This window comes from Leuciscus leuciscus (genome assembly GCF_965113295.1).
Source record: "Leuciscus leuciscus genome assembly, chromosome: 17".
Taxonomy (NCBI): Eukaryota; Metazoa; Chordata; class Actinopteri; order Cypriniformes; family Leuciscidae; genus Leuciscus; species Leuciscus leuciscus.
Genome location: NC_138741.1, coordinates 23123869 through 23262628, shown reverse-complemented (window position 1 = coordinate 23262628; position 138760 = coordinate 23123869). Strand labels below are relative to the sequence as shown.

At 39.4% G+C, this 138760-nt stretch overlaps 3 protein-coding genes across 6 annotated transcripts; 1 reads left to right on the top strand and 2 right to left on the bottom strand.

Moving 5' to 3' along the window:
• Positions 1–3328: 3328 nt before the first annotated feature.
• On the bottom strand, positions 3329–7695 carry kcnk13a (potassium channel, subfamily K, member 13a). Its single transcript, XM_082142886.1, has 2 exons — positions 6816–7695; positions 3329–5415 (listed from the first exon to the last, which is right to left on the bottom strand). The coding sequence occupies exons 1-2, from the start codon at positions 7144–7146 to the stop codon at positions 4526–4528; spliced, it is 1221 nt and encodes a 406-aa protein (XP_081999012.1). The 5' UTR covers positions 7147–7695; the 3' UTR covers positions 3329–4525.
• A 6435-nt stretch (positions 7696–14130) lies between these two features.
• tdp1 (tyrosyl-DNA phosphodiesterase 1) lies at positions 14131–49834 on the bottom strand. Of its 3 annotated transcripts, none has more exons than XM_082142744.1 (16): positions 49704–49834; positions 48703–49313; positions 48538–48581; positions 48379–48434; positions 48174–48270; positions 46758–46792; positions 45706–45798; positions 41803–41973; positions 39576–39654; positions 38762–38947; positions 37227–37275; positions 37050–37116; positions 36360–36467; positions 34352–34454; positions 26237–26342; positions 14131–14494 (listed from the first exon to the last, which is right to left on the bottom strand). In XM_082142744.1, exons 2-16 carry the CDS (start codon positions 49301–49303, stop codon positions 14421–14423), a joined length of 1869 nt encoding a protein of 622 aa, XP_081998870.1. In that variant the 5' UTR covers positions 49304–49313; positions 49704–49834; the 3' UTR covers positions 14131–14420. The 3 variants fall into 3 exon arrangements, with proteins under 3 accessions (XP_081998870.1, XP_081998869.1, XP_081998868.1); XM_082142743.1 differs by having other exon boundaries at positions 49586–49830; XM_082142742.1 differs by having other exon boundaries at positions 49590–49829.
• A 705-nt stretch (positions 49835–50539) lies between these two features.
• On the top strand, positions 50540–137802 carry efcab11 (EF-hand calcium binding domain 11). Of its 2 annotated transcripts, XM_082144173.1 has the most exons (6): positions 50540–50711; positions 53993–54088; positions 59619–59667; positions 71698–71799; positions 78779–78869; positions 134867–137802. In XM_082144173.1, the coding sequence occupies exons 1-6, from the start codon at positions 50634–50636 to the stop codon at positions 135009–135011; spliced, it is 561 nt and encodes a 186-aa protein (XP_082000299.1). In that variant the 5' UTR covers positions 50540–50633; the 3' UTR covers positions 135012–137802. The 2 variants fall into 2 exon arrangements, with proteins under 2 accessions (XP_082000299.1, XP_082000300.1); XM_082144174.1 differs by lacking the exon at positions 71698–71799.
• The last annotated feature ends 958 nt before the right edge of the window (positions 137803–138760 follow it).

Genomic DNA, 138760 nt, shown 5'->3' with positions numbered 1-138760 from the left:
TTTGATTGAAATCAAATTTCTTATCACCTGCAAAAAGGATCTTCTGGGGTTTTTTTTTTTAACATCCGGGCGCCCTCTAGTGGGCATTGACCGCAATCGCCATGAGTAATATGTTTATAGTTATACAGTTGGCACTGGAAAATAATAATGTTACAGTTATTATGTAAACAATAATAATGTTTACAGTTATTGGTAGCACTGGAAAATAATAATACGATGACATGAGATGTTTCTCGAGCACTGTATAAATCTTTTAAAATGTCAATTTCATTTTTACAGTTATAATAAAAAATAACAACAACTGTAGAACGTTATGGTGGAAACTATGATAAACTATGGTAGCTTTCTGTTAGTGATATACGCCATAGGCTATATATAGGGGACACCGGGGCTAGTTGTCACAAGAAATATATAAAGCCAGTATAAAGTCCAAGTAAGTGTTTTCATATTGGATTCAAATACTGAGTTCAGTAAATTTGGTGAATTCTGTCGGCATAATGCAAACTAAATGTACAATATCATCTTGTTTTGTACATTCGGGTAAACAAGTGACTACAATAAATACATTCAGCCAAGAGTCAATAACATAATGACAGTAGATTTTAAAAGTTAAACAAAGGTATTTTATTTTATTTAAAAAAAAAATTCAGTCAGGGCAGATGTTGGGGCAAGTTGTCACATTGTTTTTCATTTAAAAAAATGAGAGAAAAAAAATTATGGTTATGGTCAGTCAGTTTGTGTTTAATGAATGGTAGGCCTATTCATTGAATAAATCTTATTTAGAGCTTGGACTTTATGTATGTGCCTGTGTTTTAAAATCAAATAACAGACATAGTAACACAAATCATTTTCTAGAGTCTTCTAGAGTCAATTATACTTGTAATTGGGCAAACAGTGTTTGGAAATCTTTTAAATGGCTTGCTGGCTTTCACATCACCTCTGAAAGCTGGTGATGGCCACAGGTCTGCTAGTGACAGATGTTATATAGGGAATGTCATGACACACACACACACACACACACACACACACACACACACACACACACACACACACACACACACACACACACACACACACACACACACACACACACACACACACACACACACACACACACAGACATGTCAGGCCTCTGTAAGGAAAGCAGATCAATTTAGCTCAAAGGGAAGTAATCATTCTATTTATAGGGAATTTTTTGACAGAATTGAATCACTAATCAAATGAGTCGCCCAGCGATCAATTGCAGACTATAATTTAGTCATGATTTCTATAAAGGGAATATGATATGTTTTACTCGATTGATATCAACATTTGGGAAATGAATTAGCCTTCAAACACCAATCATCACATACTTCCTATAAAATATTCAATAGTTACTCAAAATGGCAAATGGCAGAATTAAAACATGCTAGTCAAATGTGTGGGTTAGACATGATATAGAATTATGCAACTGAATTAGCCTATATTTGATTCAAGACCTCTTAGCATCATTTTGGAATGATCTGATGCAGTTTGATATGTAAAAGCAGTCTGTGCCATTCAGAGGGTCAAAGGGTCTCTAAAAATGAGTCTGTTTTAGCTCTCTGTCTTATTAAAAAATTATTTAGCCATAACTTACTCATTCTACCCAGTAAAATAATAAGATAAGACAAATGATATGAGAAAATATGTATTCTATTTTTTATTATTATTAATAACTCAGAAAAAAGTTAAAAATGGGCAAAACTGGCCCCTTTGTCTCAACTCATCTCATGCTTTTCCTTGTCTAGTCGGGATGTGCTGTCTTTGGAACTATTTGTCTTGGGTTTAATGCCTAAAGTTGACAATGTTTTGGCTTGTATGGCTTTCGATGCAATCGTCCATGGAGGAGTAGCCTAATCTCAGACTTGCTGGTGCCACAATGACAGAGTGCCTTGTTTTATGGTTTTGTGGAATTCTGCTTCTTGCTCAGTTTCACACAGTTGTGATCATGTCATCACTGCCTGATTTAATCTAATGTACTACCAACCTAAATAAACGGGTCTTCACGTAGGCCTGCAGCTCAGCCAGACAGTGGGTGAAAGAAACTCCAGTCTTCATTATGACTTATCGATTTGTACAACATAAGCCTATTCATCTCACTTTCTTGCTCATACATCCAACAGACAGTGTTAGCATTGTCAATCACAAAATAAATAAATATGTGGACATGAAAAATCAGTCTGTTTTGAAATTAGATTTTTTTCTTTTATGTTATCTTAATCCTTCCTCTAAGTAAAAATAGTCCCTGCAATGTACAAAACAACCAGTCTACAAAATAAACGTCACAGCAATATTTCGGTAATATTATTAATATTTAAATCCTCTGAGGTACAGTCAATAACTGAGGTAAAAGATGGGATTTGAGAGAGAAAGCGAATCCGCGAAGTAATACGAGAGACATGAAAGTAGCGCCAGTTATGCGACGAGGGACTCGAAGCATAAATGTGTTGCCACAGACGAAATATTAGATAAGGTGACCGCTGAATGTTGCGATTGAACACAATATTCGGAATTATTACCAAAGAATTACAAAGGGTAAATAAAATTATGTAGGCCTAAATTAAAAATTCACATCACACACATTTACAAGACTTCCCAGCAAAACTGGCAAAGCATATTTTATTATAATTGCTCATGCATTACACCTTTACATAGTCATTCATCTCAAAATAAAGTGAGCAGGTTTCAAAGTTCAAGATACAAAGTGCTGGAGAAAATGATCTGATGTCCTGCATCACACCCATTTTGGCATTGGCACATAGGCCTATTTCATGAACAGTTCAAAACGACCATTCAGTGCACTTCTGATACATTTCAGTTCATCTGAAATACCTGATAAGCAATTCAAGCAATCAATAGGCTGCCGAGTCATGAATTTTATACAGCTGTTAGACACTCTGAAGTATTTGCAGTACAACGTCATGAAGCAGATGGCATGCGAGCTGTCTGGCTCTCATAACTGTCGCATCTTATTCCTCGTGCCCATATCTGCATGCCTGCACAGTGAAGAGGACAGTAAGCTACTGGTGGATGAATGTAATTTGCATCACGTTATCACTTGGTTCACAAAACCTAAAAAGAAATGCTCTATTCAGAAGCGACAGAAGACAGAAAGAGAGGTCCAAAAGTCTGAGACCACGCTGAAAATATATTTTATACACTGTAAAAAAATTATATGATCAATAAGTTACGACAAGATATGTTTTTACATTACTCCAAAATAAGTTAAGCAACTGTACTTAAAAATTTAAGGCAGCAACTTTTTTTCTTTTTTTTTTTACAGTGTATATATAATCATATGATCAGTAAGATTTTCACTTATGCTTACCAAAGCTTCTACATTTATATGATACAAAATACAGAAAAAACAGTAATATTCTGAAAGTCTTCAGTATCACATGATCCTTCAGAAATCATACTAATATGTTCATTTGGTGCTCAAGAAACATTTATTTTTTTATTTTTTTATCAATGATGAAAACAGTTGCTTAATATTTTTGTGGAAACCGTGAAATCTTATTTTCAGGATTCTATGATGGAAATTAAGTTAAAAAGAATAGCATTTATTTGAAATAGAAATATTGTTATAACATAAATGTCTTTACTGTTAGTTTTGATCAATCTAATGAATCCTTGCTGAATAAAGAATGAATTTCTCTCCATAATAATAATAATAATTAAAAAGTTAATGACCCTAAACTTTTGAACGGTATATGTAAATATTTAATACTTAAGATTCAGGACTATTTCTAGGTCACTAATCAAATTAGTAAATTTGTGACACTGGTCATGTGACTGTCAGATGTTAACCAAATGCTCTTATGCTCATAATTTAACATATTTATTTTTGAAAAAGAATACAAAATATATATTCACACTAGTGGTCTCAGACTTTATAGATTAGACTTTGTAGACCCCACTGTAGATCTACCCGCATGGCATCTGTGCATTTTTATTTTTATTTTGGCATACAAAGTGCTAGTTTAGCCAAGAAAAAAATAAAAATAAATAAATAAACACATTATAACAAAAGTGTTAACACTTTATTTTAGTGTCATTGTTACACATGTTACATGTAGTAGCCTACTGTTGTAATAACTATAAATTATGAATAATTACATGCAACTAACCCTAAACCAACCTCTATTCTTAAACCAAATCCTATATGAAAGAGCATGTACTCAATTAATATTACTCAGTGCTTAAATGTATAATGACACTGTAACACGGACACCTTAAAATAAAGTGTAACCAAAAAAGTTTGAGTCAAAATATGGTGCAGCAAAGCCTCTCCCAGCACCTCAATCAGACCTGAGCTTCGGTTCCTAATCTTCTTTACCTTTAGAGCAGCAATGGATATTTCAGCTACAGCATTCAACACATATTAGAGACTGTGTACAAGTCTACATCTGTATTATAAAAGTAACAATATAGCTAAACTATGGGCAGTGCAATCTGGCTTTTTCATAAAGTCATTGTGATAGTTTGTTTGTAAAAGTAATATTTATCTGTCCGCACTGGTTTCTGCCAGCCTATTATTCATTATGCCCAGGGCTCCGACCCCACCAGAGAATCCGTTGTGCCTGTTTGTTGAGCCGCATGGCCGCGGATGGCCGTTGGCCGTCTCAGACAGTTGTTTCTGCATGATCGCCAAGTTGACCTTATTAGCCGCGAGGAAGTCTCTCATGGAGATCATCTCTCCAGACATCCTGCGTCCATCCGTCTCGCTATCATTCACTGCATCCGTGTCTATGGATATGTTGCGAACACGTGTTCGGAGATGGCCCGGCATGACCGCGTTCCTACGGGGCCGGAGAGGCCTCCCGGGGCAGTGACGGCAATGTATCTTAAGCTTTTTCAGGAGCCAGTTGAGCACCTGTTTGATAACAATGGAAATGACGTTGAATAGCGAGTAAATGCAGCAAACGCCCATTACAATAAAGAAAAAATTGGCGATTCGGTAGATGGTCTGGTTCTCGTATCTGGCTCGCTGGCTGCTGACCATATCCCCGAAACCAATGGTGCTGAATGCCACAAAGCAGAAGTACAGCGAATCCAAGTACCCCCATCCCTCGACTGAGGAGTACATGGCCGAAGCACAACATGAAATGATCATTGCTGCCATGCAAAGAATCAACATCACACAATACACTGAGGGTTTCCATCCTGTAAGGTCTAGCCTCGCATTGCTCGAGTCTCGTCTGCTGTCGTGAGGTAAAACTCCTTTGCGTCGCCGTTGGACTTCATAGCAGGACTTGAGCACAAAAGCCAACACGGTTATTATTCTTTCCAAGAACAGATTGAAAAACAAAATGGTGGCTGCACAGCCAATGAGGCCATAAAAGATCAGGAAGATTTTGCCACCGACTGTGGCAGGAGTGGTCATTCCAAACCCTGTGGGAAATATAAGAGGAAGAAATGTAAAGTTATGCCCACACACTGTATATAACTGAATAAACCATATCTGCCACAGGCTTTTATTGAGCTGAATCACCACAAACTATTTTCTCCGTCCTCAAAGCGGGAGAAGCAAGAAAGTGTTGCTATTGGTGACAGATCTTGAAACATCTCCCACCTTTCCAATGTCACGCTGATTGAAATGCAAATAACAAGTGGATTGCATCATTATTCTCATAAATGTTTTCCCCCCTCACATAAAAGCCACCATTAAGGAGGACATTGTGAAGACAAGCACATTCACATCCTCAGCTCAGGTCTGAAGACTTTATCACATTAATTTCATAAGGTGCTTCATGAGAAAGGAAATGAAACCAAACTAAACAGCAACAGTTAGATGAACACAATGTGGCGAATAGCAAGACAATAAGCTACAAAGGTCTTCATCGTTTGGAAATTGTGAGGTTGCGGGTTTCCCTTTGGGAAATTTTCCTGGAATTAGTGAGGAACACAGGCAAGGGAAACTGGGAAATTGTGTAAACACATCTTCTATTGCATTACCTGTAGTGTTCAATGCAGATAAACAGCATTTTATTAAGTTATGGAAGATATTAATGTCAATATTTGCCAGTTTGGAAATATTTTCGACTGACTTCATATAACGATCTTTTATAAATCTCAGTTCTTGTGGTGTCAGATCTGAAACTGTACAACTACAAGAAGCAAGGTTTTCAAAAGCTGCAAAATTTTAGGCTAAGCCCAACATATTCACTTCAAAATCTGTTATAATATCAACTGGCCTCTAGTCTATAAGCAATAACTTTACACTAATAGCCACATGCAGACAGTGACCTGCATCAATAGTCTAACATCTCTCCTGCTGCTCAAGATAACAGTTTGCAACACTTTTCATGCATGTTTCAAATATATTTAAACTAAATTTAATTAACTAAATTTTATATATATCAAATTGTAATTACAAGTATCTCCACAAATAGATAAATATAAATAAAACACAACAACATAACACTAATGTAAACTGTAACCACAATTTCTGTGGTTGACTTGTATTCGTTAATAATAAATTACATATCTATCTTTTTTTTATTGTGTTTGTGGATTCACTGACTTACTGTACATTCATTCAGGGACAGCTACTTAAAGACAGACTTTAGACTATAAGAAATATTCACCGGATTAAAAATGTTGACAATATACACACACACTATCATCATCTATAAGCCTACTATTTATAATTGTTGTAAATAAATTGTTCATATAAACCATATTGTGAATTTAGGTAGGCTATATTAATACAATATATCTAAAATAACATATATTTACGAATACTTATACTGAATAGTCAGGACATATGTTCATGTTTTAATCATTCTTACCGATGGTGGAAACGACAGTACCGACAAAATAAAAGGCTCCAGTAAAATCCCAGCGTGGTCTGAGGGTGTCCACCCGTATTCCTGCAATGTTCGCCTCTTCATAATGTCTCAAGAACTTCTCCAGATCACTTTTGTTGAGATTGTACTTTTGGCTGAAAAGCTCAAACCTCTGAGCCCACCTTTCCTTCGCCTGTTTCTCCTTGGGATGCTCCAGGGCTGAAAACACCGCGGCTCCGCACAGGAGGTAGAGGATGATGAGGAGCAGCAACATTATGAACCTGGCATTATCTTCATTAGCAGGACCACAACAGCACGCGCCTCTACATGCCATTATGTGATACTGCTGGACAGGACTGGTAATAAAGTCTCCACATCTTACATTTTACGTTGGTGTACATGCAACTGTAAGAAACTTCGTCGTCTTCCATTATTCTTGGGCTGCATGTACACCAAATGTGCTGCATAAGCGCAATGATGATGAGAGATGCTCATTCCATCCTCAGAGAAAGGATTTAGTGCCAGCTGAAACCCTGATAGATGAGATTGTGGGTGGATCTGGTAGTTCAGCTCATCACATGTGATGCCTCTCACTGGGTCTCATCGAAAAGAATGTTTCGTACCTTGTTTCATTTCACTTCAGTCGCTGGAACGTCCATCAAGTGGTTGCATTCGTGAGTTATGCAATATATTTTAAAATAAATGTTTATATGTAGCCTACATAATTTATTTATTTTTTGCATGAGCTAGACCTACTTTAGTAATCCTTAAGAACTCTGGAGATATTCACGATGTTCAATTGACAAACCTCACAAGAAGTACACGTTCCCTGCGAGTGCACGAAACTATCGGAGCCTCGACGCATATGGCAAGCCAGCTGAACAATTACACTTTAAAACTAAAAAAAAATGTTTTGCTGCTTGTTTTACTAGTATTATAACAAAGAACTCCAATAGTGACTAATAGTTTACTACTAATCAAATTAGTCTAATAATGCCACCAGTAATTTGCTACTATTCACAATCCCAATAATTTTGCCATTGGATTCGGGGATCTGTGGTTCAGTCAGACGTTAACAACTAGTGTCTATTCCAGTTTTACTGTCAAATACTTATTAATTAGGTATTCACGATTATACTTTAAAGTAAATTTTTTTTTTTTGGAATGAATAGCAACAAATAGACACATACTTTCATCAGACACTTGCATGTTTTCCAATTATTACTGTACTAGTTACATTTTTACTAGCCATATGACAAGAAAAAAAGGATCTTGTAATATGAATTAAGTATTGGTAACTAGGTTAATAAAACACTTTTTGTTGTAAATTTAAAGTAAAATACTGGCAGCTGGGTTGCCAGCCACTTCATGTATTTTTACTACTGTAATCAACATTTACCGTATAGTTCTGTTATTACAAAATACAGTATCCTGCTTTAATATGATGTATTGTACAGTAATTACAGTTTTGCCTGTACAGCAATTCATTGCATTAATACAAAGGAATACTGTAATTACTGCTTTTCATATTATACTTATATTGAATATGTCATAACCTAACAAAAGTATAATATTTTAATTATTTAATGGAAAAGGAAATGGAAAACATCATACTCTGAATTTTAAAACATTTATTTTTTTATAAGCCATAAGCTCATAAGCTAAAATGTCAATAAAGTGCAGTAAACCATTATCAATGAAAAATACAACAGTCTTATTTACTTTTAAAGGGATACTTTACCGTTTTTTCATATTAAACTATGTTATTCCCTTAACTAAGACGAGTTGATACATACCTCTCTCGTCTCAGTGCGTGCACTAAATCCCTCTGTCTTGCGGCGAAACTTTGTTAGCCCAGTTCATTTAATATGGGCCAAGCAGAGAAGCTACCAAACACCTCCACGTTTTCCCTATTTAAATACAGTTACTCGCGAAGTGTAACTCGACCTAGAACGGTGACACAAAACAAAACGTTGCGCTTTTCTAAGCGTGTAAAATGGATAACTATTTTGTATGGCGGAATACCATAGCAAGTGCTTGTAAGCACTTCGACTTCGGCGCAGTAATATCTTCACTCGTGAAAAATCCTCTCACCGGCCCCCGCTCCCTCTAGTGAAGATATTACTGCGCCAAGTCGAAGTGCTTACAAGCACTTGCTATGGTATTCCGCCATACAAAATAGTTATCCATTTTACACGCTTAGAAAAGCGCAACGTTTTGTTTTGTGTCACCGTTCTAGGTCGAGTTACACTTCGCGAGTAACTGCGAATATCCCAGAATATCCCTCTGTCCTCCTTTTCTTCGCTAACCGAGGAAGAAGTATCTACACTTCTCCTCTCCAGTCACCCTACCACCTGCCCGCTTGACCCCATCCCCTCACACCTTCTACAAGCCATCTCTCCCACACTTCTACCATCACTCACACACATCATCAACTCATCCCTCCATACTGGCACCTTCCCTACAGCATTCAAGCAGGCTCGGGTTACTCCACTGCTCAAAAAACCAACGCTAAACACATCATTTGTAGACAATTACAGACCTATCTCTCTCCTACCATTCATTGCGAAGACACTTGAAAGAGCTGTCTTCAACCAACTAACATCCTTCTTGTCTCTAAACAACCAGCTGGATGTCAACCAATCTGGCTTCAAGAAAGGACATTCAACTGAGACTGCATTACTGTCAGTCACAGAAGCCCTACGGATCGCAAAAGCTGCTTCCAAATCTTCAGTCCTCATTCTCCTGGATCTGTCTGCTGCCTTCGACACGGTGAATCATCAGATCCTTATGTCCACCCTCTCATCACTGGGCATCACAGGAACTTCACTCCACTGGTTTGAGTCCTATCTCACAGGTAGGTCCTTCAAGGTCGCATGGAGAGGTGAGGTATCCAGAGCACATCAGCTGACCACAGGGGTTCCCCAGGGTTCAGTTCTTGGTCCCCTCCTCTTCTCCATCTACACCACATCACTGGGACACACCATACAGGCACACGGTTTTTCCTACCACTGCTATGCTGATGACACGCAGCTCTTCCTCTCCTTTCAACCAGATGATCCCACAGTAGCTGCACGGGTCTCAAGCTGTCTGGCGGACATCTCCACATGGATGAAGGAACATCACCTGCAGCTCAACCTGGCAAAGACTGAGCTTCTCGTCCTCCCTGCCAATCCGTCTCTACAGCACGACTTCACCATCCAGCTAGAGTCATCATTAATCACCCCATCAAGATCGGTCAGAAATCTTGGAGTAACGTTTGATGACCAGCTGACCTTCACAGATCACATTTCAAAGACAGCTCGATCATGCAGGTTTGCACTGCACAACATCAGGAAAATCAGGCCTTTCCTAACTGAGCATGCAACACAACTCATCGTCCAGGCCCTGGTCATCTCTAGGCTTGACTACTGCAATGCTCTTCTGGCTGGACTTCCAGCATGTGCAACCAAAACCCTACAGATGATCCAGAATGCTGCAGCTCGTCTTATCTTCAACGAGCCCAAGAGGGCCCACGTCACTCCTCTGTTCATCTCTCTGCACTGGCTACCTCTCGCTGCTCGCATCAAGTTCAAGGCACTGACGCTTGCTTACAGAACTATCACAGGCTCAGCTCCCTCCTACTTTCACTCACTCCTACGAGTCTACATCCCTACCAGACACCTACGATCGGTCAACGAGCGACGTCTCGTGGTTCCATCACAGAAAGCCACAAAATCACTTTCCAGAACATTCTCATTCACAGTTCCATGCTGGTGGAACGCTCTCCCCACCCTCATCCGGAATGCAGAATCCCTGACAACATTCAAAAGACAGCTGAAAACAAATCTCTTCCGTGAGCACTTAACCTTATAAAAAAAAAAAAAAAAAAAAAAAAAAAAAAAAAAAAAAATTTTCCTTTCCCTTTGTAACATCACTTATCAGGCTTATGCTACTCTGAATAATACCTGAACTTCGTACTTTGAGCACTTCTTGCGTTGTTGTTGCTTTTGCCTCTTTATGATGACTCGCTGAATTTTGTCCTAATTTGTAAGTCGCTTTGGAGAAAGGCGTCTGCTAAATGACTAAATGTAAATGTAAATGTAAATGTAACTGTATTTAAATAGGGAAAACGTGGAGGTGTTTGGTAGCTTCTCTGCTTGGCCCATATTAAATGAACTGGGCTAACAAAGTTTCGCCGCAAGACAGAGGGATTTAGTGCACGCACTGAGACGAGAGAGGTATGTATCAACTCGTCTTAGTTAAGGGAATAACATAGTTTAATATGAAAAAACGGTAAAGTATCCCTTTAAGATTCTTCAAAATGTGGCCTAAAATCAGATTGTACAAGTTTTCAAAAATATACTCGGGGTTGATGTCAAAGGGCATAATAAGCAGAAAAGCAAAGCACTTTTGTTAACACAGGTAACATCAAAGCATGTGATTGCAGTAAGGTCATGTGTCCTGTTGCACTTCATAAAAGATGCCTAAAAATAATGCTTATACAGTTTTTTATTGACAAAATAAAATTGTTCAGTCATTGAATTATTTGCCGTAATCACGTTACTGAAATTAAGCACAATACTTATGTTAACACAGGATATATGATCCTCTACAATGATCCAGCCTGAAATGACAAATAAATAAATACATTTTTTTGGGGGGAAAACTTTCCAAAGCAGGTTGTAAGAATAATGTATGTTAACTTTTGCCTATAATGTGAAACATCAATGTTCCTGTGTGTAAAGGCCCCGATATACTCACAGCAAAGTTCTTTTTCGTTCTTCGTTTAGGGGTAAAACGATGTTGAACATCCGTCGACACCCACTCTTGTTGAGAGTTTAGATGAATATGTAAAAACACAACAAAATTGAGAAAACAGCAAGCATTTTTTAAATAAAGCATAAGAAAAGCCTCTCATCATCAGAGCAAAGTGGATATGTTTGGACAAGCTCTGCAATTCAGCACTCTAGTAAAGTCGCGTCACGTTTAGCACTTATAGATTGCTTAAAATCAAGCAGCTTTACCGTATTAAACATGAAAAAGATTGAAAAGGAGTCTCGTTTCATCAGAAGTACAACTTTATTTTCTACTATAAAGCAGTATAGTATAACACTCCAGTGTGTTCATGTTCATCTCGACCGACTGAACAGGCCAATTGAACAAGAAAAGATTTCCACGTGAAAGAAGGCGGAGCCTCAGCGCACAACTACCTACTATGTAATCGCCACAGACCATTGATCGTACAAAGGTGTTTTCCAGCCGGAGCAAAATTTTCGCTTTGGCAAGCGGTTTCGAACTCCCAAACCAACTCCCCTCCAAACAAACTTCGTTTGGGCCTGATTTTGTTCGAAATGACGTCACATCAGTTCGTTCTTCAATTTCACTTGAAGTATATCAGGGCCTTAAGCTCCAGAAAAGATTGACTTACCGTATACTCAGATGAACATTCGTTTATACGTCTTCTCACACTCCAATTTCCACTTATCCTTATCACAGGCACATTTTTTTTTTTATTCCGGGGGGAAATGACTTCTCTGTCTTCTCACGCAGCACCATTCCTTTGTCTTGCGTCACAGGCAAACTGATGCTTGAAAAGCGAACAGACGCTCACAAAATCTTAAAACGACCCACAAATTTGCTCAAATGTCTTTTAATGATCACATTAAACCCTGAAGAGTGGACATAAAACACATTGGGAGAGAAGTTAAAATGTATTTCTTGACCTAGAAACTTGAAATGAGTGAATCAACCCCATAATGTACACTTCTACAGTATGATACTGAATTATGAATGAAATGGGCTAAAAACTGAAAAATGCTGTATATTTAGACATTCTACTGTTAGAAATGACAGTTTTACAGTAGCAAATCTGGACTAATAAATACGAATTTGAATAGTCTAGTAAAAATCGAATAGGCGCGAGTGGCAACTGTAATACACACTAGTCGGAGCACTACATATATCAAAGAATAAAAGTAAAAACAGCTTGCCACATGATGCCTTCATGTCTATACAATCCTCACACATGAAAGTATCACAAAACACAAGACATCTGTAGCCTGATTGTGCATGTGCAAGTTTAGCAGTAACCAGACACAATAAATGCTAAATGAATAGGCTACACGGAAATGTACATGTGAAGTGTAGACCGATTTGTAAAATGTTGGAATATGTCCATAGTTCATTTAATAAACTTCATCTGTGGTTAACCCAGGTAAGAGACAAATGTGTGAACTTGAGGAGAACTGTATTCATATTTACACTAAATTCACATTTGGAACAGTCAGTGAAACAACTGGAAAAATGTCAAAGAAAAGTGAAGATAGAAAATCTAAACTATGCGTTTGGCAACATGGGGACAATTATTAGTAATAGCAGGGATGCAATTGGAATAGTTAACACAGTAATCACTCTGTGAATAATAAACATAATGATCCTCCTCAGCCAGATTGCTATGTTAGGTATTATTCTAATGATCCGAGATCAGTACTAAAAGACCTTTTTAGAATGGAGGAGAGCTCTCTAATAATCTGATCAAACTCTAAAAACGGTTCCAACAAATGTCACAGACGGCTGTGCAGGACATAATTCAGTTCCACCCAAAATTGAATATTTCATTGTCATTACAATGTACAACAGAAACTCTACAAGCAACATACTAGCTGTAACTTTTCTGTACAGATGTGCTGGAGGCAAAGGTCCAAGATAACATTAAAATAATGCAGAATCACAATATTTGTTGATTATAGGACAAAAAACAAAAATTATGGGGGGCCACAGGGAATTCCTGTATCAATGTAGTGCTAAATTCCAATGTTGCTAGGCAACATGACAATTTCAGGATAAGCAAGGAACAGCACCAATTGTTCTGTATTTTGAACACATTCAATTCATCTGTGATGCCGGGGGAGCACGGTCCTCCTAAACATATTCCTGCTTGACTGTAGCCGGGAATGAAAAAATCTATCCGCCCTTGGCGGATTCACCCAGAATTCATTTGAGAGGACATGTCCATAATCAAACTTAAAAAATCAATTTGAGATGTTTTCACCATTTCATTTACCGTAGTTCTCTTTTTATATGAACTCTACCTAACAAATGTGTTTGAAAATGGATTTGAAAAATTGCTTTTCTTATTTTTATAATAAAAAAACCCAATATAATTTCATGTTCCTGAATTGAAGTGTAAATATGATTGGGTCAAAGCAATTGACGGTTGTTTCACTGAATAAAAACATTATTGGATTGCTATTTTCTACATACGTTACTGGCTTTTAAGAAAAGCACAAGCTCTTTCTGACACTGCTACTGAAAAATGTATTGCATAGCTCAAAGCTTTCTGGATGTAAAATTTTATTTATTTGGCATTTTTACAAAATGTTTATGATAAATGCATAACTAAATATCTCTACAGTGTCTATAACAACAAAAGACTAAAACACAGCATTAAGGGTGCACACTATTATTGTGTACTGTATATGTACCTACCATTGCTGTCAAGGGTTAAAGGGTGTCATTAAGGTGGCTAAACAAGCGCGAACTGAACAGACACAGAGCAGAGTGATGCTGGTGGTCTGATCCATAATAATTCTGTCTTTTGTAGATGATCCCAGCGGCTTGAACTCCTCAAGAAGGTACCCATACATTTCCATGAGTGTCTGGGGCTTGAGCGTGTGGAATATTCCAGATCCAAGGCTTATCTGCAAGGAGAAGAAAACAAAACTGAAATGCAACAGCATACCTTACTGGAAACCTGCTCAATGCAGTTCATGATACTTTGAGTCAGTCAATGCAGAAATACATATTTGCTCTGGGCCAACAAAGATTCCCGGCATGGAAGAGAAGGTTCTGACCTCTTCCTCAAAGGGACATAACTACTATATGAAGGATCATGCACACACTGTGTGGTTTACTTAGTAATGAATTATAGGATATAGACTTCTAGAAAAGACAGTAGAGCAGCAGTATCCATGGAAACCGGCTGACAACTGGATTCAATCACAAAAACAACACAGCAGTTAAAACACCTCTAAAAAGCTCATGAAACAAAATAATGTGGCAAATGAGTCAAAAAGGCTCATTGTTAAACAGCTTAGATAAAATACCTTTGATATGAGAACATTAGACGTTTATGACTTACATCATAAAATGTAACTGTCACTTATCTCAAAGGAGTTCTCACAGATAATTGGGTGAAATGCAGGGGCATACAAGAGTCAAAAAAATTTCTTCTAAAAGCTTGGATATAAAATACATGAAATGTTGGGTGCTACATCACACATTTATTCATATATATATCTCTCTCTATCTATCTATCTATCTATCTATCTATCTATCTATCCATCTATCCATCTATATATATATATATATATATATTAGGGGTGTAACGATACACAAAACTGACGGTTCGGTACGTCCCACGGTTTTGACGTCTCGGTTCGGTTCGGTTCATTTAGGTGGAGTGGGGGGTTTAGAAAGCTAAAATTGTTTTTGTTTTTAAACAGATAATTTAATTAACAAATTGTGTCCTTGTCTTTAAATTAATTCAATTACAAGTAAACGTTTCGCAAGGATAAAACTAATTATCTGCTAATGCTGTAAACTATATAGGAGCCCTTACTTGCACATTACTATAACATTAAAGCTTAACAACAGAGCCAAGACTTTTAGCCTAAATTCAGTTGCTATTTATTTTTAGATATAATAATAATCAACACTCAAGTAACAAATTGTATGAAAACATGTAAACTGCACATAAGGCAGTTTTTACATTAACATATGTTTTTACTCTAATTTATTATTGAAATATAATAATTTACACAGTTGCTGTCATTTTCATGACAGATATTTTAAACATACATAAAATAATCAAGATGTCATTAACAGGTTAAGTAAAATATAATATATAGGCTAATATAGTGCATTTATTTAGTGAAAGAGTTCATTTCCTTAGCAAACCAACAAGCTGTGGACACTGAATGACTTGCCTGAGGTAAATAAAGCTATGTGAAAAAAGAAGCGTTTTATTGACATATTTCCGCTGTTGAAACACTGACTGAGCGATTACACGAGTTATGATGCCTTTCAGTAAGTATACTGTATCTTTCAACATACCTTCAGGTGTCCATTCATGTTTATTCTGTAACTGAGGAAGAGAATCGCGTTTACTCGCGCTCCGCGCTGCCGCTTGAAATGAGGAGCCTAGTAGCCTACGGTGATCTGTCACGCCACATCAAAGAGCGCCAAAACGACATTTAATGTTTGAATTTCGTCATCAAATAGACAGAATTTGAAAGATTACACCTTGCTTATTATCGAATGTAACAAAACACTGAGCTTATTGCGATTAAATGTGGTTAATGGTGGTTAGGCAACGCTGTATTCGTTGTGTACACATAAGACATGAGGTCCAATGAGCCGGGACAGCAGGGGGCGGGGCAGCAGGGGGCAGCAGGGGGCGGGGCGGGCGTGTTCGGTACGCCATGAGAGTATCGCGATTCGTATCGTGGGTGGTGTATCGCGGTTTTTCGGTTCGGTTCGAATATCGTTACACCCCTAATATATATATATATATATCTATCTATCTATGTGTCACCGCCACAATGATAGGGTAGATGTTGCCAGATTCACCTTCATCTGTTTTGGATAAAACTGAACAGGGTTTTAGCGTCAATCACAGGACATTTCACTTTGAAAATGTCGCGAAACATGCACTGCGCAATGTAATATAATTTTACAGGAATGTAGCCACATTCAGGTGCGTTTTTCTAAAGAGCATAAAACAGACAAATATCGCTCCTCGATAAGCCGCAAGACCTGAGGTATCATTCGTGTCTACAGGACAAATTTTGTCCTGTTGACACGAAATGATACCTCAGATAAGTTCAGCATTAAAGTTTAACACTTGAGGTTAGGGATTTGAACAAACCCCTAACTTCAATTATGAGCAATAGTAATAGTGATGATTGCCTTAGCAAGAACCACTAAATGATTTAATTACAATAATAAGGACTTTCAATAATGACAGTTTTTTCTTCTAACAGCAGGAACACAGCAGTAGGGCTACACAAACATTCACATCAAGGCTTAATTGTTGCCTGGAATGGCACCAATACACATGAAGAGGAAGTGAGGCAAAACCAATCATAACCATCTACGATTTGTCTTTTCAGCAAAATTAGCTGCATAAATAATGTAATGACCGAAATGATCATCAGTGAAAGTAAACAAAGACGACAAGCTTCTGAACTTTTCTGACATTTTAACAAAAAAAGTGTTAATAAAAGAACAACCTCATATTTTTGGAAGAAATATACAAATTTTAATTACCCAGTATAAACTAAACGTACTTTACAGCTCTAGTCACCATTCACAATATGCAAATTTGCAGCTTGCACATTCTGCTCTAAATTTCTCCCAAATTCAATCTAAAACATGAGGGTAAGTGGATTTTCATTTTTGGGCGAACTATTTCTATAATGAACATGAGAGGATCTGAAGCAGCACTCAACTCTCCTCACTGAATTAAAGAACTAGACTCGAGTAGCGACTGTGCAGCGGTCCATTCTACTTCACAATGGCTTCACATGTACTTTGCTCTTCAGTTGTGAGCTGAGAGTGAGGCTGTTTTAAAAGCAGATGGAGATGAGGAGTTCTGTGATGATTAGCAGGAAAATGAAACCAAGTTTTCTCTCATCTCTGTGCCAAAGCAGCAGAAACAGAAATGTATCAAGTTTGTCTTTAAATATAGAGGTATTCTTAGAGGTATAAGTTTAGGTCTGTCAGGGGGTTCAGTCTGTATTAATATCACAGGTGTTGACGGCAGGGGCTGAGATGAAATGTGAGAGTGAGCGTGACGGATGCTCTTATTAAAGAAACATATCACCTGCAACCTATAAGAGAAGTCATACTTAAAAAAATGATTTTAGATAGGAACTACTTATAATTAGCACTTATACAAAAGAAATTTACCCATCATTTAAAATGACACATTTCACTCAAAAAACAAAAACAAACCCCTAAAACAAATAGGTCACATTTTGCATAATGAAAATGCCTATTTTTCAGATTTCATGACAATTAATCATGTTTTCCTCCCAAATCCTCATTACTGTAATGTATAATAAAATAAAGATTAATGTAATACAAAGATTTTTTTAAAATTTAAATCAGCATCTGTATATATATATATGAAGAGTTCAAAAGCCTCTAAGTGCCATCTGAAATTTTCTTCTAGAATGATCGTTTTTATCAAGCTCGTATATTTTAGTTCAATAATTTCCCTTAAATAGCTCTTTTGAATGTTCACATTTTTTTCAAAAAATTTATTAGTTTGGATTTTGCATTCAAAACGATTCATTACAAATGTCTATTAATTCAACCCCATGCTGGTGACCTGGAAAGTGCAGAAGAACAGAAATAGCACTTGAGACAAGATAATTTCTCAGCAAAAACAGAATCAAGTGCAAAAGAAAATCTATTTACCTCGGTTAAAATTTATCATGTATTTCCATTTGTCTGAAGAACGTCAGGTATGGAAGAGCTGTTGCCATGGTGCATGCAGGGAAGTTTGCAATTGCACATTTGCTTTGTAAAGCCAAGGGTTATCTGTCTGTTTCCTAAAAGCTGTAATTATAGGTCTTAAATGGCCTTCTGGGTATTATGTAGTCTGCTGTACAGTGGTGGATGCACAATCGTAACGCTTTGGGAGACTCGAAGAGGCAGAAACGCTTGTGTGACTCCATTACAGTTAACTGTTACAGGCACAGTTATGTAAACCAAATGACATTGGAACAGATCCAGTGAAAAACTGGATATTACACCAATCAGTATCAACAAGGACAGTGACAAGTAATCATTAGTAGGAAATGAAGTGCCTCTATTAAGAGCAGAGGCGAGTTGCTGCGAATGGCCTTGGTGGAAGTAACTTTCATCTGAGTGCTGTTTGTCCTGGCCATGACCCTTCGAAAGGGAGACTGGACACCCATGGGTACAGTTCAATCCTCCACCTGCACCCATTTCAGAACACTAAAATGCGCTTAATTTTTTTTCCACGAGATGAAAAAGTTCATTCAGACAGGAATACAATTAAAGGTAGGGTAGGTGATTTGTTCCAGATTCATTTTTTTGCTATGCGGGTTGAAAGTCTCTTCACATCCTGATAGCAATCACTAAGTTAAGTGGTCTAAATGTATTTATATATATATATATTTATATATATTATCTGTGGAAGGCGTAGGACCATAAAATGTCCAATCATTGAATTTGGTCCAAACACAATGTCCTACCTGCCTGCCAATGTATGTACTGTCATACCTTCACACAACCTGTTCAGACATCACAGGTCATCAGCACGGTTCAGTTAGACAGAGTCACACTGTAAAAAGTGATCAGTTGACTTAACTTAAAGATGAGGAAACCCATCGCCTTAAAATAAAGTAAATAGACTTCATGTAATTGAACTTAATTCCACATAACTTAATTTTTTCAATTACGCATGAAGTTTATTTACTTTATAATTTTAAGGCAACGGATTTCCTCATCTTTTTTAAGTTAAGTCAACTGATCACTTTTTACAGTGTGACTCTGTCTAACTGAAACGTGCTGATGACCTGTGATGTCTGAACAGGGTGTGTTTACCAGTGATGCGCGGGTCAATGTATAAACAACCCGCACCCGACCGACGTTTTCAACTAACCCGCCCGCAACTCGGACCGCAAAAAAAAAAGAAGAAAATATTGTACCCGACCCGCTTCCTGACCCGCATTTTTTAAAAGTAGTAAATGCATAGCAAGAAGTACACATGACAAAGCCAGCACTTTGGTCATCATCTTTCATTATTTCGGCAAATGTCTCCCACATTTTGCTCTTTCTGTTTTTTGTATTTGCGGAGCTTCCACTCCCCAGTCTTCACCTTTTCTCTTGCCGCCTCCATCTCTACCTGCAGACTGAGCTCGTGCCTTCGCGCCAGTTATTCAGCCAATAAAGTGTAGCAGGCCTATGTATTTCATAGAAAATTGCATGTGAGCGGAGTGGAGCGGGAGCGAGCGGGCGGATCTTGGACAGAGCGCAGAGCGGCATTTTTAAAAGGATGGAGCGTCGCCCTATTTCCCGCTCCAATTTCGCTCCGCGCACACCACGATTCTGAAGCATGCTCAGCCTGACTCAGTTGATGACTGCAAGATGGATTCTATTTTCAGTCAAAACTCGGCTCAATAATGGAGTTCAAAAAGTAGGCTACTTCAAAAAGGAAAATAAGAAGTCATACAGGTAGGCTACACTATAATATAAAACTAACTATAATGTGGTAGAAGAAAACGAATGTGGAGACATCGTTTCAGTCAGTAAAGATTCATTTTGGAATCTAAAAAGACACATCTCTCGAAAACATGCAGTGTGCTATCTGAACACGCTGGGAAGAAAGCAAAAGGTTAGCAAATTGAACGGCCTACGGTAACTTGTAACAAAGTGTAAATTAAATATAGCGTAATATTCAAACAATTGATACAAGCCCATTTCAATTTTAATCCTGCGCGCTGCGCAAAAGTTCAGTTATAAGAATGTTGGCCTAATAGTTAATTTAGACAACTTTTAAAACGTTTATGTATATTTTTTTATATTTTTGTTTATATAAATTTTATTTATATTATTAGGCCCATTTATTCGTTTTATTTTACAGCAGTTTATGTGTACAATGGATATAAGCCCATTTAAATTTTAATCGTGCGCGTTGCGCAAAAGTTAACTTATCAAAATTCTGGCCTAATAGTAAATTTACTTAAAAAAAATGTATGTAGGCTATATTTTTGTTTATATAATTGTTATTTATATTATTAGGCCCATTTATTCGTTACATTTTACAGGACTTTGTGTAGGCTATATTCCTTATAGCCTAGGCCTAATTTGAAATAAAACATTTCTATTTGAAAAATGTTGTTGTTGCTCATTAGTTCTTTAGGAGGTAAGGCTGTGGTCTAAGCTAACAGTGATATACATGTAGATTTTTTTTCCTTTTTTGGAGCGAGCGGGGGGCGATTTTGGTGGAGCGTGGAGCAAACTGCGTTGAGCGCTGAGCGATAATGAGCGGAGCGGCCTGATGTTTGAGCGGGGGAGCGGAGGGGTGGACAGTTCCGTGAGCGATGAGCGGAGATTCTCACCGCTCCACTCCGCTCATATGCTCTCTAGTACTATATAAATGACAAAGGTTTAATTGGCATCTTTATTTCAAACGACCCGACCGACCGCGACCCGAATATCATTAAAAATATTTTTGGATGACTCGTAACCGCGGGTAACCGCGGGTGACCGCAGGCACCCGCTCATTTCGGATCAACCCGCGCATCACTGGTGTTTACAGTGCACCGAGCACCGCAACCGAAACAGCAGCCATAGTTCCTCCTTAACCAAAACAACAAGCTTATGCTGCGTTCAAGGCTTCACATCATAACTATTGTAATTTGGAAGAGATGGAAACCAGTGATGTTATACTCTGAGCGGTTCGTGACTCGAATTTATGAGTTTCAATGGAAACACTATCAACGCTGAAATGAATCAGCAGAAATCAGGTGATACAGGTCAGTAATCTTTAGGTTGATTATGTTTAATATTATTGTAATGTTATGTGCTTTGAGGCATGAGGTAGTTTAAAGCCCAACTCTCGTGACGCTTTTATTTGCTCCCTGCTTTGTGCGCTCATGTGTTTTGAAGGAGGCGTGGCTTTGGAGACGCTCTGAAGGGAGGGTGGGTTCTTATGCTTTCAAAGCTAGTTCGCTATTGCTAGCCTCTCCGAAAATTGCTTACCCTACCTTTAACAACATTTTGACAGATCCCTGTTGAACAAAACAGCTTAAACCAGTAGTTTGCTGCTCTTAGGTCAGGCTGGTCTGTTAGTTGGTTTCAAAGAGGTCCTGTGCAGATTTCAGTTAGTTAAGCTGGGAGACCAGACCAGCTGCCTGTCAAGCTAAACCAGCAAAACACCTCCTTAGCCATTTTTTCAAATGTTTGGGTGCATGATAAAACATCCAGTTTCAATTTCATCTTTTGTTACATTATAAATGTCTTCACTGTCTTTTTAAAAATCATTTTAATGCTTTTTTATCCTATACATGCAGAAATAAGTATGGTAGTTTAATATTCTAAAAATAGCCTACAAAAGATGAACTGAAAAGTTACATTTAAAGTGCTAACTCACTATTTACTGCTAACAAAAACCATCACAACCGCACTGACACATCATAATCAGTGCAGAAACCCCAGCTCACTCAAAATCCGCCCACTTTATCTTTATCTGCAGGCCACGCCCACTCATTCCATTTTATGGCTGAAGCCTCAGTTATCAAAGGAACTATGCTGCCATGGAAACCGCAGAGGGCTTCTGCCTCAGTTCATAAACTGATGACACCATTGGTTTCAATAGTACCAATCGATTGCTGCCTCTATTTTCTCACCATGATTAAAGGCCGTCAAACTGACGTGTCGGGGCACGGCCCATAGTACTCTTATTTTCATTTACTAAAGAATATGGCACTGATTATCGGTGGATATTCTTTCTATGTCTTATTATTTTTTCTTATTCTAGTCTGACATAAGAACTAGTGGTTCCTGACGTAATCAGTGGTGTGTCAGTTGACACACAAACTAAATAAAATAATCATATAAGCAATCTCAAAATAGAGAGAGAAAAACAATTTAAATACAAAAAAAGAAAAAAGAAAAGAATAGAGAATCTCATGTTCGGTCTGCTCAACTTTCAACAACAGGTGCCATGACAACATCAGGTGGTTTATTTTTCGTTGTAAAACTGCCGTCCCTAATAACATTATTCAGAATCTATAATTTTACGTTTGCCCTGCAAGTCATGGTTAAATATCATGGCACTTCCAACAAAGGAATGGCATTTCTTGCACCTTTTCCTAAGAGCTCGAGTAAAAAAAAAAAACTGAAAAAAGGAAATAAGTACGAAAGGACATACTGTGCTTCCCCCAGAACTGGATTTGGACTGAAATATATTTTTCATTACACAATCAATGCATTAATATAAGTCCTGATAAATAATTATGCTGAAAATAAAATTATCCTAATATTCCTAAATATTTAGATTCTATTTAAAATAGTTTTACCATTATCTAACAATTTCAACACCAGATTCACAGTATTTTCACACCAATGTTAATTTTACATGTCTTTCTTTTGACAGCAGCACAAAGCTGCATGCGTTAAATTAAGAAATTGTGAAATTTCCCAGCAAGCTTCCTAGCTCTGAATCAGTGTCCTTGCACAGAAGTCTCAGCCACAAAACACTATTAATTACACAGCAGATTATAATGAGTTCATTTAGTGTCATTAACATGTCATGCAGGCTTATAGTTTGGGTTCGTCTGCAATTATGCTGTCATTCAAAACAATGCACAGTTTTACTGAAGTGTCATATAATTGACTCATGACCAAAATGCTTATTCCCATTAAATGGCAGGCTGTTCGTTTATACATTTTGGCATACGGGTAGCTGACAATTAACACAAGTTTCTTCAAAAACAAGATGTTGAAATTTCATATATCCTGTACTGTTCAAAACTTGAAAGAAGTCTCTTATGTTCAGCAAGGCTGCATTTATTTGATAAAAATACAATAAATAATTGTTCAATATTATTAAAATTGTAATATTCTAATATAATATATTTAAAAATGTATTTTTTGAATTTTCAGCATCATTACTCCAGTCTTCATTGTCACATGATCCTTCAGAAATCATTCTAATATGCTGATTTGGAGCTCAAGAAACATTTATTATTATTATCAATGTTAAAAACAGTAAAAAAAACAAAAACATTTTTAGGGTTCTTTTGATGAACAAAGTTCAAAAGTTGAGAGAAAAAGATTTATTTGAAATATTAATCTTCATAAATTATAATTATGTCTCTGTCCCTTTTGAACAATTCAATGCATGTTTGCTGAATAACATTTATTTCTTTACATACACACACATACAGTACATACATATACACACATACAGTGGGGAGAACAAGTATTTGATACACTGCCGATTTTGCAGGTTTTCCCACATACAAAGCATGTAGAAGTCTGTAATTTTTATCATAGGTACTCTTCAACTGTGAGTTGCAGAATCCAGAAAATCACATTGTATGATTTTTAAGTAATTAATTTGCATTTTATTGCATGACATAAGTATTTGATACATCAGAAAAGCAGAACTTAATATTTGGTACAGAAAACTTTGTTTGCAATTACAGAGATCATACGTTTCCTGTAGTTCTTGACCAGGTTTGCACACACTGCAGGGATTTTGGCCCACTCCTCCATACAGACCTTCTCCAGATCCTTCAGGTTTCGGGGCTGTCGCTGGGCAATACGGACTTTCAGCTCCCTCCAAAGATTTCTATTGGGTTCAGGTCTGGAGACTGGCTAGGCCACTCCAGGACCTTGAGATGCTTCTTACGGAGCCACTCTTTAGTTGCCCTGGCTGTGTGTTTTAGGTCGTGGTCATGCTGGAAGACCCAGCCACGACCCATCTTCAATGCTCTTACTGAGGGAAGGAGGTTGTTGGCCAAGATCTCACGATACATGGCCCCATCCATCCTCCCCTCAATACGGTGCAGTCGTCCTGTCCCCTTTGCAGAAAAGCATCCCCAAAGAATGATGTTTCCACCTCCATGCTTCACGGTTGGGATGGTGTTCTTGGGGTTGTACTCATCCTTCTTCTTCCTCCAAATACGGTGAGTGGAGTTTAGACCAAAAAGCTCTATTTTTGTCTCATCAGACCACATGACCTCCCATTCCTCCTCTGGATCATCCAGATGGTCATTGGCAAACTTCAGACGGGCCTGGACATGCGCTGGTTTGAGCAGGGGGACCTTGCGTGCGCTGCAGGATTTTAATCCATGATGGCGTAGTGTGTTACTAATGGTTTTCTTTGAGACTGTGGTCCCAGCTCTCTTCAGGTCATTGACCAGGTCCTGCCGTGTAGTTCTGGGCTGATCCCTCACCTTCCTCATGATCATTGATGCCCCACGAGGTGAGATCTTGCATGGTGCCCCAGACCGAGATTGACCGTCATCTTGAACGTCTTCCATTTTCTAATAATTGCGCCAACAGTTGTTGCCTTCTCACCAAGCTGCTTGCCTATTGTCCTGTAGCCCATCCTAGCCTTGTGCAGATCTACAATTTTATCCCTGATGTCCTTACACAGCTCTCTGGTCTTGGCCATTGTGGAGAGGTTGGAGTCTGTTTGATTGAGTGTGTGGACAGGTGTCTTTTATACACGTAACGAGTTCAAACAGGTGCAATTAATACAGGTAATGAGTGGAGAACAGGAGGGCTTCTTAAAGAAAAACTAACAGGTCTGTGAGAGCCGGAATTCTTACTGGTTGGTAGGTGATGCAAATGCAAATTAATTACTTAAAAATCATACAATGTGATTTTCTGGATTTTTGTTTTAGATTCCGTCACTCACAGTTGAAGAGTACCTATGATAAAAATGACAGACTTCTACATGCTCTTTGTAAGTGGAAAAACCTGCAAAATCGGCAGTGTATCAAATATGTGTTCTCCCAACTGAACACACACACACACACATATATATATATATATATATATATATATATATTGTATAAAAATATACATAAACTAAAAGTCATTAATCTTCTAATGGGTAGCACATCACACACCTGGACACTGCTGAAAAGTCATGAAAGAAGTCAGCTGTCCACGTGTTTATATCCAAATTTGTATTTGGACAATCAATCAATTAATCTTCTTTTTTTTGATAAAAGAGAACATGACAAAACTTGGTGGCAATTAAATGACGTTTCCTCATCAATCCTATTTGATGGCTCAGAGGACAGCACTGTGCAGCAAATGAAATGTCGATTAATTGAGTCATGCAAACCCCTTGTGCTTCACAGCTGTCAGAAATTAAAATAAGCACTTCACCATTGTGCATAGCTGTCTTTAAACACCTCGGTCATCACACACAGTGATGTGCACTCGAGATTCACACTTATTCATTATGCGAAGGACTGCCGTAATTAAGCAGAATGTAAGTGAGCTTGCATTTGAGTGAAAGAGCAAACTAAGACACTTGTATCAAAATTATTTATTTATTTAGCTTGGATACTGGCCTGCCCAGACAGCAACCTTTCATTTGCTGTTTTGCGTTGTGCAATTAATACCTACAGAGTGTTTCCTGAGCAATCATTTCTACTCTGGATTTCAAAGTAAAGGTTATCCTTTCGTCAAGCGATGATTCAGTGAACTTCGCATTAAGCAAACCTTTAAACTTTGATTTAACTTTAAACTTTGAAACTTTAAGTACATGTGGTTTCTTTAGAGTTCAAAAGAACATCTCTGACATGTTAATGATGGTTAAAACTTCAATGAATCTTATTTGATTTACTTTTGGGGAATTACACAACATTCAGTCTCACCTTTGCTTGAGTAACGCAGAGGTGGGAGGTCAAAGGGCACAGGGAAGCCCTTGGAGGAGCTGGAGGCTGGAAACACATTCTTCTCAACAGGAAATGTGCTCATGTTCTACAGACAAAAATAAATGTATTAATGCCCAATAGTGATGTGCTAATCTATGTATGTTCAAAATCAACCAGTTGTGTGTATAGTTTCATATAAATGGAAATTATCAAGAGATTAATAACAGAAATATATATTGCAAGAGAGGCTATATCTCGGAACTCATCATTTTTAAAAGCACACCTGAAAAACTGTGTTAGAATTATTATTAATAAAGTATTGTTTTAATAAAAGTACATTTATAATAAAACAAAAAGTATTTTAAATCAGAGGTGTCCAATCCTGCGCCTGGAGGCCCACTGTCCTGCAGAGTTCAGCTCCAACCCCAATTAAACACACCTGAACCAACTAATCAAGGTCTTACTAGGCATTCTAGAAACTTGGCAGGGGTGTTGAGGCAAGCTAGAGCTAAACTCTGCAGGACAGTGGTCCTCCAGGACAGAGTTAGGACACCCCTGCTTTAAATAGTCACTAATTGACCAGTTGGTTAAAGATTTAGTTAAGAATGATCTAGCATGCTACAAAACATTCAGCAAAAGAAAAATAATAATAATTCTGCAGTAATATGGCAATAACATTGTCTAAAATACACACACACAGACAAAGGGCTGGGGAAAAAACGAAAGAAAAAAAGCGCAAATCCACTGAAAGCCCCATTTATTTTAACCCCATCTGAATAGACCTTAAGATATGCCATGACATCCATAAACTCATATGATGGAGATAACGTATCACAAAAGTGACAATGTGTGCATTTACTCATTCTGTTTTCTATGGAAAAAGTCAGAGGGGAGCAGGGCTGTTGTGAGGGAAGCTTAACTCTCCTCTGTGTGGTGGGTATGAAGATAGAGGGAACTGGATAGATTTAAAGGGCAGTGGAGAATATATCACCCAGACTCAGACAGCTAAAGCTTTCGCAAAGCCCAGAGAGATGCAGCAGGTGCAGGCAGCACTGTCCTGCTATTTGTAAACAAAAACAGGAAGCGACCTAGAACCTTACTGTAAAAACTGGGATATAGGTAATTCTGAATATGGAAGGCATCTGGGGAAGGTTAGCAAGCTTTTTACAACTTTTAGGACTGTTAAACATTGAGACGAATTAGTGTTGGGCGATACTCCCAAATCATCAGCATGTGAGATTGCAGATACATGATATTATCATGGGGGTCTTTTTTTTACTTTTCATTCATTTTATCATTAATTTACTTGTTTATTTAGTCATTTATTAAATTATTTACTAACTTACTCACAGGAAATGACATGCATGAAATGCGAATCTTTGTCTATCATTTTGCAAGCAATGATGGAGAAAAATGTCGCGCCGCAATATTTAAAATTTGAAACCATGAAGGTGAGCCAGTGGATAACACACAAGCAATTGGCAAACTTTGCGCGAGAGTTATGCCGGTCATGAAGTCCTTAACACTCGCTGCGTCTAAAATCAAATCCTTCCTTACTGTATAGTATGCAGGGAACTACACTGCGACCAAAATGGTCGCATATGCGACCTTTTGAAATGCCATTGCGACCCTAATTTTTAATGGGTCGCAAATGTATCACTGATTATTTTTGCACCTATGTTTTAGGCAATATGCTATGATTTACTATGAGCATTTATTAAAACAGAAATGTGTATTTTAAGAATACGTTTTATAACGTGCTCTGAGCATTCAACACATCAAGTTGGCTTCAGACCCGCGACCGTTACTTAGACGTAGGCTACCATTGTATCAGTGCTGCGCGAGCTCTCTCTCTCTCACAAACACGGACGCGCGCACACAGAGAGAGAAGATAATTGTAAAATGAAAATTGACGGGCTATAGTTAAAATTTTGTTGTTGCTTGTTTTTTTTTTCTGTCAAAATGTCAGAAAGCATTTTGTATTATCCATCCGTGTTTTTAAAATTCGTTAAATGGCGGACGTTACTGTTAACACAGCCCTCGTTATATGTCGGATTCGTCTAACTTATACTTAATATTATTTTTAGAATAAGTGATTCGTTATGATATTATTTTTAGAATAAGTGATTCGTTATGCTATTATTGGACTCCTGTCTATTCATTGTCAACTGTTTTCTATGAATATGTTTGTATTGGCTAACATTTATTCAGCTAATGCATGTCCTGTTTAAAATGTGCAATGTTCAAATGCAAAGACAGCACGTCACAAATAGAAGCCCTTTTCCCTGTGCTATTTAGTATCATATTTGGATATTGGAATAATAAATTAAGTAGCCCATCTTAATTGTACACAATGTTCCTTTTTTTTTTTTTTTTTTTTTTACTGTTTTCTAGGGGTTTCTTAATTTTAGACAAGTTGACCAGCACACATTATATGCAATGCAATGCAATATAATGCATGTGTGTCCTATGTGTGACATATTTTGCAAACACAGGTAAAGGTGCCCAATATCAGTCATTTCTAAAAAAAAAAAAAAAAAAAAAAAAAAAAAGTGTTTTGGAAAATATCTCTATTTGATTATCAGTAAAAAAAAAATCTATACAAAGATAGCGGTATCGGCCATAACAGCAATATTAATATCGGTTATTATCGGTATCGCCCACAATTTTCACATCGGTGCATCACTACTTAAAGAGTTCAGGAGTCTGCCCATCTGTGCCAACCATAGTATGTTGAAATCCATTTCGCACTTTATTGTGTACTGTATTTTCTATTGCAGTAAATCTATCCCAACCAATGTTAAAGAAAACAAAAACAAGAAAGGCAAAGGTTTAAAAGATGGCAAGTAAAATAAAAAGCACATCTGTATGCAATACAGTTTCATTATTGTTCATTATTATCCAGGGCGGCTTACTATAAACAATTTATGCGACCAAATCATGTTTTGCGCCAGTAACTGAAAAAGTTAGTAGCGCAAGTGCCACCAGTGGAAAAGGTTAGTGTAGTTCCCTGGTATGCAAAAAACAATCGCCAAAAGAGTAGTACTGTATGTCTGAATACATAGTATTGAAAAACAGAAGTCAAAAAAAGTCCCCGGACGACCTACTACTTCCACCAAGACTCTGAAGTGTGCATTCAATGGACACTTTAGGCCACGGGAGAGGATTTATGAATGGCAGTGAAGCGACACAACCAACGCTGGTAGGTTACGTGACAGTAACAACATGGCAGATATAGTACATCCGAATTTCATTCATATTACCTATATTCATAGTATACTATTGTCACGGCCCCTCCTCTGCCTTGCAGGGGCTTGCAGGACGCCAGTTGATTATTCACTACAGAAAGTGAAAGCAGTCCATTATAAGTGTCAAAAAATGTCTTTATGAGCGAGTCAATAGCAAAGACTTTTCTATTGAAAGGGACTGAAACAAGGATGCTATTTTTTACTTTAAACAACACCCTATAAGACAACTTATTATGCATTGACTAAGGCTGTCATAGGAAATCCCCTTAACTGTTAAAAGGACAAAGACCAAGATATCGCTTTCCTCAGCGGACATTCAAACTGATTTTGTGATTACGAATATAAGATTGACCTGATGAATATTAATGCAGATAATGCACTTGCTTAGTCGATTTCTCTCTCATAATTCTGAAGTGAGAGAGAGATTCTGAAGATTCTGTAGACTGTGATTGTCTACAGCCGCTGATATAGAGCGATAATGCATGGCTACCCGTGTGATTTACTTTGTACTATTTTATATTACATTACTGTGATGCGCTATGAAATTACGGTGGGGTAAATGAATTGTAATATTAATTTAATGATAACAGTAGCTTCATATTATTATTAATAATTGAATACATTAATTGGAAATGCCAAATCCGCTTTATATCGCCGATAGCGGATACATTTGACAATATCTCTTGCTATCGTCTATACACAATATCATAAAATCGTCTATCATCAGCACAACCACAGATATTAATAATGGCTTTCCTCTAAAGTCCCTCTTTCTAAAAAACACTTTAGCCTGATTAGGGTCAAGACCATCAGCATAGATAAACTCAGACAAAACAATTAAACTGAATGCATTCAAATCGACTGCACTACACTCTGAAAAATCAAACATGAAGCAAATTTTATTTAGAAGCAAAATATTAGACAGACAAAGCCAAAAAAAGTCCACACATTTTTTTTTTTCTACTATGTTAGTCAATGGCTACAGTCAACTTTCTGGTTACCAACATTCTTTAAAATATCTTCTTTTGTTTTCAACAGAAGAAAGAAACTCATATAGGATTGGAACAACTTGAGGGTGAGTAAATTATGACAGAATTTTTGGGTGAACAATCCCTTTATTGTGGTCTGGAGTAACATGGGGGCATTATTAATTGAGTGATTTATCTGCATTTCTGCTCAATCAGCAACAGGCAGACTGGTCTGGAGTAAAATTACGGTGTTAATAATTAAGAGATTTATCTGCATTTTTACTCAATCAGCAATAGGCAGACATATTGACAGAGTCTAAGCATAATAAATTTTTGTAGCACTAACAAAAACATCACATTTCTCACTACTTGCTTCCAGTGCTTGAAGACGCTACAGATTAAAATATAGAAGGTACCAGCCCGACTTCAAGCACTGCTTGCTTTTCACTAGTATCTTCACTAGAATGTCTATTGAATTCCGCGGTTCAATTTAGCCTCAGCTGCTTTTGGTTGCACTTAAAAACAACTAGATAATTGTGGTTCAAGAGGATGACAAAGAGTAGCTACATTTCCAATTGGATCAGTGCTTAACCAGGAATTTTAGGGGTTGTTTATTTTCACCACAGAATAAAAGTTCAACTCATCCAACAGTTTGTAAAAGCAAACACAAAACAAAATTGAATCGAAACAACACTAAACCGAACATAGCTTCTCTTGGAGATACATATATGGAGATACAAGTGAAAAACTGCACTTAAGCCTTCTAGAAACTTTATAAAATTGTGAAATTCATATCATGCTTCATTTTGAGTTATTTCAATTGTTAGTTCATGTAAGTGCATCACAATCTTAGTTCATGCTATACTGAGCATTAATTTTCCTCTAAATTTCTGTAATGGCCTTGACTGCTTGGATGAACTATATTAAAGGGATAGTTCACTTTGAAATTAATTTTTGGTATGTTTTAGCTTACCTCAAGGACATCCAAGATGTAGGTGTCTTTTTTTCCGCAGTTGTTTCAATTTTTATATTTTTAGGTCAAACCGTTCTTGTCTGTCAGTCATATAATGCAGGTCTATGGTCACGGTCTCAAAACACATGCACAGAGTCCAAATTAAAACAATTCCCCGTCGTCCAAATTAAACAATTCCCCATCGTAAGTACACATTGATGGCCTAAGACACGAAACGAGCGGTTTGTGTGAGAAAACGAACAGTATTTATATCGTTTTTACCACTTATACGCAGCCATGTCGAAGTGCTCTGATCTGACGTGTGCGCAGACTGGTGCATAGACATATACACACTAGATGTCGCCTTGTCTACGGCAGTTCATTGAACGAATGTCTTTAAGGCGACATCTAGTGTATATATCTATGCACCAGTCTGCGCACACGTCAGATCAGATCACTTCGACATGGCTGCGTATAAGTGGTAAAAACGATATAAATACTGTTCGTTTTCTCACACAAACCGCTCGTTTCGTGTCTTAGGCCATCAATGTGTACTTACGATGGGGAATTGTTTAATTTGGACGACGGGGAATTGTTTTAATTTGGACTCTGTGCATGTGTTTTGAGACCGTGACCATAGACCTGCATTATGACTGACAGACAAGAACGGTTTGACCTAAAAATATAAAAATTGAAACTACTGCAGAAAAAAAGACACCTACATCTTGGATGCCCTTGAGGTAAGCTAAAACATACCAAAAATTAATTTCAAAGTGAACTATCCCTTTAATACAGCAATATACAACATAAATACTAAATCAGAAAAATGGACAAAATGATGAAATCCTTTATTTAGGACAGCATGACTGATCAACTGCGTCCCCACTTCAGGAACATACTTTGTTAACTCAATAAGTTTGGTTCACTAATAATCACTGGTTCTGATATGTGCATGTCAACACAGCATGACTAAAGAGACAACGTGATGGTGAAATGTACTTTATGTCAAAGGCATTTTGTCAAGACAAAAACACAATGCAGTTTGTACTTTCATGATCTTATACAGTCTGATCTCAGACTTTATTAAACAAGAGAACTTTAATTAAAGCACCACACTGCGGCAAACAAAAAAACGTGGCTCATTATGACAATTATGGAGCATGACCTCTACAGTTGGAAAAATAACTTCAATAGTCAACATGCAGCCTAATTTGCAACTTAAGCAGGAAACCAAATAAGATCATGTGTATTAAATGCAAATATATATAAAAATATTGGACAACCTAGAAAAATAGCTAATTATGGGTCCATTATAATGTAACAAAACTTGCTTAGCGCTTGTGAGTTACTCAAAAAAGACCTCTAGCAAGAACTAACCATGACATAAAGCGGTTCAACTAAAACAACAAGGCTTCAGGCCACATAAAAAAGACACAACATATCCCTTCTGAATAAGAGAGCACAACCTTTCGCTATCCTCTTTCAAACTCATGTCCCCCCCCTCCCTCCCTCCTCTTTTTTACACAGCAAGAGAACTGAACCATACTGTTGCTAAGCAACTTTTGAAGTAATTCTAAGACCTACCCTGACTACAAGGACAAATTACCCTGCGAGTATGTGAGCGCTACACAAAAGCTCAATCTCTACATATGGAGAAATAGGAGATGTACTCCAAGACAATATATACAGTATTTACACATAGTCATTTAGAAGTAGCCTATGTTCAGAGACTGTACAGATGTCTTTTTGTCTCCGTTGAGCATTAATGGAGTTGGGGGTTTTACTAGAGATCATCATTTCTCAATTAAACAACCCTGCTCGAAAAAAGGTTTATGTGATCGACTCGTCCACCAGTAGTGAATATTTTGCAACATGACTAGAAGATAACACTCATTCTGGTTAGAGTTAACATGGTTCCCACAGAGAATTCCATGATTTTTTGGAAATTCCATATTTCCAGGTTTCCACAACTGTGGCAACCCTGAGTTAAGAACTGAATGTCGATGAGGGTTACCAGGGGCGCAACTTTGTTTTAAAAAATGGGTGGGACAGGAGTGTTGGGGGAGTTACTAATACAATGCTTAATCAGATATGTACATTGATTTCTGGACATCGTAATTTTCTGCAATTGTCAATTTCAATAGTATTTTGAGTTTAATGTATCAAGGTTTAATGTGATAGTTTCATTCTTACATCTACTATAATACAATATATATTAGTCCTGAGATTCTTAACGTCAGTGAATAAACACATATATTCGCAATCAACATTCGTATTACCTAGTGTTGTGGTGGTAGAACTTTTGTTAAGCGTGTCAGAGGTTCTGGGTTCTAATCCGCCCTAGTAGTTTTTTTTTTCTATATTAAAATCAAAGATGTTCATCAGTGATTGTATATAAAGAGCAGGGCCACAAGAGAACGTTCCGCTACTGATAACAGTGGCACGAGCACTCAGGGTGATTTCAAAAACAAAACATTCCAGCGCCAGATCGCCTCTTATTTAACACAGACGAACATCAAATGGATAGGTTTAATTTGCATTATGTACGTCCGTGCAGCTAGATGTTTCAAAAAAGTGGTAGGGACAATATCGACCCTGGCATGTGGTGGGGACATGCCCCACCCGCAAATTATGCCTAACATCTTGTCAGTTGTGGCTTAACCAGATGGTTTAACAAGGCTGATTGAGATGCTCTGATAGGCCAAATTTGGCCCCACCAGCTGATAGTCCAACTGTCAATCACCTAAACTAACTTGTACCAGCTAATGACTATCTTCGACAAAACAGAGAAAATCCAGCCACAATCAGAAGCTGGTTTTAATTGAATTTATCAGCAGGTCAGAAATGTATGGGTTTTTGAACAGGCTTTGATCAGGTTTGAAACAGAAACAATGCAACAGCATGAAGATCTCAGTTGTCATGTACTGACTTGATTCACAATACTCACAAAGGCTGAAGGTAGGTAGAGGACTCCTAGTTCATAGGAGCGAACCATCATCTGAGTGTTGTTCTTCTCCAGGGCGCCCCAGGCAGCTTTTGATAAATTGGCACTGTGGAGGATACCAGCAGACAAAGTTTCACCCATGCATGCTTCAAAATCAAGCATATCATGTAAATGTCACCTAAACTAGAAATGTTAGCATTAAACATGTCAAAGCTAAAGGATTTTGTTAAACACCTCTTTTCAGACTTTAATTTTGGATTTCAAGAATGACAGGCTATGCCTGAAGGCTTCGCATCCATTGTAGGCATTAATCTTCATAAAAAGGACTGGAATAGCTCATCGCTGGACCCAACACGACTGACCTGGAGATACTGCTCACAATCCCCCTCAGTCTCCCTGTATATTTCAACCATGATTAAAGCCAGCACTTTGAGAAATGCCGCAGGAACGGTGGCCATTCATGCTGGCTTGAGATGTAAATCGGGCTTCAATGCAACAGCCACAGGAACATCATGTTAAAAGATTTGAATAAAGAATGTTTGTCTGCTGGTTTAACAGAAATGGATCTCCTTCAAATATGGATTTAAAAAACAGAATCTCTCTTTAATTACTGGTCTTCTAGGGCAAAATACAAGCTTTCAAAGACTGAACTTAGCATGCTATTCCTGGATCTAATTTGAAAGATAATCAAAGAGAAGAGTGTTCTTTTGCTACGTCACTTTGTTTTATAACCCACCTGGCGCTCGTCCACTCCACTTCACCACCAAGAAGAGTCTTTACCACTTCAACTGACCGATTGCACTAAAGGGCTTTGATTATCTGTAAAAGCATTGTCATGTGAGCGGTTCAAGGAAACTTGTTAATGGTTCAGAGTCCATGGTGCTAACTAATGAACACACAGCCTCCCAGACTGAAGAAACAGGAAAGCGGTTATGATTTTGCAGATAAGAAACGGCCAATGAAACAGGATGGCATAATCTAAAATAAACAAACATATCAGGCTTATGTTGAGTAAATATACATTTACGGGGCCTAAGGGACTTCTTTGAGTGGAACACTATCAATGCAGCACAGAAGACACAAATCTGCAAGGGATCAGAGAAAAACAAGCCTCCTTCTGCCAAGAGCGTTATTTTGGCAGCTATGAGCAAGTCTCTGAAGAACAAAAGAGCAGAAATGATGCTAATCTCATTCGGCTCAGCGTTAACATGACATATTCAAGACAATAAAGACATTTTGGTGTTTGTTTTAAAAGACTAACACAATCACATATACTGTATGCATCATTGAAAAAACCTACGAGTACCCACATAAACTGATTTCAATGTCGATGCAATTATGTCTAAAATTGTGTATTTCATTTTCCTTTTAGACTGCTCTTGGATTTAGTATGGATGTGCAATTTGGTGCTGACTGACAAAATTGCGATTTGTACTGCATGACAGACCAACGCTGAGTCTCACCAGACTATAACACGTCACTTCTTAGACGTCCTAAATCCGATTCAGCATGTTTAATTGTCGAAACCAAGCTCCCACAGACGCCAGGGGTAACACACTGATCTGACAAAACCCGACAAAATGTCTGTTGCCGTCTGTCAGCGTGGTGTGAATTGGACTTATATGATAAACATTGGACATCTCACTGTTAAAGCTGCTTGAAAAAACAAAAAGGTGAATTTTATTTTCAACATTATGTTTAACAGAATGTATAAAAACTACAAATTAGCAAGTGATATAGATTATACTGCCTATTTATTTAAAAGTGCATTGTGTTATTTCAGAATTGCAATCTGTATTTGCAAGCATTATTATGGTTTAATAAATCCAACATACTGTTATTGTACAAACGTCCCCCCCCCCCATTCAAGCTGCATTCAACAAACTTGGCAACAGATCTCCTTCAGCCTGTTGTGACTTGCAGCTATATCATTTCTAACTGATCAGATGAGGCCTGTCAAACAGGCAAAAGTTCATTTAATTTACCGTGCAAGACACTTGATAATTCTAACCTTGTGACAAGGAACCAGGCCAGCTGTGTGAAGTCCGGTGAAACTCTCATGTAGGTTTTAATGTGGGGCATCGCATTGCTCCTACCAGTAACATCAGCATGCCAGCCACTGTTTAGGGGAGAGAGATTGAGAAAGGAAGGGAGGGAGAGAAAGAAAACGGAGGAACACCAGCTGATATATCTTTTCTAAGTGCAAGAATACCAAAAGAAGCATTTCATGCCATTTCCAGGTGAAGAGAGATGATGTTATATGGCATACTGTGCAGACGAAGAGGAGAGCTTTCTGTCTGATTGCTGTCAGCGTTCAGGCATGAATACAGAAGTCTACATGGACTCATTTAAATATACTGAGTAGAACTGTAGTGTGCACTCCAGAGGGGGACTGAGATTGAATCTAAATCGCAATTGGCCCATCTCTGATCACTTAGCAAAATTGAGGCCACCAGTAAAATAGCTTATTTATGGTGATAATGTGTTAAAATGTTGGGAGAGATGGGATAAGAACCCAATTGAAATTTCTAAGGAGCAATTTAAGGGTCAGACAACTCTTGGGAAAGGCAGCTGTTTGGATCACAAGGTCTAGAGCGTTGCTAAGGAGCCTTTTCAGGAGAATATTTATGATTTTAGGCTGAATACTGATGACTATTTTGAAAATGTGTTTTTTTTCCCCCACAGAGGAAGGAGTACTTACTGGAAGTACGAGTGAAGCCAGAGCTGTTTTTGTGCCGTCTGTATGCTGTAGGGTAAAGATCCCCCAGCTGCAGGGATAAGAACAAGAAAAGTCAGTTGTTATACAGTATAATGACTGTGGAGGTGTGGGGAAAAAAAATGTTTCTTCTTGATTTCAGAATAAAAGAACAAATGATACCTGGGTACCCCTCCAAACTGGTTCTCACATTTTCCACAGACGGGTAAACCTAGAAATGACACTGTTTTAAGGACTCGACTTGAATTACATTTTTTTAATTAATTAAATTGGACAGTTTATTCAACTTAAATTATTGATAGATCAATCTATTTATTCGAAACTACTGTTCAGAAATTTAGTAAGAGTTTTTTTTAGTAAGAGAAATTTTGTAATTCAGTAAGAGTTTTTTTTCTTAAAAGAAATTAATACTTTTATTCAGCAAGGATAGATTCAATTGATCAAAAGTGACAATAAAGAAATACACTGTTAAAAAAAAATCTATTTAAGTAATTGCTGTTCTTTTGAACTTTTTATTAATCAAGAAAAACTGTAAAACATTATCATAGTTTCCAAAATTAAAATTAAAATTAAGCAGCACAACTGTTTTCAATATTGATAATAATAAAAATGTTCTTGAGTAGCAAATCATCATATTATAATGATTTTTGAAGGATCACGTGACACTGAAGACTGGAGTAATGATGCTGAAAGTTCAGCTTTGCCATCACAGGAATAAATTACATTTTAAAACATATTATTATTATTACTAGTTATTATAAATTGTAATAATATTTCCCAATATTACAAATAAAGTGATGAGCATAAGACTTCTATCCATCCATCCATCCATCCATCCATCCATCCATCCATCCATCCATCCATCCATCCATCCATCCATCCATCCATCCATCTTGACCTATAAAACTCTAAAGAACTGGTCTGTATTAGTCATACAATACAGATGTGATCTCAATAGAAGAGTAGCTTTGTGTCTATTATATGTCTACATTTAGTATTTCTGAATAATTTCACGCCTCCTTAACAGAAACAGAACTGAACTGAAGAGCCTTAGGTCTTTAGAGATGACACAGTGCCATTTAAGGCCTAATGGTACTATCTGACGTCTTTCTCTGTGCTGAAGACTCTTTGCGTGGTGCCTTGACTTTTCAACTGACATTTAACAATAGATGGAGAAACAGAAGATTCATTTTTGTCTGATGCATCTTAGCAGATATTGTTATGCAAATAAAAGGATGGATGAGAATTCTTCTTGTAACTATTGTCTCTAACAGCTTGTGGCAAGAGAGACATGGAAATGTTTCCCTTTTTGTAAAATTGGAATTCAAGTATAGCAAATGAGAACACGCTATGAATATTAATAGCTAATTAAACACATGGGATGTCATCAAATTTCATAGCTCAGAAGAATTATACACTGAAAGCAGTTGCCTGTGTATTCAGGTACATGCAGAAAAAAATGGATGCACATGTGCGCTCCTGCATCCCTCCTTGATTCTAGCCTAATTAAAATGGAAACACAATTGAGGGATCATTTATCCTAATAGATAAGCAAGCTGGCAGGAGAACATGAAATGGTGTTTATTGTAATATCCATCTGGACACGTTTTTCACGATCCAGAGAGGGTATGGCAGTGATACGAGCAGATCCTTTCACTGTTTCAGCACGCTCTGTGGGGGCTGTTAAAAACACTCACCAGGAGCATCTGTGTTTCTGGACTGACAAATGATTTCCCTGCCTTCCCCAGCGTGGTCAGAGTACGCTGGAACTCAGCTGCCAACCATTTAGTCTTATCAAGACCCATGGAGCCGATACTGGAGAACTGGCCAATCACGTGCCATCGCTCTTCGTTCTGCACAGGCTGAGTATGCTCGCTGAGCAACTGAGAAAAACAATAAGTGCATGTCAAAACTATGTCAATATTTGCATCTGGCTAATTTGGCTAGCTTTTATCAAGAGACAGATGAATTGGCACCAAAATTACATGGCCTTGGATGTCAACAACAGAAGACATGGGAAGCGTTTACACCTCCCTTTTAAAAGCTAATAAGCCTAATTATTCTAATTACTCTTTAAAATGCATGATTATATGGTCAGTTGATGTTATTATGTGCATTAGCACTGTCAGCAATCTTTTCAAAACAGCTGTGTGAACTATTGTTGGTTCACGACCCCCCAGTTGAGATCTACTGATGTAGCATGAGTCTTATGAAGCTGTTAAGAGTCTGCTCTGTGTGAGTCAGTCATTCATATCAATGCAGCATTTACAAAATGAACAGAGTTCAGTGTTACTTCATTTCAGATGAAATACGGAAACTCATTTCTCCCAGCTCACACCTTGTTATCTGAATTCCCTCAATAAAATAATTGAGAGAACATCTCAAAGGCTTCCAGTAGGCGTACAATGCCTTTTCATGAACATCAATCATTCTTATGTCTGGGGCAGAGAGGAACTATTGAGGGAAAAACAATTAGACAAACAAATGTGTGATCACACAAAAAAACATTACTTTTCGCAATCGTAGATGGCCCCACTTCTCCATTGCAGGTCCTTGATATCTTCCTGGAGTTGAACCAATGAGATATACTCTATACAAGACAACATACATAAGATGTTATGTGAATTAAAACGAATATATTTGTTTTAATTATTATTAATTCAGATATTATTTTATCACCCCTTAAATGATGTGGCAGGTGGGATTTGTTTTCCCACAACCATTCAAAATATAAACCATGTCATATTAGTGGAAACATACTTTGACAGATATGCAGTTTTTTAGACATTAAAAAGCAAATAAACTAGATAATCATGAGAAGAACTGTGCAGTCGGATTTGATTTCTGTGTCATGTCTGTGAAAAATCAATTACATTTGGATGGACAGATATTCTGATAAAGTCTAAACACATTACTTATTTATCTACATTTTTTTTGGGTGTTTTAACTTGTACACTACCATTAAAAATGTTGGGGTCAGTATAATTTTTTTATTTATTCAGGAGTTACAGCACTGGCAAGCGGTGACTTCGTTAACCTGGTATGCTGGGTGGTGCGTGCGTCATGTCAAAAATGCACCTGGTGCAGATACGTTGGATGAGTTTATAATAAGCGAAATGCTCGCGTTCGCTCTAGACAGTGTTCGCTACACAGTTGCTTACTCTAATGACACATAGCAACAGAGCTAAAAGTATTCCTAATATGTTTGACCTTTTATTGAAAGTAGCCTACATTTACCTGTTGAGACATGCCTTTACAAGCACCCGTAAAAGCTGCTGAGTTATGTTTGAGTTGAGTCAGGCGCTAATGCAAAAGGGGGGTTTGCAAAATATGCTGTATTTTTGTAGTTCCGCTAGGTGGCACTAATGTCGTAGAAACTACATACTTCACCTTTAAAGTACACAGTCACTTTATTGTCTTATGTCACTTATTGTCATATGGTAATTTCTATATTTGTTTTGTTGGTTTATTGTATTTGGTCTGTCTATAGTCCATGGAGTAGCATTCAAGTAAGTTTTTCATTGTACTTGGTAACTTGTACACATGACAACAATAAATGACTTGACTTGACTAAACAGTACAGCGCATCGGTTGAGGAAACATCTAAATCAGAGACGACAAATAAGAAACACCATGGAAGGTGTCAATTTAAATGTATGCCAATTTAAGTGTTTTAATTATATTACAAATAAGTATAATATATTAAATATTATAGCCTATTATAAATAAAATATAAGTAAAATATAATTAAAATAAATGCAAGTATAATACAAATATAAGCATTATTTAAAAAATAATCTGAAATAATGCAAATTGATGACTAACAAATGCATAGACTATTGATTAACAGCCTCTGATAGTTACAGTTGGTCTTCTTATAGATCTGTCTTTAATAATCTTTAGTTTTCATTAAAAATTAATTTCCATATGGCAGATATGACTGAAACTTTTTTGAATTTTTTTCACTTGATTTAGTCAAGTTAGTTTTGTATAAAATACAATGGCCCTCATTTATCATTCTTGCGTAGAAACGGGCGTATATGTTGGCGTAAGATTATGCTTACACTCCTCTCACCGCCTGATTTATGAAGCTGTGCGTACCTTTGAAATCCAGGTGTACGCAATACCTGCCCTTGATAAATGCCGCGGCTGAAAACGATCGTCATTAGAATAACACGCCCCTATATATTCAAGTCTCCGCTTCCCCCACGCCCTCATTTTACGCCATAGACACACGGAAGACGGCAAAGAAGAAAAACCTGGATGAGCAAATGACCTATCACAATGCATTATTTTACAGCACGTGTTTTGAAACAATTAGCATTTAATTTCATCATATCTTTTAGTTTGTCAGTGCGTTTTGTGGTGTTAGGAATTGTTTTTCTGCGCATTTCCGCACTAACTCAAAACGTGCGTACATGTACACCACCTCCTGAGCTGGCGTAGGATTTGAGCGTGCCGTACGCCAACGTCCATTTTGATAAATCTCAAAGTCACCCTGGTTTTGGGTGTACGCTGGAAATTTGGTGTACGCACTTTTGATAAATGAGGGCCAATGTGATTTTTGATGACTTACATGTCAGCCAGACGGTCTCTAAATGAATGGTGGCTGCCTGAACAAGCAGCATTGTGGATATCTTTAGAAATCAGTCAGGTCTCCAAGGTCTGGCTATGCAAGTCTGATATCACACAATCTTTCTAATTAAAATATGGCTCTTTTATTTGTAAAGATTCTCACCTGGTTTCTGACAGATCATGCTGTTTGATGCGGTCAATCCACTCGGCAAGCTCTGGTGCCCGGTATGCTTCCAGGTAATCCAGCAGGTCTCTTTTGAAGTTGGTGGGAGACTCCCCCGCTGTTCCCGGACTTCCCTCCGGTAACCTGGGGTAAAGAGGACTCATCCACATCCTGTCATAGAGAAACACGCAGCATAGTTTTCTAATGAAGCCAATGGAAAGGGCATGAATCATTAAAATGTTAAAAAGTTAATGCACAAGATTGTCAGATCTTGTGGTGGTGACTAAGGTATGTCATTAATTGGTTTGCTTGTGTTACATGATATACAAATATACCCTGTTCAAAGTCAGATGGCTTTAATCCCAATGGGTATATTAAAGTTAAAGAAAAACTCAAATTTATGCACAAAACTTGCTTCATGTTGATACAGACATCACTGATAACTTGCATTTCGGTAAGTGAGTCAGATGTTAACTAATCGCTTTGACATTCAGTTCAGTATGATTTGTCAGACTGATTTAAAACATATTTTCGAACTATTCATTAAAAGAATCGGCTCAAGAGAGTCATTTGTTTTGGAATCAGACTATACTGCATATTTCTGTATGCATCCTGCAAGGACAACTCAATAACAAGATATCACCTGATATTATTTTGTATCTTTTGTTTTTTGTTATCACATTCAATACAGACTGGAAACTCACATTTAAAATGGTTAAAGGTAACAAAGGAGCATCGCAAAAAGCAATGATGTAAATGCGTAAATAATTCACTCCATAACATTTCCAGTGAACAAAAAGACAAAGAAAACATGGGTTGTGAAAATTTCCATTCAAAAAAAAAAAAAGGGGGGTCACAAAAATCTACCTTTACTAAGGACCGTAGTAGTGAATCCATTGATGCAATAGTTCAGTTTCTTAATAATTTATTTCTAGGTGACATATTTTTGTACTAACATTTGATGGAGACCCTTTCGTAGTATTAAGGCATCTGCATTCTATAAGTGGACACATACCTCAACCTGAAAAAGACTTCAATGTTCTAGACTTCTCTTAGAGAAATCCAATATCTCATGATTGGAGGAGTGTGGAGACTTGTCTTGACAGACTGGTTATAGCATATTCCCCTGAGACACAGACACTAGGAGAACAAATCAATACGGATTCAGATTGGAGCCATTACAATAAACTTCAGAAGAGACTTGAGAGGAAGAGACCTTCGTCTGTGTGAATAATAATCAGAATATGGCTTGGGCTGCAATATCTAAGGAATACCTGGGACCAGACAGATGAGGAGACACGTCAGACCTGTAATGATATTCATTGTGCTTTTCTGCAGACTGAAGCTGATGAAGACAGGTTGGCAAAGTGAATATCCGTGAGGAATTCTGCATAACATTGAAGAACTACTCTGGTCTTCATGTAACTATATCTAGCATTTACCCAGCCAATTCAAACAGCTGAGCTATGAAAAGGATTGTTGCTGTTTAGAAGCTTTGCAATTTTCATGAGAAAATCAGATCTCTCAACCATAATCCCAACTAGAGCCCATGCGTGGGACTGTTTTCTTAATTTTCTTAATCCCGCTCCTGCCAAATGTCTGACCATTATCGCACTCTCCCGCAACATGTGTGTTCCACTCCCAACAGCACATGCAATGTCTTTAACCACTCCTGCCTGCACCCGCAAACATTCTGTCACAGCTTGTAGAGATTGTGATACATTTACAAACGTTATGGCTATGCTAAACGTTCAGAAAAACATACATAAAACATTGCGTTTAATTAAACTGACCACAAAATAAAGTAACACTAAAGTAAAGCACCACACATGACAATCACACTGGGCTAATTTATTATTAGCCTTATAAAACTTCTCACAACTAGAGGAGCCTAAAACATATTTAAACGTATGCATAACAACACACACACTTAAAGATAACAGTTAAACTCTGTAACCTGACAAGACACAATCTTTAAATGAATTTAAAGAAATAAATAGAAAATTTAAATCTCACAGATATCACAGGTGTTTATTTAGCTAATTAACATAGCAAAAAGATAAAAAATAACACTAAAAACGTTAAAAGTCAAACATAAAAGTTTGAGAGCGCAGTAAAGCGCTCTCTGTTGAACTTCCACCATTCAAGCCGCTTTAATCTTCTTCTCAACTTCATTTGTTGACCAAATCCCAGGACCCTCGCTATATTTTTTGACCGCCCACTCCCACCTGCAGCAAAAGTAAAACCGCCTGCTCCCACAAGATTTGCGATCCCAATGCAGCCCACTAATCATAACCTCATTACTCAGGCACAGGCGCACACACACACACACACAGATCATTCTGACACTAGGTGGCGCTATAAGCAGCAAATTTACATTTTCGTTAATAGAGCCATAACATTATGGGCAAAAAAATAAATAATTTAAATCGTTTTGTGATCAGTGCCAATACATTTTCAACTGTGGCCTATAATGTCTAACTCTAATTGACCTATATACTGCCAACACAATTATCCAAACTTCACAAAAATAGGTGCACATGGAATTTTTGAGGATATATGCTAAACTTTACTGTAATTTTTGATAAAAAAAAACTGGCCCACTGGCCATTTTCTCCACTTTTCTAATCTGCCAAACATTTCCACATGTGGCTACACTATTTTTAGAGTCTCCGAGGACAAGAAATGATGAATAGAATAGGTGGAAGCGGTATAGAACTTTTTTACATTTCCGGGGTTCTCAGAAGCGGAAGTCGTCATAAATGTGTAAGCTTCTGTAGTGGTGAACGGGAGATGACAGCAAAAACTATTTTTGTATTCCCATTTGCTCCAATAGCAAAAGAAAAAATACATGATAGCGTTTACGTGACTTTCCAAAAGAGGGAAACAATACTGTGAGATTGATTACAGCAGTCAGAAGAGAGAATGATGTAAAATTTGCAGTCATTCCCTCAGCTGTTAAATACCCTCGCAGCAAATTTGTTTTTGTAATTCACTGCCGAGGTAATATAACACAAATACAGTGTTATAAATCTATTTTACATTTTTTACAGTCTGTTAAGGGTCCACTGGGAAATGTCAAGCTGGATTGACATCGTCTGTATAAACACCACAGTACAACGTGGCACAGCATGTGTACTTATCCACTAGGCCATGGCTCCAACACTTTTTAATGCCCTCTGTGTGAACTAATACTGATCTTGCAGTACAGGTTGAGTACATGTGCTGATTGCCTGAATATATATATGCCAGAAGGTTTAAATATTAATTGCTCAATTTAGAGATTTAATTTGCTTCTCACTAATCTACAGCCTAGTGTGGGTGATAACCTAACTGCCAGCCTTACCCTATGACTCTCGAGCTTTTGTCTCCTTAATGGTATTCTGTCCCCGATACACCGCTAATAAAATCGAGCCCAATAACCAAAAGCAATTGCTAATTCATTGGGCATCGCTCTGACCTGCCTTAGAATGAATATGACACCATGGAGAACATATGTATTAATGGATAGCTTTCATAAAACGCTGCTTAATTTAAGCAAATATTCCATGTAGCTAATTTAAACAGATCATTTCAGGTCAGAGAGGAGTATAACAACACGATTGGTTTATTCAGATTTGTAGAGCTCAACGCTCCAATTTGGGACACATCAGCTTAATTTCAATTTACTCTAAGTGTCTGCACACTGTGTTGTCATAGCAACAGACAAACGTGTCATTAGTGAATGCACAACTTCCATTTTAGGAATGAAACAAATGTTGTCGCACTCGGAAAATGAGCAACTTCAAATAAAGAGCACAAAATAAACAGCTTGTTTCTAAATTGACCTCACCATCAGCTATAACATTTCCATTCTGAACATTCATTGACATGAGCCTTGTAAGATCTTTTTACTCGTTTTACCCTTGTGTCTTCTGGTACCAATCGGCTCTGATGAGGTTTGAGGTAAGAATGATGACTCTGAATCCCTCCTCGTACCAAAGCAGCATCATTTTCCTGCAAAAAGCAACTATAACTTAAATTCAATTGATCTTACATAATGACATTCATTTGATCTAATCTCTTTCTTTCATTTGTGTTCTTCAAAACACTGCCATTGAACCTTATGGCACATTTACCAAAGACTCAGTATTACTTCCCTGCATAATAACATTGATTTTACCTAAAATACATGCCTTTTTGTGTCAAGCGGTATGAAAGAGTACCTTTCAGAACACGGGCACGTTTACTAAGCCTTCAGCTTTTGTATTATATTAATTATAAACCAGCAACCCACATTTTGGAATATAAAATCAATTATGTGCTGTTCTTTGGGTGGAAAAGGTATTATTTTATTTAATAAAATAAGAAAAAGCTCTCAATGTTCTTCAGAGAGGGATGTTTAAAACTAATTTGAGGGCAAATTAGCACATGAAGACCTGACAAAGGTGTTTGAGAATGTTTATTCTGCCAGCCTTTATGTTCTTTTGCTGCCTTTTTTTGTTAAATTTATATCAAATAAGACAAGCCTTTTAATTTGTTCATCTGGAGTCAAAAATGCTCAATCCTGTTATGTCGGCCTCTGTTGAATAAAACATGAATGATTCTATGGAGGGAAAACAGTACTCTAGGAATACATCACATTAAAATTCAATACTGCGCCTGTTTAACATCTAATTTCAACTCATCCGATAATCTGCACATCGGCATGGATTGCGAAGAATTGAATACTCTCTTGAGTAGCTCTCTTGAGTGCTACCTCCCATATGCAGAATGCTACTGACTGCTGCTCATAAATACTACACCTGATCATCAAGGTATTTTAATAAAAAGTAAATAAGCTATAACACTACCACTGTTGACTTGTCACTCAAAAACACTGCTTTACAGATTTTTACTAGAAACCAAACTTAAATCTAAGTTCTTTGCTCAGTCTCACTAAAATTATACAGAGAAATAAAATGTCCAACACTCACGTATGATGTGTGCCAAATGCAATGTCCAGTTTGGCCTGTCAAAAACCATAGAGAGTTCAATTCAACAATAAACATTTAGTATTTCTTTTCAAATTAAATGGTATGTAATAACAAAAGGCGTGTTTTTTTGTTTTTTTTCAGTAATGTCACAATTTTCCCACTATACACAGATATTGAGAAACAAATTGTTTAGAGCAATGGTTCTCAAATGGTTCGGCCACGGGGACCCACATTTTCCTATAGTCATTAAGTAGCAACCTAATTCCTAAAAGATATACAAATTATATATAAAATAAATTTGCTTTTGAAAAACCAAGAAAATGTATCTCACAATAATGGCTGACGTACGCACAGTCGCACACACAATTGCCAACCCAACTAATACTGATGAATAAGTATAAAGTAATGCTATTAAATAGCAGTCCCAAACTAGTTTTTAAACCCAAACACTTTAAATAATTGATTGGTTTGAGTAGGGCAAACTTAAATTAAACAAATTAGTTCCATCAAATTAACTTTCTTTTTGAGTTAACAAATCTATTGTGAGATATTTTAAGTAATCAGAATTGTTTTGAGTTTTATGAACTTCTTTCTTTTTTAGACCAACTTAAATTAAAACTGGGCTGGGATTTCTATTTCCCAGCATGCTTTGCCATGGCACGCGAAAGGGAGAGTAAATGCTAAAACGTATTATATAATAAATATAATGCTTTTTGCGCAAGATTAATGTTAAGTGGGAAATGCAGTAGTGTTTATTGTTTTGCTATGGGTGTCTATGAGAACAGGTATATGTTAAATGTTCTATATTGCTGTACTCATTCAGCAATTGGTATGCTATACTAATGCTATCAGAGCATTGTGTTACCAATTAGCAAGTTAGCATTTACTGAAGTTTCCACTACCAAAAAGATTTGAGTTGAGACTACTTGATACTACTTGTTAAACGTATGAATTAGCTTACTTAATTATTTCAAGTTAAGAGCAATTAAAATGTACGAGTTCAAAATAAAAATATGCAAGTTCTGCTTGCTTAAACTTTAAATGTTAAGTTTTGACAACTTTTTCAGGTTTACAAAGTTAGTAAGTTGGTATGAACCCCCACAGTCATTTAAAAATATACAAAACATATAAAGTGCAAATAAAGTGGTATTTTGGGGTCACGGAAACACGGTAAATAAACAATTAGAACATGAACTGTCAATGAAACATAAGGAAACAAAATATTTAGAATTCCGTTTTTTGTTGTTGTTGATGTTTCTTTGACTGCACACTCCACGGCCCACTCAAAATGGTCTTGCGACCCACCAGTTGACAGAGACTGGTTTAGAGGACCTCAGACTACCATAAAGTTTAATGCTTCCCTCTAGTGGAATAAGAAGCTTAATGCAAATCAAGAGAACCATAAAAATCACAGACCTGGCAGAAACGAATATTTGGATATGGTTTGGCTTGCTCAATTAACCGAGCCTTGGACTCTCTCTTTTCTCCGTGAACGAGTATGATCGGTTTGTCCCTAAAAAACAAACAGCATAAGTACTTGTTGGCATGTAGTGCCATTTCATTCGATGTAGTGAAATGATGTTTTCAATTTATGCAGCTGCAATACCAGATCAAATCTTACCTAAATTCTGGCGGATACTGCTCCACCATCCATGGAATGTCAAAACAGTAATTAAACTACAAAAGAAGAAAGATGTGAATCAGGACAAAAACATTACAAACTTTTGTGTGTGGTTTGTAGTAAACACCTTAGCTACAACTTCATCCATTAACACAATACCTGTACAGACTCTTTTAGCATTCCAAACATCGGAGAAAGTATATCTGATTATTGGAGAGGGAGAGGAAAAGAAAACAGGAAGATTATTAGAAATATACAACATCATATAACTTTATTATATATATATATATATAAATAAAAATTAAGTTCAAACTCTTTAAATACCTTTGATATGCAGCGCTCCAGTGTTAAACTTTTTCGGTATCCCAGTGACTTTGTTTAAATAAAATCGATACATGTCATTCATAGATAATAAGTTGGTCTCAAAGAAATCAGTTGGCTCTTCTTTATAATAACTAGTGCCGTGAGGGCTCGGAGGACGTTTGACTTCGGTCTTCTTCCTCTTAGGACTTAGATTTGGCTTTTTGGGTTCATTTTTCATGACAGGTGGAGGAGCTTCATCATCACTGCTGGAGAGGTTCCAGCCCCCCTCCTCTGTTTCTCTCTTTCTCTTTACAGCAGGTGAAGAGTTTCTTTCATACTTTACGGGGACGGTTTGATTCACATGTGCAGCTTTTCTGGCTTCGGATCCCATGGAAGGAGCAGACGGTTCTTTCACAGGATGGGAGTTTTCAGCTTTCTCATTGCGTTTTGGACTCAGTTTGGGCTCTTGCTTGAAGAAGGTGATGACCTTATCTGGTTTTATTTCTAAATCAGGTTTAATGCTTGGTTTGTTTAAACCCTTTTGAGGTGTTGGAGGGATAATGTTGTCCTCATCTTCACTATCTGATATGGTCCACTTGCCATGTTGACTGTCCTGGGACATTTTTGTTCAGCTGTAGATCATGAACAGCTTTAGATTATCTTTTTTTTAATGCTTGCTGTAAACTGTAAAACGAGCATACTATATTCTGTAAACAACAGTTCCTTATTATTGTCATTTGACAAAATGCATTGAAAAACAACTTTGTGTCATTGAACAAACAGATGGAGCCTAAAACAAAAGATAAATGCTCGCATTGCATCACATGAACAAGTGATAGATTGAAGAGCTTAACCACATTGTATACATATAAGCAGACCAAGTTCAATGTAAATGAGCGTAAACTTACAAAGAGGCGGGAAGATGAAATGTACAGGCTAACTTACAGGTAAATAATTCAAATGCTACGGTTATAAAGAAAGCTAAATATGTGCTGCATATATACAGCTACGAAACGACTAACGTTAGACCGTTGTCCATTTGAAACTCATATCATTAACAGCGACACAGCAGTTTGTTGTGTTTTGATTCGGCATACACGCTCTGTACATTCCACATGTAGGCTAGTAACAGAAGGGAAAAGCCACAATGTTCTTCAAAATAAAAGTCTCTGTTAGAAAAAAAAAACGTAATTATGACATACAAATAAATACATTTAAATAATATGACATAAAGGCCGACATTGTATGCCATAATTATCACTTTGTATGTCATAATTTCGACGTATGTCATAACTGACGTTTTATCTCATAATTTCATCTTTTTACGTATGTCATATCATTACCATGACTTAGTAGCTCATAATTTCGAATTTAATCTCATAATTATGACTTGTATGCCATAATTTCGACTTTTCTTTTTTATTGCAGAAAGTTCATAACAAGACAGGGAACAATTTCGACTTGTACTGTCATAATTATGATTTACCAAAGCATGATTTATTTTCTTATGTGACAGAAGTGGGCTTCCATTTACTGTATATCGTACATTTTGTTGTGAATGCCACTGCCACTTTCATATACAGTGAGCACACTATATTACTTTTTTTTTTTTTTTTACAATAATGAGAAAGGGGGTGCTTTATTGTCATACAAATACTGTCATAATGCAACAAAAAAAAAGCCCTAATATCATCTTATGACCCAAAAATAGGCTTTTTATTTAAGCAGACTTCAATTTCTTAAATATTTTATTTTTATGTTTTGGTGGGTTGACTTTTAGTTTGAAAATAACGGACTTCATCATAGACCATTCGCCAATCAGCGTCTCTGGTAATGCCTGCTTAAACTCAACAAATCAGCACAGCAAACCAATCCCTCACATCCATACGGTTTCTATGGAAATATCTACAACTTTCCAGAAGTCTTCAGATATTTATATCTAGGTTGTCCCAATGCAAATATTCACCGCTGGAAGAAGCTTTAGGAATGAGAGACAATTAAACGATGCCGAAAGGAAAAAAATGGAGTTGGTAAGATTTGAGTTTTGTTGATTTTGAACGATGTCATGTCGCTTGTGAAACAGATTTGCTTGAAACAGGTGCTGGTGCGAATGCTGACTTGCTGAGATGACATATATTTACAATAATATGATAATATATGGATATGGTAGACAGTTTTCAAGTTATACGACTGAACATGTCACACTTTTGTGAAACTTACGTTAAGTGAACGGGCATGGAATGTGTATGGGCTTTATTATTTAAAAAGCTTGGTCTTGTGACATTTAACGTTAGATAAAACGTTAGATATAACTTAGCATAGAAAGTAAATTTGAGGTTTCTTGACAATATAACGTTAGATGCAAATGGATAAGACATGTTTCTACCCACAGTAGGGATAAAAATGTTCCGCCCGAACAGGGACTTGAACCCTGGACCCTCAGATTAAAAGTCTGATGCTCTACCGACTGAGCTATCCGGGCTCTGAAAAGTAGTGTCGGGAGGGGTGTCTAAATAGCCAACTGTATGTTGTAACTTACGTCGTTACATTATTATTGAACAGTAACCTCGTAAATCATTATAATCATTACAAAGAAGTAGCCTACATAACATTGTGTGGGCATAACAGTAGTTGTGCCGAGATAGGTGACTTACTATGGAAATCCGTGACTAGAGGTCGCTGTTCATTATAATTATACGAGAACGTCTGGCGCTCGTGCACATTATTGTGAGCGTGCGCGCCGCGCTGCGCTGTTGAGTTCTTTTAGAGAAACAGTCGCGTCGAAGTCGGTGCAGTAAAAACATGATCATTTATTTAAAGAAATGCTTTAAATTGCTAATTTACATGATTATTTGTGTTTGTTTGTTTTCTGCAAAGCTGCTTTGGTATATGATGCTTTTTGCACTGTGTGTAACGTTCACCGAATTATTGCCCTTAATTTCTAACATTTTGTTTCATCTGCCCGTCTTCATTTACATTACCTGCAAAACAGCAATCTTTTGGAAACTCGTTTCATTTCAGTATTGTGTACTAAATAAAAAACAACAACATTTTGGAATTTAGTATGAAAGCATTGAAAGCATAAGATCCCGCCCTCCGAGCGTCTCCAGAGCCACGTCTCCTTCAAAACAAATGAGCGCGCAAAGCAAGGAGCAAACAAATGCGTCACGAGAGTTGAGCGTCAAACTACCTCATGACTCAAAGCACATAACATTACACTAATAATGTAATTATTTGCCAATTCAGGGTTGCCAACTTTGGCTGGAGTGAGACTCTGTAAAACATCAGTGCGCGCGCGTAACCCTAACCCTAATTTTAAAAAATGTCAGTCCTTGTTTACTTAGTATAAACCCTGATTTATGAAAAAACGAAGAAAAAAAAAACGAATAGTATGGAAAAGTTTTCAAAATGTACAATTAATTTATTGATTGCACTAAAAAAATAAAGATAGAGGTGATTAAATAGCAAACATGTAAAACAACAACATCAAAACAATAAAAAAAATCTCAAAACAAAAGGGACACATAATTGTTACTCCACCTCCCCAGAAAACCACAACACAAGTTTCATACATTAGGCCTGTTGTAGCCTATGCTACAGTGGCAGTGTTGGCCTGCTTCACTACCTCTGCAGGAGGCTCGTATCTGAAGCAGGGTTCAATCCGTTCATTGCGTCTGTCACGTGATAAATGAACTAAAGACTCGGTAGGTAAAGTATTTATTTATGTTCCCTGTAAATTATTTTTGACTGCATTATAATGATTTCTTAATTCAGAATATGATAAAGACTGCGTAGGTGGATGTGTTCGGGGAATTTGGCTGTTAAAAGTAGCCTACTCACAGGGTGCCATGAAGTGACAGTCTGTTCCTGGTGTCATTAGGCCGACTGAAAAGGTATAGTTTGAGTGTGGCAGGCTCAACACAACCTGGGCAACCTTTGATCATTTGGGGAATTTTAAAATGCCACTTGCCAAAACGTAATTTGTACCATGAGCCTATTTTTATTGAGCAATTAACGTTAGCTAGCCCAGACAACGCTCGCAACTATAGCTGAAGTCTGTACTTTCGGCACACAGACTGATTAGGCAAGGCTACGTCTGTAGTGAAAGGCACACCATTTTATTATCTGCTTACCTTGATTGTCATCCAAACTTTCAAACGCGCATCAGTGGGCTCCGACTCCGAACCTATGCTCTGAACTCTCTCTGAACTTTTCAGACGCAACTGACCTATCAGGTGCAAGGTTTTCAGCGAATCAACGATCAGAGAATACTGCAGTGAGAACGTTGTAGGCAGATGTTACAGCTGTGGGCCTTAAACTCCTCTCCTGTCATTAATACGCTGTGGTCTAGTCATCAACAGAAAATTAACGGATTGAGAGGGGAGAAAAACTGATTTTGGCGTGACATTTCTTGCGTGTGCGTGAGAGCGTGAGATTGATGCTGAAAGCGTGAGTGTCACGCCAACTGCGTGAGAGTTGGCAGAACAACAACAACCTAAAGATCACTGACCTGTATCACCTGACTGCTGCTGATTCATTTCGGCATTGATAGTGTTGCCATTGAAATGCATAAAGTCGAGTCACGATCCGCTCAGAGTATAACATCACTGGTATTTGTCTTTTATAATACAGATTTAAAGTGAGAAATGCAGCAGATAGTTTCATCACGTTTGTGCTGGGAATGACAGTAATTTCATATTTATTAAATGTCCAGTTGGCTATACATTTGATCTAACTTACACGTGTACAGTATATTGAATTACGTTAGTTTATTTGTTCTGTAAAATGCAATATAATGCTGGGTTGCATTATATTAAGTATATTTTGTATTATTTTGCAGTGTACTTGTATCTTACACTTTTTACCATATTCTTTTTTTTTCATGTGATGCAAAGATAGTTGCATATAACCTAAATCAACACACTTCTGCTCTTGCTCAAAGACTCAAAGTCAGCAAATGAAGCCTCCAGACGGGAATAAAAGCAGATTGTATTGGTTACAAATTCTTAGGATGAATATGCAAATGCACATATAAATGTAAATAAAAAACAGTGAAAAAAATTTGTGCCGTTAAGTGCATACCCCCAAGTTCCAGGATCTGAAGAGTTGTGCTCATTTCTCACGCAAACTTTTACTGAACAGCAACCTCTAGTCAGATTTCTTTCTTCTGTGTTCATAGTTAAACATTCTGTGGATATTCAATTTGGTCGCCCTCTACAGTCCATATGCTTAATACTGCCACTATTGGGGTTATACGTACTCCAGAGTAGATCAACTCTGATTGTAATGTCTATGTTTATGTATTCTTTAGGTTTTCCATCAGTGTGATGTGGGTAAGAAAGGTTATTTGTCCAGAGAAGATCTTAAGATAGCAGTTGTCATGCTTTGTGGATACAAGCCATCAAAGGTAGGCCTACAGAAAATCAGAATCACTTGAAATTCTCTAAATTATACATTTACTGTCATATTAAAGGGATAGTTCACCCAAAAATGAAATTTCTGTCATTTATTCACCCTTAAGTTGTTGTAAACCTGTCTGAATTTCTTTCTTCTGCCGGACACAAAAGAAGATATTTTGAAGAATGAATAAATACTACGGAAGTCAATTGGGCCCATCAACTGTTTGGCTACCCATATTCTTCAAAGTATCTTCTTTTATGTTCAGCAGAAGAAAGAAATTCATACAGGTTTGGAACAACTTGAGGGTGAGTAAATGATGACAGAATTACAATTTTTGGGTGAACTATCCCTTTAACTAAAATAACATGCTTATAATATGCACACAGCATATACAGTAAGTATGCACTGCTTCACATATTCATGCTTACATTAATTGTATGACCTGAAACATTTGTTTAAAAAAGACCAACATATAGGCCTAGCTATGACTACCTTTTATATAACGTATGGATGCTATTGAATACTTATGACGTTGTGGGTGGAAGGGTAACGCAGACCCACTGGGATATTCTGAAATTCTATTTTAGGATATTGACTAGCAATATTCAGTTCTTCAACGAATCGTTCTTTTGGAGTTAGATATTTTCAATTAATTGCTTAAACCGATTCAGACAAATGGCCTGAACAATGTACGAATCGGAATCAAGAGTCAACAACTCATGAAAACTCATATCTTTTTTTCTTTGTGTTGTTTAATGCAAAGAACAGCAAAATATACTACTTCCCTCACCCTGTAAGACCCAAATATAGAAAAAAATGAGCAAAACATTTTTTGACCTCCCAGATATTGTTTTAGGAGGCCTCTGATGTAGAAATGAAAGAGTTTTCAGATTTTTTACGTTTTTAGTAAGTTTTTAGGAAAATGTTGTAAATTTGCAACATTGGGCATTGTTGGGAGCAGAACTTCTGTGTTTGTACTCACTTTGTCTGAACAGAAATACAGAACATTTAAGCATTCATTTGCAGGGTTGATTGCTTACTTAGCCCCATAACAGTATATATCATGAGTAATAACCACACAACAATCATAGTTTTATGAATAAGCATTTATTAATAAAAAATATTGGAAAAAAAGATTTACAAAACTTTTCGTAAAAAAAAAAAACTGTGGTTTGAAGGCAGTCAGTGTTCACTTGCAGTGATAGTCCCTAAAACAGTTCTTTTCATCTGTTAAGCACAGGCGAACATTGCACTTGCTACACAGTGTGTTTGTGTATCCATTATTGCAGTGTCTGCAACGTCCTCTCTTTGTCTTTTCTGGGAAATGTGCAATCATGTCTTTGCGTACATCCAGTGGGGGGTGGTCCGATGACCTCTTGGCTGGGGGACTCACATCTGTTGAGGATGGTCTCTTCTGAGGAACCAAAGGGCTCCCTGATGTCACCGTCTGTGTGAATGTGTTTGTCCTACTTGAAGATGGTTGCCCTCTCTTGGGTGTTGTGTTGTGTGTGTTCACCAGAATGAGAGAGGATGCAAGTTGTGCCTGAAACTGTCTCCTGTTCAGTATCTCTTTCTTGGTCATCTTCAGAGCTTTACAGTCCCGCTTGTAGAGGAGCCAGGCGTTAATCACAGCAAGGATGATGGTGTGCCAGAAGATGTACAAGTACCAGCGACGGGATTTCATGGGGAACTTGTACTTGGCAGCAAATGAGTCCAACAAATCCACACCTCCCATGTGTGTGTTGTAGATACCAACAATGTAAGGCCTCTCAACATCAATGATGGTTTTGGTGGCTTTGTCCCAGCGCTGAATCTTCTGCACAGGTTCTGGTCCAGCAAAGGATGACACAAGTGTGACCGCTCTGTTGTCATACCATTTGACAGCGCAGATGTTGTGGTTCCCCTCCACTCGAACATCAAAACTTCCTCTCCCCTTTTTCTTCAAGCTCTTCTCATCTTCAAGGTTGCAGTTGGGTAGGAGCACCTCCCTCACTGTTCCCACATAATGGATTCCACGCTCAAGGAGCTTGACTACCAATGGAACACTGGTGAAGTAGTTGTCTGCGTAGATCTTGTAGTTATGACCCTCTGGAAGAGTGGAGGCGAGCTTCATCACAATATCACCTGATAGTCCAAGTTCAGATTTGGCTTGTTGTATTCCATTGACACTCCCTTGGTACACATCAAAGTCACAGAGCATGGCAGAGATTCCAGTTCTCACCCACAGTTTGAACCCCCATGGGTGTGGCTTGCCACGCATATATTGCTTGATGTTACTGAATCTCCCCTTGAAAGGAATCATCATTTCATCCACAGAGTTGTGCTCTTCGGGTACCACCTGCAGGCATCTCTCCCTGAATGAATTCAGCCATGGTCTGAGTTTCCAGAGTTTGTCCTTCTTTTCCATCTCTGACACAGTCAAGTTGTTTACAAAGTGTAATGAAGTCAACAGAGATTGGAATCTGTTGCGGGACATCACATCAGAAACAGGGGTGTACCGTGTGTCTGTCTCCCAATACATGCGGACTCCAGGCATTTGAATTAGGCCCATCTTCAGGTACATGCCAAGCATCTTCTCAATTTCCTTACTATTGGTGTTGACAGATGTTCCACTTTTTTGCAAGCTGTACTCATTTGTGTTTCTTGTCAGAGCCTCAATCATGTCTTCTGTCACAAACTTTTGGAAGTACGCCAGTGGGGTAAGGAGGGAGGTGGCATCATTGGTAATTTCTGAACCAGAGAAATCGGTATTGGGACTGATAAAATCCTTTTTCAGCCAGTGAAACCTGTCCCGGGGCACAGTGTGTTTAATTGGTTGGGGCTTGATTTCCACATCATCATTGGCTGGGCAGTCAATGGGTTGGTGGTTTTCTTTGTCCATTTCACCTGCATCTTCATTCTCTGAGTCACTTGCATCAGTGTCGTCTGAGTCCATTTCAAAATCGCTCTCTCCATTTTGGACTGAAGCAATCACATCCTGCACACTGAATAAAAGACCTTTCTGCGCTGGTGGCATTCTGAAATGGAAAAAGTAAAAACTAATGAAGTTAAATATGTGAATAATACATATGGGTCTTACATTGTAGTAGATAAACTGAAAGAATAGACAGGGTGGTAGACCATGTGGGTAGAAATCTAAGTATTTCCATTAGCATGCCCATAAGTATTATAATTTCAATGAAGTGATAATCAACATTTTCACTACATTCAAACAATACTGTCTATTGCAGCCTATTATGCTCTCTACTTATCATACTAAAGGAACACATGCATCCCCCCAGAGCACTTACAGGTTCACATTCAAGCCCATTCGCACCTGTCCCTGGACAATGCAACAAGCATCCCAAGAATTCCAGAACATTCAGAATCTGTTTTCTATCTCCTAATGCTACTAACTGCTGCTTGGGCAACACTGAGAAAAAATGGCTCAGGATCATTTAGAAGTTAAAAAACAAACAAAAAAAACTACAAAGATACAGGGAGTTTCAAATACTGCTATAGATGCTGAAGTTTCAAATATCCCATACAATTTATTCATGTGTTTAATAATGGTCTAAGCTAAACCGAGTAAAAAATTAACAGAAAAACACATTTAGAGCTTAGTTACAATGAATCATGGAACACTACATTTCTACTAAATTTTTTTTTTTTTCAATTTTGTGATCATTTGAAAAGTGCAGTGTCCTTATGTAATGTGTAAGGTGCACAGGCTATTTTGACTACCACTCTGACCCAACGTTGTAGAATTACAACATAGACATAACAAGCTCTAAATCAAATTTGATGAACGTTTTCCAAAATAACTAAATATGTACATGTTCTAGACATTGTAATAAACACCCAAAAAAATATTTAAGCAATTTTACTTACTTTAATCCTGACAAATCCAGTCATGCAAAAAAAGGAGATGAGCTCAGCGGGAAGTTTGCAGGTAGAGTGAGTTCATAGCCAGATGACCGGACCTATAAACACTTCTTCTATCCAATTGACCTATGGCTAAGCCACGCCCCCAAACGCGATGAGCCAATCACAGTGCGCATAGCTAACCCAATACACTCGGACATTCTCTGCTTCCACGGACCATTGAAATGCATTGCAGTTAGTCAGTTTTCATTCGTGTTTATCTGTTTTTTCTTGTCATTTTAAGTTTAAAATGGTCAAACGGTGTGCATGGGGTACATTCAACTCCAACACTAGGTATCCTGAGAGGCTGGGCGACGGTGTGTATTTTTTTACCCTTTCCCAAGCCACATCTCAACCGAGATAAGTGTCTGCTCTGGATTAATTTATGCGGTAACTAATTAGACCACAACACCAACTAAACGTGGATAAATTAAACAAGGATGTCTACATCTGTTCTAAGGTAAGTCAACAACGTATTTGAACGTTATCTGTAACATCTCTAAAGTAACGTTAGGCTGCAGTTTGACAAGAGTACAGTTTGACAAAAGCACAATGTTGTGTTTTACACAAATATAAGTAGGCTAAACACTTTGCAGTTTTAATGATGTCCTGTATGAACAAAATGGAGTAACGTTATGTTTTTATGTTTCCACTGTTCGATCGCGCCCGCGCCTCTCTCTCTCTGACACACACACACACAGACACACACACACACACACACACACACACACACACACACACACACACACACACACACTCCCCCACATTGCAATCTTGACATCGCAGCCTGTTCATTATGCTGCGTTCACACCAAACGCGAATAGAGCGTCAAATTTGCGCGTATAAAGCGAGCGTTTGAAGCGAAATAGCACCAAACTATAACGTTTACACACTGACCTGTAACGTTAAATCTTTGTCTGGAGCTGAAGCTTTTCATCGACCTTCTCAAAATAAAATGATTAATATAACCCTCCAATGCATAGTTAAGGCCCTTTGGGTGACTTTGATATGATATATAATCTTTCTGTCTCCAAAAATCATCAATTGCCTGCTGTGAAATGTCTCTAACTGTGACAGCTGCCATAGCGCCTGTTACCGAATGTTGACTGTTTGTCCGAGTGAGTGGAGGGGGCGTGGCTTAGCCATAGGTCAATAGCATTGTGACGACAAACCCTATGGGACAAACAATAGGACCCATTAACTATGAAAATGTGGTTTTGAGAGAAAAACAAACATTTGCAGGCATTTTTTTTATTTTTTTTTTATTGTTAAATACAACATCACTTTTAAGTTAAAAGTGATGTTGTAAATTTGTAACCGTGGGTCTTACAGGGTTAAACCTGTCAATCTCATTTTACTTGACAACGTCATGGTTAGATAACCGTTGCAAAACAATTTAACTGAGTAGAAACATGATTAAAATACTTAAATAGCGGCAAATTGGTGTCAAGTATGCAGATTTATTTGACTATGTTCATCATATTGTCATTTTATAACATTAATGGAATACAAATTTTAATCTGACAGGGCTTTGAGCTTTTTTTTGAAAAACAATGAGTTTTGCTTAATGTTTTGTTAGTTTTTTGTATATTTCTAATCATATTTTAACAGTCATTTTGTATGTTCTCTTGCAGTCAGAGACAAATATCTTGATGGAGAATGGCACTAATAAGGACTGTCCAGGTAAAGGCAAAATATAGTACCAGTCATATTAAATTAATGCATCACAGTTTTTTGTACTGTTGTAGACATGCCATATCTATGTATTTTAGTGTTTTGCAATTCACCTTCAGCAGACACTCAACCCACATGGATGTGCACTCCAAAATGATATGCACAATTTCTCTCCTGATTTATTTTTCTATGTGGAAAACTAAATTTTATACCACTCAGGCAAAGTGAAAGGAAAAGGAGCTTGACGTAGATACTGTGTAATCTTTTTACACATTGCCAGTAATGAAATCCTGACAAACAGTGGTAAATAATGTTGCCGTGAAATGCATACAGGATTTCTACTGGCCCTTTTGACAGACAGAAACACAGGAAAATGGGGGTTTGGCAGGACAGCATTTTGAAGGAGACATTAAATGGTTGAAGACCTAGATTAGTAAGTAATTTGTTTCTTGTTTTATCCCACAAGCAAATTGCTTTTGTATACTGCCCTGTGGGAAAGCATAAGATAATCTAGTTAAAGTGGCATGCTTTGTGTGATGAAATATTCCACCATTAAATCTTGCTTAGAGCAAATGGTGAATTAAATTGCCCCTCTTTTGAATTTCATGTGATTACTAAATTAGTGATGGTCGGGAGGAGAGGGTTGCTGGTGGTGATGTGGGAGGCTTGACTAGACTCAGCAGTGAAATGCTTTGGCAGGCTCATCGCACAGAAAAGAGGCCACTTAAGGCTTCAGTGCTACACGGCGTTCACAATACTACTGCCACTTGTTTAGCCTACTCACCCCCTTTTCTCTTTATCTCACTCACTCTCTTTCTTTCTTTTCTTTTTTTTTTTTGTTAGGGATATGATAAAAGATAGATTCAAACATGCATTATCTGCATGAGAGCCACAGTTTAATGTGCCAGAGCATATGTGGTAACCACTAGGCTATGGACCTTAGTCAGGGTAGACGCCAAATTGAATTTTACACAAAAACAAGGTGGTGAGGGATAGCCTTATATGGCATTCACTGTATAAAGGTCCCAGATCACATGTAATTTTCAAAACTCATAACTTTCAAAACTGTTTATGGAGGTTTTGTCTGCTGAAAGTCTTAGTCCTAGTCTGTCTTTGAATAATAGTTTGTTGATTATTAGTTGTTTGCATTTGATTAGGGTCGCCACCTTCGGTGTGCTTATTCAGGGGCACATTATCAAAAGCAAAATACACATTATTATAGTAAAATATTATACACATATTATAAGGCATATGTAAAATGAATGTTACTTAAATACATTCTTTTTAGTAATTCATTGTTGGTTCATGTTAGTTCACACTGCATATATGTTAGAAAAAAAAAAAATTCTTATGAAACCCTATTGTAAAAGTTTCCTACATGATAATAAACTAAAATATAAAGATTTTGTGACTCAGATAAGCCATTAAGGCAGGTATTGGTATAGACAACTATGCATACTGATGGGCACATTATTTAAACGGCTTTCTGATGGGCACCTTTTGTATTCTGTAATGCAAATACAATCCTAGTCAGTAGAATGATAATTAGGCTATAAGACATTTATTGGTATAGACTACTATGCTTATTCATGGGTTTCATCAGGTCCCTTTCCACAGGTGTATAAAATCAAGCACCTAGATTATGAATGCAGACTGCATTGTGCTTGATTAATACACCTGTGGAAAGGGACCTGATGAAACCCATGAATTGATGGGCACATTATTTAAACGGCTGTCTGATGGGCACCTTTTGTATTCTGTAATGCAAATACAATCCTAGTCAGTAGAATGATAATTAGGCTATAAGACATTTATTGGTATAGACTACTATGCTTATTGATGGGCACATTATTTAAACGGCTGTCTGATGGGCACCTTTTGTATTCTGTAATACTGTAAACAGTGTAAGCAGTTTCACATTTAAAAGTACCATTAACAGAAGTGACCATATCTAAAAACATTTGAACAGACAAATACTTACAACTGCAATAAATACATAAAAACATACCTGTAGAGCTGAGTATTTTTGATTTTATTTAAAAATAGTGAGAAGATTGTTTAATTGTACGTTATTTAAAAAAAATATTGCAGTATTTTCTCTGTATGCTTAAATGGCCTATTGCTTATTGATCAAATAATGTCTGATGTAACCATGTACCATTTAGGATAAAGAATTGTATTCAAGTCACAAAACAGGGTTACGCCAAATCTTCATTTCAAATATTTTATTTGTAACAAACACAATATAACAACAACTTACAATTATTGCTGCTGCATGAACAACTGTTGCAGAGCACTTCTTGCATCTGAACGCTCATCACCAACATTGCAAGGTGAACGTTCAGCATCTTTATCACGATCACACCACTCTGGTATAAATCTGTCCATGTACAATTCACACAAGTTGTGCAGTGTACAGCATGTCTCCACCATATCAACAACAACATTTACATTGCAGTCATTTCGCTTACTGAGACACTTCCACCTTCCTTTCAACCTCCCAAACGCATGTTCAACCACACAACGGGCTCGACTTGTTCGCATGTTGTAAAGTTCTTGGCCCTCTGTAAGCCTGCCAGTATCAGGATATGGTTTTAGCAACCATTTCTGCAATGGGTAAGGAGAATCACCAAGAATGAAGTAGCCAACATCAGTTCCACATATGTTTTTTACTCTGCCAGAAAAACCATTACTGTTTGTGGCCCAAGCCCATAGGCGTGACTTTCTGAGGACACTAGCGTCGTGTTCTCTCCCTGGCTGTCCAACATTCAGGTCCCAGAACATCCCTTTGCCATACACAGTTGCTTGTAAAATTATGGAGTGCCAACCTTTTCTGTTGTGGAAATCTGATTGATATTGTGGAGGTTTTAATATAGGGATGTGAGAACCATCAATAGCACCCACGCACTGTGGAATTCCAAACCTCTCTTCGAAGTAATCTGCCATCTCAGATAGTTTGTACTGGTCTGGTGTTTTGATGAACTTGGGCCGAAGTATTGCAATCACAGCCTTGCAAAAGTCATGCACACAGCGGCAAACAGAAGTCCGACTGACAGCAAACAGGTTGGCCACCGTCCTGTTCTCTGTTGTTGATGCTAGTTTATACAATGCAATGGCTACCCGTTTCTCCAGAGGAATGCATAATCGATATGTTGTATCTTGTCGCTGTAGTGCAGGCTTCAGAGTTGTACAAATGTATGTGAATGTTTCTCGGGAAACTCTGAAGTCGCCCAGCCACTGCTCATCTGTAAATCTTTGAGCAGTGTTCTCCCACCAGTCAGTTGTTCGCTGATAGGCCCACACCGCATTATATTGGTGTAGTAGTGATGCATCATCTGGAAAATAATAGAATGAAGTGTAAACATTAATTCCATTATTATGTTACAGATCTGTACATGAACATAAATGAAAGGCACTTCTACAGCATTTATAAATATTTGCTAACCCATTTACTAATACATTTTTACACTCCAATGTTTTATTTGTTAAAATCCGTTAACGCACTGTGAACTAACATGAACAAAGTGGTACTATAAACACTAGGCTACTTCCCTAATTATGCGAAATACATATGCATATACAAAATCATGGGTATAAATAGATGTATTATCAGACGAATAATACAATGAAAGTTTAACATTAACGTTACCTCCTAATTATATTAATATAGCAAGCAAGATATGATAAGCTAGCAAAATATTTGTGTTTTTTCAGCAGACAGTAACGTAAAGACAGTTAATGAAAGCTCATAAAAACAACTCTGTGCTATATGATTTGAAGTTATGCTCACATCGACTACAAGATACGAATTAACTATACTATAAACGGAAATATTTACCGTTTCCATCCATTGCTGGCGACTCTGCATTCGCTGTAACCGAATCGCACGTCGTTGGATCGCTCTCTTTCGCCTTGCAGCCAACATAAGCTTTTGCCGTTGTCGCCGCTGAACCTCCATCTTCTTATCTTGGCTTTGCTGCCTCATCTTCCACCAAGCAAACACCAAAAAGAGCAAACAAACAGACGCTTCGGTCCTCTCCATCTTGATCGTTCTGTAATTTTAGCAAGCTAGTGTCCTGCCTGAATGAACATCATAATTCCCGCTGAAATGGGTGGGGTTGTATGACGTTTGATCCAGGAAGGCGTGTTAAGGGCGGGGTTTAGGGCAGCGCTGCAGGGCTAATGGCCCGGCAGTGGAAACGCAAGCCCGGTGCTTGAGGCCCCGAGGCCACTGGCTCGGCTCGCTGTTAGCCCTAGCCCGGGCCTTGGCCCGACAGTGGAAACGCGGCTATTGGTTCTTGCGGAAGCTTAAACCTGCTGTTTAACACGAGAATGAGCCTCATTGGTTCTTGCGGAAGCTCAAACCTGCTGCGTAACACGAGAATGAGCCTCATTGGTTCTTGTGGAAGCTTAAACCTGCTGCGTAACACGAGAATGAGCCTCATTGGTTCTTGCGGAAGCTCAAACCTGCTGCGTAACACGAGAATGAGCCTCATTGGTTCTTGTGGAAGCTTAAACCTGCTGCGTAACACGAGAATGAGCCTCATTGGTTCTTGCGGAAGCTTAAACCTGCTGTTTAACACGAGAATGAGCCTCATTGGTTCTTGCGGAAGCTCAAACCTGCTGCGTAACACGAGAATGAGCCTCATTGGTTCTTGTGGAAGCTTAAACCTGCTGCGTAACACGAGAATGAGCCTCATTGGTTCTTGTGGAAGCTTAAACCTGCTGCGTAACACGAGAATGAGCCTCATTGGTTCTTGCGGAAGCTCAAACCTGCTGTTTAACATGAGAATGAGCCTCATTGGTTCTTGCGGAAGCTCAAACCTGCTGCGTAACACGAGAACGGGCCTCATTGGTTCTTGCGGAAGCTGAAACCTGCTGCGTAACACGAGAATGAGCCTCATTGGTTCTTGCGGAAGCTCAAACCTGCTGCGTAACACGAGAATGAGCCTCATTGGTTCTTGCGGAAGCTCAAACCTGCTGTTTAACACGAGAATGAGCCTCATTGGTTCTTGCGGAAGCTCAAACCTGCTGTTTAACACGAGAATGAGCCTCATTGGTTCTTGCGGAAGCTCAAACCTGCTGTTTAACACGAGAATGAGCCTCATTGGTTGTTGCGGAAGCTTAAACCTGCTGCGTAACACGAGAATGAGCCTCATTGGTTCTTGCTCATTAAACGAATATGGTTGAGCTTCCGTTTACCACAACTGATGTGTGAGTTGATTGAAGAATGTTTATATGTGAATAAAAGCCTAAATTCAATCTGTTCATCATATAAAGTGATCGTCTCTTCAGAAAATTTGGACTAAACCGCTCAATTCATATGGATTAGTTTTACGATTCTTTATGAACTTTTTGAAGCGTCAAAGTTTCAGTTGCGTAGCTGTCTATGGAGGGACAGAAAGCTCTTAGATTTAATCAAAAATATGTTCCGAAGATGAACGAAGAGACTTACGGGTTTTAAACGTCATGAGGATGAGTAATAAATGATTAATTTTCATTTTTGGGTGAACTATCCTTCTTAGTCAGACAGTCCACAGTGAGGAACTGAAAATGCCTATCGGCAAACTGTGAAGTTGGCCTTACATTCATCATTAGTTACTGGACAGACCCATTGAGAACTTTTTCCAGTTCAGCCCTATATTTGGAGAGCCTCTTGAGACTTGAGCTCGACCTGCTTAATAAAAAAAGCGCATGTTTACGTTGCACGACTTTGAGACTCCGTCGCTATGGAAACAACGATGCTACAATCACATATAGCAGCATACATAACACACATATCACACATAAATCACTCTACTAATTGTGAAATTGATTTCTTTATATATTTGCTATTAGTATCCTCCACACTGCAAAATCCTTATGTGTTTATTCAACTATTAGTGGGCCTAAAATACAGGACAGATTCCGTCCTGAAATGATTTGATATGGGACACATCATTTACCCTTTAAATACTGGATGATCCCGTATTTTACGGGACGGGTGGCAACTATGGGTGGGCGATATGAACAAAATCTTATTTCACAGTATGATCAATTTTATTTTAGTATGACGCATGTATAGAAATCTATTATCAACCATTTATTGGTTAACATGATGAAAGTAATTATTAGATAATCAGTATTGACCAGACTTTTAATTATCTGTGCATCCCTACATAAAAGGCCAACATTTGCTGAGAATACTACAGGAAAACTCAGAAAATGTCACAGCCATACGGTATATACTGAACTGCAGTCAGGTTGTAAACATGAACTCGTTCCAGGCTTTGTTTGGCAAATATTTAATTATGATGGGCTTTGATTCGAAAAGCCCAGACAAAATTTAATGCTTGACTAACCAGAATGGTGCATTAGATGATCTGAAGCTTTAGATTTAGTCTTTTAATCTCCAAAAAAACTTCCTATGTTGTTTAAGGAAAATTCATTCAGCATCCATGTAATGTTTGTTTTCTGGCTTCCAACCTGGTCTGGAATGGCTCAGGGACAGATGTGATAAGGGAGGGAGCACATCAAATCAGAGATGTCCATGATTTTAAAGAGGAGCTCTGGGCGAGAACACTGTTGCACGTTTTCCTGTGTGTGTGTGTGTAAGTCAGGCAGCGGCCTGTTCTGGTAAATGAGTCACGCAAAAGAGGAGAGCAGATGTGAGGATGTGAGAGAGATGGGGAGGTTGGCACGAAGAAAACCAATTGAAGAAAGAAGAGCGTAGAAAGACCCCAAGGTAGTGAAGATGGTAGAGAAACCGAAATTAAGAAAGGGGTGGGAAGGACGTACAGGCCACCCAGTTGACACTTCCTTGATTGATGGTCTCTCTATCACAGGGAATGGCAGTCAGCCCTGATCTGACTTCCAGCACCACCATAGTTTAAAGGCAGGAGGGAAACAGAGAGAGAAAGAGAGATGGGTTTTAAAGAGGTCTGCACAGCTTTGTCTTTCATTTGTTGGCAAAAATATGGAGGAACCAAACCTGCAGAAATCCCTGCGTAGCTTTAGTGCATCATTGGTTGATTGCTCACGAAGAAACGTCAAATCTAACTAAGCAATAGAGATCTGAGTTTGCTACAGGATCAGGCAGATCAACTGAAAAGTTATTTTTACCTATTTGCATTGTCTAATTATTTTCTAGCTACCATGATTTAAGAAATGGAAACATGAAGCTATATCCTGCTACTTATGTGAACTTTCCTCTCAGCATCGTCATCAAGCCCAAAACCATCAACAATGTTGGCAGATTATAAATTGATGACACCCAGACACCTAGTGGATGGAAGGATTCTAGTCTAATGCCTGTTTTATTAAACGGAATTAACGGAACAATTCAGGGCTGCATTTCCCAAGAGCATCGTGAGCCTCAGTAGTTCATAGAGACCTTTGGTGCAATTTAGGATAAACTTTAGAAAAAGTTTAGGATAAATGAAGCTGCTTTTCCACCGTTGGGAAGAACAGTTCTAAGAACGGTTCCAGTTATGTTTCCAGTTGAGCCTGGTATGGCATGGCACCATTACAAACCGTTCTTGGTCCGGTATTCTCAGTACGTTTGGCTAACGACTAACCGTGCCGAACCTACTGGTCTGGTAGAATGCGTGTAGTGACGTTCGCCACCCAGGATTGGTCACTTGTCTGTTGCCTGGCTACCAATTTCTCTGTAGCTGGCTAAGCACACTATAGACCTTATGTAGCCCCACCCCTTTTCAGCGCTCATTGTCTTTTGACTTCCGGTCTGTATTTTCACAGCGATCTTGCGTATTTATGAATGAACGGCTCGTTTTAAAATCTTCCCGGTCTACTGCCATTCGTTAAGACATCTGCTTTAAACATTGCAATCCTCATGATAACTTTCCTTAACTTTACATTAAGTAAATCCACTTGAAAAGCGAATTACTCCTGGACAGCAATGACAGAAATATACAGAGCGACCACAAAAACGGAAGTTCAAAGACAATATTCTAAAGATGGCGGCGCCCTCGTTTCTCTGGCGCATAAGCTCTATCATGCACAAGCGTAGTGACGAACTTCCGCTGTCACCAGAAGTCGGCATGTCTGTTTCCGGTTTACTTGCGCGTCATCCAAAATGTCTATTTTGTGCAGCCATTGCGCACGAAGGTTGGTGTCCTTCGGGAAGCGGTGGAAACTCAAATGGCTGTTATATCGACTTGAAGCAGAGCAAAGTGGCACACAGCAGTGCTCCTTAGATCCACCTACAGTTCTTAGAAACTTAGATGTGTCACGCACATTATATCTCTTTTTTCGTACAACAGCAGCACTCATCTTGTTTGTTTATAGCGGATGCGGATGAAGACAGTCGTAAACCGGAAACTGATATGCCAACTTCTGAAAATAGCGGAAGTTCGTCACTACGCTTGTGCACGTAGCCTATTTGAGCGACGTAAACACAAAATAAAATAATATATCTATAAATAATAATAAAATAAATAAAATCTGATCATTGTCCATAACAAAGTCACTATTTACATCTCATATCATCAGTAAAGACTGATGCATTTGTATTACATTGCAAATAGCGGCTGTTATCAGCCCCACAGTGGAAAATGAAACCATTATCCGGTTGGCTCTGATCTGCACGGAATGGAACGGTCAAGCAAAGAAAATGGTTTGGTCCAACGGTGGAAAAGCGGCTTTTAAGTAGTGCAGCAGTAAACTGCATTTTATGACAATGACCTGATTTGGACGTAAATTTGGGGCTTTTAGGGAGGAACGAAAGCACAGCACTATGAAAAAAAAAATCACTAAAATTGCACAGCCCTAGTTTCTTGCTTGTCATTGCTGTAAGGTTGCTCTGCAATACAATCACGTTGCAATTTTTTATTTATTTATTTATTATTATTATTTGTATTTATTTTTGTTAATTTTGTTAAACTCTTTAACCTTTATTTAGCTGATAAAAGTACAAAGAAAAAAATCTAATGTATTCACTGGCCAACTTACTTGTATTTTGTAAATATATATATTTTTTGATTTGATGGTTGCAACACGCTAAAAAAGTTGGGACAGAGGCAAAATAAAAGTGAAAGCTTATAGAATAGCCAAGTTAAACTGTTAAACAGTCCACAATTAGTAGAAGAACTGGTAATTGTAAATGTAAATGTAATTGGTGAGGGTATTGTGTTTTGGTATAAAATCCTCCAAAGACTCATGGCTCACCACTTTGTGCCAAATATCATGAAAGAATTGTCAAACAATTCAAAAATCACATTTCTCAATGCAAGATTGCAAAGTATTTAGGTTTTTCACCATCTACCATATATAATATTGTGAAAAGATTCAGGGAATCCAGAGAAATCTCAGTCCGTATAGGGAAAGGCAGGAAGCCTCTGTTGAATATGCGTGACCTCAGAGTCACGCACATTACATGAGAAACCATCATTCTACTATGTCAAATAAAGCCACATGTGCTTGGAAGTACTTTGGAATACTGTTGTCACTCAACAGTCTGCCGCTGCATCAAGAAATGCAACTCAAATCTCTGCTACGCAAGGATAAACATCTGTTCAATGCAGAGATGCTGCCGAGTTCTCTGGGTGCAAGCTCATCTAAGATGGTCTAAGACCATCTGCTGTGGTCAGATGAGTCCATGTTTCAACTTGTGTTTGGGAAAAACTGACATTGAGTTCTCAGTCCCAATGACCAAAGGGACCATCCTGACTTTCATCGGCGACAGTATGGAAGTAAAATAAAGACAAATATTTTTTAAACAAAAAAGCTTGTTGAATTGCATTACTTGAAAAAATATGCATTGCATTAACCCTGCTTGCATTTTAATGCATTGTATTTTTAGGGGCTAAAATTCAACATGGTTGTGTATTTAAGCTGTGAATATTTCAATTCAAAACATTTCACACACGTTTTCATTAATAAAAATTCAATAATCCATATTCACCTTTCAGATTTCACTTCCAAAATATTAATTCTGTTTAAAAATACTACATATAATATTCGACAGGCAATTTTCGGTCCATTTTATTTCACTTTACAAATTCGCTTCCACAAATTCAGTGGTTCAGATTCGACAGAAAATTCAAAATGATAATCTCCATAGCGCCATGTGAGACTTGTCTTGCATATGTGATAAGGTACCATTGACATACACTGGGATTGTACAGAGACATATACTACCATCAAGATGACATTTTTCTTGGGAAGCAAGACAATGCCAGGCCTCATTCTGCACGTGCTATTCTACGTGGTTTCTTGGACACTCTACGTTGTAGAAGGGATGTGCTTGACTGCCATCATGAAGAGGAGAATCAGGCGAGACTGGGCAAAATTTCCACATGTAAAACTGCAACAATTAGTATTCTCAATTGATAAACATTTAAAATAAAAGGAAAGGTGATGTGACACGGCAGTAAACGTGCCTCTGTCCCAACTTTTTTGGAGTCTGTTGCAGCTTTCAAAATCGAAATATGTTTATATTTACAAAATACAATTATGTTGTCCAGTGAAAATATTGGATTTTTTCCCTTTGCACTTTTGTCAGTTAAATAAAGGTTAAAGAGAATCAACAAAATCACAGATTCTTGATTTTATTACATTTTACAAAATGTCCCAACAATGTCCCAAATTTCCCAAAATGAACTGCCAGACCGTTGAATGTAGTGAAGCAATTTTAGCTGCGCATATAAAAAGATTTTCTCACGAGTTTTGCGTCATCTGATCGGCTCTTCTGATTGGCCACAAATCAAACTATATAAAACGATTATCGGCTGATAACGATCGGAGCACCCTTATTTATTCCGCTATTTCTTTTCCTATTATTACATTTATCTATTCATTTATTTATGCAGGCTTGGTCCATGCTGTGTGACATACATGCTAAAGTTTTCTTTTTTTTTTTTTGATCGTGAGAATTAGGATAATATAATTGGAGGGCAAAATGTGTGTCTATAAAAATACTTTATAAGTTAATTAAAATATGTATTTTAATGGATATCTGATGATAACAGAAGCAAATGTCTCTTATGTGGTGTTTAAAATCTCTGTAGCCCAAAGTCGTCCTAATTCTATCAAAATTTGGCAGCACACAGTAAAGTCTGCATGAAATAAAATTTCCCCCAGTCTGTTTTCTGCATGTTATTGATCTTATTGTAAATGATTCATTACCCTATATTTTTTTCTTTCAGATAATCCATTTTACTTGGATGTGTGTCAAAATACAGAAGAAAATGTATTTTGCTACTTCTGTTACATAGCAACTTTAAGAAAATGTGATTTTCTTAAGTAATTGTGACTTTTTTAATTCATAATTTTTTGTGTGTGTCATTTTATGAACCATTGGTGTGTATCTTGTCCATCGCCATTTGTGTTATAGATGTATGTCATACCTTAATTCATGCAGCTGGATAAGAGGTGTACTATTACTTTTCTAAGCAATCAGATATATTATTTTATGACAAAAATGAGGGAGGGAAGCCCTATCTAGGGACGAGAATATTATAGAAACTTGATAGTGAGACTTCTTTTTTGCAAATCAAGCACCACAATCATTTAAAAAAAAAAAAAAAAAGAAAGAAACACACACAAAAAAACCCTACACTTCTGCTTACTAACTTTTAGTTCATTTTGTTCACGTAGTACTCTTTTATCACTTGTCCGTTATGTGTGAGATTCTCAAAGGACGTATTACAGCTTATGTTTTGGCATGACTTAAAGTGCAGTGGAGCCGTCACGTTTGTCCTTGGATCTCTTAATTAATTTGAGCTTTTCCCAATAGAGGTTTATCCCCCAGTTTCTCAGCCATCACTGTCAGCGTGGCCCACCCAGATCCCCACGCCAAACTCCATCTGTATATTTGCTGTTTTGTGAGAATTTTATCTAGAACTCCCCAGCCTACCCTTTTCATCTCAATAACAGCACTCAGAGAAAAAATTACTACCCTGCAGGCAAGAGAGAAAGATATTACTCCTTTAAACACAGTGCTTTCAGATGACTGCCATGTAAAGGAAGAACCTGCACTTCAGACGAGAGCCTTGTAAACCCAGCATTCTTTCTCCTCCTCTCTTTCTCTCTCTCTGAAAGGGGTCCCACTGGAGCAGTTTGTGCCTCTCATGGGGAGGAAGATGTCATCAGAAGATCCATATGAGAAGACAAGGCAGATCTTCACTGCATTTGATATACATTGTATGTTCCTCCACTCTTTGCATTATGCATGTTTAACCCTCTGGTGCTCTCTGTGTGGCGGTCCAAAATTACAGATTTTTTTCATTTTTTCAATGAAAGGTATGTACTATTTTTTGTTTGATAATGTTTTTTTTATTTAATAATTTGTATTTTAGCGGATTTGATGGTACTACATTATAATTGCATTAGTTATAATCCATTTGTTCACGTTTTGAGCATAGACCTGAAAATTTTATTTCCAACTTAAACTGTCGTAAATCCTGAATGCTTTGGAGCAAAGACTTAAGTTTTTAAAGACGACACTTGGCAAATTATGGCTGAAGTGAAAAAAGTTTAAAAAAGAGAACTTAAAGTTACAGAATTTTATGTTTATTGTTATGAAAAATGCACAAAAATTTAATTTCAATTTTTTTATATTTATATAAATCTAAACAAGTTGTGTTCCAAATTTGAGCTTGATATCTCAAAAAATTAGCTTTCAGTAAGATTTTGTTTGGCCGCAGTACCAAAAGAGTTCACTAGATGAAATTAGTCTCTCATTCATTTCCAATGCGGTAATTTTTGACCGCGAGGAACACAAGTGTGACTATTTTTTTCAGGACCATTTAACCTTTTCGAATCATGTTCATGATTTTTTTGTGTGTTGTTCACATAGCAAGTGCCAAAACCTTTACCAAGTTCCGTACCATTCCAATGAAGTAAAAAAAAATAAAAAAAAAATAAAATAAAATGTTCGGTCTAAAATGACAGAAAAGCACCAGGGGTCATGACATGGATTTTTACATTTATTTTAATATGTTTCCATGAGGCACTTATAATGTTTTTTAAATGTTTTTTTTTTTTTTTTTACAAACTAACAAATATATATGTGGAAAAACCTTCATTTGCAGACAAAGCATTATGAAATCATTTACTTACGATTTGATTTGTGATGCAGCTGCTGTCAGATCCACACAATACAGATCCACACAATACATTTGGCTGGTGCATCTTTCAACAAAAGTTTCTTTGTGAAATCTGCATTGCACTGTGCCTTATTTATAAAACAAATTGTTTTATAAAACAATCCACTTGTTTCCAATGCTGGAATCCTGTACAGAGACACAAATGAGCTGTTCAAACTGGACGTGTCATAGAAAAGATTCTTTCACTCTTCCATTTGTCCTGGTGTCGACAGACTCAAGCATGTGGAGTATGTCAGAAACTGAATGTGCATCTGTATACCTTATCCAGTGTAGACAGCATCAGTGATTATATATATACATTTTTTTAAGCTCACATCCAGTTTAGGCAAATGCCAGCCGATAAGTGACTGAATGATCACAAATCTCTCAATATCAAAATGAGTCGGACCTTGATTAAATAAATGTTTTGTTTATAACAAGGAGGATGTTTTAAGCTTTGAAACTTGAAGAATGTTTAAATTGTACAAAGACCTCTTATGTCAAAAGATCAAGGTAAATTTGATTTCTCATGCCATGACCCCTTTAACACTTTTGACTTTATACATTTTACTTAATTGATACAAAATTAGACTGGTTATATATCTTCCTGCAGACTTCATGATTTTTATTTGATGTTAAAGATGTTAAAGAATAGAGAATCTATAGAAATGCACAGCCCAGCATAAGCAAATCTGTTTTGGGATTGTCTTCTGTGTAAGTACAAGGCATTTGCACATTAAATCTGTGATTTTAGCTGACACTTTTCAGTGCAACTAACAGAACAGTACACATATCACACTATCACAAGTGCTAGGATAGGTGGAATACACGACACAAACTAAGTTTAGGCCACATTAGCCAGGGAAAACTATAAGTAGACATTATCAGAGGCCTAGAATGTCCTCTGGCTGGTGGACAGATGTAAACCTTCTTGATCTGATTGGTTACTACCTTTGTGACGGGTAAAATCATTATTACCAACACCGTAGATAAGACCACATATGTAATTGGGGAAACTCCATGTGCAGTTCAGTATGACATTTCACGTTTGTGGCAAACAGGACGTGGCAGAGGGCCGTAAGAACAGCGCGAGGCTGGTGGCATGACTGTTAATGACCTATGACCAATGACCACCTATAGCATCTATGCGCCGCACCGGTCTCGAGTTTCTCATGGATGAGCTTCGGAAGCATAAAAGGAGGAGCGACGACAGTGAAGGACGAGAGAGGACCAGGCCTATATTTTACGTTGTGTTTTGTTTATGTGTGTGCAGCAGTCGTGAGTGAGGGGCTGCCACTTTGGTTTTGTGTTTGTTTATTTATTAAAGTTGTTGGACGTTCCCCAGTTCCCGCCTCCTCCCCTTATCAACAAAACATATCATAAATTCCAGGCCTGGTCCTCTCTCGTCTCTCGGAGTGTCACTGCCGTCACTCCTCCTTTTATGCTTCTGAAGCTCTTCTGTGAGAAAATCACGCCACTCGTCCTGCTTGCCACAACGATTATTGGCCAAGTTCGTTGTGGAAGAAAATAGACTTGGTGAATTACGGCCTGTTTAGAATCATCTTTTGATTCCAAGAAAACATACATATTTGCTAGAAGTATACCTTGAGTCACTTTGAATAAGTGTTTGCTAAATGCTTAATTGTAATGGTGTATATAGTGCAATTGTAGTGACCAGAATACATTTTGAAGGAGGTGTAATGTATGTAGTGCGAGGTGCATTTGGTGTTGGCCAGAAACAATTACATTCGCTTTTTTTTAAATATCGTCACCTTCCTAAAATAATTGCCTAAGTCATTTGATCATCAAAATGACTTGGCCAATTACTTTAGGAAGGTGACGATATTCTTTTGTAAACAATGGCCGATTCCTGTGCCATCTGTTAAATATGGTCCTGAATATATAATGTATATGTATAAGCCTACACATAATGATGGTAAAACTAATCCTAATAACTGAGTTTATGACAGCATTTTTAACACACCCGTTCTTTTCATATTATCGCAGTAGAGGGCGCCATGTGTCCTTTTCTTTGGTCCACTGTTACTATCATGCAATGCAGTGGAAAGCACAGACCTCCGCTGGGGCAGGGGCTAAAGTGCGTTCCCCGGGGGTTTGGGAGGGTGGGAAAGTCTCGGTTGCTCTATCCTGGTAGAACAAAGCCAGGCATATGTGCATATCCTTAACTGAAAACTGTTTATGCCACAGTTAATGCCAAATACAAAGATTCCCCAATCTTTAGATCTAGTACTTTTCTGCCCTAAATTAAGTCATTCGTGAAATGAAGCGTCTGAACCAACATTTGAGTCTTCAAGGTTGGGTATAAAACACAGTAAAATGGGCTTTGTGGTCTTTCTGGATTGTTTCGGCCTCCCTGGAACTGTTTGTAGGATATTCCAAAGGGAGGCAAATGTATAATTAACTAATTAATTTTGTAACAGAAATTATTTCACAAAGTTAGGAGTGACCACAGGAGGAGGATATCTGCTGACCTTGATTGAATCTGCTCAAAATGGCTGAGGGATCTTATTTCATTAACCCTGCTGACCTGCCATTAAAGAGGAAAACCGGTGTGTTTGAGCAGAATATTTATTCATGTGAAAACTCCTCTTCAGCAGACATACGATGGACCTATTTTTGCCTGAAGCTCTCTCTCTCGTTCGCTTTCTGTTTATCTCTCTTGTATCTCATTTGATTTCTCAGCTGTCTTTGAAATATCCCTGACTTCCTGTGAGCCACCCGATCAGGCTATAGAGCATTTTTACATCCTCCCAGACCTAAAATAGTCTGCAGCAATAAGTACTAGGCCTTAAAAAAATTACAGTTAGCTTTTAATTAGAATTGTGAATGTTAATGAACCATCAAATTCATTTTGAGGACCAAATTGCTGTGAGCGAGTTCACTCAACCCTTGTACGAATTCAGAGCAACCTGAAAATTAGCTAATTTTAGAACCAAGATTGGAATTCTGATTCTAACTTATTCTTAACTAACCCAACTTATTGTGATTCTGGTCTTAACTGTGTATATCAGCACTGACAAATGATAGTGCTATGAAATGCACTTTGTATCAGATTGGGATCTTTTTTAAAAATCCAATTGGCTTCTCTTTGAACAGTTGTGAATGAACATGCGCAGCTGGAGACCTGAAGGACAACTGTCAGGCAGGTGCTCTCCAGCAGAGCTTACATGCTAGCAAAGTGTCTTAATAATTTCAGCAGTTCCCAGATTGATTGTCTTTGTTCCTCTGCCAGCTAAGCTTAAACCCTCTGTCCTGGCTTTCTCTGCCTGATGTTCCTGTCAGCCTGCCAACAGAGGCAAGTCCTCTCCTAACTGCGGCTGAACAGTTTGCTCTGGATGAGATGTTTGACTGTTTCATCTGCGCCGTCACCCCCATCCTCATCTTCAATGGGGATGCGTTGGAAGCTAAAGCGCGCTGAAGTGCGTCGCTCCCATTCAGAGCTGAAGTGGCAGCCTGCCCGGTGATAGAGCATGCTTGGTGCAGTTGGAAACTCTCCCGTTCTCACCCGGTGTGAAAGTGAGCCATGCTCCCTGCCGATTGCTGCTCATGCTTTGTCGTCAAAACATTTGATTTCTTCTGCATTCAGCAAATAAATCATGCCATTATACACCTTTTTAACACTTCAAATCTATTTACAGACGAGATGTGTAACTTTCGAATTTTGAACAGGTCCTGTGGTTTCTGCAGGTGTGTGACTCGTCCCTATGTCATGGCTGTGGAGGGCAGTGTTTGGTTACGGTTGGTGAGCTGGTGTTGCTTGGTCTGGCGTGTTGACATGCATGTCACAGTGCTCCCCCCCCCCCCCAGCCGCTGTGCCTCTCATCAATTCAGCAGACACGCTAAACAGATTCCACTCTCAGCTCTGACTTTGGATGTGCGCGCTCTAAACTTCCTCAGGGGAGCCATTTCCTGCAAATCAAAGTCCTGCGTGCCAGTCGCAGAGAAGAAGGCAAAACAAGCTGTTCCTCTGAGCTTTTTTGAAAGAGGCTCCTGTAGACACTCTGAGATCTCAGCTGGTCTTACTCCTTGCTTTCACAATCTCAGTCAAAAGCTGCAAGTGGACTTAAAGGGTCATGAAACCCTAAAACACATTTTTTTATGTTAACAGATAGTCAAACCATAATTTATTCAGACACATTCAACATTTCTCACATTTATTTATTTCTCACAGTTAATTCACTATAGTTGAGTTTCTATATAGAAAATGGTAATAAATTATGACAAGAACTCAGAGTTATCAAATCAGTTGATATTTCACCGCTTTTGGCCATCTATCTGTTAGACTGTCTCACAAATGAATTAGGTTGAATAGCTGTCAGCTTTCAGCTGTTAAATTTAAGTACACAATTAGATAATACCAATTTAGGTCAACCAATTACCAAGCAATGCTTAAAAACTGTGATGTAAAAAGGTCGCATTAGCAATTAAAGAAAAAAAAACGCAAGTAAAACATAGTCAGGTCAAAGTGTCTGAATAATTTTTGGTCCCAAATTTTTATACATTTTACTGGTAGTCCACTGTATGAAGACTTTTTGGGTATAATATGTCACAGTTTACTTTATTTTGCTATCCTCGCTTACATAAATGAACTATAGTGTCCTGCACCCACTTGTAAAAAAATATACAAAATGTATCTGGTGTTTTAATAATTTTTGGTTTGACTGTGTACAGGTTGCACGTCAATGAAAACAACAATAGCTCTCATTATGTTTATTATTACGGGAAAAGTGGTTATTTTTTCGTTTTTCTGAGATATTTCGTTCTTCTGGTTCTGGTAAAAAGCAAAGCTGAACCAACGTCACGAAAATTTAGTGATTGGCTGCCTTGGCTGGAAAGTACACTTTTATGTCATTAGTTTATCCATATTATTCATGAAAATAGACTCATTTAATCCAATCACTGTGCTGTATTACGCATGAGATCGCATTACAGCTGAGAAGTCAAATGTGACAAGACCGGCTCAGCGCTGTAACATTGCATTGTCCCCCGATGAGGTCAGAACTGGAGTTTGATTATATCAACACATAGAAAATGACTGTAACAATGTTTAATTTGTAACAACATGCGCATAAGAGCGGAAGAATGCGCATGAGAGCTGTTTCTGTGCGGAACGCCACAATGAGTTTAACAACACTAAAAAACGCGGAACACGGTTCATTACCGGACCAGAGCAAGTGTGTTTCAAAGTTTTTACAGACATATTTAACATACTCTCCTGTCCCAAACATGAGCAGCACCGTGTATGTATACATATTTCATCATGTCATACACAGAAGACCATTATGTAGACCAAAAATTCAAAGAAGAATGGGCAAAAAAGCTTTATTCCCCCAACTCAGTTTTTTTTTTTCTTCTTTTTTTTTTTCTGCTCATATTTCAATAATTACACTCCCACTTTTCCACAGCTTTACACGCCCCTTTTTGAGTCTTTTTCAAAGCTGAGGTGTAAACAACCAGGCTAAAACAGGAGGGTTTCGTGACACTTTAAACCTCAGGTATACTTTGTTTTCCACGTTCTGCTCTGTATTGCACACAGCAAGTCTTTCAAAGAATACTCCTTTGACCGCGAGCGTGGACGCGTTCTAATGAAACGTTCTTTTCAAGCACACAAATCACTCGCAAATGCGCTGTAGTCTGCACACAAGCCCGCATGGACACAAAAACGGGTCTGCACGTGGCCGGTGTGCACAAATATCAGTGGATTTACTGATCATGAAAATTTCATCAGGCAGACAGTCTGTGAGCCAGAGCAGAATGCGGACAAGGGAAGTATACTTTCAGCTTTAGCCACCATCCTTTTATGGGGTGGAATGAGCAGAGAAAGCTGATTTTATTCCTTAAGATAAGAGAAAATAATGAGAGCGTGCTCTCAGGTGTGCTTATCTCATTTTCTTTGCCTGATCTCATGCGAATGTGGCATTCTAATAACACATCCGGCCTGGCAGTAAAGGACTTTTTGATGTTTTAAAGTGTTAGTTTTGTTAACTCTTGCTCTGGGTTTGTACTGTCTCCAGGTCGTGGCTTCTTAAAGATGGATGACTTCAAAAGTGCCTTCAAGCGAGTTGCCCCTCGTCTGCCAGAGAGAACCGTGCTGGAGGCTTTCCGGTAAGAGTTTGGGCCCCCGGCCTCTCTGTAAATGCATGATGCAGTGGGTTATCTGATCTTCCTCTCAATCTCTCATCTTTCCATCATCCTTCTCCTTGATTTCCCTTTCCAAAGTAGATTAGAAAGGCAGCTGGATGTAATTACGCTTTGAATGTGTTGAGTCAGAAAGTGATTTTTGTGCCCATCGCTCAGAGCAGGCCTCCCACCTCAACCACGGCAACAAGCTCTGCGTTTGGCCGGCACTTTGTTACTCGAACTCCTCCAGTGTGAGTGAAAGTGTTTGATACAGTCCCATGTGAGAGTAGAACAGGTCTGGAAATTTTGGAGGCTTGCTGTTTTGAGATCTGGCTGCTCATTAGGGTGAGAACAGTGCCATGCTCCCTGTGGAGTTTCTCAGCCCCTTTCCACCTCCATTCAGGCCCCATGGCTGCTCCTCGTGTCTCTGTACATCTCATCCTCTCCGTCTCGCTCAAAAATTCTCTGAACAGGTGGGATTCCGAGCCTTTGTGTGCTGTGTGTTCACACTCATTTCAAACAGTTATCACTAGACCCAGAGCTATCGCCAGATCCCAAAGCCAATATGACATTCGACAATCTCCCACTAAGATCTCCGCATTACTTTCGTACTATGATGTATCTAGAGGTTTCAGCTTGTCCCTGCGTTTGCAGTTATAGTGACACATTATTATCAGCCCTCAGCTGAGTCTCTCTTCTCCGTTTCTTATCCTTTTGAAGAGGTGATGTGGATACCGTATGCAGTTCTGAGACAGGGGGCAATTAATCTCTTTCATCCTGTGTTTGAGGGCTCAAAAAGAGATGCGACACGTGTCTCCTTGTGCGCATATGTGCACATTTGTTTTGTTTTTTTGGACGGATTTAGTTCTTTGTTTGATGTGACTCATCCTCTGCGGTTGGCCACTGCTGCAAGTTGCAGCTACTGTTGAGAGCAGGCCAGTTGTCCTGCAAGGTCGGTTAATATATACGAACACCCTCTCACACTGCAGAAACCCTGATCACTGACAGTGTAGATACTGTGTCCTTCTGACCTTAAGCTCAGCTGACGTACTAGTAGCTGATAACCTCAGAAACTCAGTGAGTCATTGTGTTGCTATGATTGCAATGACATGCCAACACAGCATTGGCAGAGTGACTTATGAGTTCAGGAGGCACTGTGGCATTTGTTTTTAATTAAATGTCGCAGTCGTGTCAGAACCGAAGCGCTAAGGGCTTATGCCACAAGAAAGCATGTAGCATGACTTTAGACACTTTAGAATTTGTATCCAGTGACTTCTCAGTCGGCATTAGGGCTGTAGCTAATGATTAGTTTGATAGATCAACTAATATAATGATCTGATATTAATCGGCTATTCGATTAATCACATCTTCATTTGAACGATCTCAATATTCGTAAAATCCCAAGATCGATCCATTACTCTATATTTTCTCATTACCCTATTCTGACTATCTTAAACACATTGGATTGGCCATTGCGTTCATGTGCTTAACATTGGCTACAATGATCAACACTTCAAAACCATGTTGTAAATAGAAACCTTTGATGCTCTTCACTCATAGTTTACATAGATACACACAGAAGTGTTTGATTTATTTTTGATCATGACGTCACATCCCATTTTTATAGCATTAAATAAATAACAAAACCACTTGAATATGCCTGTGTGATAAGAACTACCTAAAATGACAAACGATCTTTGGAAAAAAATGTTTTTGAAGTATAATTGGATTTTTTATTTTGGATTGCGTCTCATTCTATTACATGCAGAGGGCGGGGTTTATCACCTACACTGCAGCAAGCCACCAGGGGAGATTCTTCGAATTTGAGTCTGCTCCCCACAACTGTATACATTCTAAAGATTTGGATTACAGCACACAAATAAAATTGATTTGTGTTTTGGGGGTATTTTTTGGTTCCATTGTCAGTCACAGCATAGGACTATACTGAAAAAACACCTTTTGTGTCCCACGGCATATCAAATAAATATTACATGATAAATAATGGTTAAACGATTACAGAAATGCAATTAATTTTAAGGTTTTAAAGTGTAAATAATTTAAGTTTTAGTGCTGTCAATAGGTTAATATCATTTGTTTCAGTGTCTATTGAAACTCAAGTAAAAGTACATGTGGTAGAACCACTTTGCGTAAAAATACATATAATACTCATGAGATCACATAGTATTATTTTTTTATTATCTTTTTAGCTTTCATTTTAATTTTAGTTTAGGGTTTAGTCATTTTGTTATGTGCATTTGTAATTTTTATTAGTGTTCACAATAACGATGATTATTGTAAATAGTTTTAGTTAAAAATAACAAGGTCGATCAACAAAAACAGGAAAATTAACAAATTCAGTCAGTTAATGCCGACTACTCATTTTAGCTCTGTTTGGCTAAGCCAATTGCTGGTGATTCCCTTCCACCCTCTCAGGTGTTGACCTTCACCAGTTGATCCGTGTCTCCCGCCATGTAAAGCCATGTAGATGTTTGACTTGAGCAAGAGTAGAGAAGCACCTGGAACAAACAGGAACACTCAGAGCACTCCGTGTGTGTATTTGTGTCTTTGCGTGTCAGTGTGTGTGCGCTCCGGTCCCCAGCTAGCGCACGTTCAAAGTCATAACCTTCACGCCGCTGTGCCATCTTGTTTTCCTCTCTCCACTTCCTACGGTTCTCCTCCGCCCCGTCATCCTGCCACTGCTGACAGAGTGTGGCAGCAAACGGACCAAATGGAAAAAAATGGAATTCCAAGGAAGACGTGAAGGAAGAGAGAGAGAATGAGAGAGAGAGAGCTCACCTTGAATGTTGTGTTTGGAGTTTATCTGCACACCCAGGGCTGTGTTTAGAAAAGATTATCACAACAAAGTGATAAGCGGGATTGTCCGCCTTTGGTGTCTCTTTCAAAAGAGTGCACAGGGTGCCCCGTGTGCCCGCAATGTGTGTGTGCGTGTTGTCAGGTTTACTCTTCTTTTATACCTTGAGATGAACTGAAGCCTCTGTTTTGAATCTGTTTGTGTTGCGACCCCTTTGTGAAGAAAAGAGCAACACCCTTTTCCTGTCCTTTTTGGCATAATTATAGCAGAACAATGGAGCGCCCTGCAGGCTTCACACTATTAGCAGACGTGCTGTTGCCTCTTTATGTGCTAGAGATTGATGGACACGTGCTGCCTCTCTGAATGAATGTTAACACCGCCATTTCTCCCCTTGTTGCCATGGTGACGTGGTACGCAGAGCTGGTGCCATCACACCTTGAGCGCTGCCTGCAGTTGTTTTTCTTTTTTTTTCTCCCTTCTTCCGCTACTCTCTGCTTTTCTCTTTTGTTGTCGCCGTTTCTAGAGCAACTATCTGCCATCACCTTTCCATAAATACCTGCTGCACACACATTCTTACAGTTCTTGAGTTACAAGAATGCAGCGTTTTTTCCCTCTTATTCACTTTATCCCCCCCCTCCACGTCTCGCTCTCGTTCTCTCACTCGGTGAGGAATCTCAGGTTTCTTATTGTTCTCCTCTCTGACATCCCAGCTTTACAGAATTTTCCTTACTAATAAGTCCAAAGTAAAAGCCCATTTTGCACCATGCATCCTTTCATTCTCTTTTAGTGGAGCTTTTATGTGCATTTGTCGACTGAATTATACTACATCCATTAAACTTGATCACTTTGCATATACAGTTTCTTACTCTTTCTTCGACTATACAGGACAAACTGAAGTCAGAGAATTGAGCTCTTGGAGCAGTCAGGTGCTAAATCTTATGTTGTTTGCTAACACAGAAATCTTTTGGTTTATTCGCCAGCAAGCTTCTTGCACACGTTTGAGGATCTGCCACTGTGTCAGAACCAGCTTGTAATTTATTTAGAGAATTTGTATTGGTTGCTCTGTATGTTTTTGATTTTAATAACAACAAAAAAAGACGTCTTGTCAATTAAAAGTTAATTAATCAGACACAGTCACATTGTTGAAAATCACAATTTTTACACAGCCCTACTGTATCAAAACAATAATGGTGACATTTTATTACAAATGTGTTATAAAAGTTTTACTTTGAAATTGAGTTAAACAAAGAGGAAAGCCTGTAGAATAATAAAACCACTTGCCCTTATCAATGAAAAATGTAATTGCATCTCTCTCTCTCAGTTGCAGAGATGAGTGGTGGTTTACTCGTACTCTCCAAAAACCTTGTGTTCTCTGCTTCTGTCTTCAGAGCCTCCCTAATCTGAAATGGAGGCTAATGAAAAAGTGAATTAATTAGCATTCTTAAATTAAACTTCTCTAGGAGTTTCGTCTTATTAACCATTGAGTGCTTTTTATGTGCCTTTAAAAAATATTCATGCAAATTACCCCACAATGTGAATGCCTAAGGCCAAGCAAGAGGTTATGGTGAGTATCTCTCTCTCTCTCTCTCTCTCTCTCTCAAAAAAAGAGGAAAAAACGATTTTACCTCTGTTTTTAAATATGCATGTTGCATGCTAATGCTGTCCTGTTTAGGCGTTTTCAGAGCTGAGGAGATCATGTAGCCTGGTATGAGGTCACGGCTCCTTCATGCAATTTTTTCCCAGAGAGTGGCGAAGAGAGAGAGAGAGAAATGGGTGGTGGGGATAGAAATGAGGAAAAACTCCTACAGATCAGTAGCAAATTAGCCCTGCCTGGTCTCAGCGTGAGTGCATTTACTGCATATTGAGAGTTTGCCCTTTCCCTTTGCCACCATATCAAGGTAATTACATTTCCTTTGTAGTGCTCTGAAAGGAGGAATTGCTGGCCTGGAGTTTCACTGCCCGCCCATGGAAGCACAGAGTGCATAAATCCCTTAAAATAGCCCTTTTTTCCCCTCTTCCTGCTGACACAATAAGCTTAATGAAGGCACAATAACACTGTAACGTAAACGACTCGGGGTAAATGTGAATTAGCTCAAGAATATAGGGAATATTAATATTTATAACGCATGGTCATAATTCATAAGTCGCATGTACATTTATTTTATCAATTTTCGAGATTACCTTGTTCTGTACTGTCTGATCATTACAGTTAAGAAGGGGTATCCCTTTTAAACTCCACGAAAGTTTTATCTTCTGGCCGCGAATATCAAACTTTCTGAGTTTATGAATTAAAACTACTCAAGGTAGTCAATATCGAGCTTGTAGCTTAGATCTTGAAGTTTCATTGACTTTTATGAGGTGGGTTTTCAAACACAGAGACAATTAAAAGTATAAATGGGTTTATTAATAAAATGGCACACACTAGAGATTATATAAACTACAAACATAAACGTACGTAAAATGCACACGATAAAACATTTAAACATTTAAACATTTAACCGAACAAAAACATAAAACATAGCATGACGTGATCGGAATGAATGACATGAAAGAAAGAAAGAAAGAAAGAAAGATATAGAGGGAAGATAGAGGGTAACTTAGTCCACAGACCTAAGTCCTAGACACCTGGAACAGCTTTTATAGGAATCAATATACTTGCGAGTGCTCTTTTTGGTCAGGCTGAAGCTGATGCAAGAAGCGAGGATGGTGTCCTGTTTCTGCTGCGTCTTCCGGTGTCGCGGGAGGCTTGAAAGGCTCACTGAATGTGATGTTACCGAGAAAGTTCAGATTCGTCTCCCGGGATGGGAGAGGCTGGAAATCTTAGTTGCAGAGACCGGCAGCTACGACTGGAACATGGGTTCGTTCGATGGAGAAGGCCAGGGCCTCCTCCAGATGTTCCTTGGAGAAGCGCTGCGCCGGGGAGGAGGGTCCAGAGAAGTTGGATGAGTTGAGAGCGGAAGGATGAGAGAAGAGAAGAGAGAATCTTCCTTTTAACAGACATCTGTTTACGCCCTGTTTTGGGGACAGAGCGAATCAAAACTTCTGATTTGTAGCGGGAAGAAGTCTTCTTTGTGTGAAGAAAAACACGCCCCCTTTTACCATATGTCTTATGAGGGAAAGGATTCATACTTAGAAATATGATATTTCCTGGAATCAAATGCATATTATTGTACCTTGCAGTCAAGATTCGTCTCCGTGAGAGGGAGAGGATTACAGAGATATTACTTATGACAGGTAAAGATTGGGGACACATAACGTTACACTTATATGCATAATTACACACAAATAAAGTTTGATTAAACACACAATAAAGTTGTCAGTGTTTCCGTTATGGCAAGTGACGACACTTTGAGAAACATAGGAATACATATCAACATTCAGTGGCTTGTTATGTGGAAGAATATCTGTTTCCAAAGTTCCAGAGTGTGTGTGTGTGTGTGTGTGTGTGTGTGTGTGTGTGTGTGTGTGTTCTGGAATGCCTTTGAGGCTTGGGTCGTAAAGTTTTATGGTCTGAGTTAGGGTTACAACACTATGGAGTGAATATTCTTTCAATGAATCTTCAGAATTAAAGATTTTACTCTAGCAAAACACACCTCTATTATAAGGCAAAGCTAATCACACACATACATATCGGAAGGTATACATTCAAGAGCCATATTTCTGCATGACGTTGCACTTTAGTGGCTTTCGTGTGTGTGTGTGTGTGTGTACGTGTGTGTGTGTTCAGAGCGGGTTTTCTGTTGAGATCGGAATGTCAGTAATGTCTTTGAAGCTCACACCATCGAGCCATAGTCGTTACATATCCCCCTTTTTGTTAGATAAAGACCTCGGAAGGACTTTATCGAACAACAAATTAGCGCAATGGTCGATGGCAAGCGGCTGATGACTGAGGACTCAGGTCAAATGAGGTTTAGGCGAGCCCCGGATCGGGACCCCCTTTTTGCGGTTCCATAGGAAACCACCAGACACGGCTTTGTGAGCTTTGCTGTGGCTGCTCACATTTGGTAGGGTCTGGTACAGGGTGAAAGCCAAGACGGGAGTCAGGGCGTGGTCGGTTGCTGTGGAGGTACACAGCGCAGCGTCAGCTGCGGTCCAGGTATGGACACAGGTGAGGTGTTCAGGCTGGGCGGTTGCCCATGCTTGGAGGGACTGTGTTGAGTGCGAGTCCTGCCTTGGTGTTCAGGACTCAGGGTTGCTCTCTCCGTGCGATGCCGGATGCCAGACCTGGTGAGTGTGGCTGCTTTCTCGCGAACCACTGCGGCCTGCATCCTGTTAGAGGCGATAGGGAGAGAGAGAGAGAGAAGGAGAGAAAAAAAAAAAAAAATTCCAGCGATGGAGGTCCTTAGTTGGTTTAGGACAGTCTTTTTGGTTCGCTGAGGTTGGTATGCCACATGCTTTGATGTCCCATGCATGGCTTTTTGGCACATGTGGCGTCATTGTTACGCCTGCCCCCCCCCCTTGTGCTTTGTGGCTTTACGAGCTGTGGCGCTGTGATGGCAACAGGTGCACAATGCGTATTGAAGTCTTGTGAACGCAACATGTGCGTGGTGGCAGACAGCTGTCTGAGGCACTGGTTGTCAGTGAGCTCGGATGGCCTGCGAGGGTGGTGGAGGGGTAAGTGGTGGCATAGGAAAAGTCTGTTCATCAGAGGCCCGCATGACTTTCTTTGTACACAGCGGAGGTAGCGTTTTAGCGGTTCTGAGGCGTGCAGTGTAGTTGGTAAAGTTCGTTTGTGCTGTGTAATCACTGCAATGGTTAGGGTGGGTGGGTGGGTTGTCTGTATGTGGCGCAGACATTGGTTTGGTTACTCAACTGCAGGTCAGTCAGGACCTTGAAGCAGTAGGTGTCAGTGTTCGTTTTCTGTGTCTGTGTCAGACGTGGCTGCACTGTCTTCATCTGTGATGTAAGAAGACTCTGCCTCACCAGTGTTCTGGAGAGAGTGGTTACAGGTTCGACGGTCTGGGCTTGGAGTTCTGGACGGCGGGTGATGCTGGTTCCAGAATCTTTCCGAGCGGTCGGTCCGACGCTTTGGACGGGCACCGTCACAGTCGTGCCGCCACCTGCTGGCCTGGAACGGTGTTGATTCTCTGTGGTAAGGTCTGTGTGCCGACGAAGATCGTCCAGGGCATTTTGAAGTCTTTCAACTTCCTGTTGTAGCGTTGTGTCCGTCTCGTCCTCTTCCTCGGTCAGGAAGATTAGCTGGTCTAGCCGACTCTGTGTGTGGGCTCGGTCCTTCCGGGCTTCTGTGGCCTGGAGCTGTAGTGCGGCTGTCTTTTGCTGCAGGTCGGCGTTGCTCCTTTCGCTGTCCCGGGCCCTGGCGACGAGTTTGAGTGCGAGGTCTCCGAAGATTTTGGACAGCTGCTCGTGGCTGTATGTCTGGGCTGGATCATGGGGCTCGAACTGGCTCAGGTCTGTGTCCCGTTGCTCTTGGCTCGAGCGATGTGGGTCCTGGGGCAGCACGGTCTTTGTTATGTCCCTCAGCCATGCCTCAAGGTCGTCCCAGCGGACTGCAGGACAGGGTGAGCTCGACATCTCGGCTTACTGTTGGCGAGAGAAGCACAGCACACACAAAAAGAGACAAAATGCAAGTTTGTTTTAGGGTCAAATGAGCTATACTCATACGGGCTATGCCGTTTATGAGAATTTCGGGGCTAACTGATGCCGACAGTTAGCTGAGCCAATTTCGTGGGTATGGATGAAACCCACAGTAGAAATTTGGACAGGCGGTAGCCTGGGGGTCGTTTTAGCGACGCCCGCTTTGATCGTCACTCTATTATTCAGCTTTTCCTGGGGTCTCTCTTAGGTTCTGTGTCTAAGTGAAATGAAAGGAACAAATCACACAGAGTGGAGAAAGAGACAAGGTTGAAGGTAGGGAAGATCAGAGGGAAACACAACACAAGGAAGTGAATTGGTCTGCAATGAAATGTCGCAAACAATAACACGGGGAGCGTTATTTAAGGAAAATAAATCAAATAAGATAAAAATAAAATAAAAATAAAGAGGCCTAAGCCTTATTAACACTGCGAGAGTTCCTGATCGGGCCAGGAGATGCGTGGGTTATCGGGACAGGACCTCGAAAGACGGTGTGTCTTAGAGAGAGAAAGGTGAGTCCAAGCACTTAAAATACACCCGAAGGAATAGCTAGTATTCTGTGGTTCCTAATAAGTGGATGGGTTCTATCAAATTTTAGTTTACCTGGGGTGAATAGAGGTCATCCAGGTGGAAACCAGCGGGCGCGGTCAGACTCTCCGACGGTTCCAACACCAGACAGAGCGCCGTGTCAGTAACGCCGGACAGATGATCCCCGCCCACCGGAAACCACCAGGGATGACTTTTGGATTACCACAGTGCACTGACTGAGTCCTGCCAATAGATACACAATAAGGGATTAAAATGTTAGACTTAAAGTAAATTAAGGCTTTCTGGTTTCATCAAATTGAGTAAATAGGTATGCAGGAGTCAGAGGCAAAGGCTTTACTAAAATAATGATACAACAAAAAGGAAATTACGATAATTGGTTGTAATTATCAGAATAACCTACCCCCCCCCCTTGGAGAGACTGGAGAAAGAGGGAAGAGAAAAATAATTATCAATGAAATAAAATTTGAATAAACAACACAGGTTTGAGACGCAGGCAGAGGAAAAGGCCCCGGCAGTGGGTTTGTGCCACAAGGGTGAGGGCCGTGTTTCCTCTCAGTGGTCCACCTGGTTGAATAGACACAATTTGAAAAATGCAAACTTGTTTAAATTAAAATTCAAATAAGCATGCAAGGAGAGGTCCAAAATACTAATAATAAGGAAGGAAAGAAAATTAGAATGATAACAGTGATGTATCCATACTAAAAATAATCAAAACTGAAATTCAGAATGACTTCCTATAATCCTTACAATAACACTGAAGTTATTAGTATTGATTAAAAAAAATAAAATAATCAAACGAAAAGGGTGGCAATGAGACACTTCAATTGCAGACTGGGGGTTAAACAGATATTGATAAGTCGACCCAAGATCGCCACACGGTGGCGTGCTTCTTCCTAGGTGGCCCTTATCAATGAACTGAGTGACTCAAATCTAAGCTTTAATTCAAAACGTTTTTTTTTTTTTCGAACTTCACTTGAGGTGTGAAAATCAAAACAGAAAAGAGAATTGTCTAACTCCAAATAACATCAGCATAAGCTAAGCTTTGAATGCAGGTAAGTATTTGGGAGCTAGACTCGGGGAAAAGGAGAGAAAATTAAATTGAAAGCAGGTATTATCTTAGAACGCCACGAGATGGCGTAGTTGCGCTCGCGCAGGCTGACGTCAGTGGGAGGCGACGCTCACGCAGGATGACGTCGGTTGGGGGCGCGTAATTTGAGAACTGCCCCAGACTTAGAGGCTGCCCTCTAGTGTTGGTCAGTGGCGTAATTCAGCAGATTTTTTTTTTTGAATCACGTGGTGTTTTGCGCTTCTGTTGCATGCGGAAGACTGACGCGAGTTTCACAACATGTGACTAACAGGAATTACACATTATGCATTACACATTGAGACGGTTTTAGAATAAGAACAGGGATTATCATCTTTTCTTAATTCATAAAACTGGTCTCCAATTTACACATTATATATTATACACATGAGACGGTTTAAAGAAGGAGAACAGGGATTATCATCCGTTTTCTTAATTCATAAAACTGGCCTCCAATTACATATTATACATATAAAACGGTTTACATAACAACAGGTATTAAAACTTCGTGTTTTAATCACTAGAAACTGTGAGCAAACAGGCGTTGAACATCTATTTACTTAAGCTGTGAGCACACCAGGCATCAGAACAGCTGTGAGCAGGACTTATCATCTGCTCATCTCCCATAAGCATTAATCAAAATAGCACTTTTATGATTTTTGCGTAGGTTTACGAAATTGGATCGCGAGGCCAATTTCTGACCAGGAGTTATCGTTAACGTATTAATAAGGCCTATTACGACTGAAAAACTATCAGATTTACGTCTTCGTCCTAAAAGAGATCCTTCGTCTTCATTTAGTCGGTTTAAATCATGTTACATGTATCAACTGCAAAGAGTTTTGCTTCGTCTTTACAGAGACAGATGTAATGTCATGAACTGCAGTTTTAGCAGAGCTGGGCTGGCTTTGTGCCCGCGATCAGCTGGGTGAGTTCGCCTTGGCGACTTATCTCACACTTCAAAACGCGCGTACAATTATTAAATAGCCATAATACACATTCAACTGAAACTGAATTTGTCCACCAAACAAAGTTTGAAACTGCTTTTGGATTCTCCACCATAATAATGTAACGTAAACGACTCGGGGTAAATGTGAATTAGCTCAAGAATATAGGGAATATTAATATTTATAACGCATGGTCATAATTCATAAGTCGCATGTACATTTATTTTATCAATTTTCGAGATTACCTTGTTCTGTACTGTCTGATCATTACAGTTAAGAAGGGGTATCCCTTTTAAACTCCACGAAAGTTTTATCTTCTGGCCGCGAATATCAAACTTTCTGAGTTTATGAATTAAAACTACTCAAGGTAGTCAATATCGAGCTTGTAGCTTAGATCTTGAAGTTTCATTGACTTTTATGAGGTGGGTTTTCAAACACAGAGACAATTAAAAGTATAAATGGGTTTATTAATAAAATGGCACACACTAGAGATTATATAAACTACAAACATAAACGTACGTAAAATGCACACGATAAAACATTTAAACATTTAAACATTTAACCGAACAAAAACATAAAACATAGCATGACGTGATCGGAATGAATGACATGAAAGAAAGAAAGAAAGAAAGAAAGATATAGAGGGAAGATAGAGGGTAACTTAGTCCACAGACCTAAGTCCTAGACACCTGGAACAGCTTTTATAGGAATCAATATACTTGCGAGTGCTCTTTTTGGTCAGGCTGAAGCTGATGCAAGAAGCGAGGATGGTGTCCTGTTTCTGCTGCGTCTTCCGGTGTCGCGGGAGGCTTGAAAGGCTCACTGAATGTGATGTTACCGAGAAAGTTCAGATTCGTCTCCCGGGATGGGAGAGGCTGGAAATCTTAGTTGCAGAGACCGGCAGCTACGACTGGAACATGGGTTCGTTCGATGGAGAAGGCCAGGGCCTCCTCCAGATGTTCCTTGGAGAAGCGCTGCGCCGGGGAGGAGGGTCCAGAGAAGTTGGATGAGTTGAGAGCGGAAGGATGAGAGAAGAGAAGAGAGAATCTTCCTTTTAACAGACATCTGTTTACGCCCTGTTTTGGGGACAGAGCGAATCAAAACTTCTGATTTGTAGCGGGAAGAAGTCTTCTTTGTGTGAAGAAAAACACGCCCCCTTTTACCATATGTCTTATGAGGGAAAGGATTCATACTTAGAAATATGATATTTCCTGGAATCAAATGCATATTATTGTACCTTGCAGTCAAGATTCGTCTCCGTGAGAGGGAGAGGATTACAGAGATATTACTTATGACAGGTAAAGATTGGGGACACATAACGTTACACTTATATGCATAATTACACACAAATAAAGTTTGATTAAACACACAATAAAGTTGTCAGTGTTTCCGTTATGGCAAGTGACGACACTTTGAGAAACATAGGAATACATATCAACATTCAGTGGCTTGTTATGTGGAAGAATATCTGTTTCCAAAGTTCCAGAGTGTGTGTGTGTGTGTGTGTGTGTGTGTGTGTGTGTGTGTGTGTGTTCTGGAATGCCTTTGAGGCTTGGGTCGTAAAGTTTTATGGTCTGAGTTAGGGTTACAACACTATGGAGTGAATATTCTTTCAATGAATCTTCAGAATTAAAGATTTTACTCTAGCAAAACACACCTCTATTATAAGGCAAAGCTAATCACACACATACATATCGGAAGGTATACATTCAAGAGCCATATTTCTGCATGACGTTGCACTTTAGTGGCTTTCGTGTGTGTGTGTGTGTGTGTACGTGTGTGTGTGTTCAGAGCGGGTTTTCTGTTGAGATCGGAATGTCAGTAATGTCTTTGAAGCTCACACCATCGAGCCATAGTCGTTACAACACAGTCGATTCAGCTCTGTACTGGACACTCAGAAAGCTGCTAATGTTGAGTTGAAGAGTGGCTTTTGGGAGAAAAAAAAAACATTATTCCTTCACACTCTCTCTCACGACTGTTTGACAGTGCAATGGACCTAATTTTGTGGGAGGTGGAATTGATTAATCTAATTTTAGCTAATTTCCACCGTCTCTTGTTTTTCCCCCTTCTTTTCGTCGTCTCATAGAAATAATAAATTGCGGAAAAGGGCAAAGCCTGCACCAGGGCTTGCCTTATTTTCCCGAGAACTTCATCACCCATTCACAGATGCAGAATGACGATTAGGAGCGAGACAAAAAAATGCTTGGATTAATCTTTTTATTTTTTATTTTCCTTTGTTGACCCTTTATCCGCTCTTTCTTATTCCCTTTCTCTCTGTTTCTCAGTCTTTAGGCAAGCGAGCTGGTTAAAGGCAGACTCCGAATTCAAGCAGGGTTGCCAGAGGGTAATGCAGTAATCACATTGGTTCCCCTTAGAGTGGGCGAATGGGTGAGGAGAGTGGTGCCCTCTGCTTGTGGCTGTTCCTCCAGCCTCTGCATCTGTCTGGCTGGCTTCACTTGCAGAGGGAGGCTAAACACACACCCTGTGTAAATGCAGAAAATCCATTTCTTTTTGTATTGTTCAATGTCTGCTTTAAAGACGTGCTCTTTTAGCCCATTTCATTTTTGTATACATACCGTTTCACTATATAATTTCAATTTGACAGCCATATATAAATGATTTTTGTCTGTAACCTGATGGTCTTGTTTTTTCTCCCAGTTGTGCCATCGGTTGTGAAATTATTTAGAGCTTGTCAGTTCCACATGTCTTCGACTTCTTTTTAAACCAATGGCTTTTATGGAAAGGGGGAAGGGTAAAATCAGAGTAATTCCATTGGGATCTTTGTACATTGTGTAGTTGCCATGACAATTACATTAGTCTCCACTGGCAATCATCCACCTTGTTGGAATTCTAATGAGGAAGTTTCCCCCCCCCCCTCTTTTTTCCCCTCCTACTTTTTTTCTGTTTGGGCGTGTGTGCGGCTATCAAGGATCTCCTGCCATAGTGGAAAACTGCGTTCCTTGAAGCGAAAATATAAGTGCCTTTTAAATAGGGCCACGGAGGGGGCCATGGTCTGCTGTCTGAGAGAGATAGCAATACGCTGCTGGGCTGTGCCCATAACTCTCTCTCCCGGGGTCTAGGCTAATAAAGATGGCTTGATACATCCGTCAGAACGTCTGAGAGAGCAAGAGGCGTTGTTCCAGTAGTGAGGCAACATTGGTGGCACTCCCCGAAGATGAACGATAAGCATGCATGGCAAAAATCGCTTAAAAAACTTCACTTTAGTCAGAAGCAAACAAGCGTAACTTTTTTTCTCTCTCTTTTTCAATGGCACCTTTCTGTGTTTAATTTGCTTTTGAATGTTATTCATTTAATTTCCACCTGCAGGCATATCTGTTACTGCACATAAGACGCTAAATTTCACGCGTTTAATATGTACCGGTGAGATCATAATCTGCGGAGTGATTTAAGGAGCTTCTGGAGCGCTGAATAAATCAATGAATTAATTAAGGCTATCAAAGAAAATGATCTCTCTTCTATCGAGGGTACGTTCCAACCAAGCTCAAATCACACAATCTATCGAGGTTTATTTCCTGATACAAACACAAGGTCACTGAAGCCCTTTACCCTGATTGATGTTGTCTCTGCTCTTTATTTAGTGACACTTTATCACGTTTTCTTACTTTGAATGGTGTGATTTTTGCTAGAGAATACTTCTGTGGCAATTTTGCTTGTCAATATTCCTATTCCCAATGTGGAAGAGGAAGCAGTGGGAGTCCATTTGGTCTCAACAATGTAAGCTGCTCTTTAACGATGCTTATGCTTCTCTTGGGACTAAATCAAGATGTTGAATTGAGTTGAAGCCACAGGACAAGCATCTAGGATGAGAGGATACAGGAAGTGCCCAAGCTCCGAGCCATTCTGAGCCAGGGGCGTTAAAGAAAAATTCTGGCCATTTACTGTGTGTTTGATGCTGATGGAATGGGATTGCAGGGATGGAAGGAAGCTCACTGCAGCACTTGTGTTGGTTCCGCATTCTCCTCCCATAAGGACCTTATATAACCCCTGTTCATGTTCCTTTTATGTTGTGCTCAACTCATGTTATGTTGTTTCTGTCTTATCAGACAAAATCTTTTCTCTTATACACAGACAGCCATTTCAGAACTGCTTTCAGAAGGGCATTGGTCACCTAAAATGCCAATAGAAAGATGGGACAGGGACCCCTTTATATGTGGTATAAAATGTTTGCATTTAAGAGGGATCTACAATATCAACAGTATCATCTTAACAGACTTTATAATGCTTGCATCAGTGTATATATACTATTTAAATACTTTAATGTGTATTTTATATATACACACATATACATTTACACCTTTACATGTATGAAGAAACACTTTTTTTTAACCCAGAAAAACCCAATGTTCTTTGTTTTTTTAACTTTTCTCACAAAAAAATTACATCAAACAATAATTGGCGGAGTCCTTGCAGTTCTACCATGGACCCCCTTGTTGAAGACCCCTGCTCTGGTGTAATGAATAGCTTACTCTGTGAAACAACGTGGGTAGAGGCAACAGAGCTGTTCTTTAGAAAATATCAGGGAAAGCAGCAGCCAACTATGTTGGCAATCATATTATTGCACTGGACAACATTTCTCTTTATAGGCATCATTTATGAAGTTCACTGCAGGCTTAAAACTGTTGGTTCTCCAATATGTTGTACGTCAAAGACAACAGGGCTCGTTTTAATATAGAATTATGTAATAAAATTAAGCCGTCATGATGCATTCACATATTGTCAGAGTGATGATACATTGCTGCATCGAATTCTGCGGAATTGTAGTGATTTGCAAATGGACTTAAAAAGATAATGAAGATAAACATCGTAAAAAAAAAAAAAAAACACTATAAAGTAGACTTGGCTGGTTTAAAGTGATCTCAAAAGAGCTTTTTTATTTTTATTAAAATTATGTTTACCATGTTTTTTTTTTTGTTTTTTTTTGAAGGAGCTATTATTGTAAAAGTAAATGCTATGTTGGAATAATCTTAAGGAACAGAATTTGTATCGGCACTTAGAGTGAAGGGCTGCCTCAAAAGCTCTTAAAGTGAATGCCAAGTATAGGTCTTTTTTCAGATAGAGAAAACAGGCATATTTCTATAAGAACTCTTTGTTTAGGGCTTATTCTATCTTACATTTCCTTTCCTCCCACTGTGTTTAGTTCTATCATTATCAAGTGGAGGAGTTTCCTCGAACTTCTCTCAGATGTCTTAGATCTCATTATGTTTAATAGAGGCATGAGTATAGGCTTCAGTTGATATGGTCCATAATTCTTATTTGAATGAATCGTTTCTTTGAACTATTGGGAGTGTAGAGGCAGTAAGTAAAGAACTGTCTCTAAAATCGAGCAGCCTTCTAAAAGAAGAACCTACATTAAGTTCTGGTATAAATAAGAAAGAAGCCATTTTTTTGTTTCTTCAAGCTTAAAAGGATATTTCACCCAAAAACTATTATTTACTGACCGTCATGTCATTCCAAACATGCATGACTTTCTTTATTCTGTTTGACGCAAAAGTAGAAAATAAAAAATAAATACATTTGTCCATACTCTACAATGAAACTCAATGGGGTCCAGCGTGGTTTGGACCGCAATGTTCTTCAAAATATCTTCTTTTGTTTTCCACAGAAGAAAGTCAGTCATACAGGTTTGAAATGACAGGAGGATGAGTAAATAATGACAGAATTTTCATTTTAGCCTCAGTGTAACAAGGTTTGTTGTTATGGGAAGAAGGAGGCGGGAACCGGTGAACATTCAACAAACTTTTAATACCAAAACAAAACAAATACAAAACGAAAGTAAAAGACAGCAGCCCCTCACGGACGACTGCTGTCACATCAAATAAAACATAAACATCAAATAAAATCCAGGCCTGGCCTCTCTCCCACGGCACAAACTATCATCATTTGGTGGAAGGGCTTTTTGCACCGCTGCGCCAACTCTCTGGAATTCAATTCCACAATAAATCCGCAATCTCTCATCACTACAAGACTTCAAAAGCCACATTAAAACACATCTTTTTGTCACTTGTTTCCCTGACCCCTGAATGTTCTGATTCTATATGTACTATATCTCTACTATGTTATCCTTCACAGTTTATATGTATTGTCTCTGTCATGTTTCTATGTTATGTGTATTTGTAATTATTGTAAAGCGACCTTGAGTCCTCAGAAAGGCGCTATATAAAATAAACATATTATTAAAAATAAACATATTATTATTATAATCCCTCCTCCACCACCAAACTTTACACTTGGCACAATGTTGTCAGGCAAGTACAATTCTCCTGGCAACCGCCAAACCCAGACTCGTCCATCGGCTTGCCAGACAGAAAAGCGTGATTCGTCATTCCAGAGACGTCTCCACTGCTCTAGAGTCCAGTGGTGGCATGCTTTACACCATACAATCCGACGCTTTGCATTGCACTTGGTGATGTAAGGCTTGGATGGAGCTGCTCGGCCATGGAAACCCATTCCATGAAGCTCTCTACGCACTGTTGAGCCAATCTCAAGACAACACGAAGTTTGGAGGTCTGTAGCTATTGATTGCAGAAAGTTGGCGACTTCTGCGCACTGTGCACCTCAGCATGCGCTGACCCCGCTCTGTGATTTTACGTGCCCTACCACTTCGTGGCTGAGTTGCTTTCATTCCCAATTGCTTCCACTTTGTTATAATACCATTAACAGTTGACCGTGGAATATTTAGTAGTGAGGAAACTTCACGAATGGATTTATTGCACAAGTGGCAACCTATCACGGTACCACGCTTGAATTCACTGAGCTCCTGAGAGCGACCCATTCTTTCACAAATGTTTGTAGAAGCAGTGGCCATGGAAGTGATTGGAACACCTGAATTCAGTGATTTGGAGGGGTGTCCCAATACTTTTGGCAATATAGTGTAGCTTAAACTCCGCCCCATTCTTACTGTCAACTGCAAGCTCTCATTCTGATTTGCTTCCATCCAAATAATGCGATAAATTGAACCCAGCCTACTTTTTTTTTTTTTTGTTGCGATAATCCGTTTTACTCGGTTGTACGTCGAAATATAGATCGGTGCGATTTCTGTTACATAACAACTTGCATCACAATATTTAATTCAGTAATACAAAAGGGTCACATTAAATACCGTTCATCTCTAGAGATAGTGGTCATCTTGATCCTGTAAAAAGTTACTTGTGCTTGTCCAACAGAAAGTCCTTTAAAATCGATCTTCATAAGAGCAAAAGAGTACCTTTGATCTCCACAGGAGGTTTGCATATTGTCTTCTTCTTGCATACTGTTCAATGCAGAGATAGCTACCTATAATGCACTGTGGATCACATGGACTGCTGACTACTGATCAGAGGACACAGATCAACTTATGCTTGGTTTCTAAAACATGAATTCACTGTCCTGTAGAATGTAGCTGTAGCCTGTTCACTTAAACAGCCTGTTAGTTTAGAGAACTAAGCATGTCTATGCCCTAAGCTGTGAGCCTTGTGATTGGCTGTCAGAGATTCTAAACTGAGGCTCATGGGAATAGTGGGATCGTCTCTTGCTCTGTTTCTCCACAGCCTTTCCACTGTCATGTTTTTATTATTAAACAACCACCGCATGGAAGGTCTGTCTTCAAAGGCGCAGGCCATTAAAGTTTTTGCAGCCGGGATTTGAGGCAGCATGTTTGTGTGACACACATTACGTAAGTCTTGTCTGACTTACTGTAGAGATTGAAAAGCAAAGCTGCGGATTCTATTTGTGTCTGTCAGTGGAGTCGATGAAGACTTACTCCAGATAATGCTTGTTTGTTGTTTTGGCAAAAATATCTCTGGGACGTTGGTCAGGGACAGCTCCACTGCAATATAGATACATGACAATCATGGGTCGAATGGGTGTTTTGTGTCCAGAATTGCATCATTTCCAATTTTGGCTGTGGTGTCTCTTGCGAAAAAGAGATGATTGACTCTCTGCCTGATAATAATTGAGTGGGTCTTTCCTACATTACATGAGTAAAAAATGGTTTCAACTCTTGTTACAGTCAGCCCACAGACTGATTAAGGACATTGGATAGAAAAATGACTTTGATCATATATCTGTTCGCTGGGTCAGCATGACTAACTCAAGAATAGATTGATGTCAGTAAATTAAAGATAGGATTTTTTGGTTCTACATGCCACCCAAGTTTTCTACCAGGAAGAGATTGTTTGGTGACATCTGAGTTTAGGTACTTCCTGTTTCTCTCTAAAAGCCTCCAGTCAGATTCAGATTATACTCGGCCCCCTGAGCTGCCACACTGATGTCTCTCTCCACGTCGGCAAGCGTATGCTTTGGAGATGAAGATGACAGCCCAAAAGTGCTTTTCTCCCACTGATCAAAGAGGATAACTGGAAGGATTGTCCCATGAATAAAGCTATCAGACACCTGCAGGTATAATTACCTTGTTCAGACGTGAGCAGAAGTAGAGAGCAGGGTTGTTCAGACCTGAGAGCACAGAGCACATTAGAGACTCAAAACAGGCATCCTATTGGAGACGGTGCTGTTTACTGTCACACAAAAGATTTGTATATTTGTTCAGTGAACTAGCTGCAAACAAAAATAAGAGCCATCCAATTATTTGTATCAATGTATGTGAATAATTCACAAAAATAGATAAAAGGACATTTCAAAATTAAATAAACACTTATTTTGTGATGACTCAGGGGTTTTCAAAAAGAAATAGAACTTACCAAATTTTTATTTTGCTACAAAATAAAATGTAAATTAAATTAAAACAAAATAGTACATAATAGTTTTATAGAAAAATATCTTATTTATTCCCAAGTGTTTTTCTTTGTCCTTGCATTACAGAAACTTTCAGGAATCGTTTTTTTATTTATTTATTTTATTTTTATTTTTTACTAGAGTGATCCTCCTCATTACTATCGTCTTTAGCTTGCTTACAGGGGTTTGTAAGGAGTTAAAGGTGTGGTCACATTAGGGAAATTGTGGCTGCATTTTTGACACCACCCAGAACACCCTAGTAACCCGATAGCAGCATCACTCGCAATGTGATGCCGTGTTTTGTACAGACGAGCACCACTTTCTTTATATATAAAATGTGATTTTTTTTTCAACATGTGCTTTTTATGTGCTTCTTTTGTTTATTTTTAATATATTATTTATCCATATGTACTTGTTTAAGTGTTTTTGATGGGTACCCCAGCTCATATAAAGGTGTAGCCCTTACTGTAATGCCTTCAAAGGAAGTCAAAGTAGAAATTATTCATAGTGAGCTCTATTGCATGTGCTCTGTGGGCATTCTTAGCTGTTGTCTTGGAAACAGACCTCCAGCCATTTATTGGTATGACATTCCACTGCTGTGCTTATTTTGGGGAGATTTTTATTTAGCACATCAATGAATGAGATTTAGGAGTAGAAGAGGAGGTGTATGAGAGAGTGTACCTTGGGGCCCAGGTGCCCTTATGCAGTGCACATTTTATGGGTGCGTCCCACTCTGGGCCACGGCGCGGCATGTCCCCTCTCACGCCAATTAAAGACGGCACATAGCTGGTTATAACAGGCCCACCTCCTCCACACAAGTCCTGTGCCTCCTGGACAGGGGGAAATAAACACATTAAATGGTGTGATTAATCCATCTTGCAGAGCCATGGAAACAGTAAGCTGCCGGGCTGTGATAATAAAGACAGGGGTCCCAGTGGAAACGGTGTGGGTGTGTGTGTGTGTGTGTGTGTGAACAGGAGGGGGAGGCAAGTGAGTTGTAGAGGGTTCAGTGAGAGGACTGGTTTACAAGCCACACACCAGGAACTGTGCGCCTCCAGCACCACAACTTCAATGTGAGTCCTCAGCTGTAATGGGTTTAGTGCTCTCCTGGTACACACGGCTCACTCACTACCTTCACCAGAGAGGTTGCATGGAACCGAAGTTTGTTTTCTCGCTTGAGGAAGAAAGGAAGAGAGGAAATAGAACAAGTTCACCAGTTCAAAAACAGTAGCTTGTACGTGGAGTCATTTGGCCTTCGTGTATAAATAGCCCTTCATAGCGCAGCAAAATGTATTTTTATCCAAGAAAAAGAAGCAAGTACACCTTCAGGGGTGAGAGCACTTAGTATTCACAATGTTCACATTTATATTAGAGCTCAAAGTGGACGTGTTTATATATATATATATATATATATAATTTTCTGACCAGTGACGTGTGATTAAAATGGGTAAGACCATTAAAAGACCACTAAATATAATGCCACTGGCCCTTTAAAAAAAAAAGAAAAAAGGGGGCAATAAAAAAAAAGGCATAATATTTATTGGTCTTTTAATGGTCTTACCTATTTTAATCACACATCACTGGTCTGAAAATGAGCAAGAATTCCACAAATAATGTAGATAAAGTAACTTAGCACGGAAAAGCCTTGCATAACTTGCAGACAGCTTTTTACAGGAAGAAGAGTCAGTGTTGTTCCACTCAATGTTAATTTCTTCAAACAAATCTGGACTCTGATCAGGCCAAAACACGAGCCTGATGGACTTGTTCTCAGGTCACTTTTTGGTTGTCTTTGCAATTTGGACAGAAGCGTTGTCTTGTTGAAAAATAACATCTGATCATTCCACAGATAACAACTTTTAATTTGTGGTAAGTAAGCCATTCTGAAATATTCTCCTGTACTCCAAAGCATTAAATGACTTTTCACAGTAAAGTAGCTCACCAATACCAGCAGCTAAAAGACTCTCCACACAATGAAACCTCTTCCTCCATGCTTCACTGTGGTAGAGATTCATTTATTATTATTATGTTTCTCATCAGATTTTCAAAGACACCGCTCTCTGCCATCACCCTGCAACTCGTGTTTCATTGTGGTTCATCACTCCACACACAACTTCCCATTTTCAAAAATAAATGAATAAATAATAAAAATAATAATAATACAAGCCTAAGAAAAAAAATAAGAACAAAGAAACTAATTACAAGCAACAACAAACTACAATCAAACAAAAACACACGTGAAGTGGACTTACCTGAAAAACGTATGTAATAAATAATAAAATAAACAAAAATAATAAATACTACATAAATTGTATAAAGTAATCAAATATATAAAAAACTCACTGCATAATTTACACTTCACTGTGTAAATTAAATATACATGTATTCTTACAAAAGTGATTCACTCGAGAGCAGTGAGAGATTTTCTGCTGTTTGATTAACAAACAACACAGCAGCAGACAGCAGGTTTATTTGGTTGCTGTCACTTTAAGACCAAATGCACAGATCCAATATATTGTTACACATGCCTTTTCTTTCTCAACTGTTTATGTTCACTTAAGACATAAATTACTGTGTTTATGAGGATACTTGCAAAAACGGTGGTAGGGCTGGGTGATATGGACAAAACAAATCATATCTCTGTATTTTTGTGGCTGACATGTGTTATACTGACATTTGGCGCTTATTCAGTAAGTCTGTGAAGTTTAGTGGAGACTCGCTTGCATAAGGCTAGCCACTCCTGACAGCAAAATGGATATATTTGCATGACTTTGTAACATTTACAGATTTACCTTTGATATGAAAGTTATGCACTTAGGAAAACACCACATCTCAAACGCATTAAACAGCACAAGTATCCGTCAGAGCACCTGACGGTGTAAGCCGTGTTAAAATATACACGTTAACTATATCTTATGAGTTATTTTGAGGCCTTTACTATAAAGCATGTCTTATTTTTAGGATAATTTGGGTTATGCACTTTCCCCACAGAAGCTCAATATTAAACGACTGCATATCAATATGAACGGTATTGCCTCATCCTGTTTATAAACATGATATTGATATATCGTACAAACTCGATATACTGCCCAGCCTTACTTCATTTTATTTAGATTAAGATTTATTTTGAATTTGAAATGTTGTAAATGTTATGCATATAAGGTGATAAGCAACTCAAGGGTGTACTTTACAGTGATTTTACTATTACAGGTTGTTTTGGAGTGCCTAAAACCTCCTTAATTGTGGTAAAAATGTTGGTGCAACAGAATTGGTGCAACAGTAAAATGATAAGAGATAGATACTAATGTTTATTCATGATTATTTAAAAATTATTTTTAATTAACTTTAGTCAGATGTTAGACAATTATATTATTTTTAAATATTGTTTATCCTTATTATTATTTAATGGGACTATCAGTAAATTAGCCTAATTTTAATCAACACCTGCAAGTGTACACTTTGAAGAGTAAAAATGATAGAAGGTTACGTTAATTCAACTTTATTAAAACTGCATATGGTAATCAAATTCCACTTTCAAAAGTCATACATTTGTGAAAAAAATAAGAAAAAAACGTAATAAACCAAAATACACATTTCTTTTAAGTATAATAAATAAAACATAAAAAGCAAAGATCAGAACATTAATGAACAAAACCGGGTTCTGTACATGGCAGACAGGGGAGCGTAGTCGAAAGCCCACCGGAATCAGTCCAGGAAACATTAACAAATCCAGAGGAGCAAAGAAACGAATGAGACTAAATAGCAGACAAGTCAAATGAAAAACTAAACAGTGCAAGCAAGGCTACATTAGTCACATTAGAAAATGAAGTTGTGGGTTGTGTTTGAATAATTACATATCTTATTTAGCTGAGGTAAATTAAACGCAATACTCACATATCCTTGCTCGATGAAGAATGAGACAACACAATGAGCCCAACTGGCAGTTGAAATTTAAAAGGCTGATTCGCGCTTTAGGGCAGTGATGAGTAGCCTACATAATATATGTCGTCCAGTGGTTGTCCAGACACCCTAGGCACAAGCTTAAGCAATGGCCCTGAACGGTGGTTTAATGTCAACATTGTGTAAACGCTGTAACAACCTTCACCACACAATGTAGTTATAGCAACCTTTTGGCCATGTTGTTTGCTGGGTTTAGACCGTTCAAGCACAATAAACAGTGAAAGAGAACTAATTTCAGTACATGTGTGCGCTATCTGAAACACGTGCTCTTAAAGCCCCTGCTCATACAGCCCGTATGTACTGAACTGAGTTCCCTTTGATGCCTTATTGGGCTTTAATGGTCAAATACACACACTTATGTGTCAAAATGCCCATCTTTGCGAGTACCTCATAAACACAGTCCTTTATGTTTTAAATAGGGTTGGGAACCGAGAATCGGTTCTTATCCAGAACCGTTAGTGTTTTTGAAAAATACCGGAACCGTGTGAAATTCCTAAGTTTCGGTTCCGAAAACGGTTCTGGTGCGATGTGTGGGCGAATCCTTTAATAGCGATGTCTCACCTCATGAATATTAAAATAGTAATGAATGCACTGAAAAGCCCTCGCGCTACTCATAAGTTTTGCGTCAGATATCAATGCAGAGAGAGATTATAAAGACAGTAAGTTAGAGCTGCACGATTAATCTTTAAAAGATCTCGATATCGATTCAAACACCCACGCCGCGCGATCTTATTCCTAAATGACAAACTGCACACCAGAACATTCAAATCCTGTTTGTGCTGCCGCTGACCCAGAGATATGTCAGTATATATGAAACAACTTTACTTTCAGTCTTTTCAACCACACAGTATCGATATTTCTGTAGAGTAAATCACCTTTTGAAAGTTGCTTCAAATAACGAGTGTATCGATTACATCTGATGCTTCAAAACATTCATAAAGACGACTGTTAAAGCTGCAGTCCGTACATTTTTTTGTCTTCAGAATTTACACAATTTATATGAGCGAGTAGTACATCATGAATGCCTTTTTTTCAAACCGTGTTTTTGTCATATCCTGAATCACTACGGTAAGCCTGTAGTAAGCGTTATACTCTGACTACTTTACACCGTCGGGTCGGCACCGCTGCGAAGCAGCCCAGTACTTGCGTGACTCGTCATAGACATAAACAGAAAGAAGTAGCTCTGGCTACAATGTTCTTCCGCAAGAAGCACGCAGTTCTGTTTATTAACCGCTAGAGTGCCGATTCATCCAGTAATGAAATAAGTGAAGTCTTTATGAATCAATCATTCAAACCGATTTAAAAAATATTCTGTTTCACCTGTCTGGATCTATCATGTGTGTTCAAGCATATTCTACCCATTTTGAGAGGGTATTCTCCACTGCTGGAGATACAATAAGCTAGGAGAGGTCCCAAATTCTCCTAGAGAATGCAGAAATGTTTATTTTCCATCAGAAAAATTTATTATTTTTGCAAAAATTGCTAAATAAAATGTTGAATTTGTTGACATTACCAGTCTGTTAAACTCATTTGACAAGTATAAGAAATAAAAACAAAAAGGATTGTGCATTTTTCCTGTACTACTATTTTTTATTAGTTGTTTTAATAATTTTGATTGAATGGGAACCGAAACCGGAATTGTTTGGTGGCAGAGCCGATCCTGACCTCCCTGGGGCCCTAAGCAAAAGGGGCCCTCTGTTAAGGGGCCCTCCTACCTGACCCATGAGCCATGTAAACCATCATTGCCACACAGTCACACCTGACACCCCAGTGCTCCCACTACAATCCTCCTTCCTTAAACTAGTACTAATGAAAATGTAATTCCTGATATCAGAAATAGAAATTGTTACTAGAAAAAGTACATTCTAATTAGTACAAATTTAATTATTGATATCAAAAATGGATCCTGTGAATGAATAAAAGCCTTGCCTTGCCTATTGATCAGTATGTCCAGCCAATCAACATTTTAAATGCAATATATATAGCCTATAAATCAATATTCAATGTCAATACATTGCTTTCTTGCAGAGTTGTAACTAAACTGACTTGGAGACTAGATAATCATTGTCTTGTTTTAAAAGTATGTTCGCCTGTAATGAGGAGTGTAATCACGCCCATATATTGTACTGGTCTCCACAGTTGTTTTGCTGGAAAGTGCGCGTTTCATTTTGTGCACGCGCATATGAACGCATGTTAACGCGCGATGCGATTATCTTTTCCGAGCTGCAGTTTATAAACAAACAGTGTTGCCCTTTGTCGTTTGTCAAACGTAATAAATAGTTGTATTTCACTCTCACTTTTTTTTGTCGGGCACAAAGTCACAGAACACAGCCCTGGAAGTGGCTTGCAGTAGCAAACAAGACACAGGCAGACCAAAAGATGCACTGCCCAGCTGGGTTAGACAGACAGACAGACTAGAGAGAGATGCACATCAACTTAACTTTACTATTCTTTGCTGACATCAAACTTGGAGAGGAGAGAACACAAGTTTTTTTATGTGTTTTCGTGACCAAAAGAATAGTTCCGCTTAATTTTCTCATCAATGTTGTAAACTTTGACACGAGGGGGGAGGCGGGGCCTTGAGTAATTTGCGGGTGTGCATATAGGGCTGATCAGCTCTGTTTGGCGGAACCGGAATGGGAACTGGAAAATTTCTTACGATTCCCAACCCTAGTTTTAAGTGAACGTAAACAGTTGAGAAAGAAACTGCATATGTATCTGTATATTAGGTCAGTGCATTCGGCCTTAAATTGACAGCTGCCTAATAAACCTGCTGCCGTCTGTATCATTAATGTTAATCAAACAACAAAAGGCAAAGAGAAAATCACTCACTGCTCTTGTCTGAATTACTTTTGTAACTTTAATAAGAATACATTTATATTTAATTTACACAGTGAAGAATATGCAGTGCGACAATTTATCTATTAGGCCATTTTTCTTATTTCTAGTGCTTGAATTTTTTTCAGGTATGTGTCTGCAATTGTGTCTTTGTTCTATTGTAGTTGTTCTATTGTAGGTTTTTTGTCCTATTGTTTGTAATTAGTTTTTTTATTTTTTTATTTTTTATTTTTTTTTACTGGCATTTAAATTCGTGACAAATTATGAAATTATATAACCATAACTAATTATATAATTTCTATGAATACAGGTGAAATGTCAGATGTTTGATACATTGCCTACAACTATGACTAGTTTTACCTTCAAGGAAAGAAAAGGGTGAATCGTTTATTCCTGTCAAGTTTTTTTTGCAGTGGATTTCATCCACCTGAGCACAGTACTATTTACAGTGGCCTTTAAGATAAGGGATCCTTTGCCTGTCTGAGGTAAACATCTCTGTTACTTAGAGGGTGTAAAAGAGACATGCGTAACCTTCAGGATGCGAGACACTCTTAAGAGCAAACCGTTCCCCCTCAGACAGCCACAGAGCGTGTCGGTGTCTGTGGAAAGCCCTGACACATCCGGAGCAAAACCATGGCCGTCCCTCGGATCTTTTCCTCATCCATATTGGACTTTTATGTCGTAACACCCTTCGACTAATCCATTTTTCATCATATAGGCTGTTGAGATCAAAATTGAAGCAGGAGCCATCAAGGAATGCCGGTTGTTTTTTTTCTTCCTATGCCCTCCACAGGTTCCTCACAATTTGAGATGGAGTGGTCACGCAGGCCTTCCTATCAAACAGGCAGACTTCAGTCAGGAGATCAGAGACAGATTATACAGCGAGGGAGCCTTGAACAGGGCCACTGGTTATCACAGAGGAGGGATGAGCTCATTTTCCATTTTCATGGCGTCTGCCTGACTGGCATATTTTGTGCATTGCCTGTGACACAGAAAGAGAGCATCACCATACGCAACATGTTTAAAGCCAGCAGGACGTAACCTAAACAATAGCAGGAGTTTTGTTCCCCCTTAAATTATCTCCATTCCATCTCAGGTAAACCAGTAACAAATGCTCCTTGTTGGGGTTGACATTTGAGTTAGCTCCCTCCCTTGCTTTTTGTGGTGGGGAGTGGGATGGAAAGACCTGGTGTGCTCTGTCTCTCTCTTACTGTCTTTCTGTCTTTCGTCTTTGAGCGGAAACCGAGCCTGCTTCTCTTCAGACATCTCTTTGAACATGAGGGTGGAGACAGGATTCCTCTCGTGCTGTGCTGTGTGGGCTGACTGCCAAAGCGATGTTGGTGTAAGCTGATGTGTGGTGGTAGGCGCATTAAGGAGAGTGACAGGATGATGGTTCTGTCTAAAAACATCAGTACCCTTTGAGTCCCACGTATACCCTATCGTGGTGGCACATGGCCAGTGGGGGCTCAATTGGCTCCTGCCCCCAGACACCAGGCCCTGCACTCACTTCTCAACCTTTTGCCTGGATGCTGGGGGCAACTAGGCTCTAATTTCAGGGTTGTCAAAGCCACAGTGAGCATACGTAAGCGCTGCTTTCTAGGGTAGGGTTGCACCAGCCGTTTGTATAGTCTTAAATTTGGAGGACGAGTTAGAGTTATGCTAAGGCCTTAACTACTGGTTAATTTATAACTTAATTTGTAAATGCAGTTGCACCATTTGTTCTTAAGGCAAGACTTGGATAGTAGGTTATAACCTGTCCATGAAGTGATACCTAGTCACAGACTAGGTAATTTTAGTTTAATTTTGTTTACCCCTTACATTGTTGCATGCTAAATATCCTATAATTCCTTTATTCACAACATTCTCTCTTAAAATATAAGTGAATGAATGTAAATGTCCGTAACATTACTTGTGTCAAAAGGATTAAAGTTTGTCAGGTAAAACATGAGCTCACTGATATAATCCCAATTTGCATTAAAGCCATGAGATTTAATCAATATTTGGTTTAGGTTTAGATTTTTTATTTTGGGTTAGTCAAGATAAAACGATTATTGTGCGCATTCTGTTTCTTTCCTTCACAGTGGTGCACTTTCGCCCCTCTTTAAAAGCCTAAACTTAATGCCCAAATCAGTCAAATCACGTAACGTGATTGGCACAAAGTGTGGTCCACTGCAGGACATTCTTGATATAAAAAATAATTATTAAAAGCACATTAAGCTGGATCAGAACATGGACAACACAAGTATAATTTGGGGTTCGAGTGTGTGCTTAAGCGGTCAAATACACACTAAAATGTGTCAAAATGGTGGGCTTGCAGGATATTACCATAAACAAAGTTGATTGTCTAAAGTGAACGTAAACAGTTGGTAAAGAAATCTGGTATTGAAATTGGTATCAAGAATTTAAATGAAAATTATAGCAATCTTATTTCAAGCAAAATATATTTGATATATTAAAAAAATAGTAATTAGTAAGATTTTGGTCATATTGCCACCAGGACCTGACTCCTTCTGTGTTCACTACTTTTCTGATGCTAAAAGAGAAAGGGAGTGTTTGTGTGTTTTTCACAGATCTTCGCTCCCCTATTGTGTCATTGTACACAAGGGCAGATGGCTCTCAGTGCAAAGGGCTTCGTTTCCACCCTGTCATTGGGAGTTGATGGCACAGTGAGTCATAGAGTCATAGAGACTGCATCTTCCACTTGCAGCCTGTTTCTGCATGACTTGATGACAGAACTCTCCACAATGCCAATTCAGAATCAAACCCATTATATATATATATTATATACATCAAATTTACACAGAAGTTCCTCTTATGTTCCTTAGAAATGTTTGTTTTAGGAGCAGATATGATAAAGAAGACTTCTTGTTTTTTGTGGTTTTCAGGTCTAAATTGTTTTTCCCCCTCCTGGTAATGAATTCTATAATAGGAAACACTGGAGAGCTGTAGAAATCAGGCAGCTCTGTGTTCTGAGAGGATTAAATGATTACAATCTCTCAGTGCTCCTGATCTTATAATCATGTCCAGGATGCCACTAGATACCTCTACTGAAGTGATTAGAGCTTTGTTACAGATGTGGCGGCTTAATGGAGCCGGTAAACCCCTTGGGCGCAGAGTACAGGGGAAATTGTCATCTGCTGCTGGAAGCTGGCTGTTCAGCAGGGTCAAGGTCAGTTATGCTCAAGGGCTCTCAAGCCTAGCCGAATTGTGCGTTAGCAATATTAACAATGTTAGTGATGCCGCTGATGTCAGCTCGATCAAATTTCAGGACACTTCACTGCACACACACTTTCTTTGGCTCCTTGCTGAGCTACGAGGTATTACACATTTCAGAGTCCATTGTCAGTAAGCCAGGGATAGACCTATAGCATAATTTTCCCTTAATTTGTTTTCCAGTACAAAAACTCCCTGGCCAGTAAGATGAAGTGGAGAGAAAGTCAGAAAAGCTATTTTCTCTGACTTTGCAGTCTGTTTTGTGATTGATTTACAGTAATATGATCTAAAAATGTAGTGACTTACATTTGAATTCCATGCTATTAAGTGTTTTGGGTAATTTGTTTTGGGTTGTTCAAATTACTCACATTAAGACATTTTGTTTTAAGCAGATCATTGAGTATTTAGGTGTTAAAGGTCCCATATTGTCAAAAATGAAATTTCCTGGCTTTTTTCATGATAGCAGAGGTCAAGGGGCTATGTAACCACCATATAAGTTTCAAAACAGTCAATCCACAGACAAATGCACACAGCCTGCATAAAGTAGCTCTGCCTTTTCACAAGCCGTTGTGACTTCCGTAAAAATGTGATGTCAGAACTACTCAGTAACCGCCTTCAGTCCCACCCCGAGCACTTCCCACCATCCCTCACTCCTTTTGCCCAACCCCAGACAACGTTGTTGCTGATCAAGCAACAACAACATGGAAACATGTCGAGAAAATGCTGTTCAGTCGATGGATGTAGAGACCTCACCTGCACTCCCGCGGGACCCAACTGATGGCCGAGTGCGGGCACGGGCGGTAAGGTACTCGTGTGTGTGCGGGTTGTGGGAGAATAAAACGATTCGCAGGACTCCCGCAATATAGAAATATCAAAAAAATGAAACATCTAAATAAAAACGATTTACAGGCCAGAACGAGTTTCTATTTATAACATGTTTGCAACGTTGAGCAATGTAGCCAATCACAGACATATGTGTTGATTTCTTGAACGCAATGGCCAATGAGATGCATTTAAGATAGAATCCACTCATTGCTCAAAACTGAGTTTTTGTTCAGTGCTGAATTCTGCATGCTGGCAAATCCTCTGATTAGAACAAACGAAGTGTTGACAATATGAAATATTTATTGTGACTTACTTTTCTTTCCATTTCAGCAGAAGTGTTTCTACCATTAGAGAGAAGTGGTCTCATCAGTTACCTGCTAATCAAAGCCTTTGAAAACTGCATTTGCCTGAGGGCAGTATGTTTTACAACTTGAATGCATTACGCATTTCACCTGCGGACTGCATTGCCTGTGTCATAATTAATTTGAAGTAAACACCTGAACCATTTTAGGGGCTCTCTGTATATTGTACAAGTTTTCTGCAGAGGTCAGAGGACACCATAAACTGGTATTTTGCACTCACTGTGGAGTTATTTATCTGTTAGCTATTATTCAGGTTACCAATATGCTTTTAAGAGCACAACGGTGGCAAAACAGTTATTAGGTCCAAGTACAACCAAAAAGGGATTTAAAGCCTGATAACCCTTTTGAGGTTTACAATGATATATATATTTTTCTTTAGTAGAAGTTTAGAAAACTTATGGCTAGGGCTTCTAGGTTCTAGGGCTTTACTCCGCTTTTACTCCGTCAACCGATGATGTCCAGTCAGAGACATTTAACATCCATGGAACATTTCCATTGCACAAAAGGTTCTTTATAGTGGAAATAGGGTTATTTAGATTATTAAAATGTTATTTTCCCCATAATAGAAAAATAGTTCTTCACTGAAAGCGGATGGGGTACGGTCATGGAAGGCCGCTTCTTCAGAGGTCATTGTGGGGGGGGGGGGGGGGTTTAGGGGGTGTCTGAGGTCGCGCCTTCTTTGCAGACTGGTGCACCAGATCCTCCTGTGGTCCCAGGAGAAATTGTTGTCTCTTAGAGCAAAGTATGTCCCCGGGTACCAAAGTTTATGAGCAGACATCCTGTCGAGGGCAGGGGCTGAGGCCTGGGGAATGGAGACTCCACCCCGAGGTGGTGGAGTTGATATGGGAGAGATTCGACCCAGCGGAAGTGGATCGATTTGCGTCTCGAGAGATGACTCATCGCCCGCTGTGGTTCTCTCTCATGCTTTCAGCCCCGCTGGGGTTGGATGCGATGGCAAAGGCATGGGCGAGGCATCGCCTCTACGCCTTTCTCCTGATTGCTCTGCTCCCTGGAGTTCTAGAGAGGTCAGACAGGACGGGGCCAGTTTGCTTCTGGTAGCCCCATTCTGGCCAGCCCAAGTACGGTTCTCGGGCATCGTATAAATCCTGGCGGACCCTCTGTGAGAGACTCCCCTAAGGAGGGACCTGCTCTCCCAGGCCAGGGGCACACTCTATCATTGGAGTTATGTAAACTCTGGGTCTGGCCCCTGAGGGTGCTCAATACCGAGAGGCTGGTCTCTCAGCTGGGGTGGTCAAGACCATACTCAATTCTAGAGTTCCATCCACGAGGAGACTGTAAGGCCTAGAATGGAATGTTCACATCCAGGTGTAGAAAGCAACGACTGAGACTCAGTTAACTGCCCTGTGGCTTCTGTGCTGGATTTCCTTCTGGATCGTTTCTCTGCTGGCCTTTCCGCTGGTCCACACTTAAGGTGTACATGGCTGCAATTGCTGCTTTCCACGCCCCGTTGTGTAATGGACTGCTGGGGAGGCACCAGCTCGTTGTACGGTTCCTCCATTGAGAAGTGGAGGATGATGCCTGCGGCTCATACCAGAGTCCCAGCCTGAGATCTGGCAGTGGTTCTCAAAGGGTTATCCCTGTCCCCCTTCGAGCCCATAAAGTCAGCAACCGAGAAGAATCTCAGTCTTAAGATGGCTTTCATGTTGGCTATTACATCCTTCAAAGGAGTTGGGGATCTTCAAGCTCTTTATATTTCTCCTCTCTGTTTCAAGTTCACATCGGGGAGGGTGAAAGCTATCTTACATCCTAGACCTGGCTACGTGCCTAAAGTGGCTTCCAATGTGGCATGGCTATAATAATTCATTACATTTATATATCGCTTTTCTCTGCACTCAAAGCGCTTTACATAGAAGGGGGAATCTCCTCAATCACCATCCATGTGCAGCATCCACCTGGATGATACGACGGCAGCCATATTGCGCCAGAACATCCACCACACACCAGCTTATTGGTGGAGAGGAGACAGGGTGATGAAGCAATATATATATATATGGGATGATTAGGAGACCATGATAGACAGAGGCCACTGGGCAAATTTGGCCCTTAGTTGCCCTTACTTAGTAGGAGTTACACCCCTAGTCTTTCGAAAGACATCCTGGGATTTTTTGTGACCACAGACAGTTGGGACCTCGGTTTAACATCTCATCCAAAAGGACGGGGCTCTTTGACAGTATAGTGTCCCCGTCACTATGCTGGGGCGTTAGGACCCACACAGACCACAGGGTGAGCACCCCCTGCTGGCCTCACTAACACCTCTTCCAGCAGCAACCTGGTTTTCCCAGGAGGTCTCCCATCCAGGTACTAACCAAGCTCAACCCTGCTTAGCTTCAGTGGGCAATCAGTCTTGGGCTACAGGGTGATATGGTTTCTGGCACAATGATTCCTCAGGCCTTCCATCCTTCACCACATGTGTTGGCGGAGCAGGAGAGACTTAATTTACCCTGCCCGTTGTGGGCCTTGGAGTTTTATGTTCAGAGGTCCTCTCGATGGAGGAGGTCAGACCAGTTGTATTCCATTGCCCAATATGACGCAGTGCGAATTCCCTTAAAAGGGAACATCTCAGGTTACGACTGTAACCCTTGTACCCTGAGAAGGGAACAAGACGCCCTTTGCCACACCTCTGCATGCCTGAGAGCGACTTGCTTTGACCTATTAGAAGCTAACTCTGTTGTGTGCCGGCGTCCCTTTGTAGCTTCCGTAACGCCGTCATATGTTACATCATGATGCAGCACCAATCATGATTGGACTAGTTTCACACGTGCTTCAGACACATTCATAATGAGGGTGTTCCCCAAAGTGTCGTCATACGACGCAGCGTCTCGTTCCCTTCTCAGGGAACAAGTTTTACAGTCGTAACCGAGAGGTTTTTGGACTGCTCCAATTGAAGAGAAGGGTTTGTGTTAAAAATGTGCCAGAAATAGCTGCTCCACAGTTCATTTCATATAGTTTTAAAATATATATATATAATCTCTGAAGTTAATTTATATTACCCTCACAAAGAAAACAGTTGAGTAATAACAAAGAATAAAGCCCCAAAATTAAAGTAGCATTTAAATGCTTTCATAATCTTAGCTTGTCAGCAGAAATTTGATGGTGTTCAGCGAAGCACCAGCCACACTCACACCGAGTACTAATCATATTCTGTCAAGTTTTCAGAGCCAATTTGTTAGCAAATATTACCACATCATACTGCAATAAACTCAGATAATTGTGGATGGGAGTGGTAGTGTAGCAGATCACGTAAAAGATATGTAGGAGGCAGCACGTCACCAAATGATGCAGTTAATGGATTTGTGCATTCTGTCTCTGCAAGGCAGTGGGATTTTGTGGGTATTTTCATTTGTGAATGGATGTAATTAGCATGCTAATGAATGAATTGCAACGCAGGATTCCTCAGCTTTTGCTCTGTGAAGCAACAGACTTGTGAGCAATCTGTACCTACTGACTGGTCTTCCTGTTATAGTTGATGTATAAAACCTGTAATCACATCAGACAAGGGCTCAATCGTACGTGTTTTTCTCTAGCAGGGGCTGTTTATCCCTCAGCGCAATATCTGGATTTCCATTTGTGCACAAAATGTAAATACTTTTGAGAAAAAGGCTGTGGTTGAGTAAACATGGGGTGAGCGACTCACTTGGCATGTTCGACAGATCTATGATCAGCCCGAGCATCTGTTGGTCTAATTCCTGTCTGTGAAACAAGAAGTCAAAGTTTTTATCTCTGTCTTTAAATGTTTATTGGTTTTGAAATTAGATTTGATGTGACATCTACTGTCTACAGCAGTGGTTTTCAGGGACTATGTACGTCTCCTTTATTTAACACATCTGATTCAGATCATCAGCTCGTTAAGTGAGAGAATGGACTGAAATTAATGTGTCAGATAAAGGCTGGGCCCCAGTAAAAGATTTTTAAAACATGACAAATAATACCAAAAACGTGACGATAAAAAAAATCATATGATTTAACATTTTTGTTCCTATAGTGTGAGGAGTGCTGAGATGTGACTAATATAGCACACCACACAGTACAGATTCCATTCACTAACAACCAGACTGTGAACACAAGAAATCTCGCGAAATCTCTCACAGTCTTTGGAGTAAACAAACATGGCGGAAGACGTGAAAGAAGAAATGGCGAAAATAGTGTTTGGAAGAAATTTGCAGAAAAAAGAAAAACATTGGGATAATGTCATGTTATAATAATAATTAATTACATTTATATAGCGCTTTTCTTGGCACTCAAAGCGCTTTACATTGAAGGGGGGATTCTCCTCAACCACCACCAATGTGCAGCATCCACCTGCGCCAGAATGCCCACCACACACTGGCTTATTGGTGGAGAGGAGACTCCAAATTTTGGCACATTTTTAACGACCAGGACCTCGGTTTAGCGGTTTATGCTTTAGTCTTTCATCAGCTCGCTTTCCGATTTGATATCGTTTCGTTCCACATGACAATCTACTGAGTGTGTGCACGTTTGTCCTTGGGGTTTTCCCCACACAACAGTATTTCTGATTGTAAATATTTAACACGTTGGATATTTACAATTTAAGATTGGTGCGTCCCCGACGTTCTTCCGAGCAGATTCAATCCCTCTTAACACACATCACACCACAGGAAAATCTGTTAAAATAATCTGTAGATTCATCAAGATATTCTGGACTTTACCTAGGATTATCAGAAGGAGAGAATTGGGCCCGGTTATCTTGTAGTGTTGGGTCTACAGGACCAGGGTTGAAAACCAGTATGTATGTGTGTGTATATGTGTGTAATTAAAGTTAAATTGGGACACTTTTACCATTGAGATGACTGCAATACCTATTAGATTAGGGTAAGGTGTATCTGAAACCAGCCTAATTATGCAGGACTTCCTTAAATCCAATTAGTTGACTTGTTCAGATTACCCACTGAAAATGTGTAGTTTTGCACATCACTGAATGATTCACAGATGCATTTTGAGGACTTCATTTGATGAAGTGATGACTCACATTCTGACTTCTGTTTGACACAGCGTAGCTTAGCTATCTTTGCTTTGCATCTCAATGTTCATGCAATCAGACAGAATGTGGAATCTATCCTATCATTCAATGCCATATGCACAAACTCCCAGTCTTCTATCTCTACCAGACCACTGTCAGGACCAACCGAATGTTCCTCTTTACAAAAAAACACAACAGCTCTTTTTTCCGCCAAAGTATGCAGTTGATTTTATATCCTACAAGTCTCACAGTGAAGCTGGCTGCTGGGAAGTCAGCATAAAATGGTAGAAACCTCTAACAGCCTCTAACTCTAGTCGTCCATCATAGTCAGTCAGTTCCCCGAGTCATAGCATTTTTGAGAGCTCATTCATTAGAAATGCTTGTCATTGCTCTTATCTGTGTTTGATGTATGATAAGGCAACTTCAGGTAGAAGTGATTACATTGTCCCTCAGAAAAATTCAATCTAGCGGGATGCAACAGGCCAGCTGTGAACAGGTAACATTCAAGTAGAGATCATGTGAACGAATGAAGTGTTAGGGCCAATCTCATTTCTCTGTCTTACCCCTTCCCCTTCCCCTACCCCTTTGTTTGCGTCTTCCCCTTGCCCCTCGATACCGAGTGAAGGGGGGTAGGGGGAAGAACGTTTCTCTAAGAAATGAGACACCACTCAATTACCGTTTGCGTCATCTTCTCTTTCTGCTAGCGGGCTGAGCCTGCTACGTCAACAGAGGCGATACGCGTTGACATAACCAAAAATCACAACCCGTCGTCTCGGGTTGTGATATCGATTGCCTGGTCTCTCTTTATCTTTGCACGCTTGTGTGCCATCAGTCAAAGACATTGTTTTTAACCATAGCTAAGCAAAACATTAGCAAACGGCAAATAGCGCGTAGCTGCTAGCTAGCGGTTATTCAAAACAAAAACATTACAATTAAAACCGCTTGAACATTTTATTAAAAGTATCATAAAACACGAGTGTCATTAAACTGCTGAAAATACTTACATTTGTGCGACTCACTTCTGAGAAATTCCTACCCCTCTCTTTCAAGTGTGGTCCTCCGCAAACTTCGTTTCAAGGGCTATGTAGCCCTACGCCTTGGCCCTAGCCCTTATTCAAAATGAGAATTGGGACACCACTTCCCCTCACATGAACGCGCAAAACCGAGGGGAAGGGGTAAGAGTAAGGGGTAAGACAGAGAAATGAGACGCAGCCTTAACCTCTGAGGAACTAATGCATAGACACATTTTTTTTTCCTCAGTCACTTTTTCTCTCCATCCATTCTTTCCATCATTGTCTTACTCAGTTAAACTAGTGAAACTTAACTTTACCTTCTCAAGAAGAACTCTGATGGGAACAAATCATAGCTCATTAATGATGAACAGCATGATGTATTCTCAATGTCGTCAGTCGTTGGTAATCTCTATACTGATACATCCACTATAATGTTACGATTTTGAACAGATGTTCATTTCATAGATATAGATTTTCTTTACTGACCTCTGTTTAAAGATTGTGTTTCTACAGTCTTTAATTCCTCTGGAGCTTCACCCAGCTGAGCAGTGTTGTTTCCTTCTGGAGAGTCATTTAAATACATTTTAATATATCCTCTTGCCAATACATCTGATTTGTAAAATCCAGCACTTTTTGGACTGTTAGGGATACTATTCTCAGTAGTGTTCCTCTTTTGTCACATTCTGTATGTTCTCTCTAGATCCAGATCAACAACTTTATTAGCAATAATATCTAGAATTTTGTATCTGCTTGCCTGTACAATCATTTTGAGCAGGACAAAAAGGTTGGGTGTCATTTTGTTTTTAATATAAATCCTTTTATGTCAATTTATATGTTATAGAAATATGTTTTATATGGACAATAACTGGAATATTTTTATAGTAAATCGGTGTGTTCCTTGTTTATTATAATATTTTTAGATGTTGGTTATTTAAACTGTTCATCTATAATTTTCTTTTTGGCTGATTTATTATATGTTCACAGATATCTGCATATAATGTGTAGTAAATATTATATAGTCTTCGGTTTGCAGATTGTTTGAAGAACAACATTGAACAATATTTATATAATCCACAAAATAATCGCCAGAATCATCAATTGTCTAAATCATTTAGGTGCATTTAGGTGTCTAAATAAAAAATGTTATGTGTATTTTTTTTTAGTTCTAGTATTTTTTTATTTTATTTTTTTGTATCAAAAGCCTCCAGAGTTCACTCAAGAGGCTTAAAGACTATAAACAAATTAGAGGAAGAGAAAAAAGAACAGCATTGCTCTGATATACTGTGGCTCTGCTTGCAACCTAATTTCAACTAATTACCATCAGTCACCCGGCACAATGAGTTCTCAAAGCTGAGTATTTGCAAAAAAATATGCGGTTTCCTACAGTTTTTCATTTTGAAGCAGCAAGTGTTTTATTTATTTATTTATTTATTTTTTAAAGTTTTATCTCTCTGTTTTGTTTTTACTTCACTCTTGGTTGCCATAAACATGTTTTTTTTGTCTTTTGGCCTCATTTAAAATACATAGAAATGGCTCTTGTTTGATTAAATATGTATTCTTCATTAGGATAAGTCATTAATGCTTTGATATTATTGCTTGGTTTATCATATTTTGATCTAATTTTTTGTATCCTCTTATAGTGGCTTTACAGCTGTCTGTGCTTTACAGTACACTCCTCAGGTCCATGTCGAGAAGCCCTAGGGTGTATCAGCGTCTATATATCTGAGCCACTGATCACTGGCTTTCCTCCCTGACAAACCCCCACTCACATTGCTGATCTCAAAGGCTTACATTGTTCCTGACATTTGCTGCAGTGCTCCACATTTGAATTTCCTCCTAAGCATGTCTTGACTTTTTGAGAGGGGGTGAGTAAGAGATATCGGAGAAACATCAAACAAATGAGTGTGTACGGACAATAGCATGAATTATGAGTGCAGCCGTCCTGAGGGGCAAAACATCCCGCAAATGATGTTTAGAGTGATTTGCCATTGTGCACATCCCACAGGGGGCTTCTTATGGCTATGACGCCGCTCTCTGTGGCCTCAGTGGGTTGTCCATAATAAGAGTTGCAGAGGACCTTCCGCAACTTGGGCTTATTTTTTGTTTTTCAGACTGTGTTAACCTAAGACACAAGTTTTTCATTTTTAATCAGTTTGATTTGTCAAAAACTCTTCACTGTGATCCTGATTTTTATTTCTGTGCCATGCATGTATGTGTCAACCCTGGCATGATAAAGCATGGCATGTATCTCTGTAGAGGGTGAAGAAATGCTACGACTGTACCGTCTTAGCAGCAGCGTCTAGACAGCAAAGAGAAATTGAATTAAAAACACAAATTCCCAACAGCATGCAGCATTTCCACTGATTTTGACAAAGTCGTGTGTGACGTGTCTCGGTGGGCCCCCCACCTCTCCCAAAAAGATGAAGGTCTTTTATTCAGTTGCATCTGACAAAAGAAATCGCGACTTGGTACAGAAGCAGCAGAGGCATATTTTAAGACACAAAGAAAGCGCTCTCTTTTTCGGTCACAAAGCACAGAGGAACATCCAACCAGAACATAAGAGCGCAAGAAGATTGGAGGATCAGTGCACTTTCTTTAGCTGGAGAGTACTGTGAAGCGTTTGATCTGAATATGTAACCGGAGCACTGTTGTATCTGTGTATCTGGAGTTCCAACAGAATGTGTGTGTGGGGGATAAACTGTACATGGGCGAGTGAAGGAGTTTGACGGTGCATGTTTTGTCTGCTCAGAGATTGTCTCTCGTCTCTGCTCTTTATATTTTGATTTCATATTTCAGCTCCCCTCAGGTGAGCGAGATGAAGTGTTAATGGAGAAGATGAAGAACCCTGGTGATCTCCCATCAGTCCGCAGGCCCGGCTCAGGCAGGAGAGCATCAGTCCTACTAATCAGCAGAGAGAGGAATGCGCATGGAAAGCTGCCATCCTTACCTCCTCAATACTAGGGTCATTTCATCCCCAGCAGGGTTTCCTCGTATGGAACCTCATTTATCCTCTGGATTTCTCATCTGTACCTGACTGTGCCTCGATACTCCATGCCCACTCTCGCGCTGAGCTTTAAAGTCCTGCTGTATAACCCAAAAATGTTACACATGATTTGTAATTGTGTCTCCTTCTGTAGACATGAGCAAAAATTTACTTTTGATTTGATGGTAATCCAGTAGCATGAGTTCTGCTTTTTGTCTTATAGAGTGCAATCTCACTGCTTTTCCAGTGTAAGGGCATGCCGGTATTGATGCCGAAGCCAGTGAACTGAATTGGACCCTTCTATGTGTATGCAGTTTGGCTAAATGGATTCAAAACTAGATCGCTCCCAAAGTAATCAACAATCAGTAGTCTCCTTTTTATGATAATGAATTTGAATTGAATTGACCACACCCCACAGGAAGCTGACTTCAAATGATAGGAATAGGAATTTGCTGAACTGCATTTAAAAGAAATTCAATGCAGGTAAATGCATTGAGATAAATTTAAACAAATTTCTAGGTGAAATTTTAAACCATCCATCCATCCATGCATCCATCCATCCATCCATCCATCCATCCATCCATCCATCCATCCATCCATCCATCCATCCATCCATCCTTTCTACCTTCCTTAATACCCACCCACAGTATATTGAACATTTCCTTTAGATTTCATTTTAAATGAAAATTAATTTTAATTTTAATTCTTACATTCGAATTTCAATTTGGCATCCTTTTTTGCTACTTCAGTTAAAATTCAGGAATTCAAGTAATTTATTTAGTTCTCAATTTAATTTTGATTGGCGCAAAGCTACTGTATTTAGACTGCAAACACCCAATGCGGCAAACAATGTGTTAAACTAACCAACATTCAGATTTTATGTACTGAATGTAAGTGTTGCACAGTGTTTCTATCCAATTTGTTTTCCCCTTATTCACATAAAGACACTGAATTACTTTGGATGTTAATATATGTTTCAAGCATATTTGTGTGCAGGTTTTGAAGTAACATAAGTCGCTTTTTCACCATTGGGCCGAACGGTTCTAAGAACAGTAATGAACGGTTCCAGTTTTTTTCCACTTGAGCTTGGTTCGCCATGGCACAGCAGAGTTACAAACCATTCTCGGCCCGGTAGAATGTGTGTAGTAATGTCGCCACTCAGAATTGGTCACTTGTCTGTTGCCTGAACGCCAGTTTCTCTGTAGCTGGCCAAGCGTGCTATTTGAGCGAAGTTAACGCAAGCTAATAATAAAATTAAAAGAAAATCTGATCACCCTGCATAAAGCGGTTGCTATTTACATCTTACATCTTCTGTAAACTCTTGGATTACCAAGGAAATGACTGGCACATTTGTATTATGTTCCAAAGAGTTCCATTATCAGCCACACGGTTAAGCAATGAGAACTGTTTAAACTGAAAAGCAGCTAGTTATATCATTATTCAACCTTTCAAGACAGTGGAAACTCAGGCTAGTTCTGAGAGACCTCCTCCAGCACAAGAACCAGCACCATGTCTGAGTCTGCCTGATACCCTGGTTGGCCTAAACAGGAGATGTTACAGGGGATGTCTGCTCAAGTCTCTCCAGGGACACAGAGATGGATTGATTACCCAATGAGTCTGTGTTTTGCTTGCTTTCTGTCCTATGTGGTTTGTGCTCCAAGCTTGACAATGCGAACAATACTGGCAGCTATTCAATGGATTTATTTGTAGCAGAGCAGGTTGCACGTTCGGCAGCCTTGTTCATTTTGTTTTCCTGAATGTGTCTTCACTTGTCTGAAAATGCTGGTCTCTCTGAGTCACATTCCATTAAGAGGCTTTTCTGGAAAAGCTTATGAAGTGCTGAGAGAACTAAAGCAGCAAAAGTGTTTGAATAGAGCAGAAGAGTCAATAGATGTCTGAATAGACTGAGACCCTCTCTCATTACACTGCCTGATTGAACAACTAAGAAATTTTCACGATGAATCAGGCTTATGGTAAAGACCCTCCAGTGCCTTCTCTCTTTTCCGTTCTCACTCTCTGAGCAGTCTTTTAAAGTGGGATAAATTGTGGAGTAATATAAACAGAGGATTGGTCTCTCCTGGTGCAGACGATGATTGAATATGAGGGCCCCTGCGTCGGGAAGTTGGTTAAGTCAAGGAGTTATTAAGAAGATGGCTGTAAATGACAGCGATGCCAAATGGAGCCAGTGGCTTGGGACGGGTTTGAAGCCAGGATGAGTTTTCAGGATAAGAGCTGGATTTAAATAAATTGACTTTCCCTTCCCGTGACTAAAACGGATTGTTGTTGAGAGTATTGGGGCCAAAGCGAGCGGTAAACATTTATTAGAAATCCATAGCCTTGGAACAAACAACACGGCTCCTCTCGTTTTCCTCTGCATGCTCCACAAAGCCCCGTCGTTGTGACTTTCAATCCCAGTTACGTAATCCATTTACCACCTGTAAAGCTCGCCCAGGAAATTGCCTCCTCAACCAATTGGTCAACAAGCTTTTTAAGGATGTCACATGGACATCTCTTTTAATTCTGTTTAAGAAGCCGCTACGCCCAGGATGAGTGCAGATGTGGAAAGTCACAGCGATGCCCTATTAACTAAGTGAGCGGGTCACAAGATGCACACTACGTAGTCATCAATCTCTCCTCCCGGTAAGCACATTCTAATTTACAGCCTCAAGCTGTGGCTTTACAGCCTAGTTTCGCCTTCATGGCTTTGTGCTGAAAACGTGTCAGGATTCTAAGCATGGCATGAATCAAACTGTGGCATTCTCCTTTAGATATTTTAGTGTTTTATGTCCTAATGTCGGGTGCACCGAGAGGTGATTGGTTTTGGGTGCGTGTGTGTGTGTGTATGTGTAATTGGGACATGTTGTGTCCACTAAATGTATGCTTGTGTGTGTGTGTAAAAGAGAAATAAACTGCTCATCTGACCATAAGCGTTGTTTGGCATATACTCTTGCGTATGGGACTGCTGGAACAACAGCTTAGTTTTCAGTGCACTCCTGTCGGATGGTTAAGAATAGACTGTCCCTGCTAGCACTGCTCTCTTTCTTCCCTGGTGTCTACAGACCACCTGTGCTGCAGAAGATGGACAAACAGAGAAATTCAGATGGAAATATAGCTGTTACATGCTGTGTATTGAGTGTATTCCGTGCAACCATTTTCAACAGAAAGAATTTTGTCTGCTTTTCGGGTCAACATAAACCAATTGTTTATGTTTGCAAGGCATACAAATACATATATCTAATAAAAAAAAAAAAAGTAGAGTTGGCTTTAAAGAGCAAGCCACACTTCCATCAACTGGTTTGAAACATTCTCATACTGGCCCTGGGTCAGCAGGCCATCTTTTTAGTTGAGTCCTGGTACATATACAGATAAAATTGGTTTTCTTCTACCTATCTTTACAGGTCGTGACTTGTAATTTTACACACTCAATAACTCAAGCACCTCATTGGAGATGCACTGGTCGACCAGCCATAAATCAGTTTTAGTTAAATTTTTTGGCAATCTCTATTCCGGACTTGCACACAAACTGCATTGCAATCCTTTCCTTTTGTGTGGAAATATTATGAAGTCTATAAACAGGATGGTAACAAAGTCCACTTTGCCAAAACAGCAAAAAAGACAAAACAATCACTGTTCGTGATGCTCGAAATATAGTAAGAAAAATATAAATATTAAATTGGGGGTTTATATGAATGTATCGCTAAAGAAAACTGACGGTCTACAGAAAAGTTTCAATGACATTTTCTTTTCCTCTTACCTCCATGTAAAGTAGTTTATAAGCGCAGCGCTGCTTTGTGTACAGCGGTACCCAAAGGTACCCTGCTGTTCCATAAGCGCCACCTACTGTCAGAAAGGGAATTTGCATTTCATTCAGTATGCCTGCTGTTTTTGTTTTGTGCAGGTGTCTTATGTAGCATTACTTCACAAATCTAAAGTCAGACCATTCTGTTTTTGCTTTCAACCTTGAAATTATACAATCTAATTCAAATCAAAAACAACTGCTCATGCTACATGTGTGTAGCATCTTTGATTGTGATCAAAATGCAGTGGTTGCCACTCATTTCAAATGGCTACGGATATTTTTTGTTTAAAGCCAGTTTGCCTGTTATATAGCAAATAAACAACAAACAAATTTGCTTGAAGAAAAAATCAGCCTATTTGCTATTCGGCCATGAAAAATCATGATGCATCACTACACGTCAACTTTTCTAATCATATGTATTGTCTGAAAAATCATTGCTTGGGTACATCCATCGGCTTTCCTCATGCTTAAGCAGCTTGAGGGATTATGTGTGTATGCATGGGGACGAGATGTGTAGATTCTTGTTGTATGCTGCCAGAATTAACCCGCATCTTGTTTGTAGGCTCGACAGGTAGCTGTGGAGCTGGAAGCCAGCCGTCCCTGACAGCGGCATCAATATCACGTCTGGGGGCCACAGGCGGGGAAGAAATTTCTGCTGCACATTTCACAACTCCCATTGATACTTTCAGTGGTTGCCATGACAGCAAGTTGCTGGTTTTAATGGAAGTGGTTTTGTTAATATAAAATTTAGCCGTGGCCATAACATCTCTCCCATGGTGCAGCAGGTCTCAATTGATCAGAGGTGAGAATGCAGTGCTCCAGGATCCTGGTTCCACCCCTTTTTTGTGCATTCTTATCAGGGCAAAAGAAGAGCAAATGAAATGAAGCAGTTATAAGATTCATGATGTGTCTCAATTAAGACACAATCAGAGCACATCTCAGTAGTGCTGTGGCTCTTTCCCTACCCACCAGCATGAAAGAGCAGAAGGTTTTCTGTTTTACGATGGCATGCATCTTTGATTGCTTGTTAGGCTCCTGTGCCATATGCATATCCAAAGATCTGTCACTTTGTTTATTTGAAGTAGAACCTGATTATGTCGAAGTTTTTTCCTTTTTAGATGTTGAAACAATGTGGTAGAGAAGATGACAGTTCATCTAACTGTCTCATAGTGCAGGGGGTTTCAAACTGAGGGGCCAGGGGGCTGCAAGGCCAATAATAATAATTATTATAATTTTTATTTTTTTACAAAATATATATTTTAGGGGTGTCAAATTTATGTCAACTTAACATATCCATAAATATATGTAACACTATACCATTTAACCAAAATTTTGTAATTTGTAATTTTATGGTTTCATTAATTGCGAGACTAATTATGATTATTGCTTTGTTTATTAACCTAGTTTTGAACCATAAGAAATAACCAAATCTAAACTAAAAGCTGCATATAAATGCTATACAAATGAACTTGAATTAATCATTGAAATTACTGATATTGGGAAGCTGATATTGGGGTCTGACATCAAAGTTTGAAAACCCCTTTCATAGCACTTTTAAATATATGTTGTTCTGTGTCTTAGAATGAAAACTGTGCTGGTGTAGAGAAAAGTTAGCCAATAGAGCATCTTTTTCTTCAAGTTTATGCAGTTTCAGTACATGAGCAAAGTGTGCATTTTCTTGACAGTGACAGAGTAGCGCTTGCAGTCTGCAATGCTTCTCCTCCGCATCTCCCCTCACTCCAAAATGTAATAAATAAAGAGGGGGGAAAAAAGAACATCTGAACACCAATCAGAAGAATACACCTGTTCCTTGTGGGCCATGCTGATGATGTCATCACCCGCCTCTTTCCATCTCTTGGGAAGGGTGCAGTGTCCTCCACAGGGAATCCTGGCATGGAGGTGTGAGACAATGAATCGTCCAGGCAATATTTATCTCACTTATGGCTGTCCAACACATTGCTGCCGAGCAAATCTTGCCCACTCTCTCACTATTCCATGCCGATTTCTGTCCCAACACAAATCCTGTGTGACTAAGAAGACTGGCTCATCTTGCTCACTATGGTCAGGTTCCATATTCGCCTCTCTGTGGTACTTTATCAGAAGCTGCACAGATCACACACAGTGAGTGTTTCGTAGGAGTCGTGGCTTGGGCGGATGACTTGGCAGATTCTCAGTTGATTAGCTGAGTGTTCACAGATACAGCTGCCACACTGCGTGGTAATAAGAACAACATCCCCGTGCCATGCGGCATTATTCTGATTACGACGGTATTCTAGCTATGACAATGTGGTAATTAGAGGATCTGCATGCTTCGATGAGTCTTCATCGCCACTCAGCCTCCAAGATATTCCTCATCTCTGGCTGAAGGCTAATAAGCATCCAAGCAGTTAAGAGCCTGAGGAGGAAGACACTTGTGCACATGGAACGGCAGGCCCATTTAGGGACCAACAACTCAGCCCTTCTTTAGGGAAATTGGCAATCTTCTGGCACAAAAAAAATTCAAAAAAATAACCTGACACGATCAGCTTTGTAATCTTAAAAAGATAGTTTCGTCAAAAATCATAATTGTTACAATGTACTTGTCATGGAAAAGAAGAATGCTGACAAAGGTAAAATCTGAATAGAGTTTATTGCATAACATACAGGAAGTTAGCAGGTGAGTCTCTGGATTGCAGAACGTGATGGTGATGCTGGCATGTGAATGATAAGTCATATCTGTAGCAGGTACAGATGAGAAGTGGCTGGTGGACTGAAGACTGGCAGAGACGAGGGACGGGACAGTTTGATGCACAGGTTAGTAATCCACAGGTAAGTAGTCAGGTACGTGTTCAGGGTAGAATGATGAGACCAGACCAATATGTGTGTGTTTGGTGCTTGCTTTTATGGAGAAACTGATGAGGCTGATGGCAGACAGGTGTGTTGATTGTTGAGTGTGCACAGGTGAAAGCCAAAGAGGATGATGGGAAACTTAGTGTGCTGAGGTGACTGGTCTGGGGCCTCATTTATAACCATTGCATACGCACAAAACAGGCTCGAAAGAGGCGTACGCCACTTCCGACGCATAAGTTGTGATTTATAAAAACAAATGAAGCACCTGCACGCAAACTCTGACCCATGTGTACGAACATTTTGGAGACGGAGCAGTTTGGCGACAAGCTGGAGTTTTTGTCTTTTTGGTCACTTTTAGACATAACATTTAAAAAAAATTATACATATACAGAAAGATAAAACGCCACCGAGCGCGTTGGGCCGTTTAGTGAAACTGCCGCATATTTATCTAACGGCAGATGAAGGAAAACCGTAAATCTTCATTTTGAGTCCTAATCATAAATACAATGCATGTTCACAATAACAGTTTAAATAAATATATATCAATAAATATAAATATTTGTAGTGGATGCAATGCTTTTGAACACTTTTCCTGTGGTATGTTGTGTTTTAATGTTTTAACTACAGAGAAAATTGCTTATCATGATAACAGCAGATTGTCTGAGAAAATATGTTCTTGCAAATAATGCACAACAAGGCCTATCTGTTTCCATTAAAAATATTAATCAATTAAAAATACTACTTGGCCCATGGAAAAGATTGAGAAAAACTTTATCTGTAATGTATTTTACACTATTTTATTTATTTATTCAAAAACAAGGCAAGGATAGTAAATCTACTACTAAAGGATTTTTATCAATGTAATGTGAAGGCACATCATTGGTCATTCAAAGAAGGAAAACAGTCATTCAGGTGTGAAACAACATGAGGTTATACATAAATGATGAAACAATTTTTATTTTGGGGGGAACTAATCTTTTAACCAGTTTTAGTTGTTTAAACTCCTTAAACATTCTTTAAGAATTTTTCTCTGCCCCGCAGCGCGGGTATAAACACGGAAGCGGATGCACTCACCACCTGCTGAGTCAGCGGTGGTCCAGCAATAGTGGCGACAGGACTACGTCTCCGTTCCCTCCTTCAGGGAACGAGGGTTACATACTTAACCAAGACGTTCCCTTTCAGTCGCTCACGTTCGATGTAGTGGGCGTGTCGACTGATCGGGATCCTTATTAAAACACCACGTCCGTTGCCGAAGGGTGTGGAGGAACTCAACAGGGTTCGGCTAAAGAGAAACTCTACTGGAGCAAGAATAGCGCACAAATCCGGTCCATAAGAGGGGAATGGCGCAGCAAGCTGACACTTCCAACTGGGCTTACAGCGTAGACTGGCTTCTATGCGAAGAGAGCACACGGGAAGCAACCGGCTCGATACGTAGGCTATAGAATCTAGCGAACGTGTTAGGTGTCGCCCAGCCCGCAGCTCTACAAACATCTGTCAGCGAGGCACCCTGTGCCAACGCCCAGGAAGCAGCTACACTCCGAATGGTGTACAAGGTGCACCTTGGGATTCATACGCCAAGATGATGGCATCCACTATCTAGTGGGCCAACCTCTGCTTGGAGACAGCCTTTCCCTTCTGCTGGCCTCCGTAACAGACGAAGAGCTGATCTAAGGTCCTGAGGTTTTGCGTTCTGTCAACATATAACCGCAAGGAGTGGACGGGACAGAGAAATGCCAGGGCTGGGTCTGCCTCCTCCGGGGGCAGCACTTGCAGGTTCACTACCTGGTCCCGAAAATGGCACATATCCAGGCCGGGGTCTCAGGATAACGTGAAAGTTAGCCGGCCCGAATTCCAGGCACGATTTGTCGACCAAAAATTATGGAGGCCAAAGCAAGCAGGAGAACTCTTGAGTAGAGGGTGCTCTCGCGGGAGTGATGGTGTCTATGACTGATTGTGGTAGATCACCTAGAACCTCCGCGTCCCGTCCAGGGACCAGACATGGAGTTTCCAGAGGTCTGGATGCGGGTGCCATACGGTGCCAGGGAGGGGCTGTCGAGAGGAGCATAGGTTCGGTGAACCAGGTCCGGTTGGGCCAATAAGGGGCAACTAGCAATACCTGCTCCTCTCCCTCCCTGACTTTGCACAGTTTCTGTGCAAGAAGGCTCACTGGGGAAACGCATACTTGCGGAGGCAGTCACAGGCACAGGCTGTCGTGAGAGCTCGTCGGCGGCACGATTGAGCAGGCCGGGAATATAAGTGGTACAAAGCGACCTCAGATGCTTCTGACTCCATAGGAGGAGGTGGCGGGTGAGTTGCGACCTGCGACGGGAGCGTAGACCCTCTTGATGGTTGATGTACGCAATGGTCGCAGTGTGTCCATACGTACCAGTACATGCTTGCTGAGCAGTGGCGTTTTGAGCCGTCTCAAAGCAAAGTGTACTGCAAACAACTCGAGGCAATTGATGTGCCAATTTCAGTTGGGGGCCCGTCCAGATCCTCACTACTGCATGCCCGTTGTACGTGGCCCCCCAGCCGGTGCTGGAGGCATCTGTGGTGACCACAGCATGCCTGGACACTTGTTCTAAGGGCACTCCAGCCCGGAGAAACAAAGGGTCTGACCAAAGGCTGAGGGTTTGGCGGCAGGCCAGGGTGATTGTCACACGGAGCGTGCCGCTTTGCCACGTCCACCTCGGGACTCGGTCGTGAAGCCAGTGCTGAAGCGGTCTCATATGGAGCAAGCTGAGCGGCGTTACTGCGCCTGCGGCTGCCATATGCCCCAGGAGCCTCTGAAAAAGACTCAGTGGGACCACTGTTCTGCTCTTGACAGTATTCAGGCAGTTCAGCACCGACCGGACATGTTCCTCTGTGAGGTGTGCCGTCTGTTGGACCGAGTCCAGCTCAATACCGAGAAAAGAGATCCTCTGCACGGGGGCAAGTTTTCTCTTTTCCCAGTTGACCCGAAGACCCAACTGGCTGATATGATAGAGCAACAAGAGCTAGTATGAGCCAGTCGTCGAGATAGTTGAGGACATGAACACCATGCTCTCTCATGGGAGCAAAGGCTCAGCCCGAAGGATTGGACTTTGTACTGATACGCTCGACTTTCGAACGCAGAGCGCAGGAATGGCTTGTGTCGCGGTAGGATGGAAACATGAAAATACGCGTCCTTCAGGTCGATCGCTGCGAACCAATCTCGGGGATGGATGCATTCGAAAATGCGTCTCTGCGTTATCATCTTGAACAGAAGCTTGTGAAGGGCCCGATTCAAAACTCGCAGGTCCAAGATTGGCCGTAATACACCGCCTTTCTTGGGTACAATGAAGTATGGGCTGTAGAAGCCGGTCTTCATATCGGCTGGAGGAACTGGCTCTCTTGCATCCTTCGCCAATAGGACTGCAATCTCCGCGCGTATGACAGGGGCACGTTCGCTCAACACCGAAGTGTAACGAACGTTGCTGAACTTGGGCGGACGCCGGGCGAACTGAATCGTATAGCCGAGTCTGATGGTACGGAGGAGCCAGCTGGACCGGTTGGGAAGCACTCTCCAGGCTTCCACGAACCGGGCCAGGGGAACCAGAGGCACCACATACGTACCCGGGGTGGGGCAGCGAGGTGGAGAACAGGGACCTGCTTCGGAAGGCCCGGGGGTGGCCCGAAGTGGGGTCTGAGTGTGCGATGCAACAATTACCTGTCTCCACGGGTCGGAAGGTTGTGCGTGAGCAGGTGTAGTCGGGTCCTCGAACCGCACCCAGCTGCCGGCTGGTGACACCAGAGGGGGCTGAGGGGTGCAAGGCTTTACAGGGTCGCACACCGCCAGTCTGGCCCTCTTGGGACCCAGGAATGGAGGAATTTGCTCCTCTGACAATTCGGGTACCGCTGGACTCTGGGTAGCCAGCGGCGGAACAGGAACCATCTGAAGAGCTCGTCCCCCCAACCCTGGGTGGCCTGTATCAGGGACACTTGGTCTTGCGCTTGCCACCTGGTTTGGCAGCGTCTGACACAGGGGGACGCCCTCGGCGATGAGCAGGCGGAGGATCTGCCACCGGCGGCGGGATAGAGGCAGCAGCGGGCCGCCGGGGCAGGATGTGCTGGATGGCCTCCGTCTTCACCTGGCCGGCAGAGAACTGTTGGGCGCAGTTCTCTACCGCGTCGCCGAACAGCGTCAGAGTCCAGGAACCGAACCTTGTCCGCATCCCCCATATCGGACAGGTTGAGCCAGAGATTTCGCTCCTGGGCCAACCACTAAGGTGGACATCGCCAGACCGATTGCGCAAGCTGTAACGGCCATACCCCGGAGGGCGGTTGCGGTGCGGAGCTCACCTATGAGCGCATGGTCTGGGCTACCCTCGTGCATGTCCTTGAGTACCTTGGCCTGGTAGACCTGTAGCAACGCCATGGCATGCAAAGAGGAAGCGGCTTGCCCACAGGCTTTGTAAGCTCTGCCCGTAAGGACGTACGAGAACTCACAGGCCTAAGAGGGGAGACGAGGATCCCCGTCCAAGAGGCAGCGGCCGCAGGACACAGGTGTACTGCGACCGACTGCTCCACTTGAGGGATAGCCTCGTAACCCGTCAAGGGTAGTGAGGGGGGAAGAGCTACTCAGGTAATCTCTGGCGGTGAAAGGTACCGTCCACGACCTGGTAAGCTCTCAGTGCACTTCGGGAAAGAAAGGCACTGGGGCGGCGGGCTGAGAACCAGCGCGGCCCGCCCCGAGAAACCAATCATCCAACCGAGACTGTTCGGGACATGGTGGAGGGTTCCACTTGAGCCTGACAGCCTGGGCGGCCCCTTTCGGCATAGCTGACAACTGTGGATCCGGCTCGGGCAACGTTACACTCTTAGAGGGAGATAACGCAGCCAAGTCATCATCTCCAGAGGTCAGCTCACCCTCCGATGCTGCAATCAGCATCCTGTCCTCTGGAGGGGCCCCGAATTAAACGGCTGGTCGGTCCATTACAGAGGGACCAGCATGCTCAACGGGGGACTCCACCGGCTGCGGTGTGATAGAGGAGTGAGGGACCCACAGGGATTGGTTACCGGGCGGGGAAGCCATCACTCTGATCCTCCGATCACTCATCCCACACTGCACCCTAGGGTGGGGCATGGTAATGGGGACTCCACCTTCGCGGACAAAGGCGAGTCTTGATCTCAACACCGAGATGGTCATATTCCTGCAATAGGAACATGAACCATCCAAAAAAAGCTGCTTCAGCATGCTGTAAGCCCAAACACGTGATGCAACTATTGTGACCGTCAGAGGGTACGACCGCATCCAGAAATGCACGGGTGGAATGACATTTTGAAAACAACGCAAACGCACCCGGGTTGCTCTTTCAGGAAATGAAAACTCTCACCAGTGCCGGAGCACACAGGGGAATGATCGCGGCAACACTGACAGGGATGGTGCAGCCTCTACCAGTGAAGCACTCACTTTCTTCGCCCTCAACCGGCCATCAGACAAACAAACACAAAAAGGAATGCAGTTAGAACAGCAGTTGAGAGCTCAGAAGGCTCGTGACCACCGCTGCACTCGCGCTGTAGAACCAACAGCAGAGGCAGAGACACCGTCATGAAGACCGATCGGCTCTGAAGCAAAAGACAAGTGGTGCGTGCATCCGCTTCCGTGTTTATACCCGCGCTGCGGGGCGGAGCGCGAGATGCAAATCTCGCACATTGGCTCGTTTTATCAATACTCGAAGATTAGGGAGACAGGTTCCCTAAGTGTAATCCCGATCAGTCGGCACGTCGACTATGTCGAATGTGAGCGACTGAAAGGGAACAGTTTTTACATGGTAACAAAATGTACATATAATTTATTATAAAATATATTCTGAATCAAATTGAAATGAGAATTGAGTCAAGAGCTTGTAAATCAGAATCGAATTGTGTCAGAAAAGCAGCCCTAACTGTACCTTCATTAAACAATGGACTGTTTATGGTGACTGCACTGACAGGGCTTTGCAACACAGACCTGCTTTGACTGACAGTGCTATGTTAACTACAACTAGCAGAGTATGAAAGAAGGGACAGCTGAAGTATCACTCATGCGTCTCTTCTCGCTGAGATAAAGACCACGAAGACTATACAGTCCCTCCATGTCCACCACTGTGCTCTCATATGACAACATGTCAGTCTTTTTGATATAAAGCCTTAGTTCTAATATCACATCACTCAATCAAACATGGCAATGCAGGAATCGGTCTGCTTTGCTACGTAAATTAGATTGTCAGTCCACGCAATCCTCTTCACACATGATTATGCTCAACCTTGTCAGACTTTAATTGCAACCTCTTGATTGCAGGCTAGTAAGAGAGATCTGCTACCTTATTCGTTTAATCAGTGGAAGTAGCACAGGTGTTCAAAAGCTGTCCGTAAAGTTTCAGGCTGTCTTCCTTTCTCGTTGCCATCTTTCTTTCTTTTTTTTTAAAGAGGTGCAAAGGCTCAGGAGAGGGGCATGCTTGATATCTCAACGTTCCTCCTCCATGGGGAGGACTTCATTAGAATCTAATTAGATGTGTGGTACACTTCCATTTGAATGGGAGTCACCGGCATGGAAAAGGGAAGTGTGATTTTCCAGTTGCTGGATGCTTAATGTTGTTTTAATTCTCCTCCCTGTTGCTACCAAATTTCCCTCACATCTGCTGTGTTTGCACTCGATCAGTCTGTCGTTGAGAGTAATAGAGAAATCACCCCAGTGAGAGAGAGGCAGGAACATTCCAGCTCTCCCTCTGTATCTCTTCCCTTATGTTAGCTCTTCCTCATCTGCAATTGGAGGAGCAGTTTTCCTGTGGCGGTTTTGATCCGCATTAATCTCGGTCTTGGTAAAAACATCCACTTGATGAGTTTTACATGATTGCAATCTTATTCTCTGCTTGCAGACTTGCGTGATACACTGTAGACAATAAACAGCTGAACCAGGGATGGCCAAAAAAGTAGGAAATAAAGATCTCTCTCCAGCAGAATGGATATTTTAATTTCATCTCTGAAACAGGAAGTGAGCACTGAGGAAGAAATGGTCAGCCCATTGCTCTGTAATGTCCTCCTCTGCTCCTCAGACACGATTCAATTTGCTCACACCGTCTTTATCTGCTCGTTATGTCACGAATGACTCATTCACATATGTAAAATGTGCTTGCTTTGAGAGAACAGAGAAGAGCTTTGCTCTCAGCAGCTAGAAGTGTGTGATAGATCGGGATAGGTCACTTGGTTGCAGCATCAAACCAAGACAGACTATGACACAGTCACGGGACATTGACACTTAAAGACAAATGTCTGTGAGCCAATAACCATGCCTGATATTTTTTATTCTGCTACATTGTCTTCATTGTCTGCTTTTAAAACATTTTTGGTAACCTTTCCAGCTGGAAAAGCTCATTCCATTTCTAAACTGGGACTTCCTGAAATATGAAATTTGGCTTTGGCATAAAAACTTTAGTAAGAGTCAAGGCTTCTCTTCCTGCCACATGACTTTCCCCTCAAGTCCGATAAAAGACACAGTCAGTTGAAAATGAGCATCTCTCCACACATTCACATCCACCACCCGTCCAGGGAATGAACACCACCAGGAAGTAAAATAAGTCAGGCGTTTGACTTGCTCAAGTCAATCAGACAGCACTTACTTGCAAGGTTAGAGTGAACATCAGCCACTTTCACATCTGAGAGCAGAGATATATCTACCACTTCTATTCAACTGTGTCAGCCCACAAAGCAAGAAGACACTTGACCATACCTGCTAAACCAGAAAATGTCCATGCAACTCATTTTTCATCACATTTGTGGATTATCAGATTGCATCAACAGAATTAGTGCATTTGAAAAGGAATGTTATTGCAGGCCATGTTAGTGATAAAGCGCCTAAGATATAGATCAAAGAAACGATGTCATGTCCAATTTGAGTGAGAGAGCTGAAGCATTGCATATTACTTGCTCTCCTGCTATACAGTTTAAGTTTATATCAGATACTGACAGATACTCAATAGTGTGTTCTGAGTTCTGGCTTAATATTACAGAACACTTTGCCCTCACGTCTTTTCTTTTTTGATAAAGTATGAAAGTTAAACTGATTTAAAATGTACAAACTAATCATGTTTTCTGTATTTACAGGATGTCATTTGAATGTCTTGCAATAATTGGATTGAAAAAGTTGTAGGGTAAGATGGGGTAAGATACCCTCGGGAGTAAGATGTCCACACCACCTTTAATTTACCACATGACCATAGATGTCACTAAATACATTATATATGCTATATGCTAGAAATCTTATAACGAGCCATGTTTGGATCTTCCAACAGGACAGTTCCCTGTTCCCAACGTGTTTTGGAGAAAAACATTTATTAACAATGCAGATTTATTTTTTACAGCCATCTTTGATCATATATATATATATATATTTTTTTTTATTTTTTTTTTATTTTTTTTTTTTATGATGGATTTGTGGACAAATAAAAATTATTATTTTTTTTTTATTTTTATTTTTTTTTACAAATTATTAACATAAAATTATTAAAGTGAAAAGTTTAAGTTAGACCCTTGAGGTCCCCAATTGGCACGTTGTTGTTGGTGTTTTTATCATTTAATTCAACAGTTATTTGTAACACTTAACAATAAGGTTTAATATGTTAACATTAGTTAACTACATTATAGTTAACATTAACAATGAACAATACTTCTACAGCATAAATTAATCTTAATGTTAATCTCAATGTTTACTATTACATTTTTATGATCAAAAGTTGTATCTGTTAACATTAGTTAATGCAATGTGAACTAACATAAACATTTTTATTAACTAACATTAACAAAGGTTAATAAATTCAGAATATATTGCTTATTTTAAGTTCATGTTAGTTAATACATTAATGTTTACACATGAGACAGTACTGTAAGGAGTTACCCAATTATTATAATTCATGATGTTATTTAATAATTACATGCATTAGATGTACATTTCAAACAACTCCATAGGTCAATAAAATGGAATATTTTTTTTCTGAATTCATTGTCTATTACTGCCATTGCATACTTTTAATGAGAAATATAGGATTTTATTTAATTCATAGATTTATTAGTGTAATTCAGATGACTGGAATTCTGTTATTGAATTTGTCAGTTGTTAATTTATTTAACCATACTGTGAAACATCATCAATTTAGATTCAATATTTGGTTTGTATTTAACAACACCCTTTTTAATAAATAAATACATATGTAAAACTATCAGATGGATATGTTTAGGGGCAGGGGATCATCTTACCCCAGTAGTGGTCTTATTTTCAGTTTTATTAAACAGAGTTTTAGGTTTTACTAAATAAGCAAATTATCTAAATTTAGCAGTAAATGCACATTAATCTTAAAGAGGGCATCTTCCTCCATTTTACCCAACTTATTATATTTGATTTTATTGGTTTATACATGAACATTAACACATTTTTTGTTAATTTGTTCAATTTTACAGGCATGCAGATCAAGATTCTGATGGTCATATCAGCTTCAAGGACTTTGAAAATGTCATCAGCTATGGTTTGGTGAACACTGCAGCTCTACGGGAGCCACAAAATAATAGTTTCGGATTTTTTTCTGTTGAGAATACATACAACTAGATCTACCCTAAAACAACATGTATTCTCAACCCAGTGAGTTTTTTTCCCCCTACATTTTGTTTTTAATTTAAAGCTTTGGCAGTCACACGGACACTTCAATAGATAACTGTTGGCAATTTAGAGAACACCGTTTGGCCTTGCTTGTTGAAAGGAAGAGTAACTTAAGATGCTTGACACTTGGGTTTGATGATGAGTTTTGATGTTGTATCGATCCAGTTGGACCGAGGCTGCAACGTGTGATATAGAAGCACACATTTCTATTGCACAGTTGCCTTACAAACCGCATTAAATTTAACCCAACCTCTCAGGGTCTACTTCACTAGATCTGGGAACAATATTCCCTTCCCAGGCTTCTGATATTCTGCACTCTGTGCCTCTTAAAATCACTACTGTGAGTTCTGTAAACCCATTTTATGGCACATAGAGGGTTGGATCTTTACAATTCTCCTCCATTGTTCAATTTTCATCTGCGAAATAGACAGGTTGCCTTAAAATTGAATATTAACTATCACATTCAGATTCTGTTTTTGCAAAACTCACTGCTATAGCGACATATATTAAAAAGACCAAGCGCACTCGTTCAGGGAGGATTTTATGCGACTCGTCTTGTTACATGCGATTATGGAACTGTAAATACTTATTTGTGTTTCGAGAGATTTGCTGCACTCCCATCTGAATAAAGATTAATTTGTTTTTGTAATCAGTCCTGAGTCTTCATCTGTATGACATGACGCTCACTCTATCCACAATCCATCAGGGGGCTCAGGAGGCATCATGTAAGGAAATGGCCTTGGAGAAAAATAATCAAATACAGTTTTAATCAAATACGTTCTTAATCCACTCATAGGTTCATTTTCGGAAAAGGCCCGCTGTTCAAATATAAACAGAGAGGCGCTAGTTTAATCTTCACCTTCCTATTTGAAACTCGATTAAATGAATCTCCCAGTTTAGTTGTCATATTGTGCCATGGAAGAGAGCGTGTGACACCGTGAGCCAAACCCGTGTGAGGAAAGGTAGCGCTGTTTTGCGACGTGGCTTCGATCTAAGCCTTGCCAACAATGCAAAGAGCCGTAGATTAACACATTGTGTGCCTGTTGTTTATGCCAGCCGTTTGAGGGAATAGACCATGTTCCTTTGTTTTCTCTGTAGCTTTTCTGTCTGCAGATGAGCACAGCTTTCCATTTTTCTCATTCGTTTTCATGGCATGGAGCTGCTATGAGATGATAATGAGAAAAATAATTCAACAATTGACAGTTGTGGACAAGACCAAACAAATTTGAAATGCACCATCCCACTTACCCAGGGAGGAAATGCATGATAAAATGATTTAACAAATCTTTAAATCAAACTGTGTGGAGAAAACACAAAGGAACTGAAAGAGGTGTTTTTTTCCTGTAATTCAATGCTGGTTATTAAGTTTAGATATGCAGCAATGATCAAACAATCTTTCAGTCAACCAAAGTTGTAAGTCAATTGTTGTAAGTGCTACAAGTGAATTTAAGCATCTCAACATTATAATGTACAGTATGAAAATAATAATATTTGTAGCATTTGCTATATATTTATTTAATTCAATTATTAGTATTTTGAAAGATTAGTTGTACTTGAGCATTGGATGACAGAAAAGACAAACCAAATGTCAAAAAAAGATTTGTTTATATAAACTATATCAATGAATACAGATTAAATAAAATCTCTAATATTGGCCAATAACAACTACAGCTTCAAAACGTTCAAAATGGCCGATGGAGTGTGATCACTGATCCGGATTTGAACACGGCCCCCTTGCGCTATAATAATTATAATTAAAAAAACACCACAAGACCATCAAATCTCAGTCAGTGAACAAAATGAGGTGCAATGATGCTGATAATTTTACTATTGCGAAGTGAGATGAATGAAGAGCGATTCTCTCGCGCAGGCGCGGATACGCTGAGTATCCTGGAACTGGTACTGCTGGAAAAGTGAAATTCTGGGCATTTCACAGAAAGTTAATTGGTCAACAGTGTCAATGACATGGGTTCAAATCCCTAACAAATACAGGCTACTTTTTTAATGCAGAGAGATTTGAACCTATCTCCTGCAGTTCTAAAACACATTGATTTATGTTACACAATAATTTTTTTGCTTACATTAAGCAACAAATATTATCAAACAGTATGACTGAATTTACATATGTGTAATTCCAATCGGAATATCAACAGCAGTTCTGTAAAAAAAAAAGGTTATGAGGGGCATTATGTGAATGTTTGGCTTTAATCTAGATTTAAACTCTGAGAGTGTGTCTGAGTCCCAAAGTTTATCAGGAAGGCTATTCCAGAGTTTAGGAGCCAAATGCGAAAACACTCTCCCTCCTTTAGTGGACTTAGATAGTGTTTTGTGACTTTAAAGAGTGTGATGGATTGTAGATCATGGTTATCATCAATAGTACCAGTATATTGCTATACCCCTAGTCTGCAGTACATAGACTTCGTTTTTGTCAAAATGCCCCAAATTACCTGTTTTTTTTTTATTGATTAGTGGTTCTAATTGACATGACATGAAAAGTCACTGCACTGACTTTTCATGTCATCATGTTTTCCTAACAGGAGCATGACTGAGATGTGCAATCACTTTACCTTTATTAGTTCTCTTAGCCTCGTCCAATCTGATGTGCACATGTGAGTAAGTCACACCCTGTGTTTAGGTAAGTCTCAATAAGACCTGCTTTTTCCAGCACAGTGTATCTGTATTGAAATGAGCCTGAGAGAGAAACAAGGAGAGCAAGTTGGGGGGAGAAAAAAAATAAAAACAAGAAAACATGGTAAGGATGAAATATCATTAATCAGGACTGGCAGATACAAATGAGGGACCTTGCTCCCTGCTCAGCCTGCTAGCAGAAAGAGAGTGTTGCCACAGTCTGTTCTATCTCTGGAAGACAAGAACCTCTGTTTAAGTCCATCAGTGCCATCTTTGCGGGGCTCTTGTGTACTTCGGTCTGAGTGGACCTGTCAAAGCATCTTGTTCATGTTGTTGTCACCGCTGTAACCGAAAGTCAAGTCATTGTTAGTATGATGGTTTGAATGAAAGACTGCACAGATGGTCTTAAAATTCAATGTAACTGGTATTTTTCCAATTTAGCGCACACATATTTACATTATAATGAAAACATTGGAACCTTGGCCTAACAGTTGACTTAGCAGTTGCTTTGAACCGAAGTGTTCATGTGAACAACGCAAGTTTGTATCCATCTTGTCACTTTTTTACTCAGCCTATTTCCCACCTTCTTCAGTGGGGTTTGTTTTTCTCTCCAATTTTGTAACAATAAAAGGCAAAAAGGAACAAGAAAAAACGTCTCAGGTTACGCATGTAACCATGGTTCCCTGAGTAGGGGAACAAGACACTGCATCCCCTAGAGGGTGCTATGGGGAATGCCTCCGGCATGACAAAAGCATGAGTCTTAACACGACAATGAGCTTGACATTGGCAGGCGGTCACTACTGGTGCAACCATGAGTATAAAAGGGCACCTGTGAAATACGTCATCCACTTCTTGTTTAAAGGAGATCTGCACAGGAATACCTGAAGCATGGCAAAGGAACGCAGCGTCTCGTTCCCCTTCTCAGGGATCCATGGTTACATGTGTAACCTGAGACGTTCCTTTTCGAAAGGGAACTCGCGCTGCGTCCACTAGAGTCCTATATGGGGCATGAAATATCCACACTGCCATGCTGAAGGGATGAGTGCCTTAATGGCTGACAAAGTCAAAGA

Excerpts from the sequence above, each read along its gene's own strand:
- kcnk13a (XM_082142886.1), bottom strand. The coding sequence starts at position 7,146 with ATGGCATGTAGAGGCGCGTGCTGTTGTGGTCCTGCTAATGAAGATAAT. Across the intron at positions 5,416-6,815 it reads TACTGTCGTTTCCACCATCG|GGTTTGGAATGACCACTCCT; the intron begins GTAAGAATGATT and ends TATTTCCCACAG.
- tdp1 (XM_082142744.1), bottom strand. The coding sequence starts at position 49,303 with ATGTCCCAGGACAGTCAACATGGCAAGTGGACCATATCAGATAGTGAA. Across the intron at positions 39,655-41,802 it reads CATGATCTGTCAGAAACCAG|AGTATATCTCATTGGTTCAA; the intron begins GTGAGAATCTTT and ends TGTCTTGTATAG. Across the intron at positions 36,468-37,049 it reads TGGCTTCACTCGTACTTCCA|TGGCTGGCATGCTGATGTTA; the intron begins GTAAGTACTCCT and ends TCCCCTAAACAG.
- efcab11 (XM_082144173.1), top strand. The coding sequence starts at position 50,634 with ATGCAAATATTCACCGCTGGAAGAAGCTTTAGGAATGAGAGACAATTA. Across the intron at positions 50,712-53,992 it reads AAAGGAAAAAAATGGAGTTG|GTTTTCCATCAGTGTGATGT; the intron begins GTAAGATTTGAG and ends TGTATTCTTTAG. Across the intron at positions 78,870-134,866 it reads ACCGTGCTGGAGGCTTTCCG|GCATGCAGATCAAGATTCTG; the intron begins GTAAGAGTTTGG and ends TCAATTTTACAG.